The sequence below is a fragment of the Amblyraja radiata genome, chromosome 17 (genome assembly GCF_010909765.2).
Source record: "Amblyraja radiata isolate CabotCenter1 chromosome 17, sAmbRad1.1.pri, whole genome shotgun sequence".
Classification (NCBI taxonomy): Eukaryota; Metazoa; Chordata; class Chondrichthyes; order Rajiformes; family Rajidae; genus Amblyraja; species Amblyraja radiata.
The window spans coordinates 34,668,678-34,786,326 of NC_045972.1; the positions used below are offsets into that span (position 1 = coordinate 34,668,678).

The window sequence follows — 117,649 nt, forward strand, 5'->3', positions numbered from 1 at the left end:
CGGCCCGTTTATGAGCTGTAAATAACTGTGCCAGTCGGGGTGACCGCGAGACACAGTTATCTTACTTTACAGTCCAGAAGATAGATAAAAACGAAGGTAAATACAAGAGGGAGCTGAAGGGGCAACAACAGCGGAAGTGCTTAGCGGACATTCGCCGTGGAGATTTAAAGATGGAAAATGTCGGGAATTATCGCGTTTGCTCGCTGCATTTCATCAAAAGTAAGGCATTGACTTTTTATCTTTATTCATTTGTTATATGAAAAGTATTAAAAGTGAAAAATCCGTCAGTAAAATAAATAAGTAGTTTGGGTGATTGCGCAGGCTTTAAACAAGAAACATTGAGAAATATATTTTGGCAAATAATTAAATGTCCTGATTTTGTCCAATTAACAGCTGACAATTATCCCATTCCTTAGCTTGCATCTGAGTAAAATTTATTTCAAAACGCATTGATAGTTTACGATTATTTAAATGGTAAATGGAGCTTCAGAAGCGTTTTCATTTTGCATGTTAAAACCCACCTGAGAACCATGGGCGATTTTGCAATTTTACTGATGGATTTTTCACTTTTACAACTTTTCATATAACAAATGAATAAAGATAAAACGTCAATAATGCCTTACTTTTGATGAAATGCAGCGAGCAAACGCGATAATTCCTGATATTTTCAATATTTATATCTCCACGGCGAATGTCCGCTAACCACTTCCGCTGTTGTTGCCCCTTCAGCTCCCTCTTGTATTTACCTTCGTTTTTATCTATCTTCTGGACTGTAAAGTAAGATAACTGTGTCTCACGGTCACCCCGACTGGCACAGTTATTTACAGCTCAAAAACGGGCCGTTTTCGCGGTTTTTAACGGGTTTGAAAGTCCGCGTTTTCAGCATCAATAACATGTACCGGAAGTGACGCTTGTACCCCAGTTGGATTTTGCGGTCACGTGGGTGAGGATCTATGATCCAGTGACCTTTTGTGAAATCACCCTATAACTCAGTCCCTCAAATCCTGGCAATATCCTCAATAATCCCCTCCTTTCCTCCTCTCTACCTACCCTGCATCAAAGACGACGACATCCAGCTACCGATCCACCATATCCATTAACCGCTGGAAAGCCTGCGCTGCGTTCTTTAAACCAAATGGCATCCGCAGCCACTCAAAGAGGCCGAATGGGGTGTTGATGGTCTTGGGCACATCATGGGGTGGACGGGGATCTGATGGTAGCAGGGCACCAGGTCCACCTTGGGGGAAAACAGGTAGCGCCAACCAGGTGGGCCATAAAGTCATGAATGTGCGGGACAGGGGATCGTGACAGCATTTGGGTGTCAGTAATCCCTACACGGTCGCCACCCCCCCAGATGATTTGGTAACCATGTGTAACGGGGATGCCAAAGGGCTGTCGGAGCGTCGCACAATCCCCCATGTCCTCCATCTGGCGGAACTCCTCCTTGGCGATCCACAGCTTGTCGGACGGGATCCTGCGCGCCCTTGCATGCAGTGGGGGACCGGTGGTAGGGATATGATGGACCACCCTGTGCTTAAGAGCGGCCGCGTGAAAATGGGGGGTCTGAAGCTCCAGGAATTCGGCGAGTATAGGGAGGTTTCACGGCAGTCGGGTCACGACCCATGACCCGTACTGTTGCTACGCTACTCCAAGTGGGGTACACGCGATGAACTGCAGGTAGGTACTTACCATTGTTTCCAGCGTAGCGGGCCCGTTAAAACCCGCTGAAATTGTTAATTTTTGCACTGTAAATAATTATGGAAATTGGGATAAGCGTGTGAGACATTTAGCCTACTTCAGAATTCCAAAAGTGAGGAGAAATTACGGTAGATAGAAGCGAGAGCTGAAGGGACAACAGCCAAAGTGCTTAGCGAACATTAGAAAGAGTTCTGCTGCATAGAATAAATGAGTTTGTTAACTCCACAGATAACCAGTTTGGCTTTAAAGCTAAACATGGCACTGACTTATGCATATATGCCCTAAAGGAGATTGTAAACAAATATAGAGGCAAAAACTTGTCAATTCTTATGTGCTTTATTGATGCTTCCAAAGCCTTTGACCGTGTTAATCACAGAAAGTTGTTTGGTAAAATGAGTCAAAGAGGGGTGCCTAAATACATTGGTAAAATTCTGGCCTACTGGTATGCCCACCAGACTATGCAAATAAAATGGGGCAATAGGGTCTCAGCCCCATTTGGGGTTAGCAATGGTGTTAGACAAGGGGGAATTTTGTCCCCAGTCCTTTTTAATCTATATATTGATGATCTGTCTAAACAATTGAAAGCCTGTAACACTGGGTGCGTGATTGGTAATATTTTAGTGAACCATATCATGTATGCAGATGATCTTGTGGTCTTTAGTCCATCTAGCGCTGGTCTCCAGCAGCTCCTTACTATATGTTCTGTGTATGGTGTGGAACATGACATTAAATATAATGCTAGTAAGAGTGCTGTTATGATCTGTAGAACCAAAGAGGATAAATGTCTGAAATTTCCTGATTTTAAATTGTCTGACAATAATCTTAGTGTCTGTAATAAGGTAAAATATCTAGGGCATATTATTACAGAACAAATGACAGATGATGAGGATATTTATAGGCAACGACGCATGCTGTATGTACAGGCGAATATTCTCTTGCGTAAATTTGGTGTGTGTGCAGATGTGGTGAAGATGTCGCTATTTAGAGCATACTGCACACCACTCTACACTGCGCACCTGTGGTCGAACTATGGAAAGTATGCAGAGACTAAAGGTGGCATATAACAATGCCATGAGAACACTGCTAAGGCAACCTAGATGGTGTAGTGCCAGTAATATGTTTGTGGCTGCAGGGGTCAGTACTTTAGAAGCTATCCTAAGACATCACATGTATAAATTCATTTGCAGGATAAATGACTCTAAAAATGTGCTTATTGTGGCCTTGTCAAACATAAGGGTTAGCACCACACGCTACGAATCCCAGTTGTGGAGACACTGGTATCGGTGTCTCGTTGTAGGACATTGATCATTCTTTTAATCTGGATTTTTAACATGTATTGTGTTTTTAAAAAATATATAAATTATGTTTTTATAAGTGATATACTAAGATTTTATATGTATTTTATGACATTTAATATGCAATGCATTTTTAATGTAATGTTGCCCCTTGTCTGGACCGAGTCCGTAATAAAGTTTATTATTATTATTATTATTGGCCGTTTGCTCACTGCATTTCATCAACAGTAAGGCATTATTTGTGTATTTTCTTGATTCCTTTGGCATCTAAAAAGTTTCAGAAGTGATAAATCTGGCTGTAAATTTTTTTTAAATCGCCCATGGTTCTCAAGTGGGTTTTTACATACAAAATGAAAATGCATCTGAAGAAAAATTTACAGCCAGATTTATCACTTCTGAGACTTTTTAGATACCAAAGGAATCAAGAAAAAAACAAATGCCTTACTGTTGATGAAATGCAGTGAGCAAACGCGATAATCCTCAATATTTTCAATTCCGATATCTGCCCAGCCAATGTTCGCCAAGCACTTTAGCTGCTGTTGTCCCTTCAGCTGTCGCTTCTCTTTACCTTCATTTCGCTTCACTTTTGGAATTCTGAAGTTGGGTGCATGTCTCCCACACTTACCCTGACTAACACAATTTTTTTCAGCGCAAAAATTCAACATTTTGGCGGTTTTTAACAGGTAGGAAAGTACGCGTTTCTTGCATTAATAACATATACGGAAAGTTACGGATGTCCTCCAGATGGATTGAGCGGCTTCGTGCGTCAAGCCCTATGACCCAGTGACCTTACGTGCAACCTCCCTATGGAGGCATATGGCCCGCCCTCATCCGTCACAGATCCCAGGTACGGGCTGGAAGGCACCGTGGGCCGCGGGGATTCCGGGGGCATGAGGCGCCGGCTTCGAACGTCCACCATCAACGAAAAGGTCCGCAAGAAATTGGCGCCCAGCAAAGGCTGGGAAACGTCTGCGACGGTGAAAGTCCACGAGTAAGGACGGGTGTCGAGGATGAGGGAAAGGGTCTGAGTGCCGTAAGTGCGGATGGGGCTGCCGTTGACGGCGGTCAGGGCGTGGCCACACTTACCGGCATGGGTATCGAGTCCACACGGAGGGAGGATGCTCAGCACAGCCCCGGAGTTAACCAGGAAGCGACGCCCAGAATGGCGATCCCGGACGTAGAGACGATGGTTCTGGCCGACCGCGATAGCCTCTACTGGCGATAGGCTGAGGCATTTCTCGGAAACGAGTAGGGAGCACGGCATCGGCGGGCCTCTGCACCCGAGCTTTGGTGACAGTAGCACCACTTGCGCTTACTGCGATTGCGGTGCGGCGATGGCAGCGGAGGCTGGATGTCCCTGCGAGGCTGCTGGTGCGAGGGCGCAGACACCCGGCTGATGGATCCTCCGTTTTGCTGTTTGGCGAGCCACAGCTCGTCAGCCTGTCCGGCGAGTTGCAGGAGGTCGGCGAAGTCCAGCGAGAAGCAGGCGGATGTTGTCGGTCGTCTGCTCGAGGAAAGCCTGTTCAAACAGCAGGCAGGGCTGATGGCCATCCATCAGTGCGAGCATCTCGCTCATCAGCGCGGACGGCTTACGATCGCTGAGGCCGTCCATGTGCAGAAGGCGGGCGACACAATCACGGCGACTGAGCCCCAAAGTGCGGAGCAGCAGCGCCTTGAGGTCCTCGTATTTGCCAACTGTGGGTGGATTCTACAGGTAAGGCAGCAATCAAGTGGCAGTCTCCTGACTGGGGGCCCCAACCACGTAAAAGTAGCGGGTGGCGTCCGCGACGATGTTACGGAGCTCAATTTGGGCCTCAATGTGGGTGAACCACACTTGAGGTAGTATCGCCCAGAAAACGGGCAGTTTCAGGGCCACAGCGTTCTGCTGGGTGGGCTGGGCATCGAGGATTCCGGCGGCGTTCATAGTCAGGATACGAAATACGATCGGACCCACGGGGTCACCACTTTGGCGAGGCAGGCAGGTTGAGTAAAACAGTTTTTATTTGGAAATAACAAATAGAATACTCGAAAACCACGTGCTGGATCAGCCAAATATATATATATAAGCTCCTGCTACTTGGGAGGAGCGCTGTAGACTAAAGAGAAAAGCCCACGAAAACAAACCCGCGATCACGCAATGGCGCTAGCCAATAACAAGGGTTCGCACTTCCCCAGGCCACCACTAGGTGCCGCTACGGCACCCTAATGTTACCCTTTATATTGAACATTTCTCCTCTAATTAAACCAGACCTGCCTCCTCTTCCTGCCCAAGGAATTATTTTTGTATAACAATTGATGCAAAACCAGCAACGGCTTCAGTTCTCAGTTGTCAACTAATGGATTATGTGCAAGCAACGTCTTAAAGATACAACTGTTAGCATTTATATGGATCCATCCTCTGTGTCATGGATAATTACGGATTTGCACAATCTGCTGTCTGGCAGAACTTAACTCAATCTCCCAGAAATAAAGCACACAAAAAATCTAATTATTTAAAAAATAAAAAATAAACTTGTTTACCGGATGCCACAAAAAAAAACATTGACAGAGACCTAAGCGATGAGGCACAGAAGGTGCTGGGCATGAAACTGGGAAAGAGGCAAGCAGTGGCAAGGAAATGGGAGGTAGGGGTGGGGTGGCACTGGATCAGTATTTACTATCTGGATTAGTACATGGTAGAAAAACTGGCAATTTTAATGAACAGCAGAACAAGCAATTTGCTTCATACGATATTGGGTTTCAATTCTGGGCATTAGTTATTCAAACACAGATAGGAAGCAGGTGGTGAATTGTTCAGAAAAGTAAACAATAGATTCATGTAAATTTAAAGTTAACATGGCCAAATAATATTAAAATGCCACAATTAGGGCATTCGGATTCAGTTATTAGTTCTGTCTTTAACACAAGTACCACCGGATAGACCAAGGAGAATGGAGAGAGTTCTGTAAATTAAATTGTGAAGAACTTACTATTTTAGTTTATCGTCAATACTAGTGAATGGAATTTAGCTCCAGCATTCCTTAAGCATGCTGACAATCTGCTGACACACTCCGATAAATCTGCTGAGAGCACTTCCTAGAAGGACAAGAGTCTATATATACACAGGGTGACCATATTAAACGGCAACTGAGGATACATTGAAAACTGCTTCTCCTTTAAGATTCACTGCTTCTGCAGACAAAGTACTCGCATTGGAGAAATAAATCTTAGCAATGGTTACATGCTCCTATCTAATGTTAAAGTGCCCAGTGAAAACCAAAATATTAACAATGGAGCTCTGCATTACTTGCACAAATCAATAGATCCTATCCCAATAACAATGGTAAACAGATCTGGTAAACATTCATTGCCTGCCTGCATCATGGATCAATCTATGTTTAAATCATTTTATTCAATATAACCCCACAATTGCCAGATAATTCATCATCTCTGACAAATCTGCAAGCTTTGTTGGAAAGGCTCTTAAGATTACAGTAAAGGCAGTAAAACATGGCATAGCATCAATCTGTTCATGAATTGCCCTCCTATACTTCATAATTACAGACTTCAAGAATTAGTCCCTCAAGTGTTAGTACTATGTATTGCACAATTAGTAAAACTCCCTCTATTCTGGCACATTCTGTATCTGTGCATTCCCATATAAAAGTGATTGTTTTCCCAATTTTCCACATCATCTGCTCTGCAACATATTGAGTGACATTCTCAAATTAGTGCCAAATTCAAGGAAGTTGAATTCTCGGTCTTATACCCATTTGACAAACAACACTGCACAAACTCGTTATTAGGATATTTCGAGCAAGTGCAGATGCCAAGATTTTTATTTAGCTTCTAGGAATGAAGGCAGCACTTGTCATCACTGGTCAATGTAATTATTCCTCTTGAACTTATGAAATTTATCAAACGCTCTCAAACAATATGGAAAATGATCAACAACAGAGAATGAGAAACTATTTACAGAAGCCACTCCAGTTAATACTTCTGTAGAACTGGGTCTACTCCATTGACATAATTTCACTTCTGGAGTTGCATTTGCTGCACATTATTTTTCATGTTACTGTGCATAATCTATTGCACAGTGACCATTACCAGCAATGAAACAAATACACACTTTATTTCATGTTCCTTTAAGAAAATGTTTTTATAAATAAGTTTTGGTTTTGAATTTAACCATTCATTGTTGTGAGACCCATGTGCAATCCACACCACCTCACTCGCTAAAAGGAGACCAGAAGATTTGAAATGCTGAAGACTTTGCCCTGGCATCTCGACCAATGAAACTACACAAAGTTTCCCTCTGATTGACATCTGCATATCTCGCTTCAACTGACGGTCACAGCTTCGATGATGAGCAAAAGATGGAATATTTTGGCATGCCATCCAAGTCATCTTCTACTAATAGTGGCGGAAGGCTGTTTTCAAAATGTGCTCTCGAGCAAGCAATGGCAGCCACAGCCTGTGGGGCACACTTCCTGGGTCCGGAACCACTCCATCATGTGACTAGTATGGCCACCATGCCCACAGGTAAGACAGAAGTTCGCAGACCCTCGGACAGCAACATGGCAGATGGCACATTGAAAAGTGAAGCCTTTGCAAATATCACACTGTGTTCCTCGACCCTCACTCCGGCAGTGACAGCAGTACACTCCAAATTCTGAAGGAGAAAGTAGGGAAAAGTTAAATAATATTACCAGTTTTTAATGCAATGTAAAAAGATCCAGTACTGTCCAAATATTATTATAAACTTATTCTGAAATTGCAATTTCTTTCAAAAAGTACAACACAAGATATTTACAAAATCAATTACACAACCGTTTCTCCTCCATAATTAGTATATCCTTTAGTCACCATCATTCTGTTTTAAGAAGCATCCTCCTCCTACTGGGACATCTTCCTACAAGCTTTCCCCTAATCCTAATGCCTTTCACACTAGCCTCAACATGGAAATCACCCTCCATGTGTTACAAAGGGATATCATCTTCCTGATAATGGCATTTAAGATACTTTTGGATAGGCCTATGGATATACTGGGAATGGATTATGTGCAGGCAGATAAGCGTTGGCATCAATTCGGCACAGACTTTGTGGGCTGAAGGGCCTGTTGTTGTGCTGCACTGTTCTATCTTCTTTGGTTCAACCAGAGCACTCATGAATTTGGTAAGTGAAATTAAGAACTAAAGATATCAAATTGTTTCTGATAGCTCTGTATATTGGCCACTGTCACAGAGACAAAGGTTCACTTTTAGTTTCATTTAGTTCAAATTATGATACTGAAATTATTCTTCCATACCGAAGAATGAAGAGGATGAAGTCAATTCTGATATGCCAATCATTTGATGCCTGCGCTGCCTCGCCGATTCAGATTTTATACGCACAATACAATGCTGGGAACATATGGGAATTGGATGCCCTGTACATGCACTATTCAAAGGGAATCTTTAATTTCTAGCAGATATCCTCAGGATTGTCTTGCAGTAAAACTCCCAATACTCTATGGAGTTGCATTCTGGATTGTGAGGTGGCAAGAATTTCTCAAGACATTGTCCGAGGGCCAAATATCTTCAGTTCTTCATCAATGACCATTCTATCACCACAGAGCCGGAAGATGAAGACAATGGGATGTTCAATTCCATTTTCAATTCACTGAGGGCCATCCATATGACATTGCAACACAAAGCAGCGGTCAATTTAAAAGAGGAGCTATGTTCAAGAAAAGGAATTGATCGACAACAAAAACTTTTAGAATACTTGGGTACATTGTGATTATACATGTAACTCATTGATGACCTCAGTTTTGCAATCTTTGGGTCTTATATTTGATTAGATATTAGGCATAAATACGCAAGGAATTTGTTATTGGGGATTGGATCGTGAGCACAATACTCAGGATGAAAAGTTTATTTTTAATTTCTACAATGAATTATGCCCCATCTCATTAAAATCCATTGAAAGAAGCATGTTACCCAGAACACATCGCTAAGTAGAATTGTTTTAAAAATTCAAAATATTGTCATGAAACACCAGAAAGATGCTTCCTGCTGTGCTTGAAAGAGTTTAAGAACTTTTTGAGCATTCACTGTAGGTGTAGATGCAGTCAGTTTTAAAAGAGGAGCTATGTTCAAGAAGGAATTGATCAACAACCTTAAAAGTTTAGAGTCCTTGAGCAGATTGCAGCTATATGTATAACTAATCGATGCCCATAATTTTGCAATCTTTATGTCCTATATTTAGGTATGTTGCAAAGCCTACCTGAAGATCGCTGAAAATCTGTCCCAGCCCGTGTGCGCGATTTTGGCGCCGTTTAGAGGGGGGCGGGTTTAAAACGCGATTTTCCCTAGGCTGTTCAGATCGAGGTTTTTCAGCCTAGTTAATTATTAACGGAAAATCGCTGGAAGATTCCGTAGTTGGAGCTATTTTCAGTTTTATGGGCTTTCTTTACTTGTTATAGTAGGTTAAAAATTAACCTCTAAACCCGCGACCGCCGACAACGGGTCAGATCTCATACAGGGGAAAACGGAAGGTAGGCTGTTTATTTTTACGTTAAAAAGGGCTTCTTAAGATCCCTTTATACAAAGTTTAATGTTGCGGGTAGCTAATTTGGGCCCCATTATATCCCGCAGTATTTTTCTGGGCATTTGAGGGCACAAATCTACCGCAATGTGAACGTTCTAAACCAGCGCGTTCACAGGATCCCACTAGAAAGCTGATTTAAATGGACTTTAATTTACAGCAATTGAACACTAAATTCCTTCCATTTGGCCTACAAATTAATGTAAATGAGATTTTAAAATCATGTTTTATTGTGAATTATTTGTGAATATTATTTGGACACTTAGGCTATTTAAAAATGTTAATCATTTATTAAGAAATGGATAGATGTTTAGATCTAGTAATTGAAGTTTGAAATTAGCTACAATTGGGTAACTAACTAATTATATGCTTTAATTTCAGGTCATCCAAGTAAGATTATTTTATATTTGTTTCAGAATGCTTCAATCTATGATAACTGAAAATGTCATTCAGTTCTCTTAATTGTTAAGAAAGTTATGTGCTTTTGACTGTCCACGATCACAGCTTTTTTGTTATGTCCATAGAAAATCAATAGGGAACAAGATGCTAATTTCCGAGTATGAAAATGGCCATAACCTTTTAAATACTTGAGATATGAAAGTGAATTAGGTGTCAAATTAAACTTCTTTCCATGCTTTATCTGATGGGATAGATTGCAGACTAGATTTTTATCTCAACATTTTGTAACATTGCTACTACAGGTGCACAACCTTTTATCCGAAATTCCAAATAACGAAAACCTCCGAATAGCGGACATTTTTTCGGTCCTTGAAGGTCCTTGAAGACGTTCACCGAGGGCGGCCCGCAGAGGTGACAGCGGAACCTCCAGTCGGTCCTCGAAGAAAGGGGAACTAAATCCCCATTCATAAAAGAGAAGATGAGGGTATATTGCGCGGGAGGGTTGATAATTGACAATCTGCTGCTGCCTGCCCGCTGAGTTAAAAAGTTCCCACGGTAGACTCACGATACACAGTGTATCGTGAGTCTTGCGTGGGAACTTTTTAACTCAGCGGGCAGGCAGCAGCAGATTGTCGCTCCCTTCAGTTTCACCCCACCTACACCCCTCTGCTTCCCGGCCATGTGTGTGACCCCTTCCCTCCCCTCTCCAGCTCCCCGCCCATTGCACCGGCACGGGGGCTTTGCACTGTCTTCACGTCGGCGATGCCAGCAGGTCAGTGCCAGTCACCGGAGACGTCAGGACCAACGGGACACCGCCCCCAGGCCCACTGCAAGCACGGAGATCCCATAGACCCACAGCCAGCAGCAGCCGAGCCCCGTTCCAACTCCAGAGGAACACGCTCCCCGTAGGGACAGAAGCTGATGGTGTGCAAGGTACGTCTTGTTCTTGGGGTTGCGGATGAGGGGGCGCAGCTCGGGCTGTGACGTCTCCGGCCACCCCCCTGTACAGGAGCTGAGACGTCCTGTACAGGGGGGTGGCCGGAGACATCCTGTCAGCTCCTATCCAGGGGGGTGGCCGGAGACGTCAGGACCAACGGGACACCGACTGCAAGCACGGAGATCCCAGAGACTCACAGCCAGCAGCAACTCTAGCCCAGGAACCAACTCCAGAGGAACCCGGGTTGCGGATGAGGGGGCGCAGCTCGGGCTGTGGGCGAACTGCCATTTGTCGCTGTAGCGGCCCATCGGGGAACGGGTTCCTGTTGGTCCTGACGTCTCCGGCCACTCCCCTGGACAGGAGCTGAGAGACGTCAGTACCACCAGAAGCCGCTCCCCGATGGGCTGCTACGGCAACAAGTGGCAGTTCGCCCACAGCCTGAGCTGCGCCCCCTCATCGGGACACCGACCCCCAGGCCCGCTGCAAGCACGGAGATCCCAGATCAGCAACTCCAGCCCAGCCCCGCTCCAACTCCAGAGGAACACGCTCCCCGTAGGGACAGAAGCTGATGGTGTGCAAGGTACGTCTTGTTCTTGGGGTGGCGCAGCTCGGGCTGTGGGCGAACTGCCACTTGTCGCCGTAGCGGCCCATCGGGGAGCGGATTCCTCTGGAGTTGGAGGGGGAGGGGGGTATTGTGCTGTTTGATCGCCCCGTGCTATCTCAGGGACAGGGAGACACAGCGGCTTTTGAGAATGGTGGGCAATCACTTCCAAAGTTCTGCCCACACAGTCAGTACACCTCTCCTACACTTGTCTCCAGCACTAAGATCATCTCTCAGAGAATGATCCCAGCCTAACCCTCCCTATTCTGCAAGAAAAAACTACATTGAAGACTCAAACTCACGATCGAGTAACTGCCGGGATCGAGGCGCAAACTCGCGACCTTGCGGATATGAGCCGAGCACTCTACCACTGAGCCAGCCGTTAAAATCTACGCTAAAAATCTTCCATTCAGAAAGCCGAAAAATTCCGAATTACGAAAAGTGTCTGATCCCAAGGCTTTCGGATAAAAGGTTGTGCACCTGTATATTTGATTTGATTTGGTATTGGGCATAAATATGCAAGGAATTTGCTATTGGTGATAGGTTGGTAGGCACAACACTATGGACAAAACAGGAGGTATTCTGACCTCTATGATAAAGATAACTATTTCATAAGCCTTTTTGTTATATTTTTTAAAACATGTGCATCACCACAACTGCATTATAACTAACATGCCGTACTACTGGACAGTAGATAACAGTGATGTTTATTGGATAATTAAATATCAGGAGTTGAAAGCATAAATTAGCCCAAAATGAAACCACTGTTATAGAATTTGTGCTTACCTATTCCCTTATGAGAGTCTGGAGGGCAAGAGACAAACTTTAGCACCTCTGCTCGTTTCTCTCGCAAACCCCAGCGGTACAGTATCTCCCCATAACATTTCTTAAAATCATCATATTGTAGTATGTTGGCTGGATCGAGTAGCCTGGAGATAGAGGGAAGACAGGTGAATCTCGTATTCAGAAATCATGCCAAAATTGTGGTAAATGTGTAGACAGATTTTACACTTGTGACATTGTTTGGTTAGATGCTCTCTAGATTTATTTTTTCCCCACAATTAAATATCCCCAATTCACAGGCATTAGATGAGAGTTGGGCGTGTTTTCCCTGGGAAAGAGGCCAACAAGGGACCCAATAGTGATGCAGAACCTCATAACGGTAATAAATAGAATAGATAGTGAGATACTTAACCCCTGCTGAAGTATCTAAGACCAAAGGGATTTGGTTTAAAATAAATCGTAAGATATTCCCAGTCTCGCTCCTTGATGTATCACAATATCGGATGCTCAGACTCCAGCTCAAAAACTCTGACCTGAGGTTTTTTGAGTTATAAGAAATTTCTACAAATGCTTAGCTATCTAGCTGGTCTCTAATTTTTTTAATAAAAAGTCTAAAACAAAGCTTAAAATAAATATTGGTTATCCTGGCTTGGTTTTATATTGTAACAGGTAAAGTGTGCACAGTGGAGACACAGAGATGGAGCAGGAAGCATTGTCGCCTCACAACTGAGTGATCCAGGTACAACTGGGTGTGGTGTGTCATTTACACATTCTTCCAATTGCTGCATGGGTTTCCTCAGTGCTCCAGATTCCTCCCAAACTCTAAAAATTGTGCTGGAAGATTAGTTAGCTACTGTAAATTATCCCTAGTACAGGTGGGTGTTAAGAGAATTGGTGGAAGATAATAATGATGCGAAAGAACATATTGCAAAGAAGAGAGAATACAACTGATGTTATTGTTTTAAGAGCCAGCATAAATTTAATGAGCTTTAAGATTTTGCATGTTTCAAGAAGAAATAAGAAAACTTACTTTTTGTTCTTTTCATGTTGCTCCTTCTCCCGCTCTTTTGGATCAGCGTAGATATGGTTTCCATAACGATAGTCATCTGGCGACTCATAGCACCAAGAACTGAGGTGTTCTGATTCCCGACCAGCTGCAATGGATTGTTAGTACTATTGGTAATGGGTTAACTAGAGACAACAAAATGCCAATCACTAACTGGTTAATATTTGAAAACTGTCAGTATTACTGCCTGAGCATCTTGTATACCTAATAGCTTGGAAAAACACAAGGATCATACTGCAGATATTCATGACACTGCATTGTTGTGTTCAGACATTCAGATTCAGCTCATGCAGGGGATGAAATGGACATCAAGGTATAGGATCAGCACCATCCCATGTATTTCCAGCATTCCTGTTTTTATTTTTTGTGTGAAATTACAGCATCCCCTGCTAGCCCAATTGATGGCCACTGAATCCAAATTTCCTAAAATACGGATTGTATTAAAAAGCAGAAGTAATACATACTCAAAGAGAGGAAGTGTATGTTGGCATAACACTGCAATATACTGCAGGGTTGGGCAAATAATTCCTCTGGAATATGTAAAAGACTGGGAAATTATATATATATGCTGTGCATAGAATAAGGCGTTCTACAATTTTTTCCAATTAATTTAAGAATAAGGAGTAAGCCATTTAGAACGGAGACGAGGAAACACTTTTTCTCACAGAGAGTGGTGAGTCTGTGGAATTCTCTGCCTCAGAGGGTGGTGGAGGCAGGTTTGCTGGATGCTTTCAAGACAGAGCTAGATAGGGCATAAAAATAGAGGAGTCAGGGGATATGGGGAGAAGGCAGGAACGGGGTACTGATTGGGGATGATCAGCCATGATCACATTGAATGGCGGTGCTGGCTCGAAGGGCCAAATGGCCTCCTCCTGCACCGATTGTCCATTGAATGCTAGATGATACGATGAAAATGAGATGTGGAGAGAGTACACAGAGTTAAATGCTTTAATTTGTTTTTCTTATTAACATCCATGTAGAAATTCCTTCTATTAATTAATCTTCTTTACAACCTAGGGCTGCTATTCCATTCTTTCCGAAATGCCTTGCAGAAGTATCTTACCTATGTTCCATCCAGTGGATCCGACAATAGTTTCAGATGTGCTTGAATAGGAACCTGAAGAAGCATAGCCTGACTGAGGGGAAAAAATAATTACAGTAGAACATCACATAGAGCCGGGTAAAGGAACACTGGCACAATTAGTTCATAAAAGTTCAATAGAAACCTGCTGTTGAAGATGAAATGATGTTCAATGCATATATACCAGATAAACATATGTACCCGATAAATTTGTTCAATGCTATAAATAAACAGATTTTGTAATTCTAAACTCCCTTCATCATTGATAGAAAATAAATGCTTCACTGCTCCCATTCTAACTCAAAGCATATTTTGCCAATATCCCATACTAGTACCCCTCAAACACCAAACCCAAAGCTGTCCTGATATACAGGTTAAACCTCTCTGCCAACATGCTCAAGCAACAGTGATTGGTGATCAGACAAATAAGGAGACTTTTAGTCTGGGAGGAACTGCTCTATGTCGAGCCGTCCAATAGCCTGAAAATATTTACTTGCCCCAAAGCATCCACTGTTCCTGTTCATATCTATACTGTGTAATTGTTCAATTTCATTGTTCTGGTGTCATACCTGATGCAAATGACCAATAAACTAAGCCCCAGGCAGGCTCAATACAAGCAAACAATATCCAACAGAAGGTTGTTGCACAACAATACATCAGTATCTTGGTCTCTCCATCAGCACATGTGGTTTACATGAGAATTTAATTTAGGATTATTCTAACAATGGCACTGTGACTAGTACAATGGCACTGGCCCCAGTTGTGCCTAATTATATCTATACAGTATTGATTAAAAGTCAAAGCATCTATCATACAGATTCCAGACTATGACACAGCATATGTACACTTACACAATGTAGAAAAGGAGTAGAGATAGAATTGCGCTGGTAAATTTGTGCGCCCATGCTGCCATAGCAGTCCGGAGGCCTGGACTGGGCCTCAAACACACTGCATAGCATTGCTAGAGTCTGAACATCATGTATTGTGCTGTAATGGGTCAGACTGTGGAGAAACACATAACAGTAAACCATCGTAAGAACGAGATCTATTAATTATCAGAACTACATTTAAAATGACCCAGGACTTATTTACAACCCTTACTACTGTCCGGATCAGATGAATAAGGTCAAAGATTAAGTACAGATGAAGACAGGCATTTCCCATGTTTAGCTCATCTACCACTTAAAACTGTAGGAAATATTCAATTACTTTACATTACTAAATTGAGTTTCGACTATCCTGATGTACACACATTAAATTTTATTGTTTCAAGATACCCAGACTTTGACACAAATTAAAAATTCTAATAATTAAGATGATTTAAACAACAGGATAAAACTCTGCATTTTTTCTTTTGTTGTTCTTTCCAAATAACTCAGAGCAAAATCCGATCATAGCAATGAAGTAAATATACAGGAGGATGTCAGGGTTAATGTTAAGATGCTAGGCTCATCCAAGGAATCAATGATGATAGAAATTACTGCATAAATATAAGGCAACAGCCACTGCCCGTTTTCTGGACTGTGCAGATGCAAGCATCAGCTAAGGACCAAGTGGAATCACCTCTATTTTCAAGTCACCACCCACCACCACTTACTATCTAGATTCACACAGCAAGGTGAAACAGAGAGCAGCTACTATTAATGAAACGCCACCCCAGTCTAAATCACCACCATCTGAAGAAAGGGGGCACAATACAAAATAAGTTTGTCTGAAGCCATTTTACTGAGTAAAACATTTTGGTCATACTATGGGTACACATTATTGTTTCCTTTATGACAATGATTTAAAAACTTCAAAAGCACAGAATTAGTTGTTAACCTCCCTGTGATGCCCTGGCAAATAAAAAGAGACTGAGTGCATGTTTTCTTTCTGTGAAACGGGGAAAACATTTTTAAAAAAAGGGCTTGCACAAGCGCTTAGTACCATGTGTTCAATACATCTTAAATTACCTGAAATCAGTTTCCAATTGCCTCTTTATTAGACAGTAAGGCTTCATGAGAAATTCATTTGCAACAATGCCTAATTTTATAAAAGTTTCTGAATGGAGGTTATGATATACTGTCTTCCTGCAGAGCTGCTGTTTCTCAACAATTGGGACAGTTCCAGGTCACCCATTCCTAACTTTTTGAGAGTAATTAAGGATGGGCAATAAATTCTGGCTTTGCCAAAGATACCTATGTTCCTGATGCAAATGAATAAAAGTTACAAAAAGGCAGCATACTTCATTCATAGAGTTCTTTAAAAGTATAAAGCTTTTGATTTTTTTTCTTGCTTTTATTTTCAAAAGGATTTCTATAAAATCTTACTGCTCAGTGAATGGTTGCAAGCACTTTTCAGGTCATTTTCAGTCTCTGAACACTTGCTCACTTTGCTATTTCTTAATTACAGGTGCTAAATAAAACAAATCTTACAGCGATTCAAGGAGCTGCCTGCCAAATGGATGCCGTGCCCACGGTGTCTCTATGTCAGGATCCGGATGTGGACTGAGAAAGGAGTCTGTCGCAACAGCAGCCAAAGACCACACCTTTAATGTTAAGAAATGAATAAAATTAGTAAGTTACCAAGGAGCAAGAAATAGCAGAGTTGCCTACTGGATTCATCTAGTTCATCAGCCAGTTGCACCAAATTTAAAAATGAACAGACTTGAAGCAATCTAGCACAAAAAGTTTGTAGATTATAAACCTTATGAACTGTCTGAACAAAGGTTCCAACCCGAAATGTCACCTGCAGTTTAAAAATAAATTGAAAAACAAAGATGAAAACAGCAGTTGACATATCGAGTTGGAACCCTTCTTCAAGCTTCCTCCACAGACGCTGCTTGACCCACTGAGTTACTCCAGTATTTATGTGTCTAACATAGGTCACTATGTCCCTTAACAAAATAAAAAGACAATCAGAGCTGATATACAAAGTAGAGACAACAAAAAGGCAAAAGAGAAAAAGTCATCAATAAAGAAGAAATAGAATCAATTTCAATTGATATAAAATGAAGGATCAATCACACATTTTATGATTATTTATGGACCACTTAACAGATTGAAATGGAAGAATGGATTTTGTTCAAAATTTGTTTTTCTGACGAGGCAGATAAAGGGATAAGGAAGGAATTTCCATGTATAGAGGGCTATTTTCTAATCCATTTAGGAGTCCAGATATTGGACTTGGCTGCTAGATCTAGCAATAACAAATGCAGAAGAACAGATAAAGGAACCAAGTATAAGAAAACATCTGCATTATAGGACTATAATATAGAAGATAGACACAGAATGCTGGAGTAACTCAGTGGGTCACGCAACATCTCTGGAGAAAAGGAATATGTGACGTTTCAGGTTTGAACCCTTCCTCAGACTGAATGATAGAGATGGGGAGGGAGAGAAACTGGAGGCAAGAACAAATCAGGGGCGGCACCAGATGACCTCAGGAACGGTGGAATCCATAATGGCCCATTGTTGGCTGGGGAAGATGTGAGGGATACGATGCAAACAGTGGAACTGGTAGGACGTCTAAGGTGGGAGAAGGTGAGAGAGAGGAAGGGGAAGGATTGCAGGAGTTACTTGAAATTAGAGATATCAACGTTCATACCTCTGGGTTGTAAGCAGCCCAGGAAAAATTAGGTGCAGTTCCTCCAATTTGCATGTGGCCTCACACAATGGAGGAAGCCTAGGACCGAAAGGTCAGAATGGGAATAGCAAGGGGAGTTAAAATGTTTGGCATTCAGGAGATCACGGGTCAAGGAGGACTGAGTGCAAGTGTTCAGCAAAACGATCACTACGCTTAGTCTAGCCGAGATACAGACCACATCGAGAGCATCAGATACAGTAGATGAGGTTGGAGGAGGAGCAAGTAAATCTGTTTCACCCGAAAGGACTGTCACCCTGGAAAGTCGAGGGAGGAGATACAAGGCCAGGTGTTGTATCTCCTGCGGTTGCAGGGAAAAGTCCCTGGGGAGGTGGTGGTGTAGAATCGTTCAGCAATAGGGTCAGGAGCAGTGATAACAAAATAGCAAAAATACTAACTAATGATTCTACTTCAATATTTTCCAGGGAGAGTGATTAGGAAGCGGTGACATTGGATGTGACAGAACTTCACTTAAACAAAAAAGGAGAAATCCTAATCGCAGCATTCAAAATCAAAGCCAGAAATACTACTCATATTTACTAATAGTTAAAAGAGATGGAGTGCCAGAGGTAGATAGTTAATGTTACAATTGTATTCAGAAAAGAAAATAGAATGAATCTGGGAAGCATATGAAAAAGAAAAAATGGGGGAAAAGATTGTGCAAATTCATTAATACATTATGAGGTGGAATATTTGAACAGGACAATACCTGAACAAGGTCTCTGCGTCCAACTGATAAAGCTGCAGCAGCATTCTTCTGACAAGTATCTTGGATGTCATTCACATTCAGTCTGTAGAGAAAGGTGAAGGTGTGAGAACAATCCAAAGGGATGGGAACATAAAGCCTGATTTCTTTGAAATTATTATTTATTGCTAATGGATTGAAAACTCTTGCGTGGTTGCTGTCGCCCTCACATTAATAATGATCAGAGGCCAATCGTCAAAGAGGACATCAAATTCCCCTTTACATTCCCACACTGGGCATTGTGTTTCTGTCCTAGGCCCTCTCCAATGTCAGAGTGAGGCCAAACCCAAATTGGAGGAACAGCATCTCATATTTCACTTAGGCAGCTTACAACCCAGTGGTATTAATATTGATTTCTCTAACTTCAAGTAACCCTTGCATCCCCTCTCTCTCCATCCCTCCCCTATCCAAGTCGTACCAGCTTTAAAGTCGTCTTGTTCAGTCTCATTGTCTATACTCGTTTTCATCTAGGCCACAGCTAACAATGGCCTGTTTCCTTTATCAATGTTACATTTTTGCATATCTATCATTTATTTGTTCTATATCTCTCTACATCACCATCTATATCTCTCGTTTTCCTTTCCCCTACTCTCCATCTGAAGAAGTCTTGACCCGAAACATCACATATATGCTATCTGACCCACTAAGTTACTCCAGCTTTTTGTGTATATCTTCACTGTGAGACATCCTTTGGAATATATCATCAGCTAAATTATTTCCAGTTAATTCATCAATCATTCTCCCTCGTGTGAAAGGTGGTGTCAGACGTTTTTTTGCTGATGATGTCATAGTGCCCAGCTCCATCAACATCTCAATTTATATTGAAAAAACCCAGGCTTTATATATTCTGCCTAACGGGAAGAGGGAGAAAAGGAAGTGATGGGTGAAAAAGGTCCTATTATCACCCAACGTGGTCTATCGGTCAGAAAGTTAAGCATCCAGCGGCAGATGGAGGTCCTGGCTTCTGGGGTCCAGGAGTTTGTAGATGAGTTTGGATGGGATTATGGCGTTGAAGACAGAGTTATAGTCAATAAATAAGAGTCTGATTTAGGTGTCCTTGTTACCTAGATGTTCCAAAGATGTATAAGGCCAGGTTTTTGATGATGGGTAAACAGGCAATGAATGAAGGCTGCCAGGGAGGCTGGGGTTAATGTGTGCCATCACCAGTCTCTTGAAGCACTTGATATGGTGAAGTAAATACAATGCACTCACCTTTCCACAATGTAATCAAGATTCTGTTTAGAGTTCTAAACTATATTTCTATGTTAGGTTGACTGGGTTAATGCAAGGTGCTTTGAGACATGCAAAGGTTACAAAATGCTTGCAAATCTTTTATTCTCTCTCTCAAATTTTGTCATAGTAAATTCTCAAAACACATCTGAAGGGCCACTGGTGGACGATCTCCATTGCTCCCATGGCAGCACTCTATCTTGTTCTCTTACCATAGAGCATCCATTTATTCTGGAGCATTGGTAGGTGGAAAAGTGCTGTTTCTATTGTTGTAATTCTCTTTGAAAGAATTAGCTGATGGATCAGCCAATGCCAATTTCAGCTCAGCATTACAGAGGGAAATTGACGACCCTATTCTTAGAACTTTGCAATGAAAGTCTTGATTTTTATGCAACTTTTGTAAACATCATTAGTGTAACCCTGCTTTAAAAAAAAAAAAAAGATATCTCTGAAAAACAGGCAACGAGAAACTCAGGGCAGTTGGTTGTTAGTTAATTCTATTGTAATCAATAGACTTAAATAACTGGCATTGTATATAATCAATGGCAGATCCTTTTGTCCCAGCAAAATAGAGTGGAACTGTAACTCAGGGTTCTTGGAATTGTGAGATTTGTATGACACTGAAACACCGACGAATGGAAGCAAATCCAGAATGCTTTCTGGTGATCATCTCCCACCCCTGCTCCTCACTCCATAAACATGTACCCGGTAAGTCGTCGTTCTGGGAAAAGATAGTATCCTCGCTGAGGCAATTTGTCAACCTCAAAATCAAGCTTTGAATCACGAAGAAACATAAGGAAAATGTTGACAAACAAATAGGAGTGAAAACACTGCATCTTTCAGACACAACAATAATTTATTTTTCAATTATAACCTTTTTTATAAATTCAATCTCAGGATGTAGATGCCTCTGACAAAATCAGCAGCTATTGCTATCCTCAATTGCTCTTGAGATGATGATGGGAAGTCTAGAAATGTACGTCAGGTTTTTCTAACTGTAAAAGTTCATCCATTGTTGCAATGGTAAATGTGTCTTCAACACTTACATGTATAATTCCCCCAGTGACTTGTGTACTGGCAGGAGACAGGAGATGTCCTGGATGATGACTTTCCCTGCAGCTTTGATCGGACGATTGTTTGCATCGGTTCCTTCTCGCTTTCCTTTCCATCGACGTGATTTCTGGGAATAGGAATAGTTTATCAACACCAATTGCACAATCAATATTTTGGGGGTTAGGCTGGGGAGAATAAGTGACTTTATCCTCGTGTACTAATTAAAATAAAATTATGAAAAATTAAAGTAACTGAAAATTAAACAAGTCTCTGGGCTTTGTGAGTCGTGGGAGTAAAATCAACCTTCAATATTTTAATCAAACCCTGCATGTCACTGGGTTTTATTCTGCGGATTATTTTGTTGGCTATAGGGAAATCTTTAATAAAGTTCACAATCCTGTCTCTAACCTAAATGAAATCTTCACTGTGTTCACTGAGGTACCCATTCTTGGGTTGATAACTGCAGATTGAATGTTTGAAATTCCATGAACTAAATGACCCATTAATAATAAGAGTCCTATAGAACTATCCAAATAAATGCAAAGGTGAGCTGTGCACCTATACAGACTCACTGGCTCAAAGACCATCTGCCAAAATGAAACATTTTGTTCTTGATAGTATTTAGGTAAACTCCATGGTATTTTAAATAGGTCAATGACAAACCAGGGATGCATTTTATGATCTTTTACTCACAAAGCATGAGACACAAATCATTGCTGAAGTATAAAGTGCAATTAAAAGCATATTATTAGTGCAATGTTTATAGTTATTTGAACCAGATACGGTTTGTATTTTAAACCCAGCGATTCCAATCAATTGCGCTCAAACCAAAATAGGAGATAAACAATGGTGGATAGCACATGAAAAATGATCACGCATGAAGCAATGCATACAAATAAAGTGCCAATTTCCACCAGTAGGGGTTGTCTGATATTACCTTTCAGAGATAAGAACTTGGAGGTTTCATGTAAAACTTTATTCCACAATGAAGGTTCTGCAATGTAAAGCAGCAAGCAAGGACAGTAATCATAATTATTTATCAAACAGTGGTCATTAAAAGAGGGTGCCGTGGAGTTTTGCTACCTGATCTAAGCACGACAGATTAAAAGAGGGTGCCGTGGAGTTTTGCTACCTGATCTAAGCACGACAGATTATGACTACATGACATGGTCAGGTTGATTTTGAAAAGTATTATGCCTTTGGACTCAGTTAAAATATTTATAAACAAATTGCTGTAGTTAACTTAATTGCTGAGTGGCCATGTGTATACTGTGTTCAAGGTCAGGAACTCTATGCATTGACAAGTCAGAAGGGAACACAAAGTAACTGAGATTGAGGGGCAGCTATGTGCCAAGCAGATTGGCAAGGACAATAGGACAAAGACAACTGAAAACTTTTGAACCGCTTCAACCCCAAGTCACAGCAGCAGATCTTTTCTCTAGAGTCTGCATACCAGATTGCGGATGTCAAATCGGTTTGGGTTTCAATAAAATGCTCTTAGGACACCCAGATCTCGTTGTACTTCTCGTTTTCCTAACTTGACACCATTCAGATAATAATCTGCCTTCCTGTCCTTGCCACCAAAGTGGATAACCTCACATTTATCCACATTAAACTGCATCTGCCATGCATCTGCCCACTCACCCAACCTGTCCAAGTCACCCTGCATCCTCATAGCAATCTCCTCACAGTTCACACTGCCACCCAGCTTTGTGTCATCTGTAAATTTGCTAATGTTACTTTTAATCCCTTCATCTAAATTATTAATGTATATTGCAAATAGCTGCGGTCCCAGCACTGAGCCTTGCGGTACCCCACTAGTCACTGTCTGCCATTCTGAAAGGGACCCGTTAGTGCCTACTCTTTGTTTCCTGTCTGCCAACCAATACAGGATGTAAGGCTGATATGAAATTGGAAAATGTCCATGTTCCTACCATTCGGTGGTAGACTACTGAGGCAGAATATAAGGTATTCTTCTTCTAGTTTGCATTGGACCTCACCCTGACAGTGGAGAAGTGTGAGAAAGAACAGGTCGGTGTGGGAGTGGGAACATATGTTGAAATGGCAGGTATCTGGGAGCTCAGAATGGCCATTTTTGAAATAACGCAGATGCTCTGCAAACTTGTCATCCAGTCTGCATTTGGTTTCACTAACGGAGAGGAGACCACTTTAGGTACACCAAATGCAGTAGACAAAATTGTAGGAGGTGCACATGAATCTTTGCCTCAAATGGATGGCCTCTTTACATCCTTGGATGGTGGTGGAGGAGGTATGAAGATAGGTGTTACAAGTCTTGTGGCTGAAGATTAATAGTAAACCATTGATTTTTTCCCCTTACTAAATCATAGACAGTGGTGTAACCCAAATATCAGTGCTGTCTTTAATATATGACATGGTTAATTTCCAATTTGCTGGATGACAAAAAGCTTGGAAGAGCGATGGACAGCGAGGAAGGCAGCAATAGATTGCAATAAAACATGGACAGATTGGACAGGTAAAATAAAATTTAAAACATCGAGGTGTAAAGCATTTAGGCAGAAGGAATGTAGAGAAATAATGTATACAAATTGGGGCAATTCTGAAGGGTGTGCAAGAACACATACGAATACATATGTGCACAAATCCTTGAAAAAGGAATGGCATATTGAAGGAGTAGTCAATCAAACATAGAGGTTCCTGGGATTTATAAATAAAGGATCAGAGTACTAAAGCAGGAAAGTTATGTCCAGCCGGAGTAAAACACTTTCTAAGAACAAGTGGAGAACAGTGAACAATTCTGGTCACATAAATTTTGGTAAGATGTGAAGATAATAGAATGGATGCTTTAATATTTACAAGAATTGCTCCAGGAATGAATAACGTCAGCATCCTTCTTGGAGTAAGGAAAGCAGAGAGGAAATTTCACAGTGGAGGACAAGGTCATGGCATGTTTAGATTGAGTGAACACTGTAAACACAGGAACTGTTTCCATTAGCAAATGGTTCAGAGGGTAGAGTAAGGGAGAAAGAGCTGAGAAATGGAATAGATGGGAATGCCTATTTGGAACCAGCATGGACACAAATGGCCTTCTATGTCATAGAAATCCCGTGGTTCTCTTATTTAACTTATTCTGGTCATTGTAGGGAAAGGTATGGTATTTTGAAACAATGCACGTATTTTCTTCAGCATAAAATGAATCTACGAGTTGATCACTGTGGAGGGATATTTTTTTTGCAATACTAAACATTATAATAGTGAATGCTGAAGATCAGGTCAAGTTTTGTGCCATTTACATGCAAAATAGAGGTGCAGACAATCTAAGGGGCATCGGTTGGCTGAATGCACATAGTCCTTTTCCAGGGTTGAGAAACCAGGATCTAGAGAGCATAGGTTTAACCTGAGAGGGGAATGATTTAATAGGATTCTAAGGGGCATTTTTTTCAAATTTAATAGGGATCTAAGGGGCATTTTTTTCAACCTTTCCTATGACTACCCACCTACTAAGCAGCTGCTTAGTTTTTCTCTTGCTTATCTGCTCCACCTATCTCCTCCCAGCCTTTGTCTTATCCCTCCCTCTCACTTTGACATATTGGTTATCCTTCCATACACTCTCAGTTCTAATGCAGGTCTCCACCCAAAACATCACCAATCCCTTTTCCTCAACAGATACTGCTTAGTCTGCTGAGTTCTTCCAGCAGTATGCTTTTTGTTCTTCAGCCATCCAATTCGGCATAAGGATTTAAGTGGTGGGCTTGAATAAAAAGCATATTTTACGACAGCAATAATTATTATTATTTGGCTTGCTTAGCGATCAAAAGGTTTAAAAACATTTGTGGAGCTCTTCCATAACCTTTTCACAACAGACACATCAAGAAGGACCCATTTTCTCCATTTGTCTTAGTGACATACTAATTATACAGCTTCTGTACACAAACTAATGCCCTGAATTTGAATCACTGCCCATGTTCACTAAAGTGCACTTGAAAGAAACATCCACACTTTTTTTTTTTTGCAGATACAGGAAGAAAGTTGGCTACCTGAATTAGCAGTGCAAAGAAATGCTCCTGTGGAACAGCACATTCTTACAAAAATTACATGGATTAAAAGCCCAGTTCCCGGTCAGTAGCATGCATTTCGTGCAGTTATTTAAGCATGTTAACTATCTAGTGAATTAAGATCATACAAAAAAAAACGTTAGTGTGAAAAGCAGGGGCGGTTTTGTATTGCCCAAGAGTGGGATGGCCAGCTACACCTCATCTCAGTCCAATCAAGAGAACAGATACTGATTCACACTGACTAGGAATATCCAATTATCTTGAATTAAGTGGTCTTACTTTGGATAGAAGCTGAGATGCCACAGTTGGCCTTAGCATCCTTTGATAAAGAAGGGGAGATAATAAATAAAATCACAACAAAGCTAGCTCGTGTGTTGTTAAGTAACTCACAAATGTGGATTTCAATTAAGTACAGAAGCTAGCTCAGGAGAAGAACCCATTATGACTGGATGGTCCCACTAGCATTTACTTTCTGGATTCATTCATTTATGTGCATGGAACCTCCATTGGTTCTAAAGGCCAACCCACATCATGAACCATCCCAGCATTGAGGGGGTGGCTTCTGAAGACTAAACAAAAAATATCCAATCATAGTCTGTTTGTGAAAGGAGCTGTTGATGAAAGGACTGTTACTCGACAGAGGGCAACTGGCTATCCCAGAGTCGCAAGGGCACAAACGTCGGATGGTAATGTGCACAGTACCGGGAACTCATTAATGGCTTGAATGGACCAGCGTCGACGGTTGGAGAGAGGAGACATCTGCAAGTATGAACATCACCAAAAATAAAAGAGAAACACCAAGAAAACAAACAGAAATTAACTCAATAGGATGAAAACCACGCACACAAAAAATAAAATGAAATATACAGAAAAGATTAACTTTATGCGCTCAGTGAGAAGCTGGGTAAATGGAACAATGTGGTTCACTTTCTAATCTATAGACATTCAAGACCCAAGCTGTACAGATAAAAAATGTAAACCAGCATGAAGGTAGGTTCATCAGTCAAATGCTACTTCCAGATTTGCAGTTTCTTTTCACAACATACTGGATGCAGCCACATTTAATTTTCCATTAATAAGTTCCCATAAAGAATGGATGAACATGGAGCAGACAAAACTTCGTCATTGTGCAAACTGTATTTACCGCTAACTTTTGTGCTACATCTTTACATCCCACAACCACATCTTTTTCACTCACCCCAGAACACAATGTTCTTGTTAACAAGAATAAAACTGAAGAGACCACTCCACATCATCAATCCTGTATAATCATGGCCTGCATCTTGCGCAAAACTAAAAGAATGACGCATAGATTGGTTCACCATATGCCTTGACACAAAGTTATTCACCAGAATCATTATTCCCCATCCTTCCCTTATGAAGGGACAGATTTATCAGAAGTGAGAGCAAGGAACTGTATAATCTAGAAAGATTTGTTCTTGGATATTCTCATGGAGTCCAGATACTATGGTATTTCAAACCATGACAACCTTGCATCTATATTACCACGCACCATTCCCTCCCAATTGTTGAGTCACTATTCCTTTACACTGAAATCGGACGGCATGGTTGGGAAGTGGGAGAGTTGCTGCCTTACAGCGAATGCAGCGCTGGAGACCTGGGTTCGATCGCGACTACGGGTGCTGTTTGTACGGAGTTTGTACGTTCTCCCCGTGGCCTGCATGGGTTTTCTCTGAGATCTTCGGTATCCTCCCACACTCCAAAGATGTACAGGTATGTAGGTTAATTGGCTTGGTAAATGTAAAAATTGTCCCTAGTGTATGTAGGATAGTGTTAATATGCGGGGATCGCTGGTCGGCATGGACCCGGTGGATCGAAGGGCCTGTTTCCACGCTGTATCTCTAAACTAAACTAAACTAAATCCACCTGGAATAAAAATGGAAGTACTCAAAACATACAAAATGTAGGTTTTTCAATGTCTAGCAGCAAGAAGGAAAGAAATGCCAGGATTGACTCACAACAAAGGAGTGAAAGAACTGACACAAAGAATAAAACCCTTCACCAATCCACTAGTCATAGATGCACCCGTGTACTGTAATCACTTCACAATCATGGGGAGCCAAAGTCTGTCGATACGTTAACCTCATCCTGCCCATTGTGTGCATTATCACTACCAGTTTGAAAAATAGGGTAGACGGAGAAACGAACTGGCAGTTCAAAACAGGACATTCACTGACACTGAGATATTAGCAACAGAATAATATTTCACCACACCTTGTCATATCATGGTCCAGCATATATGTCAGTCTACAACTATGATCAAGCCAGAGGACTAACCTTGATTCAATGTTCAGCATAAAAAAAGTATGGCAGGAGCAGCACCAGATATACATACAATGAGGTAGCAACCTGGTGAAGCAACAATAATGTATGACTATCTGCAAGCTAAGATAGAGCTAAATGGTTCCGCTACAAACAATTCAGATCAAAATTATGCAGTCCGATTACATCCAGTTGTGAACGATAGCAAACAATTAAATAATTACTGGATTAAAGAGTTGTATGAACATTATCATCCTATTATCTTCAACAAGAAGTGCTGACTTGATGGTCCATACTTTACTTCTAAGGCCTGTACATCACAGGTTTCTGTCTTTGACCAACTTGATGAATTCACTCTATATATTAAGAAATGTCTAAGTGTACAGGGTTCAACATCAATTGTGTGACTGAACAACAACTTCTCACTCCTGCTTCTGACTTATTTTCAGCCAAATTGCTCCAACAAAATCTTAACACTGGCATCTACTTGACAATGTAGATTTGGCCAACTGTACCCCAAATCCTAAAAGTCGGCCAACTTTCAAGCATCATCAAAATTATGGAAATGTCTCCAATAGTGCTAACATGCAGCACTAAGAATAATAAACTGCTTACTGATCCTCATAATTTGCTCCAGTCCTCATTGCAGCTTTGTTCCATATATGAGCAAAGTTGAATTCCTGAAGCAAGGTCCTTCAGACCCCTGCAGCATGCAACCCAGTGTGACACGAAGGGACTAATAAAAATCAAAGACAAAGTTCTTTACTGGCTAAAGGCATTCCTGTAACTCAGCAGGATGATTGTAATGGATGAAAATCAACCATGATCAACCATCATAGTCCCAGTACATCAATGGTGAAGCAGTCTCCTAGATGCACCCAACTTCAGCAACTTCTCTCAATTGTATGATCAGGTGTAGTGTGTAAAATGCAGTGTTCAATTCCATTCACAATTCCTCAGATAATGAAGCAATCCATTCCTACCTTTGGCTGATATATGACAAGTGAACTTTCAGACATAGAGAAATCCTAAACACTTCTCATGACATTTATTGGCAGTAGGAGCACCAAATCTCCCACCAGTAATATCTACAAAATCATAATCTAACAGAACCTATCTGGAACATAAACATAAATAATGTCACTAACATCTAATTCACTAAAGATTTACAACCATCTACAAGACTCAGAAAGAGTGTGATGAGTTTGACTCAGACATAATGCAAGAAGCTCAAAAAATGAACTACAGATAATTACCAAAACCTCTTCGGCAAACTTCCAGGCCAATTTAGAAGGACAAGCACACAGGGAGTAAAGTTGTTCAAGGTGGCAGATCACAATTTCCCCTTAAGGACAATTGGGAATAGGGATAAAAAATCATGGCCCTGTCATTGCAAGACAGCTCCCATGCATGAATAAAAACACCTTCATTGCTCACTTCACACACACAGCTAGACTTATTTTAATGAATGGTTAACCTTTTTTTCAGCATGGGATGGTGGAGGTATTTTTTTTAAATAAACCCCATGTGATACTGTCAGTATTGAATACTGCACAGCAGATCTTTTTCATGCACTCACATTAGAGCAGCACATCAGGTTGCTCTGAACAATTAAAAATAGAACCAGATGTCTCCAAATTTCCTCTTCTGGTAATAAAAAGATAACGGAACAGAGAGTGCACCTCATGACTCTCAAGGTGACAAATGCCATACTGGCAACTTTTCTTTCAAATTCAGCATTTCCTCCTTCAAGAATCTCAACATCCTACAGTTCCTCTAGGCTACACTGCAACCATAGTCAATCAGTACAGCAGCGACAGTCATTTGAATGCATAGTCCCATCCTAATAAATTACTGTTGCAGCTGAACACCAATGTCAGATTTGTAAATTGTCAGCTCTCCAGAACCAAAACACTTCTTCTGTAAACATTTTGGGACTTGAAGATGTCATTCTGCATATGCACAAGCAGGAAGTGGGGATCAAATGAGGAAGCACTGAGGCTGTAAACCAAAATCATCCTGACAAGCATGGATATCAAGGTTAAACATTTAAAGTAGGGTTAAGGAGGTTGTCAACCGAGTTTACATAATACAAAAGCAGGTTCTGGGTGTCAGTACAGCAAATGTTGCAAGGGAAAATGAGGTGGTTTTTGTTTAACGCATTGTGCGCGTATAAACAATTTGCAACTAACATGCATCTGCAATCAATATTCTCTTATGTAGGAAAGAATTGCAGATGCTGGTTTAAATCGAAGGTAGACACGAAATGCTGGAAAACTCAGGACAGGCAGCATCTCTGGAGAGAAGAGTCGACCGGAAACGTCGCCCATTCCTTCTCTCCAGAGATGCGGCCTGTCCCGCTGAGTTACTCCAGCATCAATATTCTCTTCCTCTGTTATCATATCAAAGGTTCAGCATTGGATCAGGAAGTCACAAACATATTATTGCAGAGTTAGCATCACATGCATTATTGACAGTAGTGGAAAAGGACTAGTTTTACAAGAGAGGTTCAGAACACAAAGTTCGCGCTGATGTAATTTTAAGACAACAGGATATCTAATTTATGGCGAGTGTTGCCTCTGATTTCAATCAAAAGCCACAAAATAAAAAGTCCTCATCTGTAAGAGGAGATTTGTAGCCGGCATGCCATCGACCAAAGCAGCTTTTCAGTTTTCAATCTGTTAAATATATAGGACATTGACATGTACCAATAATAGACCATCTGTTTTAATTATTTTTTATACTGGATATATAGTTTTAAATCAATAATTTGTCTCTTTTATTCTATCATATCACTTTTCTTAAACCTGGTCTCTTACCCATATAATTGCACTTGTTGTATGGCAACCGTCTCGCAGAAATATCAAAAAGGATGGTCAAAGAGCCACTGACTGACCATAGTTTAGATGGCAGACAGCAAGGAAACTCAGAGCAACAGAGTAGCCAACTACAGCATCACATAATTCAGCCATGTGACACTGGAAATACCATCATACAGCACACATTAGGTTCCACAATGTGTGAAACTGTTGCTATGCTAGGGGCTTAGCAGTGATTGGTGTCTGAGATAAAGGCAGTGTGATTGATCACAGATAGTGTCATCTACTCACTCGCTCCTTGTAATAGAAGGAACTAATGGACACCAGCTCCTTCTCGCTGCGAGTTGGACTCCCACTATACAACCTCAAATTACTCTGCGATTCTGTTCGGATCTTCATCGGGGTGATTCCTCCACTGTGATATGCGGAGAGTGCTGAGAGTGACCTGAATACAAAGTACAAGATTCTGTAATGCGCAGTATGAATATTAATACATGTTATCATTAACCGAGAGTGCACAGAGATCTTAGTAGGCAGTAGAAGAAACAAGACTGAACAATTACCCATTCTTGAGTTGAAGATAAAGTAATGGAATGAGTTGACAAAGGAGTAAGGCCCAGAAATAAATTGGCACCATTTTATCCCAACATGTGCAATATCCCTCATGCTGCAAGCTCCCTAATGCTTCTGTTTCATGGACAGTAGGCATTAGAGACTGAATTTCACAGTTTGGGACAATTTTACCTCAGTTCTAATGTGAGGAAGTAATCTTTCAAGCATCATACTACAATGTTACCAGTACTCTTTCAGAATGTTCGCAAGGGACAAGTCCATATTAAGATGTTGGTAAAGTGGGGCACTCCCAGGAGGCAGAAAATCATGCAGACTTCTGAAGAAGAGTGCATGGAAGAAGCTGACTCATTGTGCAAAGGGAATGCATTCACAGATACCCATCTGGCAAGAAGGTCTGAAGAAGGGTTTCGGCCCGAAACGTTGCCTATTTCCTTTGCTCCATAGATGCTGCTGCACCCGCTGAGTTTCTCCAGCATTTTTGTGTACCTACCCATCTAGCAACATGGCTGGAAATAGTCACAGTCACTGGGTAATGTGTAAGAGCAATTACTGGAAGGTAATGTGTAAGAGCAATTACAGGAAGGTAATGTGTAAGAGCAATGGAGCACTATATTCGAGTGACCTCCTCTAAACCCTCTAGTGGGCGGCGCGACTCTCGTCAGCAGCGGCCTCTGCAGTCCGTCTGTGTTGTTATTATTTATTGTCTTGTTTTTATGTAGTTTTTGTTATTTTTTTTGTTGGGGTATGTGTGTGGGGGGGTGGGGGGTAGGGGGTAACTTTAAAATCTTTCCCCTGCACGGGAGACCCGACCTTTTCTTTGTCGGGTCTCCGTTGTCGTTGGGGCTGCAACGTGGAGCGGCCTCCAACAGGAATGACCTGGGGCTCCAGTTGTGGAGCTGCCGACTACTCACCGTCACGGGGCTGGCCGAGTCCGGAGCGGGTGGAGCTGTGGCGGACGCTGCTGTGACCCGACACCCGGAGATTCGGAGGCTGCAACTACGGGTTTGGCGGACGGCGGCACCGGGAGCCCGCGGGTCCCTGCTGGGAGACCGCTTTTCGGGACTTCCGCAACGGCGACTTCTCCCGCCCGAGTTGCGGGGTTGAAGAGCACCTGGAGCGGGGCCTTACACCATCGCCCGGCGTGGCTTGGAATGGCCGCGGGACTTTGTGAGCGCGCGCCGGGGGCTCTAACACCAAGACCCGGTGCGTGGCCTTGCATCACCCGGCGTGGCTTTAATGGCTGCGGGACATTTAACATCGCCCGCCGGGGGCTTTGACTTTGACTCTGACTGACTCTGACATCGTGGGGGAGAGTGCAGTGGAGAGATACTTTTTTTTGCCTTCCATCACAGCGATGTGATGGATGTTTGTGTAAACTGTGTTGTGTCTCGGGTCTTTTTGTTTTGTAATGTATGGCTGCAGAAACGACATTTCGTTTGGACCTCAAGGGGTCCAAATGACAAATAAATTGAATTGTATTGTATTGTATATAATGACTGTACTTTTGGGAACTTTGAATACAACAAGATGTCCCTTATGGAGATGAATTCAAAACACATATTCAAATTGGAAGGTTCTCCGCTTTGACAGTAGGGCACTTGTACCTCCCTGGCAACTTCCTTCTGTGATTGGCATCTCTTTTGTCCGGTGCTTTCCTCTACTTTTTTTTAAACTCGGTTCCAATCTTATGAACATGAAAATCATGCATTCTGAGCATTTCTGGTCACTTAATTTAGAAGCGAAACCCACTGAAATCACCCAGTGACTGTGACCTGAGTTTGGGTTAGTATATCTGCAGCTTATTTTGGAGAGTTATACAAACCTCTGCCTAAGATTGTAGAAAAAAAATGTGCCTGACCTTTTAAAACCAATTCAGTTTGAGGTACAGCACCATTAAAAGTTCTTTTAAGAGAGAACAGTGCTAGTCATAACCCAAACCAACATGGCTGAAGATTACATTAGCAGTGAATTACGGTGTACCACAACTGTTGAGCATGCAGGGCACCAGATTGGATCAGGTGCAGGTGTATGAAATTCTTGTACCCAAGTAGCTATTAGACATTAAGAAAATGGGCTGACTTGGTGTTAACTTGACTTTTGTCTGCACAATGCCATTTTTTGAGCATTGTACGGATGCATCGCTAGTCCCAAGAAGCTTTGCCCCTTGCGTTGCCCCAACAAAATTATCTTCCTTCACTCAACCTGAACAGTTTCACGAAGAATCATACTCAGATATCTGGTTACAGATCCTAAACAAATTACAACAGGTTGATTTTAATCTGCTACATTAAAGCTACAATTTATATTCAAGTAAACAGCTAAAATGTAAACTTGCCAATGATATTAATATTCCTTTACCTGGGTGTGGGCTCTGTTGGAGACACTGTTCGATGAAGAGTCATTGGTCTCATGAAGTACACAAGATAACCTAGACAACATAAATTCACTTAAATTCGATTCCATCTGATTTAGACCAACATGCAAGCCAGACAAAGGACTAAAATTACATTATTTTATCCTTATTTTGATATATTTCTCCACTTCTATTTGCTTCTCCTTTCCTAGCCTGTTCTGCTATTAGGTCCCACAAAAATTGGCAAGCTTCTGGCAACTTGGGCATTCTTTACTAGTCAGTAATCCATCCTTTGCAAATGTAAAAACAAGTTTCGCCATGCTAATAAAGGGGTTAGATTTTCATAGAAACCTTTGTTATGCAAAAACTCTTATAGCAGGAGGTACAGGAAACCCCCAACATTCGCAGGCTATACCAGTTCCTGTGCATGGCAGGAAAATGGAAGCTTGTCCATGTCCTCACAGTAGGGCGACTGCAATTCAGAAGCAAGCTGAGTTGTACAGAACAGAAAAGGGCCTTTCGTCCACTATGTCCATGCCAACCTTTTTGCCCACCTATACGAATTCCATTGGTCTACATTAGGTTCGTAACCTTCAAAGTCATGCTTATTCAAGTACTTGACAAATGCCTCTGAAATGTAGTGATTATATCCGATTCCATCACCTCTTCTGGAATGAGTTCCACATCCCCTTTAAAACTCCTTCTACTCACCTTAAACTCACGCCTTCTTGTTTCTGACCCCCCTGTCATGGGAAAGATTCTGATTATCTATACAATCTATCTCCATCAGTTCACCCCTCACCCTCCTTCGCTCCAGGGATATCAAGCCAACCCTATCGTGTCTCCACCCATCACAAAAGCCTTCTATTCCAGGAAAAATCCAACCGAACCTCATCTGCACTCTCTCCATCACAATCATATCCTCTCTATAGTATGATGACTAAATTAGCACACAATTCTGTAAGTGCGGTCTATACATGTTTTATAACATTCTAGCAGAATCTCCCAACTTTTATGTTCTATGCAATTACCTTAAATGCAAGCATGCCATCTACCTTTTTCACCATCCTATCTGCTACAGAGAACAGAAACATAGAAAATAGGTGCAGGAGTAGACCATTTGGCCCTTCGAGCCTGCACCGCCATTCAATATGATCATGGCTGATCATGCAACTCAGTATCACGTACCTGCCTTCTCGCCATACCCCCTGATCCCCTTAGCCACATCTAACTCCCTCTTAAATATAGCCAATGAACTGGCCTCAACTACCTTCTGTGGCAGAGAATTCCAGAGATTCACCACTCTCTGTGTGAAAAATGTTTTTCTCATCTCGGTCCTAAAAAACTTCCCCCTTATCCTTAAACTGTGACCCCTTGTTCTGGACTTCCCCAACATCGGGAACAATCTTCCTGCATCTGCAGAAGTCTTGAACCTCCACGGTCCTACTTTTCACCACATTCTTATTGCCCTACCATTCACTGTGTATGGGCTACTCCTATTCAACTTCCCAAAAAGCATTTGTTGGGATTAAATTCCATCCGCCAACACTCCGCCCAACCTTCCAGGTGATCTATATTCTGTGGTAGTCTAAGACAACTGTCCTTGCTTTCAACAACACTGACATTATTTGTGCCATCTGTAAAATTACGAATCCTACTTCCTACATTTATATCCAATTTGTTAATACAAACAACAAGGGTTCCGCCCCAATCACTGCGGTATAATACGGGTCAGAGACTCCCAGCTTGTGGACTCATTCCCATTAACGATCAAAAAGACTCATGTTATTGTTTTTCAAAGACCTTTTCTTCTTAACCTCATTACGGCAAATGAAAACGACTTTAAATTACAAATTAATTTAAACGCTTTGTTATAGTAAGATTATTAAGTAAACGTTCATTAATGGGGGGAGACTTATACTCAAAAGCTGAAACTGAAAATATCCCAAAGTATGATTACAACACACATGACACATAACCGTGGCTGGACTATGATTTCCCAGTGCTTCCCTTAAATGCTCACTAACCAGCTCCACAGAAGCGTGCTCCAGAAGTGCGAGGAAAAGGAATGTTTGCATCTTGGTAGGAACCATACGTGTTAGTGACTCTTGGGAAAGTCGGCAGTGGTGGAGTCACAGAGTTTCCGAGGACAAATGGATTCTGAGAGTTAGCAGAGCCATTGTTGTCCTGATTCTAGAAGTCAAAGAACAAGACAAGTTATGAAGGACATACATTTGTAAAACCTTATCTTGCCATTTCTATTTACCACATAAATGAAAATTGTTATTTCTTCAAAGACCTAAACAATCAAAATGATACATCTCAGAAACATCATTGTACACTGACTGACTGTACATAGAAACCAATCTGCAAACAGCAGTTACACAGACAAAATGTCTGCTATGTTAGTTTCAATGCTATTTATTGAGAGAAGTAATCAGAACTCAATAATATTTCACAAATGTGAATTTCTTTAGGGCCTGTCCCACTTATGCGACCTTTACAGGCGACTGCCGGCACCCGTCATAGGTCGCCGAAATTTTCAACATGTTGAAAATTCAGCGGCGACCAGAAAGACGCTACGACTCTTTGGAGACCTCTCACGACCATAGGAGACTTCTCATGACCATACAGGCTGTGGTTTCCTATGGTCGTCTTTCTGATCGCCGCTGAATTTTCAACATGTTCAAAATTTCGGCGACCTATGACAGGTGCCAGCAGTCGCCTGTAAAGGTCGCGTAAGTGGAACAGGCCCTTTAACATTCAAGGCAGCATATGGTCCCGCGATTTAATGCCCTATTCTAAAGACACTAGAAGTGACACCAATATGGACTGTTATTTTGATTTTCAAATGTTCTTTTCCTTTGAAAGCCGAAGGCTCTACTGATGTTGGAGAGGCAAAGATGAATTTCATTAGGAATGTTTGCCTTCTTGAAAAGTGGCACTGATACATATAAATTATCCATATTTTCCAGCATCTCAATGTTGACTATCATTGTTCGAGGTTGGTGCTGTACATAGAAGGCAGTTTGGTAAAGATGATTGTGCAAGGCCCATGAACTTGTAAGCTCAATTAGAGAAGCACATGACCTTGGAACTCAGCCCACACTTGTGCATAAACGCAAGCATCATTTATACACTGCAGCTAAATTATTGAGTGCTCAAAATTCAAAATCTTGATCCCAGCACTCAGATTATAGAAGCAGTGATCCCCAAGCTCCTGTATGCTTCAGTGACATGGGCCTCCAGTAGCAAAAATGGCAAGATATTGGAAAGGTCAGATCAACTGATGTTGACTGATTCACCAAGTTCCTTCAGCACTTTCTTTTTTGCTCAAGATTCCAGCAACTGCAGTTTCTTGTGCCTCTAGAAGAATAAGACCCCTCTCCCAAGCCAAAATCCCCACATCGAGTTGTATAATGCTTGGTAGCTCTGGAGGGTAGACCACATGTCTGCATAATTACACCCGAGTCCTGAAACTTTACTCCAAAATCCATTGATTTGATAAGATTTCTAAAAGATTTCAATGAAAGTACTTCATGAATGCTCAGTCACCTCAAAATAACAGTAACACCCTCCATAAATTGTGAGGACTTCTAGACCTCAGCTTCTTAAAATGGAGAAGGAACACCTAGAAATCTGCTGCGCATGTTGAACTTCAAATGAATCAAAAATGGTAGAAGGGTATCATCTCCCACTCAACCAACCCACCCCAGTGCTAAGCAACTCCTAGCCCACCTATGGCATAACACGCAGATTCTCCAGATGCTTTAACATCCCTTCGAGCCCACAGAAATGGAGGAGCAAGTCATCTTCAATCTCCATCTACAATTTTTAAGACAGCACAATGGGTATATCTTCACAGAACTAGAGATCGGATTCTGTCTGTGCGGAGCTTGCACATTCTCCAGTCATCTGCATTCTCCTACAGTTGCAGTTTTTTTTTCTTTCTGGTCTGACATTTGACATTTCTACCTCTCCAGACTAATATGTCCTGTTAGGCATCAGGGGATTTCTTTCACGTGACAAATTTCATCTATAAATTACCTTCTCCTTTAGGTGCAGTTTTTACCTGTTTTTGTCACCCATAATGTAAAATTGGGATTTCTATACTATTTCACTGCAATAAAAGTAGCAAGTAATATTGTACATGCACAAGGGAAGAGCAGCAGAAATTCCAGGCAACTGGTAACTAAATGACTTTGGAAACTTTACTTTCCTTTAAAGCTAGATGATAGAATTTTTTCCACCAGCTGCCATTCTTTTGATTCATTATACAAAATAAAATGACTAAACTTCACATAACTCAATTAGTACAGTTTTTAAATAGTAGTCCCAATTCAGATGTAAATAAGATTTTTTCATTCTTGTGACGCTCCATCACATGCTCACATGCATCCTGTCACTTGGCTTTTGAAATTATTGTAGATTTTATCTACCATACAGCAATGAAAAATGATTTGACACAAGGCGTTCTCACCACAATGCCTTCCAGGCTAGACACCAGCTGGCGTAGACAGGGTTCCAGGCAGCTCTGATTTCGCTTTACTTTCTGAATGGATGTGTCCTTCAGAATCTGTAGTAAACAAAAATTGACATGCTTATGAAATTTACAATAAAGCAAAAGGACTACACAGATCATGCCTATTATATTCAAGACAAAAACACACGCTACTCCCTTACATGATGTACACACTATTTGACAACTAATTCCACAAGAGCTACAAAAAACATTAACTGTGATAAATATAAATATAAAGAAAATGAGAGGTACATACAATAAATACTGTACAGATGAGATATATAAAAACCACCCACATATTAAATCATCTACAGACCAACTCAATCACTTAAGATTCACATGCAGTAATATACAATTAGCATACACACTAGCAAATATTTACAAGAAACATTATCATTTGGTCAACATTTCACCTGCAATTAATTATTTTAATTGTTTAGATGCAAAAGCAACTATTTTGTGTGCAGCAAAACCCCAAATAAAGTGATAAAATGTCAAGATAGAGCTGACCAATGAATCTGACAATGGATACCATGTTCTTCATCAACAAATAATCCATCAGAAAAGGATGACAAAACCTCAATTTAACATTGCATCTGAATGATATACAAGATACAAGATATACACATTAATTTTCAACATTCTCATAAAGTGTTCTGCACTCGTTTAACATGAGTAGCGGGAGTAGGGAAATCTACAGACAGCCCCTGAAGAAAAAAATAATTGTCATCAGTGGTCATCTTACCTTAAGGAGTTTAGTCCTCATGCTGGAACTGATGGTGGTGGGATTAATGAACTGGAAGGAAGGAGCAGCATTGTTCGGGTACTGTACTGGAAAAATCACAACCATCTTCACTCGTAGATTACCACAATGCACTGAGACTGTGCAGTTGCGATTTATAGCATCCATCTGTACCACAAAAATCATTGTAACTTTGGTATTAATTCTGCAGCATAAACAAAGACTAAAATCATAATGCACCAAAAGGTGTTCTGAAGAAATTTAATTTTCAATTTGAAAATATCAGGTTTTAAAGTAAATTTTCTATTAATAAATACGACAAATAAAAGTAACTTGAATAACTCCAAACATAGGAAAACACTGGGCACAACACACATTATTTCCATCAAAGTTAATTCCAGAAGGCAACTGATAAACAAAAAGGTTATTTGTAATAAAATGGTTGGTAAACCAGTGTGGAGAAGAGAAAGGAGAAAACACCCCACCCCCTTAAATCCAAAATCTGAACTTCTGAACCCAAAATTTAACTCTTAAACATAGAACTGCCCCACATACTTTTTTTTTTTTTTTAAAGTGGAACACTATCAGGAAAGCTTTAAAAAAGCAAGCAGTGCACATTAATGTCAGTAACAAGTCAGTGTTGATATAACTTCCATTTTTGTTCATGGCTTATCTAAGTGTACAATGCAGAACAAAAAAAAAAGCTAAATTCTCAACTTTTAAAAAATAGTTTGATTCTTATTCAATAACATTCTACAAAATATTGCTTGAGAATGGTTTGGGCCTGCAAAGAGCAGAGAAAGTCAACCCAATCACTATTGCAATTAATCCATGTTTTCAATCATACCTCATCTACCATCACATTGCGGATTTGCAGGTTAACCAATGAGAATTCTTGTTGCAATGTCTGCGGTAGCCCAAGATAATCTGGTTTAGAACTGATGGTTGCATGATTATGAAAATCTTCCCTCAGTGCTTAAGAAAAGGGATATGGAGAGTTACTGTAGTGCAGGCAATGTTTATATCTGATTAAATAAACACAAATGGGTAGGTAGAGAATAAGATTGATGATCAACAGCATTGAACACAAGAGATACACACAGACACAACCAAGGCCTGTTGCTTAAAAAGCGAGTTCTGTATCCTGAAAAACGCAAGCAATCATGAGATTTGTCAGTCACTTGTGATAAACATTCTCGGCAACTGTGCTGCTGCATGAAAACAGACCTGCGTTTTATCCGTAGTCAGGATCGAACCCGGGTCTCCGGCGCTGCAAGCACTGTTGAATTGCTACTGGACCGTCCCCGTCCCCTCCCGAGTGTCCTATCCCAGTCCGGGGATGGCCAGTGATGTCCAGGGATGACCCTGGACTGACGGGACATCGGCCCGGAGTGGCAGCCCAGGCTTACAGCTAGCGCGGAGAAGAAGCGCGAACTCCAGCTCAACTCTGCCTGTCCCGCCGGGTTAACCGACAGCCCTGGACACCGGCCCGGAGCAATAGAGCTAGCGCTTCTTCTCCGCGCTGGCTGTAAGCCTGGGCCGCAATTACAAAGCCATGGTTCACGCTAACAAGCACAGAATGGAAAAGTCCAATTCGGAATTAATGACCACCTTACCTTCATCATCCTCATTTACGTGACTTAATGTTGGGTGAGGGTCTGTATCGTGTGAATGAAGGACTTTATCTGTCTCTGGGAGCAGGGAAACACCATCAATTAACTCATCGCCATCCAACATGTCATTTGCACAGAGCTGAAACAAAATAGCTGATCAAAACCTCATGTTGCTGAAGGTGCATTGAAAACTCAACCGGTAAAGCAAATAATCATGTGCCCCCTGCCGTAAATGTCACACAGTCAATAATGCAAGCGACCATCTACCCCAATTCAATTACCAAATTAGGGCAAAATAATGACCAATTATATTTTTGAAGGATAAATTTTGGCCAAGACTTTTCTTACTTGGGAGAATTACTTAATTTCTTAATTTCTTAATTACTTAATTTCCTTACTCTTCTTCAAAGTAGTTTCACACATTACAACTATGATTTATTACCCCATTTATTTTTATGATTTATTGCCTGGCTCCACATTTCCCCTTTATCCCCCTTCTTTCCTCTCACTCCTGTCAACTTCCATCCATATCCCTCCCTCTGGCTTTACATTTCACTCTTCTTCTCTCCTTGTCTCTTTTTTACCTCTAACTTTTGTTACTTACTCCACCCATCTGCTGATTCCCCCTCCTCACTTGTATCCACCTATCACTTGCCAGGCTTTTGTCCCACCTTTTTGTCCCATCTCTTTTCCAACTTTCTCTCCCCTTCTCCTTCAGTCAAGCACACAAATGCAATATTAAGTAAAGATCTACATGTAAATCCTGCCATTACAGAAAACCTGACATGACCTATAACCTTTTCAAAACTATAATCTGAACACTTCGCACACTGGGAAATGCCAATTATTACCTATTGTTAAGGTAAAGAAATGGTTGAAACACGATCACAGTGACAGTTATGACTGGATAAACTTACACCAATTGATTAAGTAGGAAACCGCTTACCTTGTGTGACTGCATGTCAATTCGCCACATCCTCAGAGTCTGGTCACGTGACCAGGTAACCAACTGATAGTCCTTCATATCTACAGGAAGCAGCAAATCAGAGTAAATAGTTTGCCTCCACATCCATCTAAAATATTAAATTCATCTGCAAGTACCATGAAAAAGAAATAGCAAATAAATCCAAAGGCAGAAAATGAACAGCACAAACATGCTTGTACATGGAGAACACAATGCTTAAAAATCATAAAGCTTTAAAACTGCACATTTAAAATCATTAGAATCACCCCAATGCAAGTTCAAATCTGGAAACTATAAAATAATGTTAGTGCTGCCAGAATATGAATCTATGGATTCATCTAATCTTCAGTTTCTGAGATAATTTTGCTTACATGTTGTTCATTTGAGCACCTCTTAAGACTGTTTTGCCATAACCTTAAATAGTCCTCTCCAATGACAACCTAATTATACTCTCCGTGCTCTGTCAGTGGATCACCAACTTCCTGACAGACAGGAAGCAGCATGTGAGACTGGGAAAGCACATCTCGGACCCGCAGACCCTCAGCATAGAACCATCGCAAGGCTGCGTACTCTCCTCTCTCCTAGAAACATAGAAATTAGGTGCAGGAGTAGGCCATTCGGCCCTTCGAGCCTGCACCGCCATTCAATATGATCATGGCTGATCATCCAACTCAGTATCCCGTACCTGCCTTCTTTCCATACCCTCTGATCCCCTTAGCCACAAGGGCCACATCTAACTCCCTCTTAAATATAGCCAATGAACTGGCCTCGACTACCCTCTGTGGCAGGGAGTTCCAGAGATTCACCACTCTCTGTGTGAAAAAAGTTCTTCTCATCTCGGTTTTAAAGGATTTCCCCCTTATCCTTAAGCTGTGACCCCTTGTCCTGGACTTCCCCAACATCGGGAGCAATCTTCCTGCATCTAGCCTGTCCAACCCCTTAAGAATTTTATAAGTTTCTATAAGATCCCCTCTCAATCTCCTAAATTCTAGAGAGTATAAACCAAGTCTATCCAGTCTTTCTTCATAAGACAGTCCTGACATCCCAGGAATCAGTCTGGTGAACCTTCTCTGCACCCCCTCTATGGCAATAATGTCCTTCCTCAGATTTGGAGACCAAAACTGTACGCAATACTCCAGGTGTGGTCTCACCAAGACCCTGTACAACTGCAGTAGAACCTCCCTGCTCCTATACTCAAATCCTTTTGCTATGAAAGCTAACATACCATTCGCTTTCTTCACTGCCTGCTGCACCTGCATGCCTACTTTCAATGACTGGTGTACCATGACACCCAGGTCTCGCTGCATCTCCCCTTTTCCTAGTCGGCCACCATTTAGATAATAGTCTGCTTTCCTGTTTTTGCCACCAAAATGGATAACCTCACATTTATCCACATTATACTGCATCTGCCAAACATTTGCCCACTCACCCAGCCTATCCAAGTCACCTTGCAGTCTCCTAGCATCCTCCTCACAGCTAACACTGCCCCCCAGCTTAGTGTCATCCGCAAACTTGGAGATATTGCCTTCAATTCCCTCATCCAGATCATTAATATATATTGTAAATAGCTGGGGTCCCAGCACTGAGCCTTGCGGTACCCCACTAGTCACTGCCTGCCATTGTGAAAAGGACCCGTTTACTCCTACTCTTTGCTTCCTGTTTGCCAGCCAGTTCTCTATCCACATCAATACTGAACCCCCAAAGCCTTCTGGAAGTCCAGATACACCACATCCACTGGTTCTCCCCTATCCACGCTACTAGTTACATCCTCGATTTATCGGCCTTTAATCCATTTAATTTACCCAACACCACTTCCCGGCTAACCTGGATTTCACTCAATTCCTCCAACTCCTTTGACCCGCGGTCCCCTGCTATTTCCGGCAGATTATTTATGTCTTCCTTAGTGAAGACGGAACCAAAGTAGTTATTCAATTGGTCCGCCATATCCTTGTTCCCCATGATCAACTCACCTGTTTCTGACTGCAAGGGACCTACATTTGTTTTAACTAATCTCTTTCTTTTCACATATCTATAAAAACTTTTGCAGTCAGTTTTTATGTTCCCTGCCAGTTTTCTTTCATAATCTATTTTTCCTTTCCTAATTAAGCCCTTTGTCCTCCTCTGCTGGTCTCTGAATTTCTCCCAGTCCTCCGGTATGCTGCTTTTTCTGGCTAATTTGTACGCATCATCCTTCGCTTTGATACTATCCCTGATTTCCCTTGTTATCCACGGATGCACCACCTTCCCTGATTTATTCTTTTGCCAAACTGGGATGAACAATTTTTGTAGTTCATCCATGCAGTCTTTAAATGTCTTCCATTGCATATCCACCGTCAACCCTTTTAGAATTAATTGCCAGTCAATCTTGGCCAATTCACATCTCATACCCTCAAAGTTACCTTTCTTTAAGTTCAGAACCATTGTTTCTGAATTAACAATGTCACTCTCCATCCTAATGAAGAACTCAACCATATTATGGTCACTCTTGCCCAAGGGGGCACGTACAACAAGACTGCTAACTAACCCTTCCTCATTACTCAATACCCAGTCTAAAATAGCCTGCTCTCTCGTTGGTTCCTCTACATGTTGATTTAGATAACTATCCCGCATACATTCCAAAAAATCCTCTTCCTCAGCACCCCTGCCAATTTGATTCACCCAATCTATATGTAGATTGAAGTCACCCATTATAACGGTTTTGCCTTTGTCGCACGCATTTCTAATTTCCTGTTTGATACCATCTCCAACTTCACTACTACTGTTAGGTGGCCTGTACACAACACCCACCAGCGTTTTCTGCCCCTTGGTGTTTCGCAGCTCTACCCATACCGATTCCACATCCTCCAAACTAATGTCCTTCCTTTCCATTGCGTTAATCTCCTCTCTAATCAGCAACGCTACCCCACCTCCTTTTCCTCTCTCCTTTACTCTCTCTACACCAACGACTGCACGTCCACAGACTCCTCTGTCAAGCTTCTCGAGTTTGCGGACGATACAACCCTTATTGGACTGATCCAGGATGGGGAGGAATCTGCCTACAGACAGGAAGTGACACAGCTGGCGTCTTGGTGTCACTTAGTAACAACCTGAATGCTCTCAAGTATCACTCCGTATTCTTTATTGTTCATTAATTTTACCCTACTTAAATTATTGTGCAGAAGTCTGGGGTAATAACTATAAAAATTCGATACACTCATTAACCATGATGCAAAAAAGAGCAATTCGTATTATCCATAATGCTAAGTATCTGGGTCATACGAATCCATTATTTTTTGAGTCAAAATTATTAAAATTAGAAAATTTGGTTACATTCAAAACAGCTCAGATAATGTTTAGGGCCAAAAATAAAAATTTACTTGGAAACATTCAAAAATTATTTAACGAGCGTGTGGGGGGTTACAATTTAAGAGGAATATTTAACTTTAAGAAACAAAGAGTCCGTACGACTAGAAAAACCTTTTGTATTTCGGTTTGTGGAGTAGGTGTGTGGAATAAATTGAACGGGGAATTAAAGCAATGCACAAACATGAATCATTTTAAAATGATATAAGGGGTACAGGGATGGAGGGGATGGTTGACAAGTGGGGGTTAATGTTTATCTATTGCTTTACTATTGTTTACTTATGTTTGGGTACTTCAGATATGAAGTTTGTATGTGCATAATAGTTGTATGTATATATATGTCTGTAGGTATTATGGGAAATTGCTTAGGGTAGTATTATTATTGATTTGATAGTAGACTTTAGGAGAGCTCCCCCTCACCTCCTCCCACTCACCATCTACAACACCAGTCACATCTGTGGAGTCTTTTAAGTTCCTTAGAACCATCATTTCCAAGGACCTTAAATGGGGGGGGGGGGCACCATCGACTCCAGTCAAAAAGGCACAACAGAGGATGTACTTCCTGCAGCAGCTGAGGAAACATAATCTGCCACAGGCAATGATGGTCCAATTCTATAGGGCCATCGTAAAGTTTGTCATGGTCTCCATCATGGTCTGGTTTGACTCAGCCACCAAGCACAATATCCGGAGGCTGCAGCGAATCGTTCGATCAGTTGAAAAGGTTGTTGGCTGCAACCTTCCCCACATTGACGAACTGTACGCTGCAAGGGCCAGGAAGCGAGCGGGTAAGGTCATCTCTGACCCCTCTCACCCTGGCCACAAACTCTTTGAAGCACTTCCCTCTGGAAGACGACTCTGGACTGTCAAAGCCATCACACAGCCAGACATAAAAACAGCTTTTTCCACGACCAGTAGCACTACTCAATAAGAAAACGTCTGTAGCCTCCTTTAGCTCTGGTATTTTATTTCATTGACATGTTTAAACTATGTTTTATTCTTAATGTTTTAATGTTTTCTGTTTTATTCTTAATTGTTTACTGCATGTCATGTTGATGCTTGCAAGCGGAGCAAGGCAAATTCCTAATATGTGTATATACTTGGCCAATAAACTTATTCATTCATTCATTCATTCATTCAATCATTCATTAAAGGCTTAGAATTTAAGTTCACATCCGATAAATAATAATACTTTTGGTTACAACTATAGTAGTTCTTAAGTATGATGAGAACTTAAAAAAAGAAAATCGATACACATGCTTTAGTTATGACACAACATCAGAAATCTTACTTAGAAATTACAATAATGAATGAGGAGGGAAAATGAGAAATAAGAGTTCTTCTGAACTGAGGTTACCGAATAAAGACATTTTCTTTGTTCAGGCTGACTGTACTATATCCAACCCAAGAGTATTTTCCTAAGTTATAAGAGTGCATGAAATGGAGCAGTGGAGATGAAGGAGATCTGTGTTTAGTTGGTGGAACCTACTGCTCACCCAAGATTACACATTAGACAGAGATTCGGCATGTCAAAGCGGATTCTCCTAAACTTCTACAGGTGCACGGTAGGGAGCATTCTGACGATGCAGTGGTCTGGTTCGGCAACTTGAACGTCCAGGAGCAGAAAAGACTCTAAAAAGTTGTGACCACTGCCCAGTCCATCATCGGCTTTGACCTCCCCGCCGTCGAAGGGATCTATCGTAGTCGCTGCCTCATAAAGGCAGCCAAAATCATCAAAGACCCACACCATCCTGGCCACACATTCATTTCACCATTGCCATCAGGAAGGAGGTACAGGAGCTTGAAAACTGTAACGTCCAGGTTCAGAAACAGCTTCTTCCCTACAATCATCAGGCTATTACACATGACAACAAATAAGCTCTGAGCTCTGAACTGCAAAAGTCTATATTATTATTGAACTCTATTTGTTATTTATTGAACTTTTTTTTCTCTTCCCCCGTTATGTACCATGTTTATATATTCACATATTCTGTTGTGCTGCAGCAAGTAGGAATTTCATTGTCCCATCTGGGACATATGCCAATAAAACACTCTTGACTCTTGATAGCACAAGAGGAGTGCAGAAATCAAAAGAGAGAAATGGCATCAGCGTACACAAGTTCTGAGAGTCTTTATACAGATTATTTTGCTGGTGGTGGACCCACCAATAAAAGAGAAGGAGAGCAAGAGATGGAAAGCGAGAGAGAAAAAAATTAACAGAGTAAAGAACAAAATGTCAAGTGAATTTTACAGATCAGATATGAACAGATCTCATCTAAGAATTCAGGTTCATTAGATTGTGCCTTGTTGATCTTACCTTCCACCTGTTTACGCCACTGAAATTCTAGTACTACATCATCGTGTCCAACAAAGGTATGAACTGGAACATTTAAATCTAATATGTTCCAGAGCAGAAGGCTGTTCTCACCACGACGTAATTGTGGGACCATCACTGTTACCAAGCCATTGGTGAAAGGCTGCCAAGGATAGAAAGCAATTTATTTGCAAATTTTATTAACCGTAAGTTAATCGTAAAAGGAAAACAATGTGCCTTGATTTTGCATACAGAAATCACTTCAGTATCTACATAGTGCAACAGATTGTAAATAAACCATTTGGCAACATTTAATGTTATTCAATTAATCGAACATATTCCTTCCAAAGTATACTAATAAGACTTGGATTAAATATCTCTAAGAAACCTATGCCTGATGAATGTAACACATTGCTCCAAACCACTACAACATGGCAAGCTGTATTTTCCCCTGTGTTATGAAAGGGATGTATAGGGCCACCACTGATTTTCCAGCACCCTTGGTTCCAGAGCCTTTCTGGATTATCCAATAAATTTATAGTTCACCTGGTTCAATGCTTGTTTTACGTGACCGGAAAGATCATTTGGACCTAACAGTTTAGTGTTGACTTCTGAAATCTAAATCAAGTTCATCAATGTGCTCAATTCACAATTAAAGGAATTATAATCAACATCAAAATTAATAGGGAAGAGGGCAACATGTGACTACCTTTCACCCATTAACTTCAATATGGGAAAACCCCTTACCGTGTACCGCGCCTTCCACACTGGCACTTGACAAGAGAGGATGTTTAGATACTTCCGCGGTTGGCGGTAATCCCAGAACTAGGGACCAGAAGAGAAAGAAAAATTACTTGTATACTTCCCGCTTAACATGTGGAATAAGAACCAAGGTATGGTTCTTAACATGTGGAATAAGAACCAAGGTTTCAAGTACTCACCCTGACCGAATTGTCTTGGCTTGATGTAGCAAAGATGTGTTCATTTTCTGGGTGCCAGTCCAGCCCATGGATTTTTGACAAGTGAGCAGCTATATATTCTACCGCTGTGTTAGGTTTCTAGGAAAACGAGAGAGGAGATATTGTCTGAATTTTGTTTTAAGTACCTGATGCAGCTTTAGTATGAGGCAGAAATCTTCAGAAAGCTTTTTACACTTTTCTCCAGCTTCAGAACCTTTCCTCAGTGTTCTCCTCTCTATGCACTGTCTCTGTACTGGAGAACGTGATTGATCAGCATACACCATATATTCCAGTATAAAGGTTTATAGGTTAGTATCAATCTCCTGCTGTACACTTGCACATTTTCACCTCATTTAGCATTGATATTTGCTTCTTGTAATCTTTTCTCAACAACAATTTGTAAGTCACATATTTAGTTTGCGGCTTCTTGCCATTCATGCCTCGGAATCAGAAGATTCTGAGCTCCATTTTAATTCCACAGACTTGAGCACAAAATCAATGCTGTTACTCCAGAGGATTTCCAAAAAACAAGCTGCAATATTACAGTCAACTTATCTTGAAGGCCTTGAGGTCTCATCCAGCCTCAAAGGTGGATGAGAAAGATCCCCTGGTGTTACATCAAGATGACCAAAGAGATGTAAAAAATATTTATCGTTCAATTAACAACATTAAAAAGATATCCTGCTAATTATCTTTGATCTGACTTTACTGACATTATCTTACACTAAATGTTATTCCCTTATCATGGAAAACTGGATGCTTACCATGTATCTACACTGTGAATGGCGCAATTGTAATCATGTATTGTCTTTCCACTGGCTAGTTAGCACGCAACAAAAGCTTTTCACTGCACCTCGGTGACAATATGATAAACTGAAATTATTACATTGTCATTGTGGTCCTTACGATGTATAAATTTTCTATGATACAACAGTAACTATACTTTAAAAGTGCTGCATTGATTCTATGATACCTTAAGTAGTGAAAGGTGGTGTGCAATTTTTGTTATTGTTTATTTTGTTATTTCAGTTTATTCAGTTTATTTAGGTATCAACATTTACTGTACAGCCTAATTGACCATGAGGTGGTTGTGGTGAGCTTTCTTGAACTATTGCAGGCTTCCTGGTGAAATTACTCCTATGATGCTGTTGGGTGAGAAGTTTCAGGATTGGGTTCCAGCAACATGGGACTAGACATTAATATTGTTGAGGTCTTGCTGCATGCAGAAATTTGCTGACGAATAAGCGAGTTTGGTATACCGACTGCGCATGCCCAGGTCATGGGTCGCTCACGATAAATACTCTCGGCAGCTGTGCTGCTGCATGGGTGTAGATCTGCGTTTCGTCCGTGGTCTAGGTCGGGCCAGGGTCTACGGTGCTGCAGGCGCTGTTGAGTTGCTGCTGGGCTGTCCCCATCCTCTCCCGAATGTCCTGTCCCTGTCCGGGGTGACCAGCATGGCCCTGCGCTGGCGGGATTCGGACGGGAGTGGCGACCCAGGCTTTTAGCCAGCGCGGAGAGGGGCGTTTGCTCCAGCTCAGCTCTGCCCGGTTTACCGGCAGCCCTGGACTGGCGGGACGCCGGCCCGTTGCAGTGGCAGCCCAGGTTTGCGGCCGGCGCGGAGGGGAAGCGCTGGCTCCGGCTGAGCTCTGCCTGTCCCGCCGGGTTGACTAACGGCCCTGGAATGACAGGACACCTGCCCGGAGCAATGGAGTTGCCGCTTCTTCTCCGCACTGGCTGTGGGCCTGGGCAGCTGATCCCATCTGACACCCGTCATCCACAGTACCTTCCGTGAGCCTCCCTCCAACGCCCACTGACACAGCTCATACAACTGTCGGGTATTCACCACCCCTTACCCTCCCCCCCCCCCCCCCCCCCCCCCCGGACCTCCCTCTTTCAGATGGAGAATGGTCAGACCTTAGCAGAGGCCTTGCCTCTGTACGACCCCATTCTACCATTTCCAACATTCCTCCTTCTCCTCAGGTACTGCCCCTGTCGGCCTTCCACCCTCTCGGGACCTTTTTATTTCCAACATCAATTGACTTCTCTACTCACCTTATCCACTCCAATCTCACCCCCTCTGGACACAGCCCTTCATTCATTCAGCAATAATTCTGACATTGTTATTAAACCCACCAAGAAGGGACCATAAGATCATAAAGTATTAGAGCAGTTTTGGACCATTTATCCTGTCTACTCCGCCATCCATTTCTGGCTGATCTATTTCCCCCTCTCAAGTTCAAGTTCAAGTGAGTTTATGGTCATGTGTCCCTGTATAGGACAATGAAATTCTTGCTTTGCTTAAGCACACAGAAAATAGTAAGCATTTACTACAAAACAGATAAATGTGTCCATATACCATGATATAAATATATACACACATGAATAAATAAACTGGTAAAGTGCAAATAACAGAAAGTGGATATTAATAATCAGAGTTTTGTCCGAGCCAGGTTTAATAGCCTGATGGCTGAGGGGAAGTAGCTATTCCTGAACCTGGTTGTTGCAGTCTTCAGGCTCCAGTACCTTCTACCTGAAGGTAGCAGGGAGATGAGTGAGTGGCCAGGGTGGTGTGGGTCTTTGATGATACTGCCAGCCTTTTTGAGGCAGCGACTGCGATAAATCCCCTCGATGGAAGGAAGGTCAGAGCCGATGATGGACTGGGCAGTGTTTACTACTTTTTGTAGTCTTTTCCTCTCCAGGGCTCTCAAATTGCCGAACCAAGCCACGATGCAACCGGTCAGCATGCTCTCGACTGTGCACCTGTAGAAGTTAGAGAGAGTCTTCCTTGACAATCCGACTCTCCGTAATCTTCTCAGGAAGTAGAGGCGCTGATGAGCTTTTTGATAATTGCGTTAGTGTTCTCGGACCAGGAAAGATCTTCAGAGATGTGCAAGCCCAGGAATTTGAAGTTCTTGACCCTTTCAACCATCGACCCGTTGATATAAATGGGGCTGTGGGTCCCCCTCCTACTCCTTCCAAAGTCCACAATCAGTTCCTTGGTTTTGCTGGTGTTGAGGGCCAGGTTATTGCGCTGGCACCATATGGACAGTAGCTCGATCTCTCTTCTGTACTCTGGCTCATCCCCATCAGTGATACGCCCCACAACAGTGGTGTCCTCAGCGAACTTGATGATGGAGTTCGCACTGTGGTTCTCAACCCCATTTTCCCGCCTTCTCCCCAAAACCTTTGCAGGCTGACCTCCACCGTGCTGAGGCCAGGTGCCTGCTCTCGGATAACTCATCATACCTACCCATTGACTATGTCAAACACACCCTGGCCACATTCTCATTTTACTCCTGCCACTCCTGACAACTAACATCCAGGTTTTCAGGAGCAGCTTCTTCCCGACAACCGTCAGTCTATTAAACACTTTCCAAATAAGCTTTGAACTACATAGACTTGGAGGCATGTTTTTGCCCTTGGGCTATCATTGCTTGGTTTTTATTTGTATATAAAAACCAGAATAAACGGACTATATTTCTAAACACTATCAGTAACACACAAGCAATTCAAGAAAACTAATAAAAAAAGGGTCCAAATGTTTTTCCAAAATATACCCATGCATGCACACAAGCTTAATTTCTCTCAAACTCAACAGTACCAATTTAACCTTTCGCACCACTCACCCGTTTGTCCCAGATTCGGACATCTCCATCATGACTAGTTGCCAAGCAATAAGGGTTTTTCTTGTTCCATTTCACCTGAGAGGCTCCAGCTGCATAATGTGGAAAGAAGAAAAAGATAAACTAACCACTTACATAACTAAATTACAAAATATTCTTCGTCACATGCACTGTTTAACCCAACATGCCAAAATGTTCTTCTTTAACGTAGTACAACAACCATTTCACCAACCTTACACAGACCAGCCACTGTATAGCGACATTCAATGATGAAAATATCTTACAGGATTTTTCTCACTGCTTATCTGATGTCAAGATGTCTGCCTAACTAATCACTTAGGGAATACAAACATCTTTCTTGCTCTAATAATCAATAATTGTACCAATTTCAACCAAATGTTGGTGTCCAATATCTCTCACTTTGTAAACATGGTATCCTCCCTGTTGTCATAGATGGATCCCTCCCAGTTGAATGTCATTTCAACTCCCAGACCCATTCCCACACTGATCTGTTAATTCTCGGCCTTCTACTCTGCCATGGCAAAGCCAACGCAAACTTAAAGAACACCTCATATTTTGCCTGGGTACATCCAATGATATGAACATTGAATTTTAAAACTTCAGTTAACCCATACCCCCTCAGTTCTCCCTCCCTGTATTTTTCCATACCCCCACTCAATCACCCAGTTTTGTCCTCCGCCCACACCAATCTCCTATTTCCTCCCCATCTGGTTCCAGCTACCCAACAGCCCCCTCTCATCTGGTTTCACATATCATCGTCTTTACTCATTAAAGTCCAGCACAAGCACCACTTGTGCTGTTACTTATCACCTTCCAGCCTCAGCCTCTGCCTGTACCTTCACTCTCCCCCGCCCCACAGCTGGCACCTTCTACCTTTTTTTCTTATTTGTTTCCACCCATAATCTCCAGCTTCTGGCCAGAATGAATGAATGAATAAGTTTGTTGGCTAAGTATTCACATACAAGGGATTTGCCTTGGTGCTCCACCCACAAGTGACAACATGACATACGGTGACAGTTACATGATAGATATAACACTAAACATTAATAATATAACACCATTGATCAAACATGTGAATGAAATAAAATACCAGAGCAAAAGGAGGCTACAGACTTTTGGTTATTGAGTAGAGCTACTACTCGTGGAAAAAAGCTGTTTTTATGTCTGGCTGTGGCAGCTTTGACAGTCTGGAGTCACCTTCCAGAGGGAAGAGATTTAAAGAGTTTGTGGCCAGGGTGAGAGGGGTCAGAGATGATCTGGCCCTTGCAGTGTACAGTTCGTCAATGGAGGGAAGCAACAACGTACCTCGGTGACTGCCAATCACCCCCCCACCCCCCGGACACTTATTATCACTTATTATTATTTATTCAAATCATTTGCTATGTCGCTCTTCCAGGGAGATGCTAAATGCATTTCGTTGTCTCTGTAGTGTACACTGACAATGACAATTAAAATTAAAATTGAATCTGAATCTGAAGGTTGCAGCCAATAACCTTCTCAGCTGATCGGACGATTCGTTGCAGCCTCCCGGGTGTTGTGCTTGGTGGTTGAGCCAAACCAGACCATGATGGAGAAGGCGAGTACAGACTCTACGATGGCCGTATAGAATTGGACCATCATTCCCTGTGGCAGATTGTGCTTCCTCAGCTGCCGCAGGAAGTACATCCTCTGTTGTGCCTTTTTGACTGTGGAGTCAATGGTCGCCCCCCACTTAAGGTCCTTGGAGATGATGGTTCTCAGGAACTTAAAAGACTCCACAGATGTGACTGTGATGTTGTTGATGGTGAGTGGGGTGAGCTCTCCTAAAGTCTACAATCAATTCCACTGTCTTAAGAGCATTGAGCTCCAGGTTGTTGCAATGGCACCAGGACGCCAGCTATGACACTTCCTGTCTGTAGGCAGCTTCCTCCCCATCCTGGATCAATCCAATCGGTGTTGTGTCGTACCCAAACTTGAGAAACTTGACAGAGGAGTCAGTGGAGGTGCAGTCATTGGTGTAGAAAATGTAGAGGAGATGGGAGAGTACGCAGCCTTGCGGTGCTCCTATGCTGAGGGTTTGCGGGTCCGAGATGTGCTGTCCCAGCCTCACATGCTGCTTCCTGTCTGTCAGGAACCTGGTGATCCACCGACAGAGGGGTTCAGCCACAGTCAACTCGAAGTTTGGAGTGTAGTAGCTCTGGCACAATGGTGTTGAATGCAGAGCTGGAGGATGAAGTGCAGGCCCAGGTCAGCCACAGATCTATTGGCCCGATATGCAAACTGCAGAGGGTCCAGTAGGGGGTTTGTGATATTTTTCAGCTTGGCCAGCACAAGCTTTTCAAGGTTCTTCATGACTACAGAGGTCAGTGTGACAGGCCTGTAGTCATTAAGACCAGTAATTCTTGCCTTTTTGGGTACAGGGACAAGAGTGGAGGGTACACAAAAATGCTGGAGAAACTCAGCGGGTGCAGCAGCATCTATGGAACGAAGGGAAAATGGACAAGAGTGGAGACTTTGAAGCAGGCAGGGACAGTACAGGTTTGCAGGGACTGGTTACAAATGTCTGTGTAAACCGGTGCCAGTTGTTCGGCTCAGAGCTTGAGAGTAGAGGGGGAAACATTGTCTGGTCCTGGAGATTTCTCCACCTCCTCTATTTTTATAGTTGAAAAAATGAAGTGATTTTTGCAGCACAGAGGGGGTGGGTGCATGGGTGTGGAGTGGTGGGTAATTGGGTGTGAAGTGGTGATTGGATAGGGGTGCTTGGGAAAGAGTCCAGTCTTTTCAGACTGGCTTTAAGTATGTGTGAAATGGTGAATGGGGAGGTCTGGGTGTGGTAGGGCCCCAGCTTTGCAGACTGTCAGGCTGTGAATGGGTGTGAAGTGTTGCTTGGGGTGGGAAAGGGTCCAGCCTTTTCAGACTGGAGTCTTTCTTTAAGTAGGTGTGAAGTGGTGAATGGGGAGGTGTGGGTGCAGAAGGGTCCATTCTTTGCAGACTGGGAGGTACACAAAAATGCTGGAGAAACTCAGCGGGTGCAGCAGCATCTATGGAGCGAAGGAAATAGGCAACGTTTCAGGCCGAAACCCTTCTTCAGACTTTGCAGACTGGGGTCTGGCTGTGTTTGTTGGGGAGGAGGGGAGGGGTTACCAGGGTTACGGTTCTGCTTGTCAAATCTGCAGTAGAACTCATTCAGGTCTTTGGTCAGCTGACGATTGTCCAAAGAGCGGGGGGACAATCGTCAGCTCTTGTAGTTGGTGATTTCTTGCAAGCCCTTCCAAACTTGCTCCTCAACTTTTCTGAGTACCTTTCCTTGACAGCTCTGGTTCCTCTTCTCAGCTTGTACTTGGCCTGCCTGTAGAGGTCTGCATCCCCGCTCCTGTAGGCCTCCTCTTTAGACTGTCAGAGCTGTCTGAGTTCTGCAGTAAACCAGGGCTTATCGTTGTTGAACCAGGTCCGGGTCCTAGTTGGAATGCAAATGTCCTCACAAAAGCTGACATATGATGATACAGTGTCTGTATACTCATCGAGGCTTGTGGTTGCTTCCCTGAACACATTCCAATCCATGCAGTTAAAGCAGGATTGTAGTTTCTCAATGCCCTCGCTTGTCCACCTTTTCGTTGTTCTGACCACAGGCTTAGCAGATTTTAGTTTCTGCCTGTAGGTCGGAATAAGGTGAACTAGACAATGATCAGAGAGACCCAGACCCGCCCGGGGAACAGAGCGATATGCGTTCTTGATTGGGTGCGGAAATTTCCTTCGCTCCATAGATGCTGCCGCACCCGCTGAGTTTCTCCACCACTTTTGTCTACCTTTGATTTTCCAGCATCTGCAGTTCCTTCTTGAACATGCGTTCTTGATTGACGTGTAACAGTGGTCAAGTGTTCTCTCCCCTCTGGTGGGGCAGGTAATCTGAAGTCTGTACTTTGGAAGGTCACAGCTGAGGTTAGCTTTGTTAAAGTCCCCCAAAACAATGACCATGGAGTCCGGGAAGTCACTCTCGACCCTCATTACCTGGTCAGCGAGTTGCGTTAAATTCCCTCGGAGAGTAGAAGGGTTTACAGTTTATAAAGAAGGATTCTAGGTTGGGCGAGCGGAAATTTGACAGTACCGTGATGTCGTTGCACCAGTCCTGGTTGGTATAGAAGCATATTCCACCGCCTCTTGATTTCCCCGCTGCCTCCACTTCGCGGTCCACTCTGTGAAGTTGGAAGCCAGCCAGTTGCAGCGCGCTGTCCGGGGTTGACTCACACAGCCAGGTCTCAGTGAAGCACAGGGCAGTGGCTCGAGAGAAGTCCTTGTTTGTCCGGCGCAAGAGTTGCAGTTCGTCCACTTTGTTATTGAGAACAGACGTTTGCCAAGAATATGCTCGGGAGTGGTGGGCGTGATCCTCGTCGCCAGAGTCGGGTGAGTGCTTCCCATGGGTCCTCCTCCGTCTCAAGACCTTGAACGCAGCCACAGCCCCGCCGACTAGTATCTCCAAATAATCCAGCGAGTGAGAGAAATCCGGTACGATGTTTGGAGGTACGGTATGTCCGATGTTTATGAGTACCTCTCTCGTGAAAGTAATCTTTGTAGGGTTTTCACAGACGAGCAAACACATACAAAACAGCAAGGAGCAGTACACCGTGGCAGTCATCATCGGCGCCAGCAGTAGCAGCTACACTGCAAGCAATCCCAACCTGGCACCAGTGGACAGTCCTCCCTCACTCTAGATAGGTCCACAAATCACCTGCCAGTCCCCGCCTCACCCTTCCCCTCTCCCCTTTATACTGGGTGTGCTCCCTCTATGCTCTCATTCCTGATGCATGTCAACCACTCCATTCCCTCCAGACACTGCCTAATCTGCTGAATTCCTCCAGCAGTTTTATTTGCTCCAGATTCATGTATCTGCAGTCTCTTGTGTCTCCATCCTGTTAGTGCATCCATGCAGAATACTCACCTACAGCTGACAATGATACCGATGGTTTTCGTGTATCTCTAAAGAGAGAAAAATATTTTGTTATGGGAATTCCATCCATAAGTGAACAGTAATTGTTTAACTCAGATTCATAATTACAAATCTTAACTTTACAACGATGCTACGTTATGTCCACATCTGCCAAGAATACCATGAATGAGCTCAAAAAAATTCCAAATTGATAATAATAAAGTAACGATTTGTATTTATATAGCATCTTCATCATAGCAAAAGATCTCAAAAGGCATCACAGTAACAGAATCAAACAAAATTTAAATCCAAGGAGCTGTCATGACAAGTGACCATAACCTGAGCCAAATGGCAGATTTTAAGAATGGATGGATTTTCACTTGGGCAGAATTTCAATACTCTCAAATCAATTCTACTGTTAAACAAGATTATAGTTGTTACATCAGCCTCTGCCACCCAATAGATCAACAGATCCCAGTATACATTTCTCATTTTCGCCACATTGCTTGAGTACTAGCAATCTGATTAGACAATAGACAATAGGTGCAGGAGTAGGCCATTCGGCCCTTCGAGCCAGAACCACCAGTCACTGTGATCATGGCTGATCATCCACAATCAGTACCCCGTTCCTGCCTACTCCACATATCCCTTGACTCTGCTATCTTTAAGAGCTCTATCTAATCTAGATCTATACATAACTAAAACTCTGATCTTGTGCCCTTCCGGTTTGCGCTGTTTTTCTATTTGTGCAAAACCGGTGGGCGATAGTGCTACAATTTTTCACCAGCTCACTCACTGTTCACCTGTGCTGCGAGTGCAACAAATTTTGTTCCTGATCGGTGGTATATTGTAAAAGCTAGCAAGGTTTAAAAATCTTTAAAACCGCCCGTGCGCAAATCGGTCTCCTCTCCTGTCAGGAGGTTGGTCTCCTCTCCTGTCAGTCGCCCGGGACGGCGACGCCCACACCAGGACGGCGACACCCCTGCCGGCACATCATCACCGCACTGATTGGCCGGCTCCTCTGTCACAATAAACTTGAGGGAGCTCAGTGCGGAGCGGCCCAGAGCCTGGCTGACTGCGAGGCCCACTGCTGCAACCTCGAGATCCTGGGAGTGAGGAGGGAGAGTGGGGGGATTGAGGGAGCCGGGCGTTGGTGAGGCCGGGCGCTGGTGAAGCGGGGCGCTGGTGGGGCCGGGCTCACCGCCCCCCAGTTCCTGTCCCTATGGTCCCCCTCGTTGGCTCCTGCCTCCCTCCCACGTGTTACCACGTGTCACCCGTGGCTCTTCCCCGGCTTTTCTCAGAGCTCTCCCCCACCCCCAAACTTCTTCGCCCACACTCCCCCTCCCCCCCACAACCCCCCACACCCTCCCTCCCCCCTCCCTCACCCAAAGGCAGAATTTCAGCTGCCTTCAGTACCCTGGAAAGTGACAGCTTGAAGCAGCGTCGACGGCACGTCCGCTGCACAGGCCTTCGCGTGTTACATGTACTGCGGAAGAAAGGCACGGAGAATTATGCCTACCTATGAGATCGATCTCTTAGGTAGGCATTATTCTCCCATGCCTTTACTATTTATATTTAATAATTACCATTTTATTATTTTAGTCAGGGTGGGCAGTGCCTACCTTGTCTACCCTTACGGCACGCACCTGGTCTGGGATCAGGGACGAGCCCAGAGATGAAGTCGGGGCCTGGACTGGAGCCCAGGCGGCGGCCGAGCTGAGGGCTGGAGTCGTGCCCAAACCTGGGGCCTGGTTCAAGGCCGCGACCGAGCCTGGGGCTGGAGTCGGCGCCTAGCCTGGGGCTGGATCCCAGGCCACGGCTTGGAGTTGTGTCGGAGCCCTGGCCACTCGTCCACAACTTTGTGATGGACCGGCTGCATAGAGTTCGGCAGGATATGGTGTCCTAGTGCCTCGGGGGCCGCCCGGCCGCTGCTATCCTGGAACACATCCTGCGCTTCCTGCTTTTCGGCAGCTCTGGCTTGGCTGCCCACCACCCTCATCCCGCTCCCGGCACAGCGAGCCCGGCTCCGTTGCTGCCCAGGTCAGCGAGTGCTTCGGCCGCCTGCTGACCACCTACAGCCAGGGGCCAGGCTGAGTACGAGAACCAGACCGAGTTCCAAGCCCTGCTCTATGACCTGGGTAAGTGCTGGGGCAGGGTATGGGTGTGAGGGGATGAGGATGAGGGAGATGGGGTGGGAAGTGCGGTGGTAGCGGGAAATGGGGGGGGGGGGGGGGTGTGTGGAGGAGGGAGATGGGAAGGGGAGTGGGTGGAGAGGAGGGTATAAGGGACCCGTTATCCCTACTCTTTGTTTCCTGTCTGCCAACCAATGTTCTATCCATGTCAGTACCCTACCCCCTATACCATGTGCTCTAATGTTGCCCACTAATCTCCTATGTGGGACCTTATCAAAGGCTTTCTGAAAGTCCAGGTACACTACATCCACTGGCTCTCCCTTGTTCGTTTTCCTAGTTAAACCCTAAAAAAATTCCAAAAGATTAGTCAAGCATGATTTCCCCTTCGTAAATCCATGCTGACTTGGACCAATCCTGTTACTGCTATCCAAATGTGTCGCTATTTCATCTTTTATTATTGTTTTATTCCAAACTACTTTTGAACAATACATTGCTTAGAATACCACTTTGTGAGTGAATAAATACACCCAACACGGAGCAGAACAGAACAGTTTCCCCTAATGCGCTCATAATTCAGAACACGAAAAGTGTTTCCATTTTTTCTGATACTTTTATACTTCCAAAGCTCTGGACTTACTTGACATCCCAAATGTAGATGTAGGTGTCAACAGAACTTGTAACAAGCAACTCGGGTTCAAACCATGACCACTCCAAATCACTGCAAACAAAGGGTCAAATGAATTAAAGATTAAAAAAAAGAAAATGCAGACTTCTATTTCTAATGCTCTAAAAAAGTGAAATTTAGAGAAAGAAGAATATCTACATGCTGGCAAACAGGTTCCACAGGACAGTAAGATTACAATTCAAAGATAATTTATTTTGGTTACCTTTTTACATCAGGGAAATTATCCCTCTCACACTTCTCTGCTTTTAATGTTACTGACCAGGAGGGTCCTAGAATGGGAGATATTGTTCCATATACTTTACTGACATATGTACATAAGTTCACATGCCATATGCTACAATCTATAAATAGTCTAATCTTCATCCCAAATCATGCAAATTGTCCTACACAAACACATATATGACAGGACAATAGTCTTTGACTCCATTTTTAAATCCTCTATCAAAGATTGCTCAAGGCCCAGACCTTGAGTTCAGGAGATAAGGATTAGTTGAAAAAAAACAAATAGAAACTCTTTAATGTTGAAAAATGTTAAAGACACCATATCAGTTACCCAGGAGCCAAAATAAAAGCATAAAATAATTGAACCAAGCAACCAGCTGCTAATTATTGCTGATAATATCTGGAAATTAAGCCGGCATTTTATATCTACTCAGGCTGTGGACATAATTGTAAACGAAATACCTTATAACACGGGTATGACCCTGCAGTGAAGTGTGGATCTCGCCATTTCCATCAAGCCATTTGTATAGGTCCACCCGTTGGTTACACTGAAACAAACATCCAGACGTCACCTCACTTAAACTACAAGATGTTTATACTCAAAACGCTGGCTCAGCCAACAGAGGCGGCGTTAGAACCAGTCTTTCACTAGAATCTGTGCTCAACAGATTATAGCCATTTATTTCAATATTTTATTTAAATGACCATTAACTTTTTAATCACATATTACGATTGATGCATTGGAAATCAGAGCATAGTTTTATTGCACACACTTAAAAGATTTTCTGAGTCTTTCCCAGCTGTGATGAAAGATATGAATCTAGAATACAATTTCTAGACTCATGGACAAAATTTATTATTCACACAATTATTCACACGCACGCTTAACCATACCATTATCTCCTTGTTTTTTTCATACTGTGCACAAATCCCTGGCCTATCTGTTGTCAGCGCGGATTAACTGAAACGGTATCATTTGTGAAAGACAATGAGTAAAAGCCACAGCTGCCTGAAACACTAGCCAGGAAGGGGGAAGAGAGAACCCCAGCATGGTTTTAAATTAAAATGTAAATCCAATTAAGCCAAGGACAAGGATTATAATATTCAAACAATTACACAAACCTCATATTTTAGCAACCGTGTGGATTTAACTGCAAAGGCCAAATTTTTAAAGGATCAGAAACTCAGCAGTGAAGCTGCAACTGACATTTATTTTCATAAAGCTTCTGTGGCACATAGGGGAATTCCACCATTAGGTCCTTCTACAATCTACGATTTTTAATGAAATTGCCTAACTACGTCACTTCATCTTTACCCACCATCCAGACATCAGCCTCCATCCCTATGATTACATTTCAGAAACCTATTCATTTTTTCCTCTCTCTCAGACGAATGGCTTGCAAAAGTATTCATACCCCTTGAACTTTTCCACATTTTGTCACGTTACAACCACAAACGTAAATGTATTTTATTGGGATTTTATGTGATAGACCAACACAAAGTGGCGCATAATTGTGAAGTGGAAGGAAAATGATACATGGTTTTCAAATTTTTTTACAAATAAAAAACTGAAAAGTGTGGCGTGCAAAAGTATTCAGCCCCCTTTACTCTGATACCCCTAAATAAAATCCAGTGCAACCAATTGCCTTCAGAAGTCACCTAATTAGTAAATAGAGTCCACTTGTGTGTAATCTAATCTCAGTATAAATACAGCTGTACTGTGAAGGCCTCAGAGGTTTGTTAGAGAACATTAGTGAACAAACAGCATCATGAAGCCCAAGGAACACACCAGACAGGTCAGGGATAAAGTTGTGGAGAAGTTTAAAGCAGGGTTAGGTTATAAAAAAATATCCCAAGCTTTGAACATCTCACGGAGCACTGTTCAATCCATCATCCGAAAATGGAAAGAGTATGGCACAACTGCAAACCTACCAAGACATGGCCGTCCACCTTAACTGACAGGCCGGGCAAGGAGAGCATTGATCAGAGAAGCAGCCAAGGTAACTCTGGAGGAGCTGCAGAGATCCACAGCTCAGGTGGGAGAATCTGTCCACAGGACAACTATTAGTCGTGCACTCCACAAATCGGGCCTTTATGGAAGAGTGGCAAGAAGAAAGCCATTGTTGAAAAAAAGCCATAAGAAGTCCCGTTTGCAGTTTGCCACAAGCCATGTGGGGGACACAGCAAACATGTGGAGGAAGGTGCTCTGGTCAGATGAGACCAAAATTGAAGTTTTGGGCCTAAATGCAAAACGCTATGTGTGGCGGAAAACTAACACTGCACATCACCCTGAACACACCATCCCCACTGTGAAACATGGTGGTGGCAGCATCTTCTTGTTCTTGGTTCTTGGTTACTTGGTCCTCCAAAATATTCCAACTGGAATTTAAACTGGAGGTGGTGAAGGGAGGGGATGTGGGGATGCTTTTCTTCAGCAGGGACAGGGAAGCTGGTCAGAGTTGATGGGAAGATGGATGGAGCCAAATACAGGGCAATCTTGGAAGAAAACCTGTTAAGAGTCTGCAAAAGACTTGAGACTGGGGCGGAGGTTCACCTTCCAGCAGGACAACGTCCCTAAACTTACAGCCAGAGCTACAATGCAATGGTTTAGATCAAAGCATATTAATGTGTTAGAATGGCCCAGTCAAAGTCCAGACCTAAATGCAATTTAGAATCTCTGGCAAGACTTGAAAATTGCTGTTCACAGACGCTCTCCATCCAATCTGACAGCTTGAGCTATTTTGCAAACAAGAATGGGCAAAAATTTCAGTCTCTAGATGTGCAAAGCTGGTAGAGACATACCCCAAAAGACATGCAGCTGTAATTGCAGCGAAAGGTGGTTCTACAAAGTATTGACTCAGGGGGGCTGAATATTTTTGCACGCCACACTTTTCAGTTTTTTATTTGTAAAAATATTTGAAAACCATGTATCATTTTCCTTCCACTTCACAATTATGCACCACTTTGTGTTGGTCTATCATATAAAATCCCAAATAAAATACATTTACGTTTGTGGTTGTAACGTGACAAAATATGGAAAAGTTCAAGGTGTATGAAAACTTTTGCAAGCCACTGTATATACCCCTCCCAATAATTCAGCCCAATCTCCTTGTGATGTACACCTTCCACTTCATTCTCCTACTTGGCTTCAACCAAAGGTTTTTGCAAATGACAATTTGCTAGTCTCTCAATCAACCCAACTGCCAGGTGAAAAATTAAGGGCAAAATTAAGAATTAAAAATTATGGGCAAAAAACGAGATCCCCATCAAATTTAGACTTGCATTCTTCAGCACATTCAACCTAATTCCAACCTCATAAATACTTAGTCAACTGACATTTGATCTAAGACCCCCTGCTGTGGTAAGATGCATGTTTCCCTACAAGCGTCAGCAAACATTGATTTAAAAAAGAATTACCCTATGAATGTGACACCAGAATGAGCAGGTACAAGAGATATAAGTGTCAAATGGTATAATGCAATAGTGATCATTTTAACTGGCTAAATGAATGTAGCACAAAAACACAAAATAAATGTTATCAGTTTTGAATATCCACCTCACTAATGGCACAGCTTTGTTATTGGATCACATACTAGGGAAACTAGACAAAAGCCATTTTGCTCGTGCACAGCAATAACATTTACAGAAATTCTTCCACCTTTTCTCAAACCTCCATAGCCCACTATTAATGAACTTATGGCAAAAAAAAGTTATTTTACAAATAGAGAACATAACATTAGTCCCTCTCTGTTACAAGGCTTGAAGATGGACGAAAGTACCTTTGTATTATCTAGCCAATAATTCTGCAGAAAATATTTTGGAAAGCCTAATTGTATGAACTCAATTAAATATAAGAACAGATGAAAAGCCACAACTTGAACATGGAAACTATGACCCTGCTATTTTCTCTTTGAAAGAATAATTGTTTAGTTATAATTATTCTCTTTATATATAATCCTGTAAGTGCCTCGTTCACATATCACCCTGCAAATCATTAAATCATCTTAAAAATTACTTCTGACATCAATTTCCACTGCTTAGTCTTATGGACTCTTAGACATCCTGACAACATTAAGCAAAAAAAGCTTCCTATTTCTCCTTTTCTGTTTTCTTTCTCCATAATCTGGTTACTGATCCATTTATCAAAAGTAGTTTTTTTCAGTGTAAGTCTCTTGTTGCCATAAAATATTTATTAGATCATCCTTTAAACTTCATTATTCTAATATGGGGAACTATAATATTTTTTAGCTCACTTAATAATGAAGTTCTCAATGATGTAAAACCCTGGTAAATCTCATCTGCACATTTTCTAAAACCTTTATATCTTCCCTGAATTGAGTGGCTGAAAATGACTCCATCAGTTGAGACCTAAACACTAGTTCGTAAAGGTCCAGCATAATTTGTTCTATATTCTATGCTTCTGCAGATAAATCAATGACTCACAAGATTTTTAACCAACCTAATTGTATAATTGTTTCTGCTCATTTCACCATCCAGTTTATGTCACCTTAAAGTCTACAATTATTCCCATCACCGTCTTTTAGGCTAGCAAACATACATGGTATTCTCAGATCTTCATCAACTTGTTTAGCATTTAAAGCATTTCTAATTTAAAAAATCCCATCCTTTCGTTTTAGTTTTAACATTGGTAACAAAGATAGCGATTTTTTAAATTTACAATCCACATTCCTGTTTTTCCATTTCCAAAGAGCTAAATGCAACATTTTACTTACTGAAGCTGCAAAGTAATGAGAGGAGGTCTCATGTGGGTTCCACTGCACAGCCCCAATGTCCCATTTACTCTGCCTTGCAATCTTTTTTGGTACTTCTGAAGGAGCATCTAAATTTATAACATATAAGAAGCGGCGCCTGTGAAGGAATAAACATTCCCACTGATGAACCAATATATCCACAAATGGCAACCTCATGCACACCACCAGCAACCATCCCTATCCTCTCACCCATTATTATAATAGAAACCGTTCACGTATTCTAGGAAACATAACTGTGCCAAGGCAGTTTAAATGAGAATATATATATATACTCCCACTCTGAAGGAAAACTTTAGCTGGCAAGAGTTAACATTGAGCCATAATAGGCAATGAGCCATATCCTGTTCTTGTGGAATTGTGGTTTGGGCTTTCTCAAACATTGCTCAGTTATCCCATATTATAAAGCTCACCAGATGTCAAGTAATTCCCAACAGCAAGCAGCAAAAGTAAAACCCCACACTGTGGTTGCTTCTGAGTTGTAATGATTGCAAGGACTGCTGTGGATTGCCCACCTGGAAGAAGTTCCAGTTTAGCACAAGTCCCGGCCACACAACTGCTAAAGTTCAGCATATTTTGGCCAAGAAGATTTAATCGCAATCAAGCGGCGATTTCAGTCCTGACCTCCTGTGCTGCCTGTACGGAGTTAGTACATGTGTATGAGGGAACTGCAGATGCTGGTTTAAACCAAAGATAGACATAAAATGCTGGTGTAACTAAACGGGACAGGCAGTATAATAATAATAATAATAATATATATTTTATGGTCATTGCACGTCAGTGCAACGAGATTTAGTATGCAGCTCCACTGATGTACAAGAAACGTAAATAAATACAATACATAAATAAACAAGCTGAATTGATTGACGTGACCATCTGAGGGAGACTGTCCAAAGGGGGTGGGTGGGGGGGCACTCATTAGGGCCGGTTCAGAGCCGCTATAGCTGGAGAGAAAGAATGGCTGACATTTCGGGTTGAGATTGAGTCTGAAGAAGGGTCTCGACCCGAAACGTCGCACATTCCTTCTCTCCAGAGATGCTGCCTGTCCCGCTGAGTTACTCCAGCATTTTGTGTCTATCTTGGAGTTGGTACATTCTCCATATGATCACGCAAATGACCCCAGGACATACCGCCAACAATGTGTTGGTTGTTAGGTTAATTTACGAGTGTAAATTCCCCCTAATGGGTGCAAAATCAGGGGGGATGATAATAGGCATGCATTACAAGAGAAAGATAAATACAGGTATAAAAGGAGGAAAAGGAAAATGGAACCCATAAAGCTGTTTACATTCAATTACTACCCATTCCTGCAGGTCTGCTTACCCTGAGAGCACCGCAAGTTGACCATGGCAGTTCACAGACATTGCAGTTGCCTGAAGTACAAAAAAAATAAATTAACATTTTGAACAGATTAGAATTAGATCCTTTATTTGTCATTCAGACCTTACGGTCTGAACGAAATGTCGTTACCTGCAGCCATACATACAATAATAAACAACAGAACAGACAGTAAACACAAATTAACATCCACCACAGTGAGTCCACCAAGCACCTCCTCACTGTGATGGAGGCAAAAATCTTAGGGCTGCAGTCTCTTCCCTCCTCTTCTCCCTCTGCGCTGAGGCGATACCCCACCGGGCGATGGTAAGTCAGTCCCGCGGCTCACCGAGCTCCGCGAACAGGCCGGTTCAAACACCGTGGCCCGGGGTGGTCGAAGCTGCCGCCCTCCAGTCCAGCAGACGCAGCTGTTGACGATGTCGTCCACTGGCCCGCGGCCGAACCCCGGACTCAGGCCGCCGCCGCCAGAACGCCGTCTCAGCCACCGGAGCACCGTTCCAGCCCCGAGCCCGATGTGCAACAAACAAGAACCTGATGTACCACACTTATAAAACATCCGTTTTCAAGATTAATTCAACATTATTGTCTATTGCTCTGCACAATCCCAACCTACAAACTACCTGGCCGGCTAATTTCAACACAAAACTTGCATTTATTTGGACCTTTTCACAGCTTTAAGACATGCCAAAGCATTTGGAAACTGCAAATGTATATTTTGCATTTCCAGCATCTGCATTAGAATTATAAATGTTGATAATAATCAACAGGTCAGAATATCTTCTCATGAAAAGCCATCAATCTGAAATATTAATTATACCTCTCTCACTCTCTCTATATATAGTTGCTGCCTGACATGCTGGGAATTACCAATTTTTAAAAATATATCTTTGAATTACAATAACTCTTGGACATTGGAAAAGGGACACTTTATGCATACCAATGTCCCATATATAGCAATGCGATGATCATCAGATTGTCTTATGAGGGAAGGTTGAACTAGTTGGGTCTGTATCCATTGGAGAGTTCAGGAGGAGAGATAATATTAAAATATACAAGATTCTTAGGAAGTTGGCCTGGATATTATGTGAGAGGACAGGGTAAATCAGAATCCACAGTGGTCATCCATGTGTGGACCACAGGATATGTTCAAGGTCTTCAATTAAGATTTCTCCTCTATTTTTACTACACAGAGAAAGACAGACATGAAGAGAAGGGAATTTGGGAAAGTTAATGGCGATGTTTTGAGGACAGACCAAATTATTGTCGAAGAAATACTGGACGTCTTACGACACATGGAGGTCGATGGAGGTCGACAAAGGTCGAAGAAGGGTACCAAACCAAAACATCACGTTACCATGTTCGCCAGAGATGCCACCTGAACCGCTGAGTTATTCCAAACTTTGTTATTTTTTTAAGGTAGATAAATCTCCCAGGTTTCATCAGATAAGATTTTATTCCTTGAAGCATAGGATGCAGAGGTGTGATTTTATAGCGGTGCATTAAATCATGAGGGGAATAAAAAGGGCGAACGTAGATTATTTTCCCTAGATAGGGGGGGAATCAAGAACGAGAGGACATAGGTTTAAGGTGAGAGCGGAAAGATTTAATAGGAACCCGAGAGGCAACCTTTTCCACATATAGGGTGGTGGGTACATGGAAAAACCTGCTAGAGGAAATAGTTGAGGCAGGTACAACAACATTTAAAAGTAATTTGGAGAGGTGGATAGGAAAGGTTTAGAGGGATGAGCCAAAAACAGGCAAATGGGACTTGTTTAGATGAGGCATCTTGGTCGGATTGGATGTTGAGCTGATGTCTACAATACAATACAATACAAATCTGTGACTCTAAATGCTGGATGGCCGTCCAATGGATAATTTAGGATCACAGGGCATTCAAGTTAGATCCACCATGGTCTAATTGAATAGTGGAACAGGCTAAAAGATCTGGAATGGTCATCCCACTCCTCACTTATGATCTTATGAAAGGCGGCAGGTGGAACTAGTTATGTTGCCTGCTCTCTCTCTCTCTCTCTCTCTAAAAAAACTGTTCAGCTCTGTCATATCTTTTAATACAGAAATCCCCTGGCCTGGGGGTAAAAGATTAGTCCAAGAATGAACTGCACAGATATTGGGTAAGATAAAATGATACTCGGTTATGATGCTAACCTCTGAATTCCTATTATTAAATAATATCTTTATGGCTCACATATAAATAAAGTTCAGCTGGAGAAGTTATTAGTAACATGTTTTGAAGAGGGAGCCAAAAGACTGCCGAAATTCCGCAAAAATAATCACTTACTTTCTAGATTCACTTAAAATTCACTTATCGTGGTTACCAATTCGTCCACTACAACAGTGACTATTTGTATAGAGATATTTGATTTCTTGTAAAGTGGTTAAATATGCTGTTTACATACGTTCAGCATCTTAATCCAATTATAACTTTATACATGACGCTGCACTTTAGGTGCACGTGGATTGTTTGGAGCACTCCACATCATTATGAACTATAGGGTGATTTCACGAAAGGTCACTGGAGCGTAAATCCCCACTCACGTGACCGAAAATTTTAACTGGGGGACAAACGTCACTTCCGGTACATGTTAGTGGATGGGAAAACACGCACTTTCACACACGTTAAAAACATCGAAAACGGCCCGTTTTTGAGCTGCAATTAAGTGAGCCAGTCGGGGTGACCGTGAGGCACAGCTACCTAAATTTACAGTCCAAAAAAAAGATAGAAACTAAGGTAAATACAAGAGGGAGCTGAAGGGGCCAAAAAGGCGGAAGTTGATAGCGGACATTTTTCGTGGAGATTTAAAGATCCAAAATATCGGGAATTATCGCGTTTGCTCGCTGCATTTCATCAAAAGTAAGGCATTATTGACTTTGTTATCTTTATTCATTTGTTAGATGAAAAGTATTAAAAGTTAGAAATCCGTCAGTAAAATTGCAAAATCGCCCATGGTTCTCGGGTGGGTTTTAACATGCAAAATGAACACGCTTCTGAAGCTCCATTTACCATTTAAATAATCGTAAACTCTCAATGCGTTTGGAAATCAATTTTACTCAGATGCAAGCTAAGGAGTGGGATAATTCTCAGCTGTTGGACAAAATCAGGAGATTTTATTATTTGCCAGAATATATTTCTCAATGTTTCTTGTTTAAAGCCTGCACAATCACCCAAACTACTTATTTGTTTTTCATCTAATAACAGGCAAGCCTGCAGCATGGAATGATATCAACAATCCTGATTGGGCACCCACTGTGAGCAGGATAGACAATGTGCACAAGAACGCCATGCACGTGCAACAAGCTGAGAATTTTGTCCTGATTTTGTCCAACAGCTGAGAATTATCCCATTCCTTAGCTTGCATCTGAGTAAAATTGATTTCCAAACGCATTGAGAGTTTACGATTATTTAAATGGTAAATGGAGCTTCAGAAGCGTGTTCATTTTGCATGTTAAAACCCACCCGAGAACCATGGGCGATTTTGCAATTTTACTGACGGATTTCTAACTTTTAATACTTTTCATCTAACAAATGAATAAAGATAACAAAGTCAATAATGCCTTGCTTTTGATGAAATGCAGCGAGCAAACGCGATAATTCCCGATATTTTGGATCTTTAAATCTCCACGAAAAATGTCCGCTATCAACTTCCGCCTTTTTGGCCCCTTCAGCTCCCTCATGTATTTACCTTAGTTTCTATCTTATTTTTGGACTGTAAATTTAGGTAGCTGTTCCTCACGGTCACCCCGACTGACTCACTTAATTGCAGCTCAAAAACTGGCCGTTTTCGATGTTTTTAACGGGTGTGAAAGTGCGTGTTTTCCCATCCACTAACATGTACCGGAAGTGACGCTTGTCCCCCAGTTAAAAATTTCGGTCACGTGAGTGGGGATTTACGCTCCAGTGACCTTTCGTGAAATCACCCTATATTTTTGAACCGTTGCCGATTTTGCTGCTAGTAAAACACAGCAAATAAGTGTAAATGTGAGGAAAATGTAAACCACCAATACATATTTTAAAGAATGCCCGTTACCAAAGATCCTATAGCGGAGCTATAAGATCTTTGCCTGTCACGAAGCCAGGGCAAGTTTATTCCCCTTCCTTAACCCTCTAGCTGTCTCCTCCCACCCTCCCATCCGCCCGCCCTCGGGCTCCTCCCCTTTTCATTCTTTCTCCCACCCCCCATCAGTCTGAAGAAGGGTTTCGGCCCGAAACGTCGCCTATTTCCTTCGCTCCATAGATGCTGCTGCACCCGCTGAGTTTCCCCAGCAATTTTGTGTACCTTCCAAGTTTATTGTCTCTCGGTTACTGGCTCGGCCCAGAAGTTCTGACAAGTGTCGCTTAATATTTGCTGGAAGGAGAATTGAGCATCCTAATGCAACATCGTTCACGTGTCAGGGTCAAGTTGAATACCAGTTTCATTCCATCAAGTCAGGTTAAATAATAAAAACAAAGCAGATGTGGGAATCTGCAATGTTTATTGAAATTAAATTGATCTTGCCAAGATGTGAATTGCCCATTTAAGGAAAGGAAGGCGGGCCCCGGTGCCCGCGCATGCGTACTCTTTGGCCTGGCCCAGCCAGCAGTCAAACCTCAGGCCCTTCGGCTCTCTGGGCTACGCAGACTCCCCACAGCCGACCAGCCACAGCGCTCACTAACGCCACCCCCGGAGCCCCGAGAAGGCCGCGGCTGCTTCATGTGGAGTTACCTGCGAGTCCCTAACCTCCACCACCACATTCTCGCTGCTCCAGCGCGCCGCCATGTTGTGGAGCCAGAGACCAACAACAAACTGCGTCAGCGGCGCGACTGTTACCCAACAAGCACCGGGCGGGTGGCGGGAGTGTCGGCGCCGCTACTGTCAGTCACAATCACACTGGCTGCACTTCCACCTCAAGATCACCGGGGGGAGGCGCTGCTCTATGATCTTTGCTTCCACCCACATACCCACGCTGGGCAAGGTGTCTCTCGCAAGCTTATTGTTTTAGGTTTAGGGTCAGGAATATATCATAATCATTTCTTGGTCCTCCAAAATATTCCAAATGGAATTTAAACTGGAGGTGGACCCCATCTCCCCCCTCCCCCACCCCTCTCTCCTCGCCCCTCTCCCTCTCCTCCCCCTCCTCCTTCCACCCCATCCCTCTCTCCCCCACCCCCCTTCCCTCTCTCCCTCCGCCCCCATCCCCCTACTCCTCTGTCCCTCTCCCCCTACCCCTCCCTCCCCACTCTTCCACTTCTCTCCCACTTATCCCACCCCTCTCCCTCCCCTCTCACCCCCTACCACTTCCCCTCTGTCCCTCTTCCACCACTCCCCCTACCCCGGGTTAGTACGGATATCCGAGGTTATGGGAAGAAGGCAGGAGAAAGGGGTTTGGAGGAAGAGATAGATCAGCCATGATCGAATGGTGGAGTAGACTTGATGGGCCGAATGGCCTAATTCTACTTCTATCACATGATCTGATGATAACACCCGTTGAACCTCACCTACATACTATTCCTTTATCACGACTGCTCATGGAAAATCCATTCCAGATTCAGATGAGTCTATTGTCATATACAAACAGCTGCAATGAAATTCCTTGGTAGACACAAAATGGTGGAGTAACTCAGCGGGACAGGCAGCATCTCTGGAGAGAAGGAATGAGCGACGTTTCGGGTCAAGACCCTTCAGATGGATCAAATGAAATTCCTTGGTTGATTGGGGCACTCAGATTAAATACAGTAGTCTATGTACACCATAATAATATAACAACGAGTACAAAGCAACAGAATGGCGCAAGGTTGCAGTGCAAAAAATATATAATGGGGCTGTAACAGAATGGGGTAAAGTTAAGAGTGAGAGATCCTGGCAGCGGCTCCAAGAAGGTGGTTGTTCAGGAGTTGTATACCAGTGGGGAAGAGGAGATGCAAGAGACTGCAGATGGAGGAATCCTGAGCAAAAAGAAAAGCAGATCAAGTAGTATCTGTTGATGGAAATGGACAGATGAAGTTTTGGGTAGGGACCCTTCAATCTGAGGCATCCTTGACAATACCTCCAGCCATCCTGATGCAACATACCATGAAGATGAACTGGATGGACGGTAGTGTGCGAGACAGGGCTGTGTTCACCATTCTCTGCAGGTTCACACAGTCAAGAGTAAAGCATTTTGCAGCCTGGCATAATATTTTCTATCACACATCTGTGGAAGTTCAAAATAATTCTTGTGAACATGCCAAATCCTCTCAGACACCTAAGAAAGTAGATTCGCTGATGCACTATCTTGATTACTGCATTGTTGTGAAGAGACCAGGTTAGGTTGCTGTAAAAATGGATGCCTGGGAACCTGAAGCTGTTGGCCATCTCTACAACAGCTCTGTTGAACTCCCATGTTTCTTCAGATCAATGACCAAATCCTTTTCTCCATATCCGTGTAACCTTCCAGACCCCCAAAAAATTCAATTTCAGTATTGGAAGCTCCAATCATCCACTGAACCTCACCAGGTTAGAACGGTCCTGAGCCACACAAGCCCCCTACTGTATGAAGGTGGGACTGCATGTCCTCAGACTGACTCCTAAGAAATTCCTTCTCCTGATGGGAAGTGGGATATTGAAGAATGTTGAGAGGAGGTGAGAGTGGGAATGGAATGGAATACTTTATTGTCACATGTGACAAGGCACATGAGCTGTGCGCCGAGGTGCTTTTTCGTTTCATTTAGTGACCCAAATCACGTATCTACCTGTATTTTTAACATATTTTGTAAAAATATTATAGAAATCATACCTGAAACTCGTCAAGAACAAAACCTGCACATATTTTTCAAATATGAGGAAAAACCTCCAATTTTCCGAGTAGTAATTGTCGAATTAAAGCACGTTTGACATTGAGTCGGACGCCAATTGACCAATCACGCGCTTTGTTTCAGATTAGCTAGGCAGGGTTCCCACATCAAGTCGTGAAACCAGTGAAACAGTGTGAATCAACTGAAAGGTAAGATCTAAAGTCTGAATTTATGAAAATTAATCCGCATGGACTTTAGTTAATTTAATTTCAACCTCTTATAATGTGAAAAATTAGATCTGGAGGATGAAGTTGAGGACTTGAACTTTGTCTATCTTGAACAAATTAAATTAAAAGTTGTCACTAATGCCAGCTTGTTGAAGTCAAAGAAGTCTTCTTTAACATCTAATCTCGGAGCTGCCCGCGAACATTTACCGAGAAAATGTGATGCCAGATACTTTGATGTCAGCATTAGATTTTTCCATACAGCTAATCTATCATTTCTAATGATTTACATCCAGATGTTTTTCTTTGCCAAACTAATTTATTTTTCAACAATTAAATTGATCAGTCTTTTGAAACTTTAGTATGCATTTTATCTTTTACTTAATCCTAAAACTGACCATTTCTGAAGCTGTGGTAGATTCATCACATATATGTCCATTCATATCCACATCTCTTCTTTGGTGGCAAGTAAGAATTGTTTGACTCATGTTTTGGGTGCTATGCAACATTGTGATTGACTTGGCCTGACTTCTTGGCTAATAATTCGTATTTCCACAAGACAGATCAGCTAGTGGTATGATATCAGACGATGGCAGGATAGTCGAATAACGTTTTGTTTTTGCAGATGTAGTTTAATGATTGAACTGCAAATTTTAAATGTCTCTAATATAAAACCTCCAGATGGGTGTAATATTTTTTATTTGTTTTCAATGTAACTTTCTTCCATGGGACCATTAAAGTTTAACACATTTTCAATGCAAATTCTTCAGTCAATATTAATGCCTTTTATAGAATAAATAAATGTCAGATCCTCTACTACTCTTGGTACTAAAATCAACGCTGCAACAAAGATCTAGTTATCTCTAATATTTGTTCCTTTTCCAGCATTATTGATATCTGTTATTAGTTCAAGTGGATCCCCAAATATCCACCAACAATCGTCTCTGGCCAAGGAGCCAACCAGAATTATGAAATATAACTGATACTCAGCGAGGAAGTAAACAGTTCAGCTACAAGGTAATATTTTTAAAATTTGATGGAATGTTAAGTATAAAGTGACAATACCTCAAATCTAAAATAAACAAACTACAGCAAAACTATAATTTTAAGATTCATTATTATTTAACTATTTAGCTCAGATATTACAATCTACCTAATATTTAAGATCAAAGAAATTGTGAAATAGCATTTACAGCTTCATTTTCATTGAAAACTCATTTTCACCTCATACAAGAAATGTTGCATTTTTTCAGGGTAATTTTCATAAGTAGCTGGATTTTGACAAATCATTCATTTCCGGAGTGTGCTGGACTAGGCTGGAGAATATTGTATCTTATATAGAAGCAGGAAACAGCTGACATGAACTTCTGTATTTTCTGATTTATGAGTGTTTGTGCATGCAACAGATGTTAAATCAGTATCACAGTGTGATAAGGGCAAGCACTGTTTCTTTGTCATTACAACTGTAACATAGTACTATTGTACAGTGGTTAAATTACTGATTAGTAATTCAGGGCCCTGGGCTAACAATCAAGAGAAATTAGTTCAATACCATCATGGCAGCTGTGAACTTAATTTCCGATTGATAATATATGATAATCGGTCAGGGCTTATGGGGAGAAGGCAGGAGAATGAGGTTAAGAGAGAAAGATAGATCAGTCATGATGATTGAAAGGTGGAGTAGATTTTTTGGGCCAAATTGTCAAATTCTGCTCTGAAAACTTATGAACTTCTAAACAAAAATGCCATCAGTAATAATGGCCACAAAAGTGTATATTTTTTAAATGTCAAATGAACAATATGTAAATATCATGAAAACCATTCTTATCCCTAATACCCTTCAGGAGAGGAAATCGGCCATCCATACCTGGTCCAGCTTAAAAAAATAATCGTTAGGTAAATTTATGACATCAATGCGATTGCCCCTTAAAAGGACCTTCAAAAGGCCATTCATTTCAAAGACATTTAGAGACAGGCAATAATTGCTTGATTTATGTGGTACTAAAATTAATACATTTAAAAAAATCTAATTTTACAGTTTAAATCACTCAGTAACTGAATGTTAGTGCTTTTTCAGTATACCAGCAAAAAACATTAACCTAAATTCAGCAGTTTAAGTAATGATGAAGCTATTAATGCTCAAAGCTATTTAACAACAAATCAGTTTACAGTGGAAATATGAATGTTTGTCACAAATTTCCCCTGCTGATCTAGGATCCTTGTTATGATAATATCCAAGAATTTCAGCACTGAAACATTTGAAGGATCTGAACTTGCAGTTCTTAGATGATAGAAACTTGCTGAACTTCCAGAAAAGTTGAGACACAAGGAACTGCAGATGCCAGAATCTTAAGTAAACACAAAGGACAGGAGTAACTCAGTGGGTCAGGCGGCATCTGTGGAAGGAATCAATAGGCTACGATTCATGTCAGGACCCTTCTTCAGAATGATTGTAGGAGCAGGGAGAAGCTGGAAAAGAGGTGTACAGAGCAGGACAAAGTATGACAATTGATTGGTGTATACAGGTGGATACACCTAAACACATGTATCCACCTATCACTTGCCTGGCTTTGACCCACCCCGCCTCTTTTCCAGCTTTCTCCCCCCTCCTACAATTTGTCTGAAGAGGATCCTGACATGAAACGTCGTTCCACTGATGCTGCCTGACCCACTGAGTTACACCAGCACTTTGTGTTTTACTTCCAGAAAACCTAGTGTCAATTCATCTTAAGTAAATATTAATAATGTTTCTTTTGTAATTATTGCCAAAGTGTCTCAGAGTCTAAAATATTAATATTAGTAAATATGGAATCTATTTCTTCATAGGATGGCTGGACTGTCATATGTTGATAGAATGGAGCGGCTGGACTTGTATACTCTGGAATTTAGAAGGATGAGAGGGTATCTTATAGAAATATAAGATTATTATGGGTTTGGAGACGCTAGAGGCAGGAAACATATTCCTGATGTTGGGGGAGTCCAGAACCAGGGGCCACAGTTTAAGAATAAGGGGTAAGTCATTTAGAACGGAGATGAGGAAAGACTTTTTCCACACAGTATTGTGAGTCTGTGGAATTCCCTGCATCAGAGGGCGGGGCAGACTGGTTCTCTGAATGCTTTCAAGAGAGAGCTGGACAAAGGTAGCGGTGTCTAGGGATATGGGCAGAAGGCAGGAACGGGTATCGATTGTGGATGATCAGCCATGATCACATTGAATGGCAGTGCTGGAGCGAGGGGTCGAATGGCCTACTCCTGCACCTATTGTCGATTGTCTATCTCATTGCATCCTCATCTGCATGTCTGCTTTCAACCTACAGGGAGTCAGGTCCCTTTTCAGATATCTGACAAACTGATTTATTTGCCCAAATTATGATTTCGCAATGTTTTTTGTGCTCAGTGCTTCCATTCTTCTGAGCAATATCTGGACTCCAAAGCAAAACAACACAATATTGAATTACAAAACAAACCTTATGTTTATTTCAAACCTCTCAAAGAAATTGGGTGGGAAATCACGTAGGACAAGGAACAGTCTACATTGAGCGTGAGACAATGGTGTTTCGGGATCTATATGCTGTTGGATTTTATGGCCTTGGATTTCTATGTGATTTGATTTCTGAGTGCAGGCGTGAAAGTCTAAGTATGTAGGTGTATTTGTAGAATTGTCTTTTGAACGCGTATATTAAATCGTGGCTTTGGGGCAAGAAATGAGACTTCATTCTGCTTTCTGCCACAACCCCCCTCGCACCTTTCTCCAATCAGTTTGATGAAGGGCAGAATCAGTTTTAAAAAAAACTACCGCTCTTCAGACCCAAAGGTGAGATTAGAGTGGAGACCCAGCCTGAAATTCATGCTCAGGAATCGTCACGGAAAATTTGTAGACAGTGAGAGGCGGAATAGAAACAGTCAGATCTTCCTGCACTGTCGAAACCTCACTACCAGCGCACGCTGCCCTCGGGACGGCTGCTATGGAGAGGAGACGGTTGCCCACCTCTTTGCGGAGTGTGGATTCGCAAAGAGAGTCTGGAGAGGTCTGCAAGGGTCCCTGTCATGGTTTATTCCGAACAGCTCCGTCACAGAGGACTCTTTGATTTACGGACTGTTCCCAGGGACGCATTCAGAGACTGACATCGAGTGCTGCTGGAATGTCATCAACTCGGTGAAAGATGCTCTTTGATCTGCCCGATCGTTGTTCACCACCCAGCAGAGCGAGATGTCTGTCAGGGAATGTTGCCGACTGGCCCGCTGAAGACTGCAGGAGTACGTGCTGAGGGACGCACTGAAGCTCGTTGCAGCCAACGCCAAGGTTCGGTGGGGGAGGGCTACAGTCTCGGGTCCTTCCGCTGCTGGACATGGGGGGGCAGGGTGTGGTGGAGACACCCCTCAAAATAAGGGAAGGGATTCCATGCCATGAGTGGCAATGGTGGGGGATAAATTTATGAAATTTGAGCAATGTAGGTATACTGTATTGAATAATTTGTATAGCCTCCGAAAATGTCGGATGAATTTATTGCACGCTTCATGTATTGTATATATTTATTACCTGAATAAAGTCTATTTTGAAATAACAAAACGATTGAGAGATGGCGAATACCGGAGAGCCCGAGGAGGAAGAGGATTTTGTGGATCCTAAATGTGATGATCTACAGGACATTCTTAATGGAAAAGTAGTGGGCAGAAAGGCATGTCATGTGTGGTTTGAAGAGCAAAAACTTGTAGTTTACAATGCCAAAATTGAAAAGTTGAGGAAAAACAAGGTGTACAGAGTCGCTTATTGGTTATAATCTGAGGAGTATGATGATGCTACGGAATATGATATGCCAATGTACCAGCTAGCAACTGATCTTCTCCGTAAAGACTTGGTCTATTGCTAGAAATTGTAATTTATTTACCTATCTGTTATGGACACAGCATATAATACAATAATATTAAAGTTCTGATCTTGAGGATATCACAGTTTTGAATTTTGAAGGTAGTCTGGGTGTTTGTTACTATTTCTGTCACAACTGTCAATTTTGTAATTAGCTACAATTAGGTAACTAACTAATTATATGCTTTGATTTCAGGTCATCCAAGTAAGATGTTTCATATTTGTTTCAGAATGCTTCAATCTATAATAACTGAAAATTTAATTCAGTTCTCTTAGCGTGCACATCTCTGAAGATCTTTCCTGGTCCGAGAACATTAATGCAATTATCAAGAAAGCTCATCAGCGCCTCTACTTCCTGAGAAGATTACGGAGAGTCGGTTTGTCAAGGAGGACTCTCTCTAACTTCTACAGGTGCACAGTCGAGAGCATGCTGACCTGTTGCATCGTGGCTTGGTTCGGCAATTTGAGCGCCCTGGAGAGGAAAAGATTACAAAAAGTAGTAAACACTGCCCAGTCCATCATCGGCTCTGACCTTCCTTCCATCGAGGGGATTTATCGCAGTCGCTGCCTCAAAAAGGCTGGCAGTATCATCAAAGACCCACACCATCCTGGCCACACACTCATCTCCCTGCTACCTTCAGGTAGAAGGTAAAGGAGCCTGAAGACTGCAACAACCAGGTTCAGGAATAGCTACTTCCCCACAGCCATCAGGCTATTAAACCTGGCTCAGACAAAACTCTGATTATTAATAACCCATTATCTGTTATTTGCACTTTATCAGTTTATTTATTCATGTGTGTATATATTTATATTATGGTATATGGACACACTTATCTGTTTTGTAGTAAATGTCTACTATGTTCTGTGTGCCACCAACTATTGGTCGATAATAAATTTATTGAACTTGGGAAAAAAGAAACGAGGCATGTTGCAGCGCGTTTGGGAAGTTGAAAGCGAAACTTCCTGCAACTTCAGTGACGGTTGCGACAGGAGCGGCCGAGTGGATAAAACTGTACCCTTTCCAGCTTTGGCCCATGCAGAAACCGAACCAACTTTCCGACAGGTAACCAGTGCGTTATCGGATAACATTTTCCTAGATTGTGCATCTCCCATTCCTTCCCTAAATCGTTGTTTCAGGTCGGGACCCTTCCTCAGTCCGATGAAGAGTCTCTGACTCGAAGTTTCTCTTTAAAGTTGCCGGCTGCGTGCTTCGATTTTTTCAGTTTTTGTTTTGGATTTCTAGCGTCGGCGTGTTTTTTTTCTTTCCGTTAAATTATAGGTACATTGAAAATAATGGATTTTTTGTTTGCATTTCATCTGAACACTTCTATGCACACACTGAAGATGGCGCGGAAAGGTTGTTCTGCTGAGGCATTTAATCCAAACAGCGAGGTAAAGGGAAAGTGAAATGGAATTGTTCAGCATGTTTGGTCCATGACACGGCGGGGAAAGATCGAATGAGAACAGTTGACGTATTTCATGGCAAAAGTGTATTGTGAACCGGCCTCACCAAAGCAGATAAGCAGTTCCAGAGCAATAGTGATCGGATTTAGTTATTGGGGGGAGGGGGAGAGAGATGAGGTGATGGTGGTGGATAAACCAGCCGACAGCACAGGTGATAAATACCATGTTAAACTAATCTCCACTACATACATGTGATCAGCATCCTTTCCTTCTCAGCATGTTCACTTGCCTATCCAGAATCCTCTTAAACACCACTATTATCTCTGCTTCCAACCTGGCATCGCATTCCAGGCACCTATCACTTTATGTGTTTTTTTTTTAAATCTTCCCCCTTAAAACATTCCCCTTTTCACCTTAATATTGTGCCCTTTAGTCCTCTCTGGGGAAAGGGATAAACAATTGGTTAACTCTTTATCATTTGATGAGCCGGCATTACTGCTCAAAGGATATAGGTATAGTGCAAAACAGAAGTTACACAATCATATTAATGGTAAAAAAAGTCCGATTTTTATATACGTTTAGCTAAGAATGTGGAAGACCAACCTTGAATTGTGTTTTGTTTAGTTTAGAGATACAGCATGGAAACAGGCCCTTCAGCCCACTGAGTGTGCGCCAACCAACAATCACCTACCTGTTCTATCCGACACACTCATAGAAACATAGAAATTAGGTGCAGGAGTAGGCCATTCGGCCCTTCGAGCCTGCACCGCCATTCAATATGATCATGGCTGATCATCCAACTCAGTATCCCGTACCTGCCTTCTCTCCATATCCTCTGATCCCCTTAGCCACAAGGGCCACATCTAACTGCCTCTTAAATATAGCCAATGAACTGGCCTCGACTACCCTCTGTGGCAGAGAGTTCCAGAGATTCACCACTCTCTGTGTGAAAAAAGTTCTTCTCATCTCGGTTTTAAAGGATTTCCCCCTTATCCTTAAGCTGTGACCCCTTGTCCTGGACTTCCCCAACATCGGGAGCAATCTTCCTGCATCTAGCCTGTCCAACCCCTTAAGAATTTTATAAGTTTCTATAAGATCCCCTCTCAATCTCCTAAATTCTAGAGAGTATAAACCAAGTCTATCCAGTCTTTCTTCATAAGACAGTCCTGACATCCCAGGAATCAGTCTGGTGAACCTTCTCTGCACTCCCTCTATGGCAATAATGTCCTTCCTCAGATTTGGAGACCAAAACTGTACGCAATACTCCAGGTGTGGTCTCACCAAGATCCTGTACAACTGCAGTAGAACCTCCCTGCTCCTATACTCAAATCCTTTTGCTATGAAAGCTAACATACCATTCGCTTTCTTCACTGCCTGCTGCACCTGCATGCCTACTTTCAATGACTGGTGTACCATGACACCCAGGTCTCGCTTGCATCTCCCCTTTTCCTAGTCGGCCACCATTTAGATAATAGTCTGCTTTCCTGTTTTTGCCACCAAAATGGATAACCTCACATTTATCCACATTATACTGCATCTGCCAAACATTTGCCCACTCACCCAGCCTATCCAAGTCACCTTGCAGTCTCCTAGCATCCTCCTCACAGCTAACACTGCCCCCCAGCTTAGTGTCATCCGCAAACTTGGAGATATTGCCTTCAATTCCCTCATCCAGATCATTAATATATATTGTAAATAGCTGGGGTCCCAGCACTGAGCCTTGCGGTACCCCACTAGTCACTGCCTGCCATTGTGAAAAGGACCCGTTTACTCCTACTCTTTGCTTCCTGTTTGCCAGCCAGTTCTCTATCCACATCAATACTGAACCCCCAATGCCGTGTGCTTTAAGTTTGTATACTAATCTCTTATGTGGGACCTTGTCGAAAGCCTTCTGGAAGTCCAGATACACCACATCCACTGGTTCTCCCCTATCCACGCTACTAGTTACATCCTCGCTAAATTCTATAAGATTCGTCAGACATGATTTACCTTTTGTAAATCCATGCTGACTTTGTCCAATGATTTCACCACTTTCCAAATGTGCTGCTATCCCATCTTTAATAACTGACTCTAGCAGTTTCCCCACTACCGATGTTAGACTAACTGGTCTGTAATTCCCCGTTTTCTCTCTCCCTCCCTTCTTAAAAAGTGGGGTTACGTTTGCTACCCGCCAATCCTCAGGAACTACTCCAGAATCTAAAGAGTTTTGAAAGATTATTACTAATGCATCCACTATTTCTGGAGCTACTTCCTTAAGTACTCTGGGATGCAGCCTATCTGGCCCTGGGGATTTATCGGCCTTTAATCCATTCAATTTACCCAACACCACTTCCCGGCTAACCTGGATTTCACTTAATTCCTCCAACTCCTTTGACCCGCGGTCCCCTGCTATTTCCGGCAGATTATTTATGTCTTCCTTAGTGAAGACGGAACCAAAGTAGTTATTCATTTGGTCCGCCATATCCTTGTTCCCCATGATCAACTCACCTGTTTCTGACTGCAAGGGACCTACATTTGTTTTAACTAATCTCTTTCTTTTCACATATCTATAAAAACTTTTGCAGTCAGTTTTTATGTTCCCTGCCAGTTTTCTTTCATAATCTATTTTTCCTTTCCTAATTAAGCCCTTTGTCCTCCTCTGCTGGTCTCTGAATTTCTCCCAGTCCTCTGGTATGCTGCTTTTTCTGGCTAATTTGTACGCATCATCCTTCGCTTTGATACTATCCCTGATTTCCCTTGTGATCCACGGATGTACTACCTTCCCTGATTTATTCTTTTGCCAAACTGGGATGAACAATTTTTGTAGTTCATCCATGCAGTCTTTAAATGTCTTCCATTGCATATCCACCGTCAACCCTTTTAGAATTAATTGCCAGTCAATCTTGGCCAATTCACGTCTCATACCCTCAAAGTTACCTTTCTTTAAGTTCAGAACCATTGTTTCTGAATTAACAATGTCACTCTCCATCCTAATGAAGAACTCAACCATATTATGGTCACTCTTGCCCAAGGGGGCACGTACAACAAGACTGCTAACTAACCCTTCCTCATTACTCAATACCCAGTCTAAAATAGCCTGCTCTCTCGTTGGTTCCTCTACATGTTGATTTAGATAACTATCCCGCATACATTCCAATAAATCCTCTTCCTCAGCACCCCTGCCAATTTGATTCACCCAATCTATATGTAGATTGAAGTCACCCATTATAACGGTTTTGCCTTTGTCGCACGCATTTCTAATTTCCTGTTTGATACCATCTCCAACTTCACTACTACTGTTAGGTGGCCTGTACACAACACCCACCAGCGTTTTCTGCCCCTTAGTGTTTCGCAGCTCTACCCATACCGATTCCACATCCTCCAAACTAATGTCCTTCCTTTCCATTGCGTTAATCTCCTCTCTAATCAGCAACGCTACCCCACCTCCTTTTCCTTTCTCTCTATCCCTCCTGAATATTGAATATCCCTGGATGTTCAGCTCCCAGCCTTGGTCACCCTGGAGCCATGTCTCCGTGATCCCAACTATATCATAGTCATTAATAGCTATCTGCACATTCAACTCATCCACCTTATTACGAATGCTCCTTGCATTGAGACACAAAGCCTTCAGGCTTGTTTTTACAACACTCTTACCCCTTATACAATTATGTTGAAAAGTGGCCCTTTTTGATTTTTGCCCTGTTTTTTTCACCTTGCTACCTATTGCTTCTACCCTCATTTTACACCCCTCTGTCTCTACGCTCACACATTTAAGAACCCCTTTCCCTTTAACTCCATCCTCCACTATCCCATTCGACACCCCACCCCCCTTATTCAGTTTAAAACCACCCGTGTAGCAGTGGCAAACCTGCCTGCCAGAATGCTGGTCCCACACCTGTTAAGATGCAATCCGTCCCTTTTGTACAGTTCCCCCTTACCCCAAAACAGATCCCAGTGATCTAATAATCTAAATCCATGCCCCGTGCACCAGTTCCTCAGCCACACGTTCAGGTCCCGTATCTCCCTGTTCCTGCTCTCGCCAGCACGAGGAACTGGAAGCAAACTCGGGATAATTTTTTAACGGAAGCTATTTAACCTACAAACCTGCACATCTTTGGAATTTGGGAGAAAACCAGAGCACCTGGACTCCATAATCCAGACACCTAGCTATCTTTAGTTTCAATGAGCTCTTTGACTGAGTCTCCACGGATATCCAAGGCAGAGAATTCCAATTGAAGACCAAATGTCTTTTATTAGTAAGTCAGTTCTGGAACCATATGACTGGGTCACTGTGAATATGATGCATCTTAATCTTCTGGTTAGTCTACCATGGGAGAGTTTATCAAATGTCTTACTAAAATCCATATCGACACCATTCACTGCCCTACCCTCATCAATCTTCATCACCACCTCACGATCAATGAGGAGACCTGCCATGTACAAAGCCATGTTGACTGTCCCTAATTAACCAATTCTCTTACAAATGAGAGGAAATCCTGCCCAGATGAATCCTCTCCAGTGGCATCCTTACCTTTGACATAACACTAACTGGTTATAATTCCATGGATTCTCTCCACTTTCTCTTTTATTGTCTTGTCGCCTTTGAATTCTCATCCTTTTGTCACAATTCCATCTGTTCTTATATCACCTGTAAACATGTAAGTGGAGCATTTGGTCTGTTCACCTAAATTAAAGTATAGATTGTGACCAGCTGGGCCCAAGCACATGTCCTTGTGGTATTCCTCCCAAGAAAGTATCACCCCAGAAAGATCCATTTATTTGCTTGTTGTTTGTTGATTTTTTTCATCCATGCCAGCATATTATGGTCAATTCCACATGGTACCATGTTGGCCAATCTCCTGTGTTGTGCTTTACTGAAGCTTCTGAAAATCTATTTATATTGCTGTATTTACTTTTCAACTGATGTTAGGCTAATAGGTTGGGTGTTCTCTATTTTGTCTCTTGCTCCTTTAAGAAAAAGAAGGGGTCACATTTTCTACCCTCCAATCTGCACAACCCATTCCAGAATCTATAGAATTTTGAAAAAATTATAAACCAGTGCACCCACTGTCTCTGTAGCCACATAAACCAAAACTTTGGTATGTAGATAATTTAATCCTTGGGATTAATCAATTTACAGTACCGTCAATTTCTCCAGTACTTTACTGATTGTAATTTCCGTTTGACCCCATTCTTGCTGCATTCTCTTTAATATTTCTGATAGATAATTTGTGTCTTCTGTGAAATCAGGCTAAATGTTGTTGTCTACTATTGTTATTTTCTTATTCCCCATTATAAATTCTCTCATCGCTGTAAGGGACCCACATTTGTTCTTGCTAGTTTTAGAGGGCAAGAGTTCCAAAGAACTGGGCTTTTGAGGTGCAGCTTATCATCAGCAGCTTGACTAGTGTTGAACATCAACAGCATGATTAGTGCTGGCAGGTTTTCTCATGTTGCAGTGATTGATATGAGAAAAATTCTTCTTGAGAAGTGCACCAGCTCAAACAATGGTGAATTCATCACACTTTATGACTCCCATCCAGTTCATATTACCATCCACTTTTTCCCACATGCACACAGACTTGGTACCGACCAGTCATGAGCTAAATGGCAGGCTTGTTTTCTGTCATTACATCTATTTCAGAACTGCTCCGACCGAGTGCTTCGTGAATTGAGCTCTGATTTTCATAATAATTTCACTCTTGGCTTCATTTAAGATACACATGTCATGTGAATAGTAAGGGGAAAACTTTCTGATCTTGTCATCATTTGACGTCAACTTCAACATCATTGAAAGAGATTTCCAAATGACGCAGCTGGTGAGTAAATCAACTCACCGTCAATAAAAAGTGGAAAATGCTGAAAACATTCACCATGCCAGATAGCATCAATGGCACCAGAACCAAAGTTAACATTTTGAAGAGGACGTTTGCCTCATTTCCTATTTTTATTTCCGATACCCAGCATCTGCAATTGTTTTGTTTTTGATTGACTCGCCATGGCCGGTTTAGAGAATATAACTGACTTTATCATCTCTGGATTAGGGGAGAGAAAATCAACCAGAACACCTGTTATAAAATCATAAAACATAAGAGCAGAATTAGGCAATTCAGCCCATCAAATCTGCCCCATCGAATCATGGCTGATCTATTTTTCCCTCTCAACTCTCAAACACCATTCTACTGCCTTTTCCCCATAACCTCTGACACCCTTACTAATCAGGAACTAATCAAAAACCTCAGCTTCAAAAAAACCCAATGACGGCATCCACTGCTGTCTGTGACAATGAATTTCACAGATTCGACACCCACTGGCTAAAGAAATTCCTCCTCATCTCCATTCCGAAGGTATGTCCTTTTATTCTGCCCATTGGATTGCTGTGAGTGACACTCATACATTGAAAGACAAAATAGCCCATTTGATTGTCTTCCTATCTAAGCATTCATTTCCTGCATTTCCCACTAATGAGCCACGGCTGCAGGATGTAAATCTACAAAAAGCACTCATCTAGGTTCCTTGAACAGCAATTCCCAAATTGTGATCTCTTGCACCAAAGACACAGGCTCATGGGAACACCACCACCAACAGTTCCCCTCCAAGTCAAACACAGTACTCACATGGAATAATATTGATATCCACTCATCATCATTGGATTGAAACTCTGGAACCTAACGGTACTAGGAGTACAGGCAGCATCTCCGTAGAGAAGGAATGGGTGACGTTTCGGTTCGAGATGTCAGCGGAGCGAGCAGTTCAGAGATAAAATGTAGGTAGTCAGAGACAGTAAGACTGGTGGGAGCACTAGGAAGGAGGAGGGGATGGAGAGAGAGGGAAAGCAAGGGCTACTTGAAGTTACCGCTGGGATGTAAGCTACCCAAGCGAAATATGAGGTGCTGTTCCTCCAATTTGCGCAGCCCAGGCGAAACATGAGGTGCTGTTCCTCCAATTTGCGCTGTCTACCTTCGATTGTGTCGACCTTCGATTTAAACCAGCATCTGCAGTTCTTTCCTACACAGTACTAGGAGCACCTTGACCTGAAGGAGTATAGCAGTTCAAGATGGTGACTCACCACCTTCTCATAGGCAATGGGACATGGGCAATAAATCTTTGGCTTTCCCATCCAACCTGGATTTCAGAAAATTAATGAATAAAAATGTTTTCAGTACCAACTTTACCACAGAGCCAAAGGTCACCTTCAGGGTTTAAAAATATAGAAACATAGAACATAGGACCAGTGGAGGCCATTTGGCTCATTAAACCTGCACCAGCAGTCAAAACAGCCTTTGCTGATATCTGTTGCAATACCATATCCTGTTTTCTCCCCACACCCTTTGGTGTTTAAAAAAATATCTATTTACTTCTTAAATATATTTTGTTTTATCCTAGTAAGCCTTAAGATTGAAAAACAAACCATATGATGATGGACAAAGTAGTGAACACTGCCCAGTCCATCATCAGCTCTGACCTCCCTTCCATTGAGGGGATCTATTGCAGTCGCTGCCTCAAAAAGGCTAGCAATATTATCAAGGACCCACACCATCCTGGTCACACACTCATCTCCCTGCTACCTTCAGGTAGAAGGTACAGGAGCCTGAGGACTGCAATGACCAGGTTCAGGAATAGCTACTTCCCCACAGCCATCAGGCTATTAAACTTGGCTGGGACAAAACTCTGAACATTAATAGCCCATTATCTGTTATTTGCACTTTATCAGTTTATTTATTCATGTGTGTAGTTACGTATATAATGGTATATGGACACACTGATCTGTATTGTAGTCAATGCGTACTATGTTCTGTTGTGCTGAAGCAAAGCAAGAAATTCATTGTCATGTCAGGAACACATGACAATATACTCTCTTCAATGGATCAGGCAGCATCTATGGAGAGAGAAGCAGAATTAAAGTTTTAGACTGACAATCTTCAACAGAAATGGGGCAAGTTAGGAATCAGACACATTTTAAGTTACTCAAAACATTTCATCTTTCAGTTATGTATACTTATGCCCTCAAAAATGAGCTCAACAATTTCAGATAAGCATCCTTTCCAATTTATATCAGAAATATAAAAAATACAAAATGCACATTAAAAACCAATAATAATAGAAAATATGAAATATACCTCTACCATCTTTATTATTAATCTCTCTTGGTCTCTGCTATATTGCAGACATTCCTCTTGAAATAAAAGTTGTGAACAATGTGGAATCCTATTAGTACTTCTATCAAGGTTTCAAGGTCAGTTTATTGTCACATGTACCAATTAAGGTACAGTGAAATTTGAGTTACCATACAGCCATACTAAGTGAAAAGCAACAAGACACACGGCCGCATAAAATAAAAGTTAACATAAACATCCACCACAGTGACTCCCCACATTTCTCACTGTGATGGAAGGTAATAAAGTCCAATCTTCTTCTTCTTTATTCTTCCGCGGTAGGGGCTGTCGGACCATCTGCGTTCGGGGCCATTAAAGTCCCACTGCCTGCGATCCGAAGCCCTCGCATCGGGGTGATCGAAACTCCCTCGTTAGAAACATAGAAAATAGGTGCAGGAGGAGGCCATTCGGCCCTTCGAGCCAGCACCGCCATTCATTGTGATCATGGCTGATCGTTGGGGCATTTGAAACTCTCTGCAGCTTGGGGTTCCCAAATTGGTCTCTATTTAGGGACCGCGGGCTCCACGATGTTAAAGTCCACGGGCAGGGGCGGAAATCGCTTTTAAAACATGGGGGGGGAGGGGGGCGAACACAATGAGGCCTGACATCTAGAGCAGGGGTCGGCAACCTACGGCCCACAGGCCAGATCCGGCCTGAAACCCAAAATAATCCGGATCGCAGGCGTATTTTTTTTCAATTAGTTTTTGCGACCTGGGAACTGCAGCCAGTCCAGGGGCACGCAGGCGACCTAGGTGCTACAGCCAGACCTGCCAGCCGACTGGTCGCTACAGCCTGTCCCGGGGCACACGGGCGACCTGGGCGCTACAACCAGACCTGGGGCAAGTGAGCCGACCTGGGAACTGCAGATAGTCCCGGGCTGCTAGATTCTAGGAGCTGGCGGCCTCCAACTGGAATCGACCTTGAGAGCTCCGCTCGCAGAGCCTGTGGACATTTACCATCACTGAGCTGGCTGACTTCAGAGGCTGTGGTGGCGTTGCGACTCGATTCCGGAGGCTTCGGTTTTGCTGCAACATGTTTCACAAAACATGGGGGGACAGGTCCCGTCCCCCCCCCCCCCCCGGATTTCCGCCCATGCGGCACAGTCGATCCCTGGCAAAGGGATCGCAAGCTCGATGATGGTAAGTCCGTGCCCCGCCCGGGGTTGAAGTGCCGGGTGAGTCTCCAGGAAAGGCCACGCCACTCCACGATGGTAGGCCGCAGTGGGGACGGAGATGCGGTACGTAAAGAAATCGCATCTCCGTCGAGGTTAGAGATTGAAAAAAGTTTCTCCCATCCCCCACATAAAACAAACCAATGAACACTAAAACATACTCTTTACCACATACTTAAAATAACAAAAACAGAAGAAAAGACAGACAGACTGTTGGTGAGGCAGTCACTATCAGTGTTGGATTAATTATCTTAGAAAAAGCCCTAAATGTGATTTATAATAATATAAATCGATTATTCATAATAAATCTTTTTCTGTGCTTGTTCACTATTGCAGCTATAATTTAATCTTTGAATAAATGTTATCTCTGGCAATTTAAAACTGAATCCCTTCTGAGTAATAATGTACAGTTGATGATATTTTGTTATTGCAGATATCAATATGGAATACATTGACAAGATTTTTAGTGCAGCAAAGATTATATACTCTCTCTGCAGTGAGGTAAAAATGAATCGCAAACGATGCAACCGTTTAAAGTGTCGAATTGAATTCCTCTTGCAACCTGTAAAGGCAATAAAGGAAGAAGACCTATTAGATAACTTAACAAACATTCTGAAGGAGATGGTGGAGATTTTGGAGCGTGCAAGTGATTGTGTCATGTCTTTCACCAACAAACATTGGCTTTCCAAAGCCTTCAAAGCTTTTGCAATCAAGGAAGAGTTTAATCATCTCAATGAAAGATTGAACGATGCTGCTATAGCTTTGAACCTCGCCTTGAACACTGAACAGACCAAAATGCTTCTGACTAGATTTAAGAAGGAGGACGACATGCAAGATACTGAGGAAGATCAGAGGTATCTAAACTCATTGGAGAAGGAATTAGAGAAAGGTAATTGGAAGGTCAACTTTAATTGGCTCGGTTTGCCTTTTTGTTTTGTGAATATGAGGATTCATAGTGAAAACATGAATGTGGATAGTTTGCAGAATGATAGCCATTTCCTGTGGGAAATGAATGGAGTATGCATTGCATCTAAATATATCAATGCCAAAACATTGGTCCTGACTTCATGAGCCTTTCACCTTTCTGATTAATTCCCTCCCATTTTACAATATTTGTTCATATATTCAGTTTAAAGGATCCTGTTACTGCTATCCAAAGCGCCACCATTACATCTTTAATAATTGACTCCAGCATCTTCCCCACCACCGATGACAGGCTAACTGGTCTATAATTCCCTGTTTTCTCTCTCTGTCCTGTCTTAAAAAGTGGGATAACATTAGCTATCCTCCAATCCACGGGAACGGATCCAGAATCTATAGAACATTGGAAAATGATCACCAATAAAAGTCCAATATCATGTTTGAGAGGAAAACAAATAAAACTGCAGATGCCAGAGGTCAAAACAAAAATATAATTTCTGGAAGATCTCAGCCAGTCAGCATCTGCTGACCCGAAACATTGACTGGGTTCTCTTCCCACAGAACATGCTTGGCTGGCTGTTTTTGCTAGTGTTTCTGTTTTTATCCCATATTTGAAATATCTTCATAGTGACTCTAACAAAATGATAAGTGAACTTTATATGTGGGAGCTACAGCTTATTCAATGTCTTCATTACTTTTCATCAGGCTTTGGATTCATGCTGCAACATCTTATTTTCCTGAGAACATAACCACTGCGAAGCAAATTAAACCAAAAACTCATTTCAAAATAATTTTCTAGAATCCCCCCAGTTGAAAAGTGTTAAAAGATTTCTAAAAACTTTCAAGGTCCAATAAAATAAGAATTTCAATTTTTTTCAACGGAACGAAAGTGCATGGCAAACTCATTCTCATCTGTTTACAGATGTAATTTAATAATGAAAACCTATGATATGTTTTCATAAGCTGCATATACAACCAAAAAAATGCTATTTGACCTAAAACGACTCTTAGAAGATGTGTCACTTAAAAACTGAAACGAATGTTGTTCCTTTGGTATGATTGCTTCTGTGCCAGTCAAAATGTATCTGGTGAGAGAATTGAGACTGCTAACAGCTCTTAATCTTACTTTACAGCGTTGCATTCCATTGAAAATAAAATTCAACATGCTATGGTGACTGTGAATGATAACTTAGTAGAAATGAAAGTGGACCTGAAAGACGTCAAACGTATAATTGAGTCATGTGAGTGTAAAAAGGGAAAATACTTGACAATAGATTTAGCACGAAATGTGTTTGGTTTCTCAGCCACCCAGTCCAAACAAAATAAAACAAACAGGAAAGAACTCAAGCAGGGAGTTCGAAGGGTGAAAAGAGATAATAAAATGTTACCGCAAGTTTGAATAAAGAAAATCCCAAGGCTTACTATACATACATTAAAAATAAAAGGGTAAGTAAGGAGAAGGTGGTACTGCTCATGGATAAAGGAGGAATTTATGCTTGAAGTCTGAGGATGGTGAGGTACTAAATGAGTACTTTGCATCTGAATTTGCCAAAGGAAAGGACATGGAGGATAGTGAGAGTGCAGCGTATGCAGTCTTTGACAATGAGATCAAGATGGAGGAGGAAGACAAAAGTGCTGATGAAACTCAGCGGGTGAGGCAGCATCTATGGAGCAAAGGAAATAGGCGACGTTTCGGGCCGAAACCCTTCCGTCTGAAGAAGGGTTTCTACCCAAAACGTTGCCTATTTCCTTCGCTCCATAGATGCTGCCTCACCCGCTGAGTTTCTCTAGCACTTTTGTCGACCTTCGATTTTCCAGCATGGAGGAGGTGTTGCGTCTCTTAAAAAACATTAAGGTGGGTAAATGACCAGGGTCTGATGGGATCTACCGCAGGTTATTGAGCGAGGCAAGGGAGATTTTAGGGGCTTTGACGAAGATCTTTGCATCCTGTATGCAGTGGATGTTGTCCACATGGATTTCAGTAAGGCATTTGATAAAGTCTCTCATGGTAGGCAGATACGAAAGATTAGGATGCATGGGATCCATGGTGACTTGGCTGTTTAGATTCTGGATTGGCTAACTTCTGGATAGGACAACGGTGGAAGGATGTCATTCTGGCTGGAAATCTGTGACTCGTGGTGTTCTGCTGTGATCTGTGCTTGGACCTTTGTTGTTTGTGATATAAGTAAATTATTTGTGGATGAATTGGTTTATAAGTTTCAGACGACACCAAAAATGGCAGACAGTGAGGAATGCTGTCAAAAGGTACAGATATGGGTGAAGAAAAGGACGATGGATTTTATTCTGAGCAAGTGTGAGCTGTGTTATACTTTGGGAGGTTGAATGTAAGGGAAAGTGTACAGTTAATAGCAAGACCCTTAACAGCAATGATGTACAGAGGGATGCTGGGGTCCAAGTCCATAGTTCACAGATAGATAGATTCTTGATTAGTACAGGTGTCAGAAGTTATGGGGAGAAGGTAGGAAAATGGGGTTAGGAGGGAGAGATAGATCAGCCATGATTGAATGGCAGAGTAGACTTGATGGGCAAATGGCCTGATTCTACTCCTATCACTTGTGACCTTATGAACTTTTCTGAAAGTAGAAACACAAATAGATAGAGTAGTACAGACAGTGTATCGTATACTTGTCTTCATCAGTCGGGGCATTGAGTATAAGATTTAGGAAGTCGGTTTGCAGCTTTATAAAACTTTGGTTTGGCCATTTCTGGAGTATTGTGTGGAGTTCTGGTTGCCAGATTACAGAAATGACACGGAGGCTTTGGAAAGGGCGCAGAAACTGCCTGTTTTGAATAAGGGGACACCATTAGATATCCTCCAGTCTTTTTGTACCTCAGTGATGTTTAACAAAGAAGCAGATATCTCCATCCGAGCTCTTGGAAACGTCATCCCCTCTTCCCTTAACATCTTGGGATACATCCCGTCAGCACTGGGGATTTATCCACCCTAATGTGCACCTTCCTCCTTCCCGATACAGTCTTGCTCCAGAATTTCATCATACACTTCTATTATCTCTATCCTCCACGTCCTGTTCCTTGGTGAACAATGATGAGAAGTATTCACTTAGGATCTCATTCATATCCCTTGGCTTCTCAAACTGATTACCCTTTGGTCCCTGAAGGAACCAGCTCTTTTCTTAACTACCTCTTGTTTCTAATGTACTTCTAAAACATTTTAGGATTTTTCTTAATCCTACTGCCAAGTTTATTTCATGGCGCCTTTTTGCCCTCCTAATTTATTTCTTAGCTTCCCTCTTACATCCACTTATTTTAGAACTGCAGCTGTATACACTTAAGACTGCAGCTTGTAGTTAGCAGTTTTACACATTCAAATCTTACTAGATAAATCCAAATGATATAGAATAAGAAACATGTTCTGTTTAATACATTTTGTTAAGTTGCTTCCCTTCTGAATATAACCCAATAACTTTACCGAACATGAACATCCCCACTGAATGCTGCTTTATTGCAAGCTCCAAGATTTTGACCCGGTGTCAGTGAAAGATTAACAATATAGGTAAAATAGTGTGTGACAAAGAAATCTGCAGGCGATGGCATTTTTTCTGGCATTGCTGCCCGCATCATTGCAGCTTTGAGAGGTTATGTTAGATGGTTGAGCTGACTGATCTAACTAATTTACAATTGATTAGATCCCTCAGCTCAATGTTCTGCATCTAGCCATTTTGTCCTGGGAATGAATGACAAGCAAAAATATGTGAAACATGTTGCTTTCCTGTGATCACAAAGTCCAAATGCTAATATGTCTCTCTCCTCTTGCAGACCAAGATAAACCTTCAGCTCCCCCAGTGCAGGAAATTCTGGAATTAAACCGAGATGACATTGAAATAGAGACCAAGCTTGAATCTAAAATCAATAATTCCAAATATTATAAGGGAACGTTACATAAATTTCCAGTAGCTATTAAACGTTTTGATAATTTTGGATTCTCCAATGTGGAGTAAGTATGGATCACGCACTTGTGCTGATTTTATTCCCACGTTCGCATTAACACATGGATTGAAGGTTTTTTTTTTTCTTCCTTCCTGCACAGGGAAATACGTAAAACTTTTCACAAAGAAGCTGAAACCATGAAGTACTTTGAATCCCCAAATATTGTGCGAATTTATGGAATCTGCATTGATCAAAGCAGTAAGTTAGCCTCAAGCATGGATTTTTAATGTTGCCAGAAAAGAAGGATTAGCGTATTAAAAGTACTTTTACCAATTCAGAACCTCCCAAAACATTTTAATGCTAACAAAGTACTTTTGAAATGTAATCTTGCAATTGTTGTAACTTGGGAATTTTAAATGAAAGCTGCTTTCCTTTTTATTTCTTTTTTATTGTTATAATTTCCAATTTATCTCCTTCTCTCTCATTCAGGTCCTATCCACCTGTCACATTTGACTGTGGGCTATTGCTTTGAGAATGATGTTTAGAGTTGACCCATTAGATAAATATATGGATATTGAGGATTCCAGAATGGTGCTGCCTTAATCCTTCTAGCATTGGACTCCAGTGCCATGAGCTAGGAGATTAAAAGTACCTATGGGCCAAATCAGTACTGACTGTAGAGCAGGAAAATAAAGGAGGAGAGATTGCGGAATTGAAGTGACACTCTCTGCATTATCCTTCCTTACTCATCATCCAGTTCTCACATTACCATCCGGCAAGTCTCTTTCTCTGATTCTCGCTTAATTTGCCATTTGTCTGAATGTCCAACACTCTTTCCAGAGTGTCTGATGTATTGTCTGACTCATTGGTGATGGTCTTCCTGTGACTTTGCTCTCATATGCGTGGAGATGCTATCAAAGAAGCCTTGGTGACTTTTCATAATTCAGCCTGTAGATTTACATAGTATAGTCACATTATGCCCGGTGGTGAATGGATGGAGATTCGTTGTCATGGTTAGTCAGCTATGCCTACAACTCCGTTGTTGTATTGTGGAAAAGGGTGAGCAAAGCCAACTGTACTCATTTGTAATTCCCATATTTCTAAAGTCATAGAGCGTGGAAATAGGTCCCTCAGTCCAACTTGCCCACACCACCCAACATGTCCCATCTGCACTAGTCCCACCTTCCTACATTTGGACCATATCCCTCTAAACCTGTCCTATCTATGTACCCGTCTACAAATGTGTACAATTGTTTCTTAATCATTGCAATTGTCCCTGCCTCAACCACCTCCTCTGGCAGCTCATTCCATACACCCACCACCCTTTGTATGAAAAAGTTACACCTCAGAAGTTACCCCTCAGATTCCTATTAAATCTTCCCCCCCCACATTAAACCTGTGTCCTCTGGTTTTCGATTTCCATACTCTAGGCAAGAGACTCTGTGCGTCTACCCGATCTCGTGATTTTATGTACACCTCTATAAGATCACCTCATCTTCTTGCACTCCAAGGAATAGAGATCCAGCCCACTCAGTCTTCCAAGAGCTCAGACCCCGGCGTCCTGGCAATTTGTAGCTCCTGGAAATTAGTCATTGATATCCACACCAGTTTCACCACAATTGGTCATGCGCCACTCAATAGTGTCCCCTTCCTCCACTTTATTAAGGCCTATTCTCTCTGGATTCTTTATCAGTGTTTTAAACCTCGGTGGGAATACATTCATGCAATGAACTGTCGATACAGATATCATCTCTGCATTATTCTCATTCCACAGATCACAGTTTTTTGGGGAACACTACTCGTTTACATTTGACACTGACTCAAACAAACTACTTGACAAAGAGTGGCAAACTTGGATAACATTTTGAAATTATTTTCAGCCTCTGTTGCTGTTTGAGAGCATTTATCAGTTAATTGCTGGAATATCATTCGGTTGATTTATGGTTCATTTGTGAAGCATTCCAAATTATATCTATTGCTTTATTTGTTTTTTACTCTGTCAAAGTCAGAGTTCCCTTTCTGAGCAAAGGTACATTCTAGAAATTAAATTTCACTCATTTTTGGTCCAATAAGCCAACATTCCTCAGCAAAAAAAAAATTGTGAAACTGTCCAAGCAGAGTTTTGACAAACAATAAAGCAACTAGTACAAAGACACCTGGGCAAAAACAGATTTGTGCAGTTCATGAACTACTACATTCAACAGCTGCATAACATTCTGAGAAGGGCATTTTCCCCATAACATCCAAATGGCAGATATACACCCACTGCCTGCCATGGAGGAGAGAGCCCCTCTGTTTATTGAAATAGATCTGGACATTCTCATCACTGAGATAAATGTAAGGTGGAAGGTCCATTATGTTTCATCTAGGCCAAAGGTTATTGGTGTACTGTGTAGACATAAGGAACTGCAGATTCTGGTTTACAAAAAAAGAGACAACTCAGCGGGTCATGCAGCGGGTCACGGAGGAACTCAGCGGGTCATGCAGCATCTCTGGAGAACATATATAGGTGACGTTTCGGGTCGGGACTCCTCTTCAGATTGTTATTAGTAGAGGGAAGAAAGCAGGAAGTGAAATGGGGGTTTGGGACAAATCCTGGCAAGTGATAGACAGATACACCATGAGCTACAGATGCTAGTCTGTGGAGATGTGAAGTCAGAGGAAGGTATATAGGTGGAAGGGGATGGGGGAAAGGGGAAAATGTTGTTGGTTAATTGGCTAAAATTGGAGAATTCAATGGTAGCTTAAAAACCAACAGTAAGAACATTGAATTCTCCAATTTTAGGTAGGTGACCAGCAACACCTCTTTTCCCTTCCCCCGACACCTACATACCCTACATACTTCACATTTTGTGTCTCTTCCCTCCATACCTCACAATCTTTTGTCTTCTTCTCATCTTTGGTTTTCATCCACCCATCTGCCAATCTAGTGTCTGGTGTCAGCAGAGTGTCCCTCTAAACCAATGATTCCCAAAATGGGCATTACCATCCCCTGGGGGCTGTGGGATTACCTAGGGGGGTGCTAAAAGGCAAGGGGATAGAAAGGGGTTGGGGGGGGGGCACCAGTAGCATGCGGGCATTGTGCATGATAGGTATTAGTACGCACTTGACATGCTTATGGGCGGTTCTACCATGCGCTTCACTGACCTTCTCTCTAAAAACACATACTGTTTTGCTAAATAGTATTTCTTGGAACTTTACAAAGTTATTACATGCATATTATATAATGATTCATACATAATTATTGAGGTAATAGTCCAAGCAGTGTTGTTAGCAAACTCACACTTGTAATTGTCACTAAGCCATTGTTTTATTTCCTTAGGAATGTCAGTAAATAGTGCTGTGCATGAGTCACAACCACTGATCTTAATGGGTCGTGCAAACCGCTATTCTGAATAATGCTTTTTATAGGATAAGGCAGGGGGGCACTGGGAATGAATTTATGGAACCAAGGGGGCAGTGGCCCAAAAGAGTCAGGGAACCATTGGGCTAAGCTGTAATCATTCTTCAAAGGTTCTAGGTAGCACCTTAGAACTCCAGTACATGCCGTGAATGGAAGAAATGACTGTTGCACGAATGGTGGCATCATTAGGTGAGCATGTGATCACACAAAGCATCAGACAAGACCCAGAGAGCCCCATAAAATTCCCCAATGATTACTATTTCACACAGAAACAATTGCAAGGAAGATATTCTATAGATTAAATCATTCTTGTCTGATTTGCTTAAAATAAATAAATGCGAATCTATCCAATTTCCAGGCTAGAGAGATTAAAATGCGAAAGGCAACGGAAGCCCTTCATAATTCAGTAGAAGGGCTTACTGATTATAAAGGGCAGTTACCCAGAATAAATAAATAAAAGGGGCAGAATAAGTGGGTGAGAATAGATTAGTGAGTAACATAAAATGCAGCCCCAAAGTCTTTTATAAACTTCTAAATTCTAAAAGGGCTTTAAAAGAAGGATAAGGCCTTCCCGAGCCCCCATTCGCCATGATGGTATTTCAGTCACAGAGGCCGACGTTAGAAGATCCTCGGAAAGTGCCTGGACCTGCGGTCGTGTTCTAAAAACCTGTGCGGACCAACTGGCTGGAGTTTTTACGGACATTTTCAACTTCTCACTTCTGAGGTCTGAGGTTCCCACCTGCTTTAAAAGGGCATCAATAATACCGGTGCCCAAGAAGAGCAAGGTGACGTGGCTCAATGACAATCGACCAGTGGCACTAACGTCTGTGATGATGAGGTGCTTTGAGAGGTTGATTATGGCGCATATCAACTCCTACCTCGACCCACTGCAGTTCGCTTACCGCCACAACAGATCAACAGTGGATGCGATCTCACTGGCTCTCCACTCCGGTCTGGACCACTTGGACAACAAAAACTCATATGTCAGGCTGTTATTCATTGACTATAGCTCAGCATTTAATACCATCATCCCCTCCAAGCTGGTTACCAAGCTCTCAGATCTGGGTCTCTGCGCATCCCTCTGCAATTGGATCCTCAATTTCCTCATTCACAGACCACAGCCTGTCCGTATTGGTGGAAATGTGTCAACCTTGATAACAATCAGCACGGGAGCACCTCAAGGCTGTGTGCTCAGCCCCCTGCTTTACTCACTCTATACTCATGACTGCGTAGCCGGACATAGTGCGAACTCCATCATCAAGTTCGCCGATGACACCACTGTTGTGGGACGAATTACTGATGGTGACGAGTCAGAGTATAGAAGTGAGATCGACCGATTGACCAAATGGTGCCAGCACAATAATCTGGCTCTCAACACCAGCAAAACCAAGGAACTGATTGTGGACTTTGAAAGGGGCAGGATAGGGACCTACAATCCTGTTTATATCAATGGGACGATATGGTGGAAAGGGTCAATCTTCTTGGTTCTTGGTTACTTGGTCCTCCAAAATATTCCAACTGGAATTTAAACTGGAGGTGGTGAAGGGAGGGATTAAGCCAGAAAGGGTTATTGGGAAGAAAGTGCTACTTTAAATTTAGTTGCATCTGGTTGGGTAACTATAGTTTGGTGGAGATTATTCCATGCTTTAATTGTGCGTGGGAAGAACAAATTGCTGTACACATCTGTCTTTGTAGCTGGGATCACAAATTGGATCGAATGCCCTCGTCTGCTCCAATAACTTCAAATTCCTGGGTGTGTATATTTCCGAAGATCTTTCCTGGTCCCAGCACACTGATGCAATAATAAAGAAAGCACATCAGCGCCTCTACTTCCTGAGAAGATTACGGAGAGTCAGTATGTCAAAGAGGACGCTCTCGAACTTCTACAGGTGCACAGTAGAGAGCATGCTGACTGGTTGCATCGTGCTTTGGTTCGGGAGCAGAAAAGAATGCAGAAAGTTGTGACCACTGCCCAGTCCATCATCGGCTCTGACCTCCCCACCATCGAAGGGACCTATCGCAGTCGCTGCCTCAAAAAGGCTGGCAACATCATCAAGGACCCACACCATCCTGGCCACACACTCATCTCTCCGCTGCCATCAGGTAGAAGGTACAGGAGCCTGAAATCTGCAACATCCAGGTTCAGGAACAGCTTCTTCCCCACTCGCCATCAAATAAACTTTGAACTATAACAGCCTATTGCACTTTATCTGTTTATTTATGCGTAAATATATGGTCTATGCCAAATAGACACACTGAACTGTTTCGGTATTTATGCTTACAATATTCTGTTGTGCTGCAGCAAACAAGAATTTCATTGTCCTATCCGGGACACATGACAATAAACTCACTTGATTTGACTTGTGGCCAATTTGGGATGAAAAAAGTGATCTTTGAATGCAGGAATTAAATACCAAATAAATACTTGGCACTTATGTGTGACATCAACCGCATCCTCTTTAGTGAAGACGATTGTAAGGTGATAGAGGAAATGTAAAATATGAAAATAGATAAGCAGTGGTATTTCAAATGAAAATAACATTCAGATTTTAAAATGATTCACGGAGCAAGTAAGGGTGAAATTAAGGTCCCTCTTTGGACATAAATATTTAGATTTTGGTTCTGAACTCACACCCTAAAGTTCCGTCTACAGGATACTTACAATCACACCAGATTGGATCAGAATTAATTAAAAAAATTTTTTAAGATTTTACTCAGCCAAAATGCATTTACATCTGAGATAAACACAGTTGGATTCACAAGCCAAGTTTCATTTCTCTCTAAACATCACCATGAGCTCAATAAATCACAGAATGATTGCCGTATAGTTGAATATCTGCTGATTTTCCCCACAGGTTCCAGCCCTGAATTCCTGATTGTGATGGAGTATTGTGAGCATGGCAGCTTGCACAGTTTTCTGGAAGGCGAGTGGCATCTCAGCTGGCAGAGTCGTGTTCACATGGCATTGGATGCGGCCTGTGGCTTGTACAGGTAGCTGTTCTTTGTGGCGTCATAGACTGGGGGAAATGTAGCAGTTTTCTGCGGTTTTCTGAAAAACTGCGGTTTTCCAGCAGTTAAATGGAAACTTTTGTTTACTATTACAGTTGTGTTTTGCTTTGATGCAGGATGCACCAATCAACAGGGAAGTTCAAACTCCATTGCTCTATTGACAGCACCAGATTCCTGGTTGACAACGGTCTGAGAGTGAAAGTGAGCTGATAAAACAATAAACATCCACCATTAAAATTAATACTAGTTCTGACATTTGGCTCACTCAAGAGCACAAAAAATACTGGAGCATTTTTTTCTCTCTTCCTGGTTTAGCTGGGGGGCATGGACTTGGCAAAGACAGAGACCTCAATCCGACGAATCAGCACCAGCCAGAAATCCCAGTTGTTGCCGTACATCTCACCACAGCAAATGAGCAACATCAACTACCAATACGACAAGCCCTGTGAGGTGTACAGGTGAGAGTTTAAGCTGAAGAAAATAATGCACAAATCACACCAGGTACAGATGGTATTGGTGCCATAGCTGCGATTCTGTAAGAGGGTAGCCAGTAATGGATGTACAGTCTTTCATGCCACAGGTTGGGATTGATGTGTAACAGAGAGGGGCATATCTAGAGCCTATAAAGACAACAAAATCATGATTTTAAAAGGATTAATGTAGACTGTTTACTAGTATTACTTTATAGCTGATTGTCAGGGATCAATGTGTAATGAATCGAATTGCAGGGCCAACAAATACATTAGTTTGCTGTGGAAGCTTGGAAGTGTAAGGCAAGAATCGGTGGCTATTTTGCAATGAGTTGGGATTTCCTGGACAATAATTATCAGATAACAATCCCAATTTTTTCCCCAGTCCTTGTTATCCACTGATTTGCAATCTAAGGTCTGGTCTGCGTTATCATAAGGTTCTTGAATTCTTTTCTAACAAAAGTGTCTAAAAAGATCACTAGCTTGTCTGTTGGAGAAACCTGTGTGTGCCTAAGGTCCCATGAGCTACATTGTCTGAAGCTATTCTCCTGGCAGGTTCACCCATGGCGGCCAGGTTGAGGATGAGGTTACTGATAAGCGTGACAAAAGAAGAATGGTGAAACAAGCGGAGGGTGAGGGTTGGGTAGCAGGTGAAGCACCATCATGGCTGAGAAGGTGGAAGATGGCTGCTGCAAGCAGAGACTCCCAACCATCATGGAGTCCATGCTGATTGAACCCGGGTGTGTCGCTATCAGTGACTGTGTGGTGGCTGTCGGCACACCAGTCTCCCCAAGTTAAAATATGTCACACACAGGAATCCATCTGGAGGGACATACCACCTATACATTCCAGTTAAAGACTTGTGGCGACTAGCAAATAGTGACAGAGCGATCACCTGGCAGCTCCTAGCCACGAACTGGCACACAGTCGGTCTGTGTTGGAGTCAGAGTCTTGCACTGAGGTAGAAGGAGCTCATGACTGAACAGCCCTATTTAGGATCCACTCTTCTCACCCCCTTAGGAATGCAGTAAAACTCAATTAATCAGGCACACTCAAGACTTTGATGGTGCTGGACTGGAAGATGTATCCAAACTATTGGATGTTATTCCAATTAAGATGCTTTCAGTTTACTTTTTTTTTCCAGATGTTACGCAGTAGTATAATATTTTTTTCAATGTAATTGTGACTTTAAAGAGCGTGAGAAGGAGAACAATGAGTTTCAAGGGATCTTTGGAAACAGGACCCCAGTGAATTTAAAGGAAGTGCAGGAATTGGGCCCTCAGTGAGTTTAAATGAAGTGCATGTACTATGATCCCAATTAGTTAAATGGAGCAGTAGAATCAGCACCTGGGAGCCTGATGTCAAATCACTAAAGATTTCCGAACAATGGGATACCGGCTATCAGAGCTTTACTGAACATGTACACAGTGTACACCAATCAGTGTCCATGCAAGTACGATGATCAGCTTCCAATCCACTTGTGTGAAATGGTTCCCTTCTATTGTGTTGTTCTATGTGTTGTTCTACTCGAGGCCAGTCTTTGTTTTCATAGCTGTATCCAATAGATTTCAAAATTAATCCATTGGAAGTTTTAATGGAAGTAGTTTGATAGGTAATACATTTTTTTTGTATTTAAACTAGTTACTGAATCTATTAATGCATGTTTACATTTGTAGAATATTATAAGGCATATTTATATTTGGGTGATGTATTAGATATAAACTAGAAGACTTCCATGGTATCCATGTTTTGCCCCTATCAGTCAAGGATAATGAGGATTTAGTATTTCTGTTTCTTTCCTTTCAGTTTTGGGATTGTTCTTTGGGAGATAGCAAGCTGTAAAACACCTTTCAAAGGTAACAGAAAAAATTACTGTATCCTACTTATCTTTGCTTCCCTGCTGACTGGCTCTATATGTAGTCTTATGCCTAATGAATGTTATCTGGTTATGGGCAATGTCACACACTGGCTGGGTATTAGATTTTGTCTAATGCATGCTATCTGGTTATGCCTGGTGTCATACAATGGCTGGATGTTGTCTCACGCCTGATGAATGGTATTAGGTTATGAGTGGTGTCATATGCCGGCTAGGGTCTGTATCATGCCATGTGAAAGGGAGCTCCTTATAGATTATATCATGCACTGGCTAGGGGTTGTCTTATGCCTGATAAGTGCTGTCTGGTTTTGAGTGATGTCCCACATTGTGGGTATAATCTCATGTCTGATGAATGGTGCCTGGTTATCGATGGTGTCACATCAAGACTGAGTGCTTTGCTGTTTGGTTGTAGTGATGTTACATGCTGCGGCTGGGTGTTGTGTCATGTTATTTGGTTATGTTGTGGTGTACCAGGTGAGTGATATCTAATTGTGGGTAGTCAAGTTCCATTGTTTTCACACTCTGTGTCAATGCTTTGCATGCAAACCCCTTTAACCTTTTGCTGGGATTGAATCATTCAAATAAATTCCTAGAATTCTGATATTAACTATTGCTCGGTGTGGTGGGGTAGGGGCAATGGGTGTTAAGAAAGAGAATGTACATGCTACATTGAAGAGAGAAGCTTTTAATGAACAAATACAGGTATGTTTGGTGTAGACAGGCTAATAAAATGTCATCAATCTGAACCAGAAAATTAACCTCACATTCTGTTTTTACAGAAGTAGTCACTGCTGACGGTGGGTGGTTATTTAATTATTTGAATGAAGCTGCATGATCAAATTGTAGAGGTTATTCTAGTTTACAGCTAGGTATATGTCTAACCACTGCTTCGGCAGGCTTGTCATCCCCTCCTTCACCCATCATCTCAACTTACCTTTTTCTCATCTCACACTGCAGCACCTTTGCAATGCAAGACTTTCTGCCTTGTGAGCAATTTTCCTGCCTACCTGATTGTCAATCAGTCTGTTACATAGATTGGCTGTGGATGGAAAACCCACAGAATAAATTGACTGACCCTAGAATAATCTCGTTTCCTCGTCGTCTCCGAGCTAATGTCCAGCTAAATGCTTATGGATTTGAATCACAAAGAGGAGATTTATGAAGAGAAAATAATTTATGAACTGCCTTGATTGAAGATTTCAACTTCGTAGTTAAGCTTAATTGGAGAACTAATATCAAATCTTGACTCCCAGTGAAAAATGTAATCCACTCCCATCATTTAAATTCCTGTTTGTAGCTCTTGAGATCCAACCCTTGCACCAGTTCCATTTTGTTCTAGATTCAGTTATTCGCAGCTTCCAGCAATCTCCAAATAGAACCAGAGAAAATTTACCACACGGATAGAGGCCATTCAGCCCACTGTCTCAGTACCATTTGATGTAAAGCTGACTGGGATAAACACACATCCAACACTTGTTCTGTAGACCTGTAAGCCACTGTTCTTCAAGTACATAACAACGTTCTGTTTATATGTGATGATGGTTTCTGCCTCAAACACTCATTCAGGCAGTGAGTTTCAGATCTTTTTGTGAAAGATTACTTCCTCATCTCCCCTCTAATCCTTCAACCAATTACTTTAATTCCATGGTCCTGGTTTATAATCCATCTGTTGTGGGAAATAGGTCCTCCTTGTTTATATAATCCCACCATGCTTCTTAATGTATATATTGCAATTAATTCTCCACTCACCCTATTTCTCTCAAAGAAAACAGACCTAGTTTATTAAATTTCCTCATAGCAAAAATGTTCTAGTCTTGGAAATATCCTTATACATCCCCTGTACATCCTCTCCAGTGCAATCACGTCCTTCCTGTAACATGGTGACGAGAACTGTAAACAGGCCGAAAAGGCTCCATATACAGTGCCCTCCATAATGTTTGGGACAAAGACCCATCATTTATTCATTTGCCTCTATACTCCACAATTTGAGGTATGTAATAGAAAAAATCACATGTGATTAAAGTGCACATTGTCAGATTTTATTAAAGGCCATTTTTATACATTTTGGTTTCACCATGTAGAAATTACAGCTGTGTTTATACATAGTCCCCCCCATTTCAGGGCACCATAATGTTTGGGACACATGGTTTCACAGGCGTTTGTAATTGCTCAAATGTGTTTAATTGCCTCCTTAAGAGCTCTCAGCACCAGTCTTTCCATTACCTTTGGAAACTTTTATTGTTGTTTATTAACATGAGGACCAAAGTTGTGCCAAATAAAGTCAAAGAAGCCATTATGAGACTGAGAAACAAGAATAAAACTGTTAGAGACATCAGCCAAACCTTAGGCTTACCAAAATCAACTAAGAAGAAAGAGAGAACTGGCGAGCCTACTAATTGCAAAGGGACTGGCAGGCCAAGGAAGACCTCCATGGCCGATGACAGAAGAATTCACTCTATAATAAAGAAAAAAATCCCAAACACCTGTCTGACAGATCAGAAACACTCTTCAGGAGTCAGGTGTGGATTTGTCAATGATCACTGTCCGCTGAAGACTTAATGAACAGAAATACAGAGGCTACACTGCAAGATGCAAACCACTGGGTAGCTTCAAAAAATAGTATGGCCAGGTTACAGTTTGCCAAGAAGTACTTAAAAGAGCAACTACAGTTCTGGATAAAGGTCTCGTGGACAGATGAGACGAAGATTAACTTGTATCAGAGTGATGGCAAGAGCAAAGTATGGAGGAGAAGGAACTGCCCAAGATCCAAAGCATACCACCTCACTTAACTTCATTGATGATACAACTGCTGATGGTAGCGTAATGAATTCTGAAGTGTTTATCTGCTATCTGCTCAAGTTCAAACAAATGCCTCAAAACTCATTGGCTGGCGGTTCATTCTACAGCAAGGCAATGATCCCAAACATACTGCTAAAGTAACAAAGGAGTTTTTCAAAGCTAAAAAATTGTAAATTCTTGAGTGGCCAAGTCAACTACCCGATCTGAATCCAATTGAGCATGCCTTTTATATGCTGAAGAGAAAACTGAAGGGGACTAGCTCCCAAAACAAGCATAAGCTAAAGATGGCTGCAATACAGGCCTGGCAGAGCATCACTAGATAAGACACCCAGCAACTGGTGATGTCCATGAATTGCAGACTTCAAGCAGTCATTGCATGCAATGGATATGCAACTAAATACTAAACATGACTACTTTCAGTCACATGACATTGCTGTGTCCCAAACATTATGGTTCCCTGAAAATGGGGGGGGGGCTATGTATAAACACTGCTGTAATTTCTACATGGAGAAACCAAAATTTGAGTAGTTGAGGTCAGTTCATTGGCTATATTTAAGAGGGAGTTAGATGTGGCCCTTGTGGCTAAAGGGATCAGGGGGTATGGCGAGAAGGCAGGTACAGGATACCGAGTTGGATGATCAGCCATGATCATATTGAATGGCTGTGCAGGCTCAAAGGGCCGAATGGCCTACTCCTGCACCTATTTTCTATGTTTCTAAAATGTATAAAAATGGTCTTTATTAAAATCTTGCAATGTGCACTTTAACCACATGTGATTTTTTCCCCTCAAATTGTGGAGTACAGAGGCAAATAAATAAATGATGGGTCTTTGTCCCAAATATTATGGAGGGCATTGTAGTTCAGCATAATCTCACTGCTCAGATATTCATACCTTGCCTAATCAAGGAAACTATCCCGAATGCCTTTTCCTCCACCTTTTTGAACTATTTTGCTTCATTTACGGATCTATGGATACACACTCTCTGTTTGAGGTATTTAAGTTTCTCTTTCTCAATATTGTCCCTTTTAATGTACATTTCCTTGATTTGTATCACCACCCCAAATGCACACTCACAAATCGCTGGATGAGCAATGAATTAACTCCATTTGTCATTTTACTGTCCAGTTAATAGACTATATACATCTTTCTACATAGTTCATCACTTCTTCATCCATGCAATTCACATTTATCGCCCCGCACCCTATACTGGGCAGTGTGCCTTGTCTTAATTCCATCACATGCCAGATTGCTGCAAATCTGGGCTTTATCATTTAGCCTGGTCCCTCTCAACATGCTCACTGAATTTGTGGAAGGAGGCCTTGGATTATGACCCTATAGAGTACAAAGTTGAACAGGGTGCAGCAGGTTTTTTGCTGCTCGTGCAGTTCTGATACAAATAATGACTCGGGTCTCACAACAGTCGAAGAATAGTGAACTATCACAACTGGCTTAACGTACACCCTCTTTGAGCAGATTGCAGCAGTCAAGAGATCCACAAAAAGGTTTGTGAGGAGCGAGTCCGTGAGTCTCTGCCAAGTGACTGCCCCAAGGAGCTTTGTGAGCTGATCGATGAATGCCGCACTTATGATCCCTTTGAGCGTCCAAAGGCTGGAGGTAGGCAATGCTTTTGCAATTTGGAGATTATAAATGTAAGTTTACGGGAAGCTGCAGATAGACTAGTCTGGGCCCAAATTGAGCTGTGAGAAATTGAGACGCCAGCAGAGAGAATTTTTGGAAGACATTCTTGCTATTGAGGGAGTGCAGCGTAGGTTCACGAGGTTAATTCCCGGGATGGCGGGACTGTCATATTATGAAAGAATGGAACGACTAGGTGTGTATTCACTGGAATTTAGAAGGATAGAAACATAGAAACATAGAAATTAGGTGCAGGAGTAGGCCATTCGGCCCTTCGATCCTGCACCGCCATTCAATATGATCATGGCTGATCATCCAACTCAGTATCCCGTACCTGCCTTCTCTCCATACCCTCTGATCCCCTTAGCCACAAGGGCCACATCTAACTCCCTCTTAAATATAGCCAATGAACTGGCCTCGACTACCCTCTGTGGCAGAGTTCCAGAGATTCATCACTCTCTGTGTGAAAAAAGTTCTTCTCATCTCGGTTTTAAAGGATTTCCCCCTTATCCTTAAGCTGTGACCCCTTGTCCTGGACTTCCCCAACATCGGGAGCAATCTTCCTGCATCTAGCCTGTCCAACCCCTTAAGAATTTTATAAGTTTCTATAAGATCCCCTCTCAATCTCCTAAATTCTAGAGAGTATAAACCAAGTCTATCCAGTCTTTCTTCATAAGACAGTCCTGACATCCCAGGAACCAGTCTGGTGAACCTTCTCTGCACTCCCTCTATGGCAATAATGTCCTTCCTCAGATTAGGAGACCAAAACTGTACGCAATACTCCAGGTGTGGTCTCACCAAGACCCTGTACAACTGCAGTAGAACCTCCCTGCTCCTATACTCAAATCCTTTTGCTATGAAAGCTAACATACCATTCGCTTTCTTCACTGCCTGCTGCACCTGCATGCCTACTTTCAATGACTGGTGTACCATGACACCCAGGTCTCGCTGCATCTCCCCTTTTCCTAGTCGACCACCATTTAGATAATAGTCTGGTTTCCTGATTTTGCCACCAAAATGGATAACCTCACATTTATCCACATTATACTGCATCTGCCAAACATTTGCCCACTCACCCAGCCTATCCAAGTCACCTTGCAGTCTCCTAGCATCCTCCTCACAGCTAACACTGCCCCCCAGCTTAGTGTCATCCGCAAACTTGGAGATATTGCCTTCAATTCCCTCATCCAGATCATTAATATATATTGTAAATAGCTGGGGTCCCAGCACTGAGCCTTGCGGTACCTCACTAGTCACTGCCTGCCATTGTGAAAAGGACCCGTTTACTCCTACTCTTTGCTTCCTGTTTGCCAGCCAGTTCTCTATCCACATCAATACTGAACCCCCAATGCCGTGTGCTTTAAGTTTATATACTAATCTCTTATGTGGGACCTTGTCGAAAAGCCTTCTGGAAGTCCAGATACACCACATCCACTGGTTCTCCCCTATCCACGCTACTAGTTACATCCTCGAAACATTCTATAAGATTCGTCAGACATGATTTACCTTTTGTAAATCCATGCTGACTTTGTCCTAATGATTTCACCACTTTCCAAATGTGCTGCTATCCCATCTTTAATAACTGACTCTAGCAGTTTCCCCACTACCGATGTTAGACTAACTGGTCTGTAATTCCCCGTTTTCTCTCTCCCTCCCTTCTTAAAAAGTGGGGTTACGTTTGCTACCCGTCAATCCTCAGGAACTACTCCAGAATCTAAAGAGTTTTGAAAGATTATTACTAATGCATCCACTATTTCTGGAGCTACTTCCTTAAGTACTCTGGGATGCAGCCTATCTGGCCCTGGGGATTTATCGGCCTTTAATCCATTCAATTTACCCAACACCACTTCCCGGCTAACCTGGATTTCACTCAATTCCTCCAACTCCTTTGACCCGCGGTCCCCTGCTATTTCCGGCAGATTATTTATGTCTTCCTTAGTGAAGACGGAACCAAAGTAGTTATTCAATTGGTCCGCTATATCCTTGTTCCCCATGATCAACTCACCTGTTTCTGACTGCAAGGGACCTACATTTGTTTTAACTAATCTCTTTCTTTTCACATATCTATAAAAACCTTTGCAGTCAGTTTTTATGTTCCCTGCCAGTTTTCTTTCATAATCTATTTTTCCTTTCCTAATTAAGCCCTTTGTCCTCCTCTGCTGGTCTCTGAATTTCTCCCAGTCCTCCGGTATGCTGCTTTTTCTGGCTAATTTGTACGCATCATCCTTCGCTTTGATACTATCCCTGATTTCCCTTGTTATCCACGGATGTACTACCTTCCCTGATTTATTCTTTTGCCAAACTGGGATGAACAATTTTTGTAGTTCATCCATGCAGTCTTTAAATGTCTTCCATTGCATATCCACCGTCAACCCTTTTAGAATTAATTGCCAGTCAATCTTGGCCAATTCACGTCTCATACCCTCAAAGTTACCTTTCTTTAAGTTCAGAACCATTGTTTCTGAATTAACAATGTCACTCTCCATCCTAATGAAGAACTCAACCATATTATGGTCACTCTTGCCCAAGGGGGCACGTACAACGAGACTGCTAACTAACCCTTCCTCATTACTCAATACCCAGTCTAAAATAGCCTGCTCTCTCGTTGGTTCCTCTACATGTTGATTTAGATAACTATCCCGCATACATTCCAAGAAATCCTCTTCCTCAGCACCCCTGCCAATTTGATTCACCCAATCTATATGTAGATTGAAGTCACCCATTATAACGGTTTTGCCTTTGTCGCACGCATTTCTAATTTCCTGTTTGATACCATCTCCAACTTCACTACTACTGTTAGGTGGCCTGTACACAACACCCACCAGCGTTTTCTGCCCCTTAGTGTTTCGCAGCTCTACCCATACCGATTCCACATCCTCCAAACTAATGTCCTTCCTTTCCATTGCGTTAATCTCCTCTCTAACCAGCAACGCTACCCCACCTCCTTTTCCTTTCTCTCTATCCCTCCTGAATATTGAATATCCCTAGATGTTCAGCTCCCAGCCTTGGTCACCCTGGAGCCATGTCTCCGTGATCCCAACTATATCATAGTCATTAATAGCTATCTGCACATTCAACTCATCCACCTTATTACGAATGCTCCTTGCATTGAGACACAAAGCCTTCAGGCTTGTTTTTACAACACTCTTACCCCTTATACAATTATGTTGAAAAGTGGCCCTTTTTGATTTTTGCCCTGGTTTTGTCTGCCTGCCACTTTTACTTTTCACCTTGCTACCTATTGCTTCTACCCTCATTTTACACCCCTCTGTCTCTACGCTCACACATTTAAGAAACCCTTTCCCATTAACTCCATCCTCCACTATCCCATTCGACACCCCACCCCCCTTATTCAGTTTAAAACCACCCGTGTAGCAGTGGCAAACCTGCCTGCCAGAATGCTGGTTCCACACCTGTTAAGATGCAATCCGTCCCTTTTGTACAGTTCCCCCCTACCCCAAAACAGATCCCAGTGATCTAAGAATCTAAATCCCTGCCCCGTGCACCAGTTCCTCAGCCACACGTTCAGGTCCCGTATCTCCCTGTTCCTGCTCTCGCCAGCACGAGGAACTGGAAGCACACCGGAGATAACAACCCTGGAGGTCCTGCTTTTCAGCATTTTTCCGAGCTCTCTAAAGTCACGCTGCAGAATATTCATCCCCTTCTTTCCGACATCGTTTGTGCCGACATGCACTACCACTTCCGGATGTTCACCTTCGCCCTTCAGGATTTTCTGCACTCTGTCCGTGACATCCTGGATCCTGGCACCAGGAAAGCAGCACACCATCCTCGCATCCCGTCTGTTGCCGCAGAAACCCCTGTCCGTACCTCTCACAATGGAGTCTCCCACTACAATGGCGTTGCCTGCCTTAGGCCTTTTTGGTTTTGGCTCAACAGCCCTATTCGCATCACAAGCCAGTCCGCCGCCCAGTGTAAACACCTCTTCTGTTCCGACAGCTTCTAAGTGGGTGAACCTGTTCACAAGAGGTACAACACCCGGGGACGTTGGCATTCCATGCTTCCCTCCCGTTCTCACTGTCTCCCACCTTCTCTCTTCCAGTACCTTAGGTGTAACAATCGTACTGTAGGACTTGTCGAGGAACGACTCCGTTTCTCGGACGAACCGGAGGTCATTCAATTCAATTCAATTCAATTCAATTCAACTTTAATGTCATTGCACAAATACTGAGTATGGGTACAACGAAATGCAGTTTTGCGTCAGTCCGTAGTAGTGCAATATAGAAATTTAAAAAAAAATGAGGATACAGAATAATAAAAAATACAGAATAATTAAACAATGGGGACGGAGGGACCGGAGGAATCTATCGGCGGGACTCCGAGTTCAGCAATGCGACGGTATAATTGTAGAAGCTGTTCCTCATCCTACTGGTACGAGACCTGAGGCTCCTGTACCGCCTCCCTGATGGGAGGAGGGCAAACAGTCCATGGTTGGGGTGGTAGGGGTCTTTAATGATCTTCCCAGCTCGTTTCAGACACCGTTTTCGGTGGAGGGCATCCATGGCAGGGAGCGGGGCACCGATGATGTGCTGCGCGGTTTTCACCACCCGTTGTAGTGCCTTCCTGTCCGCAACAGTGCAGCTGCTGTACCATACCGTGAAGCAGGCGGTCAGGATGCTCTCGATGGTACACCTGTAGAAGTTGGTCAGGATCTGGGGGGACAGTTGGGCTTTCTTGAGCCTCCTCAGGAAGTAAAGGCGCTGCTGTGCCTTTTTGATCAGCTTGGAGGTGTTGAGGGACCAGGACAAATCCTCCGAGATGTGTACCCCGAGGAATTTGTAGCTGGAGACGCGCTCCACCTCAGTCCCGTTTATGTGGATGGGGGTATGTCTGCCCCCTCTGACCTTCCTGAAGTCGACAATAAGTTCCTTCGTCTTCTTGGAGTTGAGGACGAGGTTATTATTGGCACACCAGGTTGTCAGGTGCTGGACCTCCTCCCTGTAGGCTGACTCATCGTTGTCACTGATCAGTCCTACCACCGTGGTGTCGTCAGCAAACTTAATGATGGCGTTGGATCCGTACTTAGGGATGCAGTCGTGGGTGAAGAGGGAGTAGAGGAGAGGGCTGAGCACACAGCCCTGGGGCATGCCGGTGTTCAGTGTTATAGTGGTGGAGGTGAGGTTGTTGACCCTAACAGACTGTGGTCTGTTGGTGAGGAAATCCAGTGTCCAGTTGCAGAGGGAGGTGGAGATGCCAAGCCCGCTGAGTTTGGTGATCAAGCTGGCGGGGATGACAGTGTTGAAAGCGGAGCTGAAATCAATGAACAGCAACCTGATGTAGGAGTTGTTGTTGTCCAGGTGGGTCAGGGCAGAGTGTAGGGCCGCCGATATGGCGTCCTCTGTAGACCTGTTGGCCCGGTAGGCAAACTGATGGGGGTCCAGTGTCGGCGGGAGGCTGGCTTTGAGGTGAGCCAAGATCAGCCGCTCAAAGCACTTAGCAATGACAGGGGTGAGTGCCACTGGGCGGAAATCGTTGAGGCTCCCTGTGGCTGACTGTTTGGGCACTGGCACGATGGTTGATGTCTTGAGGCAAGTGGGGACAACACCCTGGGCCAGTGAGTGATTGAAAATGTCGGTAAAGACTTGGGATAGTTGTCCAGCACATGCCCTAAGCACCCGGCCAGGGATGTCATCGGGGCCGGCAGCTTTGCGCTCATTCACCTTGCTCAGTGCATCTTGTACAGCAGAGGTGGAGAGACTGAGGGGTTGTTCATTTGGGGGTGGAGCAACTTTGATGGCTGGGGTTTTGTTATCTCGGTCAAAGCGAGCATAGAAATGGTTTAGCTCGTCAGGAAGGGTGGCGTTGTCTGGGGGAGGGGTGTTAACTTTCTGGTAATCGGCAAGGGATTTGATTCCTTGCCACATGCGCCTGGGGTCAGAGTTGTTATGGAAGTGCTCCTCAATCCGCCGTTTGTGATTGAGTTTGGCATTCCTAATTCCCATTTTCAGATTGGCCCTGGATGAGCTGTATCCCTCAGCGTCGCCAGATCTGAAAGCGGCATCGCGAGCCTTCAGTAGGAGTCTGACCTCCCTGCTCATCCACGGCTTCTGGTTAGGGAAGGTCTTTATTTCTTTGTGGGTAGTGACATTATCGGTGCAGAATTTTATATAGTCCATAACTGTTGAGGTGTATGAGTTGATGTCCACTTGTGAATTGAAGGTGGACTGGGTAGCAAACAGACTCCAGTCTGTCTGCTGAAACTGCTGCTGTAAAACAGAGACAGCCCCCTCAGGCCAGACCTTCACTGTCCTCGTGGTAGGTTTCACACGTCTGATCAGAGGTGTGTATTTGGGGAGCAGGAACAGAGAGAGGTGGTCAGACTGACCAAGGTGGGGGAGGGGGAGGGCTTTGTAGGCTTCAGTAATATTAGTGTAAACTAAGTCCAGAATATTGTCTCCTCTGGTTGGGCAGGAAACATGCTGATGGAACCTGGGGAGTACAGTTTTAAGGTTGGAGTGGTTGAAATCACCCGCAACAATAAATGCCCCCTCTGGGTGAGCAGATAGATGTTTGCTGATAGCAGCTTGCAGCTCTTCCATTGTTAGCCTGGCATTAGCGTTCGGGGGTACATAGACTGCGGTGATAACAGTCGATGAGAATTCTCTTGGCAAATAGAAGGGCCTGCACTTTATCATCAGGTATTCCAGGTCAGCAGAGCAGTGACTACCAATCCTAACGACGTCCGTACACCATGAGTTGTTCACATAGATGCACAGTCTGCCGCCCTTGGTCTTACCGGAGTCCTCCGCTGTTCTGTCGGCCCTGAAGACAGTGCGCCCCTCCAGCTCGATAGCGTTGTCCGGGATGTTGTCGTTGAGCCATGTTTCAGTAAAGACCATGGCGTTGCAGTCAGCGATCCGTCTGTGTGTGGTGATCCGCAGCCTTAGTTCATCGATTTTACTCACCAGGGACCGGACATTCGCGAGGAAAATGCTGGGCAGAGCTGGCTGGTGAGGATTTAATTTCAGCCTAGCTAGATGTCCTCCCCGCTTCCCACGTCTTTGTTTGCGGTCCCTGCGCCGCCTCCGGGCACTACCTGTCGGGGAAGCTGACCCGCTAGACCACGGTGTCTTGGCGATCTCCGGCGGCAGTTGAAAGTCGCTTCTGGGGCTCGTTACGCAGAGACGGCCGAGCTCTAATAGCTCCTGACGGCCGTATAGAGTCTTCGCTCGGGTGCTCCGGGCGAAAACTAAGGTAATGATTAACAGAAAAATAACTAAATTACAAAAACTACGGAGACGCAGAGCCTCGCGTTGTGCACGCGACGCCATCTTGGGGTCATCCACTTGCTTCTCCAGTTCCCCAACACGGCCCTTCAGGAGCTCTACCTGGATGCACTTCTCGCATTTGTAGCAGCCAGAGGCACCAGCGGTGTCCTTGACCTCCCACATACTGCAAGCATCGCACTGAATCAGCTTGCCTGACATCTCCTTCTTTCGTCTCTACCTCTCAAGCATATTGCGTGGTGTCCTCTCCGAAGACTCTCGAGCCAAAGACTCACACTTCCCTCACAAGGCCGCTCACTCACTGCCGCTCGCTAAGAGCCGTCTTGCTTAAATTGACTGATAAATTGCCTGATTTACCAATTTACAAACCAAATTCCTCAGTTTTCAACTGTTTTCCCGGCACTGACTCACTTCTCTCCTCCCACTTGGGCAAGAGCCAATCAGTCGTATCTCTTGCTAAACTCCTGCTGCTGTTGCTCCCAAAACTACAGCAGTTCTGAGTAAAGTCTGCCTGTCCTTGGCCACTACTTTAACTGTTTTCACTTCTCTCCTCCCACTTGGGCTAGAGCCAATCAGTCGTATCTCTTGTTAAGCTCCTGCTGTTGTTGCTCCCAAAACTACAGCAGTTCTGAGGATGAGAGGACATCTTAGAAACATATAAAATTATTAAGGGATTGGACAAGCTAGATGTAGGAAACATGTTCCCAATGTTGGGGGAGTCCAGAACCAGGGGCCACAGTTTAAGAATAAGGGGTAGGCCATTTAGAACTGAGATGAGGAAAAGCTTTTTCACCCAGAGAGTTATGAATTTGTGGAATTCTCTGCCTCAGAAGGCAGTGGAGGCTGATTGGAGGACACCAGTGCGTGACTTTGTTTAACGTGGGAAGACTGGTACACAACAGCCACCACACGGTCCTTGACAGATCTGGGTCAGGATCCAGTGGAATGGAGTCCAAGACGACCGGAGATCCTTTTCTGCTGCAGTCTTCATCCGCCTTCCCAGCCGTTGTGACTCTCCACTGAGGTCAACCATCATCCTCCGCCTGTTCCACCGTTGAGGCCTTGGTTGGATTGCTCTTTGTCAGAGTCCTCCCCCTCGACCTTACCGCCATGGGTGGCCCTACACAGCTCCAGACCCCATCACTCGCAGGATCTCAGGACCACACAAGCTTCTCCACCACGACAAGGTGACAATCCACAGAGATGTTAAAGTCCGCAGGCTTCCGCGGTTGGAGCTCCCAAAGTCAATCTCCAGCAAAGGCCACCAGCTCCTCAATGTTAGGTCACTGTGCGGACAGAGATACGATACGGACCTCCGTGTGGTAAGAATTTTTTTTTTTTAAGTTTCCCCCACCCCACCCCCCACATAAAACAAGCTAAAGAACACTAAAACATACATTTAACACATACGAAAAACCAACAAAGAAGGGATGAGACAGACTGTTGGCGAGGCAGCCACTGCGGCACCACCCGGTGGAATCTCTACGCTGTATCTCTAAAGTCTGAAGTAAAGTCTAAAGACAACCAAGGCTTAAACCTGATGAAAATTTCCAAACCATAATTCTCAGTAGCTTATGTACACTGTGTGCTATCCAGTAGACGTGATTCAGAGCATTTCAGACCAATTTCAGTGAATATGCATTACCAAAGATAAAGGAGCAGTATATTTTGTATGTCCAAGCAATGACTGTTCTGCAGTCTCCACAATGTGAAGAATTTGTGTAAGGGGCTATGCCCATTACCTGGGGTGGGTATTGATAAAACCCAGAGATTTTCTTGTATAGTGACATGCAATCTCTCTTCTTGCTTTCAGCTATCATGGACAGGCTGAAGAATATTCTAAAGAGAATTACTGAAATAACCAAAGAAGCAAGGGATTGAATCAAGCATCCATCTGATCTCTATACTCCACTCATGTTTGGCTCGGTCGAAGCGATAACATTTGTTTAGGCATCTTACAACCTTATGCAACCTGAATTTGGCTTTTTGCGAATTTAGCTTTGTGCCTTCCATGAAGAATTTCTCCTCTCTCCGATGGAAGTTCTGTGAGACTCTCTCACTTCTCCTCCAGCCGCCCCCACCCCCTTCCCCACCTATGATTCCTGCTGCTCTCCTGCTCTATGACCATGTTCTGACCCAAACTCGCTTCCACAGCCATTAGTGCTTCCAGAGCTTTTTCGTCTATCCTCAGTTACTCCTGCACTTTAGGTCTTTATTTATGTAAACCAGCATCTGCAGTTCCTTATATCTAACAGAAATAAAATGCATTCCATTGTCCAACTCTCTGAGAGTGACTTCCTTAATTGTTAAGTATTTACATAATTGAGAAATTTACAAATTGTACAAAAATTGTTGTTTGGTTGACAGGAGGAGGAAAACTTTAGATTTAAGAAAGTATTGATGCTGCCATACAGCGCCAGACATTCAGGTTCAATCCTGACCACGGGTGCTGACTACGGAGTTTGCACATTTGGACTAGTGTAGCTGGTCGGTGTGGGCAAGTTGGGCTGAAGGGCCTGTTTCCATTGTATGACTACGTGGGTTTTCTCCAGGTGCTCCAGATTCGTTCCACTCTCCAAAAAGTGATAGGTTTGTAGATTAATTGGCTTCAGTAAAAATTTTCCCTAGTGTGCAGGATAGCATTAGTGTACTGAAGGGCCTGTTTCTGCACTGTACCGCTAAAGTCTTAAGTCTGAAGTCTAGTCAATTGGTTAGAGAAACAGCAAAAGCAAGTTAATTCAGCGAAATATAAATAAATATTTAGCAGAGGTGCACCAAAGCATGGGAAAGTGCTATAAATGGGTGGATATTGAGACGAGTGGAGTGACCCTGGGATATGTGACCAGAGATCCTTAAAGATGGCAGGACAAGTAGGTGGTATGGTTCAAAAGGCAGATGGTATGCTTCACTTTACTAGCCAAAGCACAGAAGGTAAACTAGATTTTTTTCAAGAGACAGTGAGATGTTACAGGTTTTCTCACGCTTTGACCATATCCATGAATCTTTTCCTCTATTCACCCGGCAATCTGTTTCAGGATTCAGTGTCAGACTAGCGAACAACGTGACCTGCCCCACAAAGCCAGTGGAATGTTATTAGTAATTAAAGCTGGAAATGGCGACTGGGAGAAGATACTGACATCAGTTTCCTTATTCTTGCACTGAATTGGAAGGATTCTGCAGAGACAGTATTGGTGGTATCATTTCAGTACCTGTTGACTGAAGCTTACTTTCCATAATTCCGATTGCAAATGATCTGAACACATTGATTAGATGCTAATCCGAGCTCCCTTTCAGATATCTGTTATTCAACATCAGCCTGTTGAACCTCTCAGTAAGATTCTACTCCGCAGCTCACTCCACAGTCAATCATCATCTGCATCAAGACAAAACCTTTGCGTATCCTAATTAATTCGGGCAGATTATTTGCATACTAGTGGTGACCTAATCAGAGGTCATTAGAACCCATGTTAGAAAGAATAACACCAGAAGAATTGAGATCAGGCTGCCAACCTGATTACCAGGAACAGAATCTGGGGCCTTCCTGGTCCATTTTGCCTTGGTTCATATGAGCCAGGTGCTTCTCAAGAAGATGCGGAGCGTACTTTAGTGCTGATGGATACATTTGCACATCTGTTAATATACATGGGTTGTGTCTGCCTGCTATTTAAATGAATCATAGTTAAGTTCTAACTCCATCACTTATAGTGGCTTAAGTGGCCGGGCATTTGTCAAAATATCGGAAATTCACTAAGAAATGAAGCAGAGAGACAAAAATGGGCCAGTCCCATTGAATAGCTAGTCTACTGCAGGAACACAACAGCGGGATCATAGACTATTGAGCCAAAAAGGTTATTTTCATCTCCACAAGATTTGATTAATTTGGTAGCAACTCCTGTCACAATTTCAGATTTGAAGACGTTTCAGCCAACAGAGCACATAATCCAAGCTGATTATCCAGTGCACCATTGAGAGAGCACTAATCTTGTCAGCTGTCAAATTGAAACAATAAACCAGTATGCCTTCTCTCACTGAATTTCTTCCAGGGCTTGACAAACCAGACACCAGCATGATGTAACTCGAGGCTGAGCTGTCTCGAAGCAGGAACTAGTCTCAGAATAACACATCGGCCATTGAAGACAATTTTCTTCAGCCAGAGGGTAACAAGTCTTTAGAATTCTCTCCCAGGAGGGCGATTACGGTTCAGTTGCAAATATATTCAGGGAAGTGATCTATGGATTTTCAGATATGAAGGAAACCAAGGAATATGGGATTAGTAGATGAAACGGCATTGAGGTAAAAGATTAGCAATGGCATAATTGAGTGGCAGAGTTGGCACGTGGGGCAATTGGCCTTTGCTACCTTCTGTTTCTTATTTTATTTAGGCTTCAGTAGATATTAAAGGCCGAATAGCACCAGTAACAAGAACATAAGGGACCCGTGGTGCCGTTAATAGAACTACTGCCTCGTTGCTCCAACAATGTGCGTTCAACTCTGATCTTGGATGCTGCCTGTGTGGAATTTGCATTCT

General features: G+C 42.6%; 2 protein-coding genes across 6 annotated transcripts; one reads left to right on the forward strand and one right to left on the reverse strand.

Annotated features, from left to right (window-relative positions):
• Positions 1-5,496: 5,496 nt before the first annotated feature.
• Positions 5,497-70,113, reverse strand: wdr59 (WD repeat domain 59). Of its 4 annotated transcripts, XM_033036111.1 has the most exons (27): positions 70,006-70,107; positions 65,270-65,319; positions 63,911-64,046; positions 59,640-59,725; positions 58,908-58,988; positions 56,151-56,188; positions 51,218-51,306; positions 47,574-47,690; positions 47,380-47,457; positions 46,636-46,795; positions 40,962-41,041; positions 40,019-40,154; positions 39,250-39,377; positions 38,406-38,570; positions 37,619-37,714; positions 35,166-35,331; positions 33,144-33,213; positions 30,504-30,657; positions 25,813-25,869; positions 21,070-21,203; positions 18,758-18,839; positions 16,842-16,954; positions 15,279-15,429; positions 14,410-14,482; positions 13,311-13,434; positions 12,284-12,426; positions 5,497-7,644 (listed from the first exon to the last, which is right to left on the reverse strand). In XM_033036111.1, the coding sequence occupies exons 1-27, from the start codon at positions 70,057-70,059 to the stop codon at positions 7,409-7,411; spliced, it is 2,997 nt and encodes a 998-aa protein (XP_032892002.1). In that variant the 5' UTR covers positions 70,060-70,107; the 3' UTR covers positions 5,497-7,408. The 4 variants fall into 4 exon arrangements, with proteins under 4 accessions (XP_032892002.1, XP_032892003.1, XP_032892004.1 ...); XM_033036112.1 differs by lacking the exon at positions 25,813-25,869 and having other exon boundaries at positions 70,006-70,113; XM_033036113.1 differs by lacking the exon at positions 12,284-12,426 and having other exon boundaries at positions 7,481-7,644.
• Positions 70,114-78,065: 7,952 nt separating this feature from the next.
• On the forward strand, positions 78,066-115,401 carry mlkl (mixed lineage kinase domain like pseudokinase). 2 transcript variants are annotated; one of them, XM_033036115.1, is made up of 11 exons: positions 78,066-78,207; positions 88,288-88,743; positions 89,909-90,016; positions 92,574-92,751; positions 92,845-92,942; positions 98,943-99,078; positions 99,213-99,297; positions 99,412-99,554; positions 101,373-101,422; positions 105,716-105,856; positions 114,935-115,401. In XM_033036115.1, exons 2-11 carry the CDS (start codon positions 88,296-88,298, stop codon positions 115,000-115,002), a joined length of 1,455 nt encoding a protein of 484 aa, XP_032892006.1. In that variant the 5' UTR covers positions 78,066-78,207; positions 88,288-88,295; the 3' UTR covers positions 115,003-115,401. The 2 variants fall into 2 exon arrangements, with proteins under 2 accessions (XP_032892006.1, XP_032892007.1); XM_033036116.1 differs by lacking the exon at positions 78,066-78,207 and adding an exon at positions 87,789-87,822.
• The last annotated feature ends 2,248 nt before the right edge of the window (positions 115,402-117,649 follow it).

Bases quoted from the DNA above. Each gene is read 5' to 3' on its own strand.
- wdr59 (XM_033036111.1), bottom strand. From the start codon at position 70,059: ATGGCGGCGCGCTGGAGCAGCGAGAATGTGGTGGTGGAGGTTAGGGAC. The intron at 56,189-58,907 runs GTAAGTCCAGAG...TTCTCTCTTTAG, and splicing joins ATCTACATTTGGGATGTCAA to AGATACACGAAAACCATCGG. The intron at 21,204-25,812 runs GTACTGTGCACA...TCCTATTCCCAG, and splicing joins AAGCCATTAATGAGTTCCCG to AAATCACGTCGATGGAAAGG.
- mlkl (XM_033036115.1), top strand. From the start codon at position 88,296: ATGGAATACATTGACAAGATTTTTAGTGCAGCAAAGATTATATACTCT. The intron at 92,943-98,942 runs GTAAGTTAGCCT...TTTTCCCCACAG, and splicing joins AATCTGCATTGATCAAAGCA to GTTCCAGCCCTGAATTCCTG. The intron at 99,079-99,212 runs GTAGCTGTTCTT...GCTTTGATGCAG, and splicing joins GCGGCCTGTGGCTTGTACAG to GATGCACCAATCAACAGGGA.